Source organism: Panthera leo, chromosome E2, assembly GCF_018350215.1.
Source record: "Panthera leo isolate Ple1 chromosome E2, P.leo_Ple1_pat1.1, whole genome shotgun sequence".
Classification (NCBI taxonomy): domain Eukaryota; kingdom Metazoa; phylum Chordata; class Mammalia; order Carnivora; family Felidae; genus Panthera; species Panthera leo.
Genome location: NC_056693.1, coordinates 13008502 through 13115153, shown reverse-complemented (window position 1 = coordinate 13115153; position 106652 = coordinate 13008502). Strand labels below are relative to the sequence as shown.

The 106652-nt window shown below is 56.6% G+C and overlaps 4 protein-coding genes across 15 annotated transcripts; 3 read left to right on the top strand and 1 right to left on the bottom strand.

Annotated features, from left to right (window-relative positions):
• Positions 1-1523: 1523 nt before the first annotated feature.
• Positions 1524-7040, bottom strand: ZNF574 (zinc finger protein 574). Of its 6 annotated transcripts, none has more exons than XM_042919715.1 (2): positions 6895-7040; positions 1524-4498 (listed from the first exon to the last, which is right to left on the bottom strand). In XM_042919715.1, exon 2 carries the CDS (start codon positions 4476-4478, stop codon positions 1788-1790), a length of 2691 nt encoding a protein of 896 aa, XP_042775649.1. In that variant the 5' UTR covers positions 4479-4498; positions 6895-7040; the 3' UTR covers positions 1524-1787. The 6 variants fall into 6 exon arrangements, with proteins under 6 accessions (XP_042775649.1, XP_042775644.1, XP_042775645.1 ...); XM_042919710.1 differs by lacking the exon at positions 6895-7040 and adding an exon at positions 4731-6617; XM_042919711.1 differs by lacking the exon at positions 6895-7040 and adding an exon at positions 4793-6617.
• Positions 7041-7304: 264 nt separating this feature from the next.
• GRIK5 (glutamate ionotropic receptor kainate type subunit 5) lies at positions 7305-65397 on the top strand. 7 transcript variants are annotated; one of them, XM_042919322.1, is made up of 20 exons: positions 7305-7882; positions 15109-15237; positions 15543-15707; positions 17974-18071; positions 18168-18333; positions 20307-20485; positions 21957-22010; positions 22112-22273; positions 23851-24003; positions 24397-24501; positions 24585-24692; positions 31982-32185; positions 46249-46365; positions 46562-46671; positions 47091-47264; positions 57277-57442; positions 58736-58961; positions 60752-60880; positions 60975-61096; positions 64400-65397. In XM_042919322.1, exons 2-20 carry the CDS (start codon positions 15159-15161, stop codon positions 64826-64828), a joined length of 2946 nt encoding a protein of 981 aa, XP_042775256.1. In that variant the 5' UTR covers positions 7305-7882; positions 15109-15158; the 3' UTR covers positions 64829-65397. The 7 variants fall into 7 exon arrangements, with proteins under 7 accessions (XP_042775256.1, XP_042775257.1, XP_042775255.1 ...); XM_042919323.1 differs by having other exon boundaries at positions 7305-8146; XM_042919321.1 differs by having other exon boundaries at positions 7305-8443.
• A 10416-nt stretch (positions 65398-75813) lies between these two features.
• On the top strand, positions 75814-90358 carry ATP1A3 (ATPase Na+/K+ transporting subunit alpha 3). The gene is made up of 18 exons (XM_042920009.1): positions 75814-76011; positions 77904-78021; positions 78162-78430; positions 79654-79852; positions 79939-80048; positions 80127-80261; positions 82668-82860; positions 83177-83352; positions 83438-83574; positions 83901-84051; positions 84157-84325; positions 86701-86855; positions 86932-87055; positions 87849-87994; positions 88500-88630; positions 89272-89373; positions 89852-89943; positions 90183-90358. Exons 1-18 carry the CDS (start codon positions 75907-75909, stop codon positions 90209-90211), a joined length of 2541 nt encoding a protein of 846 aa, XP_042775943.1. The 5' UTR covers positions 75814-75906; the 3' UTR covers positions 90212-90358.
• Positions 90359-94887: 4529 nt separating this feature from the next.
• On the top strand, positions 94888-97904 carry RABAC1 (Rab acceptor 1). The gene is made up of 5 exons (XM_042918597.1): positions 94888-95069; positions 95380-95592; positions 95899-95996; positions 97487-97588; positions 97671-97904. Exons 1-5 carry the CDS (start codon positions 95014-95016, stop codon positions 97757-97759), a joined length of 558 nt encoding a protein of 185 aa, XP_042774531.1. The 5' UTR covers positions 94888-95013; the 3' UTR covers positions 97760-97904.
• The last annotated feature ends 8748 nt before the right edge of the window (positions 97905-106652 follow it).

Here is a 106652-nt window from a genome sequence, read left to right as displayed (position 1 = left end):
ACTACTTAACACGTAATTGCTCTCATTAGGAGCTGTCCGGTTGTCAAACAGGTTGAACTTTTATTTATTTTTCCTTTTTAGTGTTTATTTTTGAGAGAGACAGAGCGTGAGCAGAGGAGGAAAAGAGAGAAAGGGAGACACAGAATCCGAAGCAGGCTGCAGGCTCTGAGCCGTCAGCACACAGCCTGACGTGGGGCTCGAACCCAGGAGCCACGAGATCATGACCTGAGCCGAAGCCGGACGCTCAACTGACTGAGCCACCCAGGGGTCCCTGAACTTTTCTCAATAAAATGAGGCTTATGTAGTAAAATCTCTATTACTGGTTAGGAGATTTGGTTTCTAGCTCTGGTCTACCACCTATGTGGTCTTGATAAGTCTTCCCTCTCTCAATCCCTCATTTTCACCTGAACATAAGGCAAAACCAGTGTAGGTCTCTGAGCCCAGTGCCCAGAGGCGACGGGGCTGTTGAGGGGGTGTTCAGAGTAACAGGGTCTGAGTGGACAGCTCTCAGGCCTCCCTCTTCCTGGTTTCCATACGAACGGTTTCCCTTCACCTCTCATTTATTAGGGTCCCAAATAAGAATTTTCTCCAACACAAAGACTGGAATGACTTTGGCGGGGCTTATTTTTCTTGGGCTGCGGCTCAGGCAAAGCAACTGGACATTCCCACCAGTCACCATCATCCTTCTCGACCGCCCTCTCCTAAGTAAAAGGCATTAGACTGTGGAGAAAAGCAGAAGGGTGATAAAACCAGATGAAACTAGGCTTAAATTCAAGCTCTATCCTATGTGGGTTGGATGACCTTGGGCAAATCACCTCACTGCTTCTGACTTCAGACTCCTTCCCTGCAAAATGTTCCTCTCACAAGAGGAGTATAATTATGATAAACATGTAAGTACTGGAAGCAAACTAGACGTTCAAATACCAGCCAGTCACTCCAACCACCCCTCTCCCCACGTCTACTAGCTAAAACAGAATCCCATTCTAGGCAGGTGTCAAGGCAGCTCCCCTTATGAGGCTGTCCACCCCCAGAATCGGAGTTCTCCAACTCCACAGCTGGGTCTGGTCCCAGGAGCCACCTTCTTCTGCCCTGGAGATCATACCTTTCGGACCTGCGTTTGCCCTCAGGGATCCAGTGAGACAACCAGATGGCTTTGAGGGAGATGGCTCACATCAGGCCAAGAATGGGGGTGCAGAAGGGGCAAAAAGAAATCTGAAGACCTTTCCCAATGTTCCTGCCACCAACTGAAACAGCTTCAGGCTTTTCTATGGGGCTGTGGGGACCTCTAGTGGCAAGACAGCTACGCTTCTTCCCCTGGAGCACCAGGGTGATATCCCCGCTCCCTGAGCCACACCCTTGGACTCCACGTCCTCTTTCCACTCAGCAAATGTCCACTGAGCTCCTACCACTTGCCAGGCCCTGTTCCAGGTGCTGAGAACACAGCCATAAAAGCTCAGACCCAAGAACCTGGGCTCATGGCTCCCAAATCCCACCCCACACAGCTGGGCCAGACAGAAACACATAAACGTCCAACTCAGTCTTTATTGACTGTTCCATCTTGGGACCACCAGTGCTAAAAGGTGGAAGGTGGGGGGGGGGGCACCTTTACGCACATCAAGGACCCCAGAGCACCCCCCTCACAAGAGAGAATAAATCCAGTTACAGAACTTACATGGCAGTTGGGAGAGATGGAGAGAGGGGCACGGTATCTACAGATTTGAGGGGATGCTGGAGGAGGTTCTTCAGCAACGGGACATGGCGGTGTTGAAGGGGGAGAAGGGACGGGGTCAGCCGCTGATCTGGACCCCCTCGGCCTCAGCCAGAGGGTAGATCTCGATGGCCTCCACCAGGGGCAGCGCCTCTGCCGCAGTCTCCATGACGGCCAGCCCCACGGCGGCCTCCGCCTCTGCCAGCTGCTGGCGCACGGCGGCCTGATGCTGCTGCTGGTGGGTCTTGCGGTGTTTCCACAGGTTGGAGAAGGAGCGGTAGCTCTTGCCACAGTCTGGGCACGAGTAGGGCCGCTCGCCCGTGTGAATGCGGCGATGCTCTGCCAAGCGCATGGAGATGGCGAAGGCCTTGCCACACACCTCGCAGGCAAAGGGCCGCTCGCCCGTGTGCAGGCGCCGGTGGTCCTTCAGGTGGGTGCTCTGGCGGAAGGCCTTGCCGCAGTCCGGACACGGGTACGGCCGCTCGCCCGTGTGGATGCGCCGGTGTACCTGCAACGACGTCTCTGTACTGAACAGCTTCTTACACTCGCTACACTCCAGGCCCCGGCGTCGGGCCGGGGCCGCGGGGGCCGCGGGGGCCGCACCCCCCAAGGCGGTCGGGGCGGCCACAGGCGTGCGAGCGGCCCGAGGGGCCCGAGGGGCAGGGGGCTCCTTAGCCAGGACCTCTCCGGGCCCGGCAGCCGCGTGCGCCGCCTCGTGCGCCTGCAACCGGGCAGCCGAGCCCACTTTCTTGCCGCAGGTGCCGCACTCGAAGCGCCGCGGGGCCTGTGCGGCAGCAGCCGCGCAGCGGTGCTCGCGGAGCCGCAGCGAGGAAGGGAAGGCGGCCCCGCAGGACGGGCAGCGGTGGGGCTGGCGCCCAGCATGGGCCACGAGCTGGTGCACCTCCAGCAGCCGGCGCAGTAAGAAGGAGCGGGGGCACTCGCGACACTTGTAGGGGTACTCGCCCGTGTGGTGGTAGCGGTGCATGAGCAGGCGGTAGGGGCGGTGGAAACGCACCCCGCACTCCTGGCAGCGGTAGGGGAAGTGCTGGGCGTGCACCAGGCGATGCTGCCTCAGGGTGGAGCTCTGCGTGAAAGCCTTGCCACAGTCCCCGCATCGGTAGGGCCGCTCCCCCGTGTGCGTGAGCCGGTGGCGTGCCAGGTTGGCGGGCGAGTTGAAGGGCTTGGAGCAGTCCGGGCAGGGGAAGGGCCGCTCGCCCGTGTGCGTGCGCAGGTGGTTCCGCACGTGAGACTTCTTCTTGAACATCTTGCCGCAGATGCCACACTTGTGTCGCCGCTCCAGCCGGTGCACGAAACGCTGGTGCCGGGTCAGCTGCAACGCCTTGCCAAATTCGCGGCTGCACAGGAGGCAGCGGTAGGTGCCTGGGGCGGCGGGCCCTCCCGGGCTCTCTTCGGTCACAGGGGGCTCCGGGGCGTCTGCGTCTCCAGTCTCTGCTGCGGCTGGCTCAGGGAAACCAACGACAGGCTCCTCTGGCGGGACTGGTGTTGTGGGCAGAGGGACACCCCCCGCCCCGTGCGTACGCCGATGATACAGGAACTTGGTGAGGTTGACAAACGTCTTTCCGCACGGACACGAATGCAGAGGATTCGGGGTGTGGGCTCGCCGGTGGGCCAGGAGGAGGGCCTCGGTGCCAAAGGCCAGGCCGCAGTCCACGCACAGGAAGTGAGACTCACTGCTGTGGTCTCCAAGGTGCTGGTCCAGACTGGAAGGGCTGGGGAACACACGACTGCACAGAGGGCACTTAAAGACGCCCTCCCGGTGACTCCGCAGGTGCTGCTGTAGCTGGTGAGGGGAGAGAAAGAGCTGGTCACAGGCGGAGCAAAAGAGCTCCTGGGCGGCCGTCCCGCCCGGCTCTCCGCTGTTGTTCCTGCGGGCCTTGCGCCCCCGGCGATCGCGCCCAACGGCTTCACCGTTGCGCAGCTCGTAACTGTGGTCAGAGGACGGCAGGGGATCAGGCTGAGACGCGGGCGCCTCTGCAGGGGACGGAGTCAGGGTGTCCTGCTGCAAGGCAGGCTCCTCGGCCTCCGGGGCAGGAGCAGGGAAGTGGGTGGCCTGGTGTTCCAGGAAGTCGGCCGGAAGCTGGAAGAGCTGGGAGCACTCGGAGCATTTGTAGAGGAGCAGCTCCACCTCAGTCACCACCTCAGCGGTGGTGGCAGCAGCAGAAGGGACAGCGGCCCCCTCCCCACCCTCTTCTGCCTTGCGGTATGAGTGCTCCACAGCCACGCGGGCCTGGCCCACAGGGGGCCCCAGGACAACCGGGGACCCCAGGACAACCGGGGCCGGAGGCTTGGTGGGAGTGCCCCGGAGGTGCGTCTGCCGGTGGTTCAGCCAGAGCTCCTGGCTGGCGAAGAGAGCCTTGCAATCCACACACTCGTAGTGGATGGTACTAGAGCTCAGGGCAGGTGCCTTGGGTGGTGGCTCGGCTGGCACTGCCTCCTGGGGGGCCATCATCTTCAGGTGCAGCTCCTGGTGCTCCAGGAGCTGGCTGGGCGACATCAGCAGCTGCCCGCACTCTAGGCACTGGTACTGGCTCTCCTGCACCAGGGTCTGATAGAGGCCCGTGCCGGAAGCTGCCTCTGCGGCTACAGTGACTCCAGGGTCAGCCACGCCCACCAGCTCAAAGTGCTGCTGAGGCACATGGGAGTTCTGGTGCATGAGCACCTCCTCCAGGGATCCATACAGCTGGTTGCACTCAGAGCAGACATAGCGGTGCTCAATGTACAGGACCGTCTCCTCCGACTCCTCAGTCATGGTGGCAGTGAGGCCCTGGGCTGTGAAGAGAGGGAGGTGGAGACGAAGCACAGCTAAACTAGAGTTTCTTCAGTCCTTCCCAGGGACGATTCCTTCCCTTCGTCACCCACCGAAACCTTAGATGTACTTTACCCTCGGACTTGTTTCCGTTTTCCACTCCCACCCCCCACCTAACAATCCTTCCTCTCCTGCACACACAAGACCGAGCGCAACACCTCCCAGCGGTCCCTTCCCAGAATCTACCCTTCTCACCTCTGAACCAACACGCATCGAACTCCACCCACCAGATCCTTATAACCTGCCCAACCCCTCACCTCCCGTGCCTCACAGCTGGCCCACAGCCACGCACATCACACAGGAGCCCGTGTCTTCTCCACTCAAACCTCCTTCCACTGACTTCTCCTTCTTACCAACTCGCTACCCCATTCCCGCTCCCAGGTGCCCGGGAGCGTCCTCACAGGCCCTGACCGCTGTCACTTCTCCCAGCCTCACTCCCCCTTTGTTCCCTCCCCCAGGTTCTTGACTTCTATTTACACCCAGAGGACTGCCACAGGGGCCCGCCACTTTCAGAGCCTTCACAGGGTACAGTCCCTCTCCTTTACCCCCAACCTCTAGTATACACGGTCTCTCCCTCTGGTGCCCAGACTCCTCAAACTCTCCCTTCCCTCAATCAACTTGTCTCATGTTGGCCTAACCCATCGCATTTTACACTTTTTCCCCCTTCACCACTCCCCATGATACCCAGATCCCCGACTCCAAATTTCTCTCTATATACCAAAGCCCCCTCCTACAACCCAACCCCCTATCCAGATTACCCAGCCCCATTTCAAAAACACCTAACCCTTTCTTCACACCTGGATTCTACTCACCACCCTAATTCAAGACACTCTTCACCGCAATTACCTCTTCTTTACGCTGAGACCTCACCTACAATCCTTATGTCCTCTCCGGTACCCAGATCCCCTCTTCACATTGACTTAAATGCCTCATCTTCATACACAACCACCCCAACCACTATGGGGATACCCACACCCCTCTTCATGTCAACTTCAGCTCCTCTTCTTTACAAAATGACCCACCCTAACCCATCTCAGGGATGCCCAGATACCACCTTCACATCAACTTAAACCCTTCCTTACAAACCCACGCCAGGGACACCCAGACCCCCTTTCGCATTATTAACCTAGTATTTTCTTATTTGCAAAAAAGACCCCACCCTCCCTCCCTAACCCATCTAGGGACGCCCAGATCCCCTCTTCGTATCAACCTAAGCCCCTCTTCTTTGCAAAAAGGCCAAACCCCACCCTAACCCACTCTAGCGATAATCAGACCCCCTCTTCATTAACAACTTAGTTTCTCTGCTTTGCAGAAAGATCCCAGCACGTACTCTAACCCAATCCAGGAATATCCAGACTACCCCCCACAAAGCCTTAAAACTTTCACACATACTTTTCCTACTACCCCAAACGCCTTTAGAAATACTCAGACCCTATCTTACTATTATGACGAATCCCTCCAGCCCCCAACCCAGAGGATGGCCAAACCCCTCTTCCTTACACCCAGAACCCTCTCACCAGCTTATTACCCTGGGGATACCCAGACCCCCAACTTCTTGTCAACCTAACATCTCATTCTCATTCCAGAGATACCAAGACCCTCCCCCATTCAGCACACCCATACCCAATTCCTACTCTTCATCTGACCGAATTCCCTACTTTTCAAAACATCACCTCTACTCAACCTATCCTGGGGACACCCACCCTTTTGACATAACATAACCCTATGCACAGAGACTCCTCTCAGCCCATTCCAGTGGTATCCACCCCCCTTTGGTTTAACTCCTTTTCACGTTAACGTAACCCCATTCTCCACACTCGGACCTCGCCCTCAACTCTAAATCTCCCCTCCAAGGATACCCATTTTCACACCAAATCCCTGTCACTGGTCGGATTCCTTACAAGCATAACTAGGTTTTCTCTTTATGTTAACTTCATTACCTCTTTCCTCACGCCCTACCCCCCTCCCCGGACACCCAGGCCGCCTCTAACCTTCCACCCCACCCCCCTCCGGTCCTAGACGGCCCACGGCCAGACCGTGGCCCCGATGAGCCTCGGAGCCTCTCCTAGAGGCAGCCCAAACGCCTCCCTTCCCACCCAGGCCCCTCCCAGCCCCTCGCCCGAGCCTCGCCCCTCCTCACTGGGACCGTCACACGACTCTAGCCCCCTTCGCTACCCCCGCCCCCGGCCCGGCCCCCGCCCCGCCGCCCGCGCGCCCGGCCGGCCGTTGGTACCGCTCCGCCCTCCCCGCCCGGCGCGCGTCCCCTCCGGCCCTCAGTGCGCAGGCGGGGTGGCACGGGGAGGCCAGGAGGGGGGGAGGGGGAGCCAGGCCGGCTTTCCGCGCGCCCGGCCGCACTCACCCGCCTCCGCCGTCTCGCACGCCCCGGGCCCAGGCCCGGGCCGCAGCTCCCCTCGCGCGGCCACCCTAGCGCTGCGCCCTCTCTAGCTCCCGCCGTAGCCTCTCGTCTGCTCCGCAGCCTCGCTCTCGCCCCCAATCGCCCTCAGCAACGCCCCGCCTACCTTCCTTCTCGGCCGCTCCGCGAACGGCCGAACGCGCCCAATCAGCGCCTGACTGGCTCCTGCCGTTCGACCAATCGACGCTCACGTCTCTGAGCCTTGGGCCAATAGTATGGATCGTCGGGATCCTTCGCAGTGCCCAACCAATCCTCTAGCGATGTTCCCTCACCGGCCAGCCCCGGGGTTGATAGTGCCCGCCCCCTTAAGCCCCCTGGAGGATGCGCCTCCTCCAGCTCCTCGTCGACTCCGCCTGACGCCTGAAGAAGGGAGGGCCGCGCGGTGACGTCAGGCGGCGGAGCGAGACTGCGGGCGCCATCTTGGGGGCGCCGGGCTGGAGTCGGGTCGGGGTCGAGTAGGGAAGTCGGAAAAATTGAGGCACACGACACCCAGAGGGTTGGGGCGGGGGAGCTGTGGCACTGGAACCGCGGCGGAGCGAACGGAGAAAGTGAAGCATCATCAGTCAGCGCGAAATGGGGAGGGGAAACTGCAGCAGCGAGCACATGGAGGGAGTAAAAAGGGAAACTGAGGCTCCAGACTCGCTTCATTAAAAAGAGGAACGGAAGCAACAAGAAGGAAGGGGAGAGAAGCCGGCGGACTCTTGAGGAAGGGGGGAAGGGAGATGTCAAAGGAGAAGCGAGGAGCGAGGGAATCTGAGGGAACAAGGAAAACCTGAAGGGGAGGGGAGGAAATGGGGAAAAGCGAAAAGCAAAGACAGTTTCATTTAAGAAACGGGGAGTGTGGGCGGGGTGGGGGGAGAAAACCTGAAGGACAACTAGGATGAAAACCTGCAGAAAGTGACCCTGTAGGAGACGGACTCTGCTTCCTTCCAAGGTGCCTTCCTTCTGCGTTGACCCAGGGGTTCTGGCCATCACTATTCTCCCCCTTTGGCCCTCAGGGCGTTGGCCTCGCACTGTTACGTTCCAGAGCTACCCTGTGAACCAACCCAAGGACAGGAGCTTCAAGAGATTCCTGTACTAACTGCTTCCCCCCCACACCCCATTTCTCAGAGGAGTAAACTAAGTCTCGAGGAGTTGGTCATTACCTTCCTGAAGCTAAAAGCTACCGAGGGACTCCCAAGCACTGAGTAGGACCGAGGTGTGACATCTCAGTCATCACCTGTGTGGTGTCCTTCAGTTGATTTCTAACTGGCCGTCCCAACTTTCCACTAAATTGAAATCCCTAACACCAAGCCAATATAATTATACCAAGCTGTCTGGATTGAAATCCTGACCCTGCCACTTCCAGCTGTTGTCTTGGACAAGCTAAATCCCCTGTGCCTCCGTTTCCTCATCTGTGAAATGAAGACCCTAACCCCTGCTTCATGGTTGTGGGGCACAGAGTAAAAGCTATGTGGAAATTGTTTTTATTAGGACCTCAAGAAGCCCAGAAAAGTTAAGTAGCTTGCCTGTCCTTTGGAGGAGACAGAGCCAGGTTTCCAACCCAGGAGTTGACTCTGAGGTCTATGCTCTTGGTACCCCCCACCCCCCCCCTCCCGCCCCAGGCTCTACTGCCTGGCAGGTGGATGTCCTGTCCTGCGGGGCATGTTGAATGGATGAATGCAAGAAGCAGAAGAAAGAAGTTGGTGGGAATGTGTGAGCTCCAAAGCTGGTAATCTGCGTTTGCCATCAGGGTGAAATCCCCTGGGGTGGGAGCCAGAGAACCTGGAAGTTAGACTCAGGCTTTGATAGGCTCCGTGCACCTGGGCAGGTTCTCACTTCCTGCCAAAGCCCCCTTATCTGCCTGAAAATGCAAGGGTCCAGCTTGGCGTGTCAGGCCCCTTTCTGCTCAGACCTTCTGCTTGGACTTTCCAGTTTATCTGGGTTGCCTAGGATCTTTCTCTTCTGATGATACAAGAGTAGGCTGAGCCCTGGGTCAGTCTTTGTGCAGGTGGTGGCATGGGACTAGATTTCTGGGGTAGGTTTATTTTACAGAGGATAGGCATTCTTTTTTGGGGGGCCCCTGCATAAACAAAGGCCTATAGGCTGGCATGAGTCTGGGCTTTCAGGCTTAGCTGGAGCTGAGGGTGGGTGTTGGGGGACCATGGGTGTTGTCCACGTAGGGTGAGGAAGTGTATGCAAAGTTGGTGGTCCTTCAGGATGCCGTATATATGTCAGACGTATGTCAGGGATGCTCCATATGGGATGAGGGTTTCCTATGCTCAGCTGGTGTAAGGGTTGCCATGTGCTGTGTGTGTGTGTGTGTGTGTGTGTGTGAGAGAAAGGCATATGGTCACGTGTGCTGGGGGGCTGCACGTGAGTGTGTCAGTGTCTCCTCCCCATCACGAGCATTGGGGGTGGTGGTGAGTCACGGGCTCAGCCTTCAGCGCCAACTGTCATGTTCCTTCCCCCCAAATTTCACCCCCCCACCCAGCCGTGCACCACCCACCCCCACTCCGAGATCTGTGTCACTGCTTCTGTCTTCCATCCCCCTGTCCTGCTCAGCTCCCTCTGAGATGCTGCAGTGGGCTCCCTGGAAGGGAGTCTCCCACTTCTAGCTCTGCCCTCCAGTTCCTTGCCCTTTCCCACTGCCTCTCTGCTCAAGTGGTAGCTAGAGAAGGAAGGCCTCTTCGCCCCACCCGCTCATGTCTTGGGTGCATCACGTCTCTATGCATTATAGAGAATTCCCATACTTGCCGCCCCATCCCTTCTCCTCCATGGGGCTATTTCTACTTCTGGGGGCTTCTCCCTTGTCTCCAGGAGTTGGCTGCTCCCGCCTTAGGGGACCTCTTGTGTCCACACGTCCTTGTGTTTACGGGTTCCTGGTATCTGTGCCCACCCATCCCCATTTCTGTGACCTTCTCCCACTTTGCTTGGCCCGTCTCCCTGTCTCTATGATATGCATTCTTGTTTCCATTTCTGCGGGCCTCTCCTCCTGTCCGTGGCCTTCTCCTGTCCCCGTGGACCACTCCCTATGTCCAGGGAGTGCTTTCTGTTCTCATGGGCGTCTGTCCATCTTCCTGGGGGACTCTCTCTCTGTCCACCAGCTGCCCTCATCTCTGAGGTCCGTCGCTGTCTCTGGTCTGCTCCCATGCCTCCATAGGCTTTTCTCTTTTTTATCTGGGCTTTTCCCCTGTTCTTGTCCTTGTGGGGTTTGTGGACCTTGGCCCACCTCTGTGAGTTTTGATGGCTGTCTTGCTTTTCCTCTGCATTTTCCTTCATCTCTGTAGCCCTCTCCCCCCAGCTCCATGGCCTTCTCCTCAGGTCTCCCTGCCTCTCATCTCCGTGGGCTCCTGGGCAGGGCGGTGGCATGGTGGTGGAGGGGGTGGCCCAGGGGTGGGCCCTCCATCCAATGCAGCGCCTTCCCCTCATCAGCATTCTCCTCGCAGGCCCCCCAGCCCCGACCAATACGATCTCCCCCTCCCCCCCCCACTCCCTTCCCTCCTCTTTCTCCGCCTGCTGCCCTCCCTTCCTCCTGCCCGCCCTCCTCCCTGCCTCCCTCCCTCCCTCCCTCCCTCCCTCATCTCTCTCCCCCCCCCCCCCCCCCCGCCCCGCGCTCCAGGACCCAGCGCGGGCGGCGGGCGGGCGGGCGGGCAGGCAGGCAGGCAGGCGGCGGCCTCGGAGGGGAGAAGGAGAGGTGGCGGCGGCGGCGGCGGAGGTGGTGGTGGTGGTGGTAGTGTTGGCGGCAGTGGCGGTGGCAGCAGTGGCGGTGGCGGCGGTGGCCGGCAGCAGGGAGGCAGGCCCAGCTGGGGACCCAGAGCCGGCGGCTGCGCCTCGCAGGGGACCAGGAGTCCGTGGCCAGGCCCTCCCACTGAGGCCCTGCACCGGGCGCCCCCGGGACACCCCACCCTCCTCTGCCTTCCTCTTCCACCTGCTCCTCTCCATCCTTCCCTCCCTCCTCCTCTCCCTCCTCCCCATCTCTCCACCTCGCCGCCTGCCCCCTTCTCGGCTCTCCGGGTCTCCCAACACCCCGTCCTCCCCAGCCCCTCCACCCCTCGGCTTCTCTCCACCCCTAGCATGCTTTTCCCGTGGGGGCTGAGGGCTTGAGGACTCCAGGCCCTTGCCTCATCCAGGGCAGGGCCAAGGCTCCAGGGGGGAGGGGGGAAGGGGTGGCCCCCTCCCCCCAATCAAGCCCTCCCCTCCCCCACTCCTCCTGATGGCCGGCTTCCTTGTCTCCAGCCAGTCCTCGCCCCCCGTGGCCCCCCCAGGCCGGCCCGGCTAGGGGAGGGGGCGGGGGCCCTTTCCTGGGCCGGCTTCCCCCTCCCCCGGCTTTGCCTGTGCCCCCCTCCCTTCCGTTTTCACCTTCCTCTCCTCCTTTCCTCCCTCCTTCCCCTCCATTTGCTCCTTCTCCCTCTCCTCTCTCCCCTTCTCTCCTCCATTTTCTCCTTTCCCCTTCCTCCCTTCCCTGGCCCGCCTTCTCCTCTTCCACCTGTCCTTCCTCCCCGCTCCGGGGAGCCCCTGTTTTGGATTAGTTGGGGGCCACTGCCGGAGGCGGGGGAGGGGGCCCCGTGGACTGCCCTCTCCCCCCCGCCCCCGGCCACACCACCACCCAGCGCCAGAGCATCTCCCCGTTGTCTTTCTCGGGCCTCGAGGGAGCCCAGCCCTCCGTCCCACCAGGATCCGTGAGTGTCTGCAGGGCGGGGGTTGGGCTTGGGCCAGCCTGGGTCCTGGAAGGCTGGGCTCACCACCGTCTGGTGGGGCCCCCACCTCCCCTTGCCCCCCTCCACGAGCAGGGGCCTGCCCTGTGCCTCCCCCGTCTCCCAACCTCTGTTCACCTCAGCCTCTCTTCACCCTTCTTCTGGGTGCAACAGCTCAGCCTTGTCCCCAGCCCCTGGGGTCCTGAGGGGCTGCCTGGCTCTTACTTGCGGGCTCACTCCTTCTCTGGGACTCCTGGCCAGTCTCCGCCCCTGCTTTCTCCAGCCGTGGTCCCACGGCGACCGGTGACCGGCTCTGTTCTCCCTCTGTTTCCGCCTCTCTTCTTTCCTCATCCTTTCTGCCTGCCATCCCTGTCCCATCCGCTGTCCGTCTCCTGGAAATGTCTTTCCTTTTTTTTCAATCTCCATTTCGTGTGTCTCTCAGGCCTCTCTCTGACTCTGTCCAACTTCTCTCTCCTTTGCTGTTAGCCTAACTCTTTCTTGTTGTGTCTCTGTTGATTCTCTCTCTCTCTCTCTCTCTCCCTCCCCCTCTCTCCCTTTTTCAAAACTCCCCTGCATCTCGTCTGGCTCTTTTGGAAGCACCCACAGGTTTGGCCCTCTATCCACTTCTCTCCATCCACTCTTTGCTCTGCCTGTGCCCCTGCTCCCCTGTCCTCCTCTGCCCCTGCACTTGGAGCCTGTCTTCCTGTTCACTTTTCTGCTTTCCTCCCCCAGATCCACTCTGGGTCCGGCTCCTTTCTCCTCAGCCGCAGCCACTGCGTGGTCTACTTTGTCTTTTCCTTGGTGGTCTCACTCACCCCCCATCCTCTGCTCACTTCTACGTCCTGGCCTGGCCTTTTTGTCCTCATCCCTCCCCATGCCTCGGGGCTTGTGGGCTCAGGGATTGACCACCTCCTCAAGACACCCTGGTGGGTGCATCTCTGTGTGGACTGGCCCCCTTATGTGGGCACTCACCCTGTCCCTGCCTGTGCCCCTCACTCTTCCTCCCTGCCTCCATTTCCCTCCCTGGCCCTCACTGCCCCTTCTAGTGTGTGTCTGCCCCACTCGCCCCTCCCTCTTCTCGAGATCTGCTGTGTGGCTCCTGCATACATTTTCTCCGGCTCTCTTTCCAACTAGCTCTCTTCCTTTGCAGAGTTTTGCGGATCTTTCCCCTTCCTGCAGTCTTTGCACCTGTTGTGTTCTTGTGTTTTTGCCCTCTCCCTCACCCCACTTGTCTCACCGATTTGCCTTCTCACCTTGGTGATGTCTTGCCTTCCTGTCTGTCTGCCTCTCCTGGCAGGGCCCCTCACTCGGCTCCTTCTGCCTGGTTGGCTGCTATGCTTCCACCTTTATTTGGCTTTGCCTAAGTGTCTGGGCCTCTGGGGCTCAGGCCTGCCTGATTCCCTGCCTCTGCTACCTCGCGCTCTCTGTCTTGTCTCCGTTTCCTTTGGTGTCTCACTTCTAGGCGACCTGTGTGGGTCCTTCTCTCTCATTTAGCCCCAGGGACCTCTTTTTGGTCCGTCTGTCTTTCTATCTGGGCCTTCCTGTATGTCTTTGTCCATGTGCTGTCCCAGACCCTGGCCCTGCACTCTGTGTTTCTGCTCCCACCCATGTCTGCCACCTGTGGGACCCTGCCCTCTGGTCCCTGTCTCTCCCTCCGTCTTCCCTGTCCTCTAGTCTCTGTTCCCTGGTTTGTCCCCAGAAGCCCCTGATGTCTCGGGATGACCCCCCTTCAACTCTTGCCTCTCTCCAAGCCCCGCCCTCCACAATCCTCCCCCTGAGAGTTCTTCCTGGTCCCCCAACTTCCCTTGCTCCTCCACCCTTGAAGTCTTCACTGTAGATCCGGATTACCATCTGCAGCCCCCAGCCTGTCCATGATGCCCTCCCACCCCTCAGCCTGCCTTTCCCAGAGGCCCTGGGAGAGGGAGCTGCTCAAGGTCATGTGGGAGTCAGGGGCAGAGCAGAGACTGTTGGGTCTCCTGCTGCCATGGCCTAGGTTTTCCTGGCCACAAGGATGGTCCAAAATCTTGCACTGTGCCTCTACCCTCCCCTGGCAGGTTTCATTCTGCTATCTCACTACCTTAAGCCCTCCATCCATGGGGATCAGGTGGGGTGCAACGAGACCCCTAGGCTCACCTCACAGCACTCTGGGCCTCACAGTAATGCTCTCTCCTGGAAGCCCAACGCCCCTTCTCTTGGGGCACGGCTCTCGGCCAGGAGAAGCCATGCATCCAGCCAAACTCATCCCTGCCTGGGGGTTGCCCCATAGAAGGCTGGGGTACCTGGAGAACTCTAACTCACTGGGGTTGGAGCCATTCTGGGAAGCAAAGATGCATTGTCTCCCCCTAATCCTCAGCTCCCCTGAGCAGGGTGGGGGGCTGTAGTCTGGCACCTGCTTTGGCAGACAGCAGACTCCCTGCCTTACTCTTCCCTTCCAGCTCTCTCTGGTGGCATCTCAAGTGGGCTTGTGTCCTCTCTCCATTCTCTGTATTTCCTGTTCTATTCTGTGTCTCTCTTATGCCTTGATTTCCCTCTCTGCTGCCTGCCCTATGCTCCTCTCCGCATCCTGACCTTCCTCCGTCTCCATGGCTCCCTGCCTTCCTGCCTCATCCTTCCTCCTTGCTCCTAGTCCTGTCCTTCCCTACCCAGAAACTCCTTTGTCCTCTTCATCTCTGTCCCCCCTGTCTTCTTATCTTCTTGTTCCCTTGTATTTTTGTCTGTTTTTTCTCTTTCTCCTTTCCTGGGTGTCTTTGTATTTTCTTTCTCTAAGCCTCTCTTCCTATTTCTGTCTCCGTTTCTGTCTTCTCTTTCTTTACTTTTTTTCTTTTCTTTTCTTTTCTTTTCTTTTTTTTTTTTTTAGCTCCTTAGCTGCCTCGGGTCCATCCATCTGTCTCCATCTGTGTGTCTCCACGTGTGTCTCTGTCTCTCTCCATCATTCCCTCTCTCCTCAAGTTTCCTTAACTCCCGGATACTCTCCCCTCCAGACCCCGGATGTCCAGGCCACTCTCCCCACGGGATTGTGGGAACCAGGGACGTCAGGAAAGTGGCAAGTGAGGCCTGGGATGGGGTTGCCTAGCAACCACCGCATCCTCTCCAGCCAGTTTCTGTTGCCTAGTAACCGCTGCCTGCCCAGAGACAGGGGCGGGACTGGGTGGGGGGTGGCACTTCCTGGTTTCCTACTGGGGTGGGGATGGTCCCTGGAATTTGCTCTTACTTGAGATCCCTCCCGTTTTGGTAGCTGTGAATGTCCTCTAGCCATGCCTGTCCCACTCAGTGCCGTGAGCTCCTCCCCGGTAGTGCTCCTCAGAGCCTGAGCCTCCTTCGTATCAATGCCTTTGGTGTTGTCAGCTTCTGACAAGGGCAGGGCCTTTCAGCGCTCGCTCACAATGTCCCGGGGTCTCCGGTCACCACCCCATCTAGCAGTCCTCCAAAGGGCTCTGAGGCCCCCACCTCAGCAATCTCCCCATGGGTGGGGGGCTCCCTGCAGGTGGCGAGTGGGGGCCGCGGCAGCTGCGTCCCCATGAGGAGGGGAGGAAGATGCCGGCTGAGCTGCTGCTGCTGCTGATTGTTGCCTTCGCCAGCCCCAGCTGCCAGGTGCTCTCATCACTGCGCATGGGTGAGGCCCTACAGCCCCTGCCCCGCCTCTGCAGAGACCCTCCCAAGCCTGCCCATCCCTCAGGACCCGGGAATCTGGGCTTCAGGTCTCAGCTTTCCTCAGCAACAGGGAACAGCAGCCCCCAGCTCCTTCTCCCCCCGCCCGGACCCAGCAGTCCAGACCTCCAGCTGTGTCCAACCTTAGATTCAGGAGTCTAGACCCATGTCAGCATCCCCACCCCTACCTTAGAGCCCAGGAGTCCAGGACCCCAGCCTCTCCTTTCTCAGGACCCAGGAGTCTGGTCCCCAACCCCCGTGTCCCCTCAGCTGCAATCCTGGACGACCAGACAGTGTGTGGCCGCGGCGAACGTCTGGCCCTGGCTCTGGCCCGGGAGCAGATCAACGGGATCATCGAAGTCCCAGCCAAGGCCCGGGTGGAAGTAGACATCTTTGAGCTTCAGCGGGACAGCCAGTACGAGACCACGGACACCAGTGAGCAGGGCCACAGGGGGCGTGGGGTGAGGCAGGGCAGGCTGGTAGCCCTCAGTCTGTCCCTCAGCTCCTGGCCTCCTCAGCTCGCTTGCTTTGTCTCTTTCTAGCTCCACCTGCCCCTTCCTTCATGTCTGGTCTGCTTTTTCCTTTCCAGAGATGGTGCTGCCGAGCATGGGGAGGTAGGGAGGGTGCCAGCCCCGGTCCTGCCTTGTAAGAGCTGAGAGCCTCGTTTGAAAGATAAACTCATGGCTGGCTGGGGACACAGTGCCCAGAGCTGAGTAATGAGGGGCCTGGACAGTGAGGCCAGGGGGCTTCAGGGGCAGGAACAGTGAAGGCGTTCTGGAGAAGGCTAAACCAAAGTTCTGAGGTCTGAAAGGCAAGCAGGATATAGAAAAAGTGGCATTGCTCAAAGTATGCCCTGAAGAACAGCAGCCACATAGTAGGAGTGCATAAGTATTTGTTGGATACTGACAGACCGAGCAAATGTTAATGGGTATCTCTTGAACAAATGTGTTGGGGTCGTATACCTCAGGAGATGCTGTCTTCAATGTGTTTTAGATTGGTTTTCGTTCTTACAGGCCTTATCAGAGCGTTTGTTATATTCACGTGTGTTTCATATTAGCGAGAGGGAGAATGGGGTACAGTGTTTCTTGTACTTTCCTGACTGGCGCAGCACAGAACACAAACTGGGAGAAGCTGGGATGGAAGGTGAGGAGGTAAAAGGGGTTCCAGGCATATGCTAGAGTCTGGAGCTGGAGCAGAGGAGGGGGATATATGGAGCCAAAGAACAGGGTGTGGGGTTGAACCTGTCCTGGCTACCTGGACTCAGGACATGCTTGGTGAGATCATGAGAGACTTTGGGGCTGAAGTGTGACAGCAGTGGGAGGTGAGGCTGGGCAGAATGGCGGGCCAGTTCAAAGAGGCGACAGTGGCAGGCTAAAAGATGTCACCTTCACCTGTAGGCAGAAGGGAGCCACCAATGGGTTTAGGTCAGGGAGCGGGCTTCTGGAAGGTGACTCTGGAGGCTAGATTTGGGTGATCATGCCTGAGTTGGCATGCCTGAGTTGAGAGCCCTAAAAAGTAGGGCAGGGGAGAGAAGGGGAAAGATATGAGAAAATTTGAGGACAAAAGAGACAGGACTTGGTGACTAATTTGCCTATTGAGAGAAGAATTAAAGGCAAGGATTGTTTCTAGATATTTGGTCTGCACAAACGGGGCCTTCAGCAATGTGGAAGGCACAGAAGAATCAAGTTTAGAGGAAGGTAAGGCATTTAGTTAGGATGCTTTTAGTTGGATGTGGCAGAAACCTACTCAGTCTGCCTTAAGGGAAAAAGAGAATTTATCAGCTTATAATACGAAAAGGCCCAAGGACTAATTTCAGGCATGGCTAAATCCAGGTACTCAAATGATGTCCCGGGACTGTTTCAGGCATGGTTAGATCCAGGCACTCATATCATGTCCCAGGAAGCTCTCTGTCTTCATCCGTGGGTCCTGTTTTCCTCTAAGTTGGGTTCATTTTCAGGAATACCCTCCCTAACTGGTGGCAAGACGGCCCCAGTAGCTCAAAGCTTACATCTTACCTGTTTAGCAAACCACGTAATAATTGTAGCAGAAACCTGGGGAAAGCTCTTGATGGCCTGCTTTGAGCCCGTCCCCATCTCTGAACCAATCACTGTGGCCAGGACCGTGTGGTTCTGTGATCCTGGCTTGGGTGCCAGCCAGTCCTGGGAAACACATGGTTCCCTGAGGAGAAGTTAGGGTTTTGCCATGAGAATGGGCACCGGGCAGGCAGAAAAAACAGCTTCTGCCTCCCCGTCTTTGAGACGTGCGCAAGTTCAAGGGGAAAAAAGAAAAAAAAAAAAAACACAGAAGAAAGAGGAGCAAACGAAAGCCACAGGAGAGCGGTGTTTGGGATGTGGGGTGGAGAGGGGCCCTCGCTGTGGTTGTGGGGTGGAGGGGCTGTGAGGCGTTGTTGGAAAGGAGGAGTGAGACAGAGGCTGAGGAGCCGGGCGTTAGCTTTGCAGCCAGGAGGTCCCTGGTTTTTCCTCTTTGTTCTTTTGTTTCTCTCACGGTCTAACCCATCCCTCTTGCCATTTCTCCCCATTTGTCTCTGTCTTGTCCACTGCTGCGGGTGGGACCGGGGATTGGGCCTCTGGGTCCGGGGCGGCCAAGGGGGATCGGCAGCTCCAAGGATCGGATGTGCTCCCGGGCCAGGTGGGGGCAGAGAGGAAGGTCCCTGACTGCGGTCTCTTCCCACCCCTCGCAGTGTGTCAGATCCTGCCCAAGGGGGTCGTGTCCGTCCTGGGGCCCTCGTCCAGCCCTGCGTCTGCCTCCACCGTGAGCCATATCTGTGGAGAGAAGGAGGTGAGCAGAGTGTGGGACAGGGCAGGGGTGGGTCCCTGGGAGGCGAGGCTGGGGAGGAGGCCGCAGGATAGAAGCAAAGCCTCCTTCTTTGTCCAGATCCCCCACATCAAGGTGGGTCCCGAGGAGACACCCCGCCTGCAGTACCTGCGCTTCGCGTCCGTCAGCCTGTACCCCAGTAACGAGGACGTCAGCCTGGCCGTCTCCCGAATCCTCAAGTCCTTCAACTACCCCTCGGCCAGCCTCATCTGCGCCAAGGCCGAGTGTGAGGGAGAACTGGGTGTTTTGTTTTTATTCCCCCAAACTCCCCTGCCCGAGAGATCTGGTCTCCCGCACGGCACAGGCTCCCCTGGTCCCCACCATCCTTCCCCGTCAGGAACCCAGACCCCCCCACCTCCCCCGAGAGACCATTTAGTCAGCAGATAGTAACTAGCACCTATGTGCCAGGCCCCTGCGAGGCCCTGGCGGTTCCGCACTAGGTGTGGTCCCGGATTGGACTCCAGGGTCCGTGGGGGATGCTATCGCCGAGCGGTTGTGACGCAGAGTGATCCATACTCTGTCAGCGGGCAGGCGGGGTGCCGTCGGAGCACGTAGAAGGGAATCCTACCCGGGTCTGAAAGTTCAGATCCCGTGTCCCCGAGAAAGGGGCCTCTAAGCTGGACCTAAAGGTTGGGGAGGAGTTGGGGTCAGGAAGAGGGGAGGGGGTGGCAGGGCAGGGGCCGAGGGCCCAGGGAACGTGGCCGCTTTGAGAGGCTCAAGGATGCTTCCAGGGAGCCCGGTGCCCAGTGTGGGAACAGGGGAGCAGCGCGTGCAGGAGGCATGACCACGCAGGGCCCTGCACCTCTGCCCGAAGATGATGGCGGTGGTGCAAGGTTCCCACGCAGGGCGGGGCAGGGGACAGGCCGGGTGTGTGTCGCAGGAAGAGCTCTGGCTGCAGCAGAGAGAACTGACTGGAGAATGCCACGAGCTATGGCCGGGAGGCCAGAGACGGGCAGGGAGAAGGGGCACTGGTTAGGTCTCTGGTGGTGGTGGCAGGCCGGAGAGGCCAGGATGGGTTTGAGGAGCCACGAGGGAAGGGAGAGGGCGCCGTCGCTGTGGTGACTGGGTTCCGCCTGAGGAGGAGGAGGAGGACGGAACGGTCAGGTGGAGGTGCACTTGGGGTCGAGGCGTCTCGGAGACCATCCAGTGGGGATGTCCGGAAGGCCGGTGGGTTTGTGGGTGGGGTGCACAGCTGGAAAAAGAGAGAGGGCCGTGCTCAGTAACTTCCAGGAGAAACTCGTCTTTCAAAAGGTATTTACTGAACACCTGCCACGGCCCAGACCTTGTTCTGGGTCCTGGGGCTAGAGCGGTGCCTGTGCGAGCCAGGCCAGAACCCCTGTCCTTGTCAGGCCTGCTGTCTCGTGGGAGAAGCTAGGAAGTAGTAAGTCCTCCCATTCGAGATGGGATGGTGATCACCTCCTCGAGGAGGTGATGTTTGGGTAAGAGATCTGAAGGTGGAGAGGGAGGGAGCCGCATGGGGGTCCAGGGAGAGAAGGGAACAGCTAGTGTAAAGGCCACAGGGCAGGAGCGTGGCCGTGGCGTGTGCGAGACAGGTCAAGGGGATGGCGAGGGGTGGGTGGGTGGAGTGGGGCCCGGGGGCTGTGAGGATGCGGGCCTCCACTCTCAATGGGCCAGAGCTGTTAGAGGGTTTGGGGCAGAGGAGGCACACATCTGCTCTACGCGCTTGTGGCTGCTGTGACGGGGACGGACGTGGGGGCAAGTGCGGCTGTCATAACAGGTGAGGGAAGGCAGTGGCTTAGGCCAGGGTGGTGGCGGTGGTGCGGCACGTGGGGTCTGCTGCACTCTGCAGATAGAGCCTGGGTGGGTTGGGCGCAGCTGGGAGAGAGAAAGAGAGGGAGAGGAGGAGAGAGGGAGAGGGAGGGAGGAGGCCGGGGTGCTGTCCGGGTTTGGGCCTGAGTGGCTGGCAGGCAGGTGGTGGCTTGGGTGAGAGGAGTGGAAATGTGGCTTGCGTGAGTGAAGTTTGAGATCCCCGTCACAGGTCCCAGCGGCGGAAAGGTGGCAGGGGACAGGTGTGTGGAGGTCGAGCACAGGGTCCACGGGCCCAGTATCCCAAGAGAGCCGACCACGCTCTGGGCAGTACAGCCCTCGTCCCCTCCTGGGCTCCCCTACACTGGAGGAGGAGGAAGTCACCCTGGGACACTTACAGGGACCCTAACCCGGGCCCTCCTGCTCCCCCAGGCCTCTTGCGGTTGGAGGAGCTAGTGCGTGGCTTCCTCATCTCCAAGGAGACGCTGTCAGTGAGGATGCTGGATGACAGCCGGGACCCCACGCCGCTGCTCAAGGAGATCCGCGATGACAAGGTGTCCACCATCATCATTGATGCCAACGCGTCCATCTCCCACCTCATCCTCCGTAAAGTGAGTCCCCCAGTCTCTGTCTCTCTGCAGGGTTGGGGCAGAAGCATTGGGTGACAGAGCAAGTCGCCCAATGCCCACGGGCCTCAGGGGTCACACGGTAGAGACCCGCTTCCTACGAGCAGATGATAATCGTGAGGTTTGTCTCAGCTTGGCCAGTTCGCGGTCGCACCGGTGGTCGGGCCTTGGACAGTCGCCTCCCCTCTCTGTGCTCAGTTGCTGCCTCGGTGGGTTGCCGTGAGGGGTAGTGAGTGAATGGTGGGGAAGCACTTGGGACAGACAGGTCCTGGCCCAGAGTAGATGCTGGTGCGGGGAGCTCCCTGTCATCTGCACTGAGTGCCCGTCCTGCCGCGTGGAGGCACTTTGCACGGACTCTTTAATTTGGCTCCCACCCAGGCTGCGGGGCAGGCGTGATGACCATTTTGTGGATTAAGAAGCTGGAGTTAAGCAGGCTGGCTCAAGGGCGCCCGGGAGGGGGTAGCACCGGGGCCTGCCACACACCCTCCAGCAGTGACCCACATTCATTAATCATTCATTGCTTCCCTGCTCTTAATTCGTCCTCGTAATCTAATCTGTATTATTTATTTTTCTCCAGTTTTCTTTTTTCTTTTTTTTTAAATTAAAACCATATGTCACTACTGATTGTAGTGTACAGGAAGAAGTGTGGACAGAATCCATAGGGCCCTTGAGGCAAGAAGTTTTAGAGAAAAGGTTTCGTGTTCGGAAGGCAGGCAGGCCTGGGCTGGGGTCCCGCGAGCCGAGCCGAGGGACCTGTGGTCACTCTCCTCTTGTGGAATGGGCTGTGAGCCTCACGATAACAGCTCCTGCCACTCGGCCGATGTTGGCTGGTGCCATGTAATGTTCTAATGACCATAGCGGGGACAGGCTCGGACACCGTGGCAGGAGAGGCCTTCTAGTTTTCTTTGCCTCAAGGACTGTGAAGAAAGGGGCTCCAAACAGGCATTTTGAGATTCCAGTCGGTTGCCTTTCGCTGCGAAGTGCTTGTAAAGATTGCAGGGGGGCTTTTATCTGGCTTGTGACCAGGCTGGGCCCCACACAGTAGCAGCCCCAACTTGGCTCTGGGGCAGCGCGGGGAGAAGCTTAAAGTTGAGGTTACCCTCCCGGCCTGTCCTGTTTCTAAGGCGTCCCTTTGCCTGTCTGTCTCCAGAAGGCAGTCTTGTAAGTGCCCTCCAGGGGGATGCGGGCATCTGGGGGTGCCGTTCTCTCCTCCAATAAGGCCTTCCTTCCACCCAGGTCGCCTGTCCACTGGTGCAGCATCAGGGAGCAGGGTCTCCCTCTGCCCCCGCGCGGCTCCTTCTCCCTGTCTCCGTCTCTGGGTGTCTGTTACTGTGTTTCCCATGGGTGTCTTCACTAGGCCTGTCTCTAAATCTCTCTTCCTCTCTTGGCGTCTCCTCGCTTCTGCCTGTGGGCCTCCGCCCCTCCTGTCGCCTCTGTGCCGCCCCATGTCCTCCAGGCTTCAGAGCTGGGAATGACCTCAGCGTTTTACAAATACATCCTCACCACCATGGTGCGTACCCCACGCGGCCCCTCCGGCCCCCGCCCCCCTCCCAGGGTGTCTGCCCCATGTGGGGCCTGGCCCCTGGCCTCACCCCTTCTTCTTGGCCCCAGGACTTCCCCATCCTGCACCTGGACGGGATCGTGGAGGACACCTCCAACATCCTGGGCTTCTCCATGTTTAACACCTCACATCCCTTCTACCCCGAGTTTGTGCGCAGCCTCAACATGTCCTGGAGGGAGAACTGTGAAGCCAGCACCTATCCAGGTCCTGCGGTGAGCACTTCTTCTGTACTTTGGTGAGATGGTGCCAGAACCCTCCAGCGCCCCCACTCGCTTTCCAAGTACATACTGTGAGGCCTCACATTGTGGCCCCAAGATAAGTCTGACCTGTTTCCTCCTCTGTACCTCCCAGGCTGCCCCAGCCACACTGGCCTCCTCCAGGTGCCTTTATGGCCCTAGCACATGCCCACCCCAGGGCCTTTGCACTTGCTCCTCCCACTGCTTCATATGTGCTTCCCCAGAGAACTAGCGACTCACTCCCTCATTGCCAAGTCATTGCTCAAACATTCCCTCGGTTATAAGACCTTCCTTGGTCCCCACCATAAAAACGACAAACTCCCTGCTAATCAGCTCCCTTCCATACTGTATTTTTCTGCACAGTACCTGTCCTTGCATATCTAATGCTCTATGTTTTGCTTAGGTACAGATATGGATATCTAGACCGTAAGTTCCATGAGTGTAGGGTTTTCTTTCTGTTTTCTTCACCTTTGTATCACCAGCACCTAAATCAGCCTAGCCCAGGGTAGGTGTCCAATAATATATGTCGAATAAACACAAACATACAGAAGGTACACGCTTAGGTGTATTTGTTCACAGACGTTTAGTCCTGTGCCAAGATACCAAGGCACTCCTACCGCATAGAAACGCACATGGACCCTGAGCCATGCAGTCAGGCGGTGCAGACATAACGTGGGTAGAGGTACATTTGTGTGTGCCCCTGCAGCTGTCTACACAACACAGATATTCAGACCTTCACACCAACCCAGCGAAGACACTCCCGCAAACACACACACACACACACACACACACACAGAGATGCCCCATGTCCTCAGTCACAGCTCGGTGCCCAATTTGTATCAAGCGTTCACTGTGTGCCGGGCAGTTTTGAACTCTGACATGTATTACCTTCTTTGGTGCCCACGTTAGCCTGTGGAGGCAGAGATGACAATCATCCCCATCTTATAGGGGAGGACACTGAGGTTCCGAGCAGGGTGGGGACTTGGGCCTCCCGTAGGAAATAGGAGAGCCGGGTCTCCAGCTCAGAGCCGCCTGCTTCCCAGGCGCAGGCTCACAGCCCTTATGCTCGCCTGCCTCCTAGATGCCACGCCCACCCTGGCACCTTGCGTGGAGACAAACAGGCACTTTCGTCTCCAGCCCCCACACACGTGCGCCCAGCCATAATCAGGCTGTGGCCCTCTTCCCACACCCTGCATCCTACATCAGCCACGCTGATGCGGATTCCCGGGCACACCCTGAGGCCCACCAGCATCCCCCTGTGGAGGTGACTCGGCTGGCCATCCAGCCCGTCCCCAAACAGACGCGGGGCTACATGATTCAGGAGGAGCTATTCCCACAAAGCTACGGGCAGCATGCACGTTTTTCCCGCTGCCACCTGACTCCCTGAGAAAGACACTCAGAGACCGGTCCTCACTGCCGACCTGCACCGTTTCATGCTCCTGGAGAGACGGGAGTTGTCTGAGGGCTTGTGGGTAGCACCACGGGGGCGTTGGGGCCCCCCTGCCTGAGCGGCCCCTTCCTCATCCTCGCTCTACCTCTGCCCCCCACCCCAGCTGTCGGCGGCCCTGATGTTTGACGCCGTGCACGTGGTGGTGAGTGCCGTCCGGGAGCTGAACCGCAGCCAAGAGATCGGTGTGAAGCCGCTGGCCTGTACGTCGGCCAACATTTGGCCCCATGGGACCAGCCTCATGAACTACCTGCGCATGGTGAGCGGGGAGCGGGGAGGGCCGAGGGGGCAGGGCCGTCGTTCTCAGGCTGGGACACTAACTGTGTCCACCCTGTGGCCCCTCTGCCCTCTCCCCCGCTACCAACCCCACCCACCTCCTGCTGTCTCTGGGCCTCTTCCTCCTCCTCTCCTCCATCGCTCCCCTCTGGACCTCCCTCTCCCTGTCTGCACTGCCCTCCCCCTGCATCTGTGTCCCATCTCCTTTCTTTTGCTGGCGTGTTGTCTTTCTCGTTTAACCGCGGTCCTTCCTGGTCCCTCTCCCTCTCTTCTTCTTCTCTGTCTCCTTCTTCTCTGTCTCCACCTCTCTGGGCTTCTCCCGCCCTATGTCTGGGCCCCTGCCACCCCTCCCTCTGCCTGCCTCCCGCCCTGCTAGGTAGAGTATGACGGGCTGACCGGGCGGGTCGAGTTCAACAGCAAAGGGCAGAGGACCAACTACACCCTGCGCATCCTGGAGAAGTCCCGGCAAGGCCACCGCGAGGTGAGCAGACCCGGGAACGCTCCAGAGTCCTGATGGGGTGGGGGCAGGGCCGGCGTGTGCTGATGGTACCTTCTCTGCCCCAGATCGGGGTATGGTACTCTAACCGGACCCTGGCCATGAACGCCACCACCCTGGACATCAACCTGTCGCAGACACTGGCCAACAAGACACTGGTGGTCACGACCATTCTGGTGAGTGGCCCTGGGGAGGGCAGTAGGTGGAGGGGCCTTTCCTGAGCGGTGCCCCAGCCCAGTCCTAGTGAAAGAGGAGGATTCCTTGGCTCACACCGCACACAGACCAGCAGGGAATGTGACCCATGCACCCAGCAATCCTGATTGTGGCCAGGGTGTCACCGGCCTAATCGCTGCCGAAACACGGGAGGGCACAGGCTCCGCCAGCTGGCCGTTGCACGGCAGAGATAGGAATGACTGCGGTCGTGGGGATTCCACGAGGCTGCACAGGTAGGGCGCCTCACACAGTGTCTGGCCCCCAGAAGTCACGGTCGCTAGAGTGGTCATTTTGCCACACTTGCCAACTGAGTGTGTTGACACGTGACAACTTAATATCCATCTTGAAGATGTGGAAACCAGGGCTCTGAGTGGTGAGGCACCTTGCCCCGGGTCCCGTAGCAGGTACGTGGCAGAGCCAGGGCGGAAGTCACGTCCCTGAGGCTCCAGAGCGTGATCCGTAGCCGCCGGGCTCTGCGTCTCCAGTCCTTTTGTACTTGAGCACCAGCCAAGGACATGGTCCTGTAGCCCCCGTGGGTGCTGCTTCTGTGCTTAGCAGATCAGAGACCGGGGCGGGGGGTGGGGGGGGCCTTTGTGCGTCAGCGACAATTTACAGAGCACCCTGTTCTGCACCAGCCGCTGTGCTGGGCCCTGTCCAGGCACTGCTCTGTAAACCTCTCGGCCGCTCCATGAGGTTTGTCTTATTTTCCTCATTTTGAAGGTAAGGAAACAGGTCACAGGACAAATCCCGGCTGGAGCCGAGCGACCTGCTCGGAGCCCGTGCCCTCTCTCCCGCACCTTGCCACCTGCCACCTCCCGCTGGGCACAGTGGGCCACCAGGGGGTCCGGCAGAGGGTGAGGCACAGGACCTGGTGAGCTGGAGGCGGCCCAGAGCAGCTGGGCCTGGAGGCTGGTGTGCCAGGCAGCCGTGCCCTTCAGAGCAGCCAAGTCCCTGGCCTGCTGGCACGTGCCATCTATGAGAGCCCCTCAGTAAGCCCGTGAGCTGGGCCAGCTCCTAGCCGTGGACGCGGAGGCTGAGAGGATTACCACAGGTTCCGCAGGACATCAGAGGCCCCCTCGAGCAGCACGGCGCAGAGCTGTTCTCTCTGCCCCTAGGGGACTCCTGATCTAATGTGGACCTCGTGTCCCCCTGGAGAAGGGCCAGTGAGCCTGCTGGGGAGGGACAGATGGCCCGCAGACGGGAAACCAGACACTTTGTAACAGGCTCACTGAGGGGCCCTGAGGGCCAGGCTGGGCTGGCTGGGAGAAGTCACACCTCCCTGCGTGGGGGAGTGTGGTCAGATCCAGAGGCTTCCTGGGGCCAGAAGAGACAGGGTCCTAGGTGGGAAGCAGGGACAGAGGTCAGGGAGGGGATGTCAGGAGAGCTGAGCCATGACCCTGGAGGCCTCATCTCTTTCTCATACTTGTCTCCCCTTTTGTCCAGGAGCCAGTGTTGTTTTCTTGCTGACACTTAGGCTTCTCTTGATGGATTCATTCATTCATTCACCATTCATTCATTCCACAAATAGTTACTGAAGTTACTGTGCACCAGACCTTACACAAATGCTGGAAGCACATGAATAGTCACAGATGGTCTTGTAGTTTCCTTACTGTTGGGTGGCACTGGGGGAGGGGATCCCAGTCTGATGGAGGAGATAGACCTGGACATAATAATTCCAACACAGAATAATGAGGGGACCCCCCCCCCCGAAGAAAGAAGGAACTGATTCAGCTTCAGAAGGTTTGAGGAAAACGTCACAAAAGAGGTGGCGTTAGACAGGGCTTCAGAAGCTGTGAAGGGGGTGCACCTGGGTGGTTCAGCTGGTTAAGCATGCGACTTTGTCTCAGGTCATGATCTCACGGTTTGTGGGTTCGAGCCCCGAGCTGGGCTCTGTATTGACAGCGCGGATCCTGCTTGGGATTCTGTGTTCTTCTCTCTTTCTCTCTGTCTCACTCTCTGAAAAATAAATAAACATCTAAAAAAAAAAAAAAGAAGCTGAATAGGAGTGGGGAGCACACAGAGGGAAGGGCCGGACATCCCCAGAAGCATGAGCTATAGGAGCCGGGGGCCTTAGGAAATGTTTGCCAGACTGGATGTGGAGGCGGTGGCCTCATGTGCACAGCTGGACCTGCCCATTTGTTCACCGGTGTTTTCTGACTTGTGTTCCCGCAGCAGAGGCTGTGGGGAGGGAGGGGGAGCTGATGTGGGGGTTGAGGCTGGCAGAGGGGCTGGGTGTGAGGGAGCAGGGAGAGCAGGGGGAGGTCCGGGATGGAGGGGAGGCTGTCCCAGGGGTGGGGCCTCACTGCTCTGGAGCCGAGAGGGTGGCTGGTACCACGATTGAGAGAGACCCCACAGGGAAGCTAGGGTGCAAAAGAAGGGCCAAGGCGGGGTGCCTGCGGGGCTCAGTCAGTTAAGTGTCTGACTCTTGGTTTCAGTTCAGGTCATTTTCTCACGGTTCGTGAGTTCGAGTCCTGCATCGGGCTTTGTGCTGACAGTGTGGAGCCTTCTCCCTCTCTCCCTCTCTCTCTGCCCTTCTTGCACTTTCGTGCTCTCTCTCTCTCTCTCTCTCTCTCTCTCAAAATACTAAACTTTAAAGGAAAAATAAATAAAAATAAAATTAACAAAAAGGCCCAATGAGGCAAGGCTGTGCAGGGCTCTCCCTCAGCCTCCAGCCCCTCTCCCTCCTGCAGAGTTTTCCCAGAACACTTGGTGGACCCTGTGATGGTCTTCGTCAAGCTGGGACATTTCATCCTTCTCTTTGGTGACTCTGGGGTCGGTCAGCCCTGACTCTCCTCCTGACTTCACCCCCTACCGCTTCAGGTAGTCTATACCTTCATCTATAAAATGGGTCTAATAATCCCACCTTGAAGGCCTGTGGGAGGATTGCATGAGGTAAGAAAGCCGCCTGCTTTCCCAGCATGAAAGGCATGCTCTCCTTTCATCCTTGATAAGATAGGACCCGCCATGGCTGATATCTCAGTGCTGTGCCATTTCTTGGCTTCTGTTAGTCTTCCCGACAGCCCTGAGCTCGGTACCCTTCTGACCCTCATGCCCACCATATTGTGGTTTTCATTTCCATTTCCCATTTCCCTAACAGGCAGGTTGACCACCTTTTTTGCGGTTTATTGGCTATTTGACAGTTGTCTTCTTTTTAAATGTCTATTTATTTATTTTGAATGGGGGGGAGGAGGAGGGAGGCAGGGAGGGGGAGAATCCCAAGCAGGCCCCGAGCCATCAGTGCAAAGCCCTACACGGGGCTCGATCTCACAAACTGTGAGGTAATGACCTGAGCCAAAATCACAAGTTGGACACAACCAACTGAGCCACCCAGGCGCCCCAACAGTCTTCTTTTGGAAAGTCCCCCATCCAAGTCTTTTTTTTTTTAATTAAAAAAAAATGGGGATATATGACCTTTTTACTGATTTGTGAGTTATTTCTATTTTCTGGATACAAGTTCTCACCAGATACGTGTATTGCAGATATCTTCCCCTTTGTGGCTTGCCTCTTCACTTTCAATCTTTTGGTGAAAGGGGAAGATTTTTCATTTTACTAAAGTCCATGTATCCATGTTTTCTTTTCCTTTTTGATTAATGCTTTTAGAAGTTATAATTTTTTTTACTGTTTGTTTATATTTGAGAGAGTGTGTGTGTGTGAACAGGGAAGGGGGAGAGAGAGAGGGAGACACAGAATCCAAAGCAGGCTCCAGGCTCCGAGCTGTCAGCACAGAGCCTGACGCGGGGCTCTAACCCACGAACCACGAGATCATGATTTGAGCCGAAGGCAGACGCTTAACCTACTAAGCCACCTAGTTGCCCTGATGCTTTTAGAATTTAAGAATTCTTTGCCTACCCCAAGGTCATGAAGATAGTCTTCTATTCGTTTTCTAAAAACTTAATCATTTTACCTTTTACGATTAGAGCTACAATCCACGTGAAGTTGATTTTTATGTACCATGTGAGGCAAGGGCTCAGAATATTTATTTCACGTGGATGTTCAATTGAGCAGCACATTTATTAAAGATGACCATTCTTTCTCCTTCACCAGTCTCACCTTTGTGATAAAGCATCTTCTTTTTTAATAGTAAAGATTTTACTATTTTTAAGTAATCTCTACACCCAATGTGGGGCTTGAACTCACAACCTCGAGATCCAGAATTGCACACTCTGCCCACCGAGCCAATCAGGTGCCCCTCGAGTATCTCTTTATGTGTGGGTTTCCAAGCTCCCTGTTCTATGGCCAGTTTGTCTATCTTTGGTCCAATACTACATTGTTTCAAATACCATAGCTTTAAAGCTTATTTTATTTATTTTTTTAATGTTTATTTATTTATTTATTTTTTAATTTTTGAGAGAGAGAGTATGGGCAGGAGAGGGGCAGAGAGAGAGGGAGACACAGAATCTGAAGCAGGCTCGAGGTTCTGAGCTGTCAGCACAGAGCTCGATGCGGGACTTGAACCCACAAACTGCAAGGTTGTGACCTGAGCTGAAGTCGGACGCTTAATTGAGCCACCTAGGTGCCCCATCAAATACCATAGCTGTAAATTAAGTATTAATTAATACCCAATAGGGTCAATTCTCCAGTTTCTTCTTTAGGATTGCTCTGGCTTTTTCTGATCATTTGTGTTTCTGTATACATTTAGATATCTTACTTCAAAAACTTTTAATATTTTAATATTTAGTATTAAAATTTTTAATTAAAACAATTCATCATATCAAGGAAGACACACAAGTTAATACAAACCTATGTAAAATAGAATCCAAACAGCACATGTGGGTGGGGAGTGAAAAGCCGGGCTCCTTCTCCCTCCAGGCGCCCATTTTTTCCCTCAGAGGCCACATCCTTCCAGAAGCTTCTATGCATGTACAAGCACTCAGTCTTTCCTTCACAAAGAGTAGCATATTGTACACGTTGTTCTGTGGCTTTTTTTTTTCTCTTAATATATCCGATAGAACTTGTTATTTTAGTAGTTGCCTAGGAGTCTTTGATGACATCAATAATCTTTTTAACCTGTCCCAAATTAGGCTGTTGCAGTCTTTGTTCCCACCGGGAGCTGTGCTGCCATGATTCCATCGGGCGTACATTTTATGTACAGATGCGCAGCCATTTGTGGGATGGATTCTTAGAATCAGACTTAGCACCAGCCCACTGTCTGCAGTACTTCCGCAGAAGGCTCCGAACAAGTCTGAAAACCCTGAATGAGCGGCTCCATAAGACCCTTGCTTCTGATGGTCTGGGGCTCCCTGCTGAGTCCTAGATCGTTGTTTTCGGATCTTGACTTCTGTTCACAGGCCCCAGTCTCTGTTTCTGACTCTTTAAGCTCAGACCCTGATCCTGAGACCTTGAACCCAGATCCACCACCCAAGCGCCTCAGCCTTGAATTTGGAGATCAGCTGAGCCCTGGTGGAAGGAACAAGGGCTTCACTGAACGTGCCCGGGAACCGGGTTTTGAGCCCCAGCTTCGCCCCACCTTCCCTCCCCACTGCCCTGCTTCACCGCCGCATAGCCTTGGACAAGACACATGACCTCCCTGAGCTTCCCTGCTCTGTATATCGAAAGAGCTTGGGGAGAACCTCCCAGCTCTAATGCTGGGTCCGGCCTGGGTCCCCCATCTGTCTGGCTTCTCCTATGCCGCTCTCTGGTTCTGTCCACCTTGGTCCTGTCTGGCATGGGGCTTAAGAGCAGAGCTCTGGAGTCAGACCAGCTTGTCCGTCTCGGCCTCTTACTACTTCACTTCTTGGGACCTCAGTGTCCTCATCTCTAAAACAGAGGTAATAATATCGACTTCCCACGCCGACAGAATAGCTGTCACACAGCAAGCCTGCAAGAAATTCTAGCTACCGCTGCTATTATTAGGATTATCTCACATTCCTACTCCCAGTTCCACAGTTTTGGGCTTGGAAAGGCAGCTTCGTTGGAGAGTGAGAAGCACTGATTTCCCTCCATCCCACTACCCCCCAGCTGTGGGGCTTGGTGTGGTCCCGGAATCCAGAGCCTATAATAAGACCTGGCCTCATCGTCCCTGTCGCTGTGTAACCAGTCGCCTCACTTGACCTCTGTGAGCCTCAGTTTCCACATGTGTAAAATGAGTCTGATGATGCCTCCGGTGTGAGGTCAGTGCCAGGAGTTAAAGCGATTCTTTCCAGCGAGCACATGCAGTGCAGGGGCTGGGCACATAGCAGGGATTCCGTGGGAGGTAACCATTGTGGAGATTCTTGCCAAGGCCTCCCCCCCCCCCACCTACCCCCGCTGCTGTGTCCTGAGTCGTAACTTCCTTTGTGCCTAAGTCTGAAGTGACACTATACAAACACCCGTTCAGACAATAACCGTGTCAAGATAAGATTCCCTTTTTGCTGACATCATCTTCATGTGCCTCGTCTTACTAGCCCTTTGGCACATTTCCTCTGCCTTTGTGCTTATTTGGTGCATTGGGGGTCAGTAAGGTTTGCTGGAACCCCTCAGAAATAAGCATCAAGGTAGCAAACCTCTGCACAGTCCCAGGTTATTTGTTTAGCCTGCAAAGCATCACAAGGATTGGTATTTGAACGTGTGTGGTTGTTAACCTTTATAATCAGGACGTTTTACCAAACAGCCGAGGTTTCCAACATTCTTGACATTGGGCCATCTGGCATCTCAGGCCTGCTTCCCTGGTGGTGGTGGTGGTGGTGTCGGCTAGAGCTAAGTCCTGGTGGCCCTCTGATCCCGTGCGAGCTCATCAAGTCAGTTCAGTGGGTCGCTACTGGTCGTGTAGGAAAGCGAGGTAGAGCAGGACAGAAAATAATCAGGGTGTGCTGCCCTTAGTCACTAAGGGTGTGGACCATTTCAAGGAACAAAGTCTATTTAAGTGCCTGTGTGCACGCACGCACGTGTGGCTCGCATTGGAAGGTAAAATGTATTTCTTACTGTGAGGTCCTAGTCAGAAATCTGAAAGCCCCTGTTCCAGTTTGGCATAATCTCCCAACAGTGTGATTCACTCTTAGGTTACTAACGCGCCTCCCCTGGTAGGCATTTGAGTTTGAGACGATTGAGCATCAGGTTGGCTGGTGGAGATTAAAACAGCTCCCCGTGATCTGCCAGAGGGGAAGCCCCCAGCGTCTGTGGCCCTAGCTTCCAGGCCCACTCCGCACCCTGAGCGTTTGTGCGCAAGGAACGGATGCGGTGACTCCATCCCGCAGCGCGGTGGATTCCTGATCCGCGCTCCCCCAGCAGCCCCTGGACGCCCGGGCCCTGACCTCGCTCCTCTGCTGCTTCCCAGGAGAACCCGTATGTCATGCGGCGGCCAAACTTCCAGGCCCTGTCCGGGAACGAGCGCTTCGAGGGCTTCTGCGTGGACATGCTGCGGGAGCTGGCTGAGCTGCTGCGCTTCCGCTACCGCCTACGGCTGGTGGAAGACGGGCTGTACGGGGCGCCCGAGCCCAACGGCTCCTGGACGGGCATGGTCGGCGAGCTCATCAACCGGGTACGGCCGGGCCGGGTCTGGGGAAGGGGGCGTGGCCCAGGTGGGTGTGGGGAGGCCACCAGCCAGTGGCACTTCAGCCAGCCTAGCGCCTAACAAGGGGTGCGCCGTGTTGCTGTGCCTGGTGAGCACCATGGGGCAGGCGCGGTGTGGGGGATGAGAGGCGATGTGTCACCTCCAGTGGCCTGCTTTGCCTTGCCAGATGCTCCCCTAACGCCACCTTGGCTTAGCTGGCTCTCAGAGATGTTTTGGGTGAACAGAAAGAGACATGGAGCTGGAATCGGACAAAGACTGAGGAGGTCGAGAGAGGCTTCCTACAGGAGGCGGGGCTGGGCCAGGAGGACAGGGGTAGCGCTGGCTGGTGCACTGTGCCCCGCACCTGCTGGGAGGGCCTCACACATGGCAGACATCGGGGCTGCCTGTTGAACTCATTTATTGAGCACCTACTGTGTGCCTTGCACCATGCTGGGCGTAGGCTATAGCAGTAAGCACAGTGGACCTGCCTGGACCCTGCTCGCAAAAGCTTAGGGTGTCCTTAGGATGCAGGAACGCAAATGACCACAAGACAGCCTTTGGGGCTGTGATGGAGAAAATTCAGAGAAGGGACCCAGAGGAGGCTTCCGACTCAGCCAGGCATCCAGGGAGGCCTTCCCAGAAGAGGTGACACCCAAGCAGATTCCCAAGGTGTGTGAGGCAGTCAGCAAGGTGAGGGGATATGGGAAGAAGGGAATGTGTTCAGAGAAGAGGAAATGGCATTTATAGAAGGGGAGTCAGGGTGAGAGAGAATGGGCTCCCCTGGAAGGGCCTTGAGTGTGGGTGGGATTTGGATGAAGGGGAGGAGGGGAGAGAGGCAGGGGTGTGGGAGGTGGTAGGCAAGGGTGCCGTGGAAAGAGTATTTTGTTGGAGTCAGACCAGTCTGGGTTTGAATCCTCAGGTGAGTTGTCCCTCTTTCCTGAACCTCTGTTTTTCCCTGCCTAGGATGGGGATAAGGAGGCCTCATGGGTCTGTCATGAGGGTTTTGGGAAACGGACAGTACCGCACGTGTTGTTTGTCAGAGGCAGGGGGACTCAATATGTGGTCCCTCCTTGTATTTATTCTAGGCAGGAGAAACCATGTAGGTGAACGCCTGGGGGCAGGACTGTGTCCTGGAAGACAGGCCCCAGGCTTGCGGCTCGCCTAGGGCAGGTGCACAGAGCAGGGACCTGTGGCCACGAATAGTCACGGAAGCTTTGACATTGGACTTGGCTGAGGACGTCCAGGATCCTCACCCTCCTGTCTCCTCCATCCCATAATTCACTGCATCCAAACCCCTGAATGTCACCAGGGTAGACTTGAGAAGGCCACTTTGCTTAACAAGGGCATTTATTCCTCAGGGCACTGATTTTCAAAAGCTGTTTTGACTGCAGAACCTTTTTTCCCAATTGAAAGCACTGTCAGAACCCTTGGACAAAGCCGAATAACTCTGGTGGAGGCAGAGTGGGGGTGTCCCTGGAGTCCTGGTGGCTAGGTCTCTCCCCGCCTCACCCCAGGGGCAGGCCCGAGGCACCGCCCCACAGCTGCTAGCCTGTTTGAAAGCTTCTGTCCTGGGTGGGTTTGAAGGGCCTGAGGCCAGAAACTGAGAAGACGGGGCAAGGAGAGCTGGTGGCCCAGCTCCCACCAGACTGGCCTGCTTCCCCATGACCTCCATTTCCACATCCTGGTCCTCAGTCTTGTAGGCTCAGAACCATTCATTCATCGGTGTCCCCAGAAATAAGCAGATTCTAGGAGACTAGCCCCTGACTTAACCCCCAGTGCCTCAGGCCTACCTGAGGGGAGGAGGCTTTGGTCTGATGGTGTCATCTGGGGCAAGCATAAGACAGAGGCCAGGAGCTTTTCTGATGGGATGCTGTGATTGTGGTCCTGAGTCCTGTTTGAATCGTGGCTTTGCGGCCTATTAGCTGTGTGACCTCGGGGAAGTTACTCAACTTCTCTGTAACATCATTTCTTCAACAGTATAATTGAGGAAATAATAGTCACTAGTACGCACAGCTGTCACAAGCATGAAACGAGTTATTCCTGGGGCTTAGAATAGGGCCTGGCAGGTAGTGGCTACTATAAGCATGTGCTCTATTCTGTATTCTTTTTCTTTTTAAATTTTTTATGTTTATTTTATTTTTGAGAGAGAGAGAGAGCGCGTGCGCGCAAGCGGGGGAAGGCAGAGAGAGAGGGAGACACAGAATCTGAAGCAGGCTCCAGGCTCTGAGCTGTCAGCACAGAGCCCGATGTGGGGCTCGAACTCACCAACCGTGAGATTATGACCAGAGCTGAAGTTGGACGTTCAACCGACTGAGCCACCTAGGCACCCTTCTATTCTATATCTTATTAATGTTCTTCCTACCAGCCTGGCCAGCACGTGCATACATTCACGTGTTTGTTCTCAAACCAGCTAGCATATACCTGGGCCTACTGTGTGCCAGGCCTGTGCTGTACCCTGGGGATACAGTGGCCAGGCCCGGCCTTGCTCTTACCGAGCAGGTTAAGAGTTGGGCCGTCAGTAGGAGGCTCCTGGTTTGTGTCCCCAAGATTTCAACTGGCTCAAGTGAGGAAGCCGAATCACTTGGGCTGGAGGGTCAGCAGGATGGCCTGCAGGGGGGGAGGGGGATGGCAAAGGGGGGACAGGGGGAGGGCTTGGTGACTGCCTGGGGCGGGGGACGTAGGAGAGAGGACTGAGCCTCTCCGTTGCTGGGCAGCTGGGTGACGGCGGTGACATTTAGGGAGAGAACACTGGAGGAGGAGCAGGCTGGGAACACGAAGGGTGGGCGGGGCTTGGCCCTGCAGAGGCTCGGCTGCCTGCCTGCCGTGGGATGGCCGAGTACACGGAGACTCGTGCGGTACTTGGGTTCTCCCGGCTGCAGCCACAGCAGCAGCCTTTGTTGACGCCACACCACACGCCGGAGGCTTTTCAAGTGTTACTTGATGATCCTAACAATCACTGTCCTCCCACTGCTGCTCTGGGGCTCAGAGGCGAAGGGATTTCCACACCGCCCTCCCCTCCCACGGGGCTGCAGCCAGGTGCCTCCGACCTCAGGTCCTTCCCAGACACCCAGCAGGTACCTGGAAAGCTCAGAGTGGACAGGATGATGCCCACTCACGCTGGCTTTCTGAACTGTATTAACCCCACCCCATGAGGAGGGCCTGGTCTCAGCCCAGTTTTCTCTAATGGAAAGCGAGGCACCAAGGTCCCATGTCTAGGCCACACGGCTAGTGACCGGCAGAGCCAGGGCTGGCCCCCAACAGGCTGGCCCAGAACTGATGAGTGACTTCCAGATGGAAGCCAGCCCGGGGCACCGGAATCTTCCCAGTCACCCCACCTGTCCCCAGGCCGGTCTTGAATTCCGGTCCGTTTATTCCACCCAGTGGCCACTGCTGGAATTGGCCTTCTCCCTGTCCTCGCTGTCGTGGCCGTGAGTTCAGGCCCCGGCCCCTCGGACCAGCCTCCTCACTGGCCTCTTGGCCTCCCAGCTCTCTCCCTTCTGGTTTGTCCCCCACTAGGATCTTCTACAATGCCAGTCTGACCTGTCACTCACACGTTGTAGCCATAGTGCCCCACACCATAAAGTCTGTGCCCACAGGCCCCGCCCTCAAGGGCAAAGCAGATATCTTAGGTTGGTCCAGGGAAGCAGACTCTGATGTGGAGATTAGCAGGCAGGAGGCCCCCTTGGAAACCAGCCTTGTGAGGGAGTGAAGGAGCCGGCCTGGGCAGAGTTAAGACTCTGCAGTTACGACTGGCCCTGTGGCGGGGGAGCTGGAGCTCTGGAGCCGGAATGGCCTCAAAGACAGCCCCGAAGTGAGGGGCCAGGACTTTATATGCCCCACCGGCCCGTCATTGGAAGGGGCTGTCCTCAGGGAGGGTCAGTGCCTTGGGCGAGGAAGCTCTTCCACCCACAGAGCTGAGAGGGATCAGCCACCAGCACCCTTGGCAGCTGGGGCAGTGAGTGCCCCATCCTGAGGGACGGTCGGGGTGGCCTCCGCAGAGACCCCCTACGGCCAGGAGCTAGTTACAAGTCAGGCGGAGCCAGCCTCAGGCGCCCACGTGATCCCCGCGCAACAGGTCGCCTCTCTGAACTCAGTGTCCTCTCTTGAAATGGAGATTAAATTACTGCTGTCACAGAGTCTTGTGGGGAGTGGGTGAGGGAGAGGTCCCAGAGCAGAGCCTGCATCGCGGGGCCTTGCGGGTAAGGAGTTTGGATGTTATTTTCTGTTTTCTTCTCTTCTTCCTTTTGATATTTATTTTTGAGAGAGAGAGCGTGTGCGCACACGTGCGAGCAAGGGAAGGCCAGAGAGACAGGGAGACAGAGAATTCCAAGCAGGCTCTGTGCTGTCAGTGCAGAGCCTGATGTGGGGCTCAAACTCGCGAGCTGTGAGATCATGACCTGAGAGTCAAGACTTAGGCGCTTAACCGACTGAGCCACCCGGGTGTCCCCTGGATGTTATTTTCGTTGTGTGTGAAGCCAGTGGAAGGATTTACGCAGGAAATGTGACGTGATCTCATTTGTTTCTGCTTTATTTGTTGAGGTAAAATTCATAGCATGTAAAATGAACCACGTTAACGTGTATAACTCAGCGGCATTTAGTATATTCACAATGTTGTACAACCACCACCTCTACCTAGTGCTGAGACATTTTTGTGACCCCCAGAGAAAACCCCATACCCATGAAGCAGTCAGCTCCCATCCCCCTTTCCCCAGCTCCCAACAACCACCAGTCTGCTAACCCCTGCCACCAATCTCTCTGTCTCCCTGGATTTACTTATTCTAAATATTTCATGTAAATGGAGTCATCCAATATGTGGCCTTTTTTGTGTGGCTTCTTTCACTCAGCGCCACGTATTCAAGGTTCATCCGCGTTGTAGCATGGATCAGGACCATATTCCCGTGTAGGGCTGAATAATGTTCCATTGTACGGACGTATGACCTTAATTTTCGAATCATTTAAAAATGATCACTCCGGCTGCTCTCTTGAGAAAGAGCATAATGGGAGAAGAGTAGACCCAGGATGGTCCATTTAGAAGTCCACTGGAGGGTTCAGAAGGCAGAAAGAAGGTGGCTTATACTCCAGTGCTGGCCATGTTGGGTGTGCTCACGAGGGAAAGAGTCAAGGGTGACTGCGGGATGTGGCCTAAGCAGCTGGGTGGGTGGTGAGTCTGGTTTCCCCCCTGGGGAGGACGTGGGAGGAGCTGTTTGGTGGATTTGGGGAAATAAGAGTTGTCTCTGGACATGGGTTGTTGGAGGTGACTCTCTGAAATTCAAGAGGAGAAATACGGATTTCATTGTGCAGCTGAGCATGAATTATTTAACTCATCCCCTGTTTGGGTGGTTTCCAGTTTTTGCTAGTGTAGACAATGCCACCATCAACTGGGCTGTGGATCTGTGGGTGTCTTCCTGGAGGATAAACTCCAAACAGCGGAAGAGCCGGGTCAGAGAGCGTGAACGATGTTGTTTAAGCGGAGACTGCCAGATGGATGTTCGAAAACGTTCCGCCAATTTGTATTCCCACCAGAAGGGCACGAGAATGTCAGATTTCCCACACTTTTGCCAACAAGAGGTATTATCAATCTTTAAAAACAACAACAACAAAAAAACCCCAAAAACCTCTGCCGATCAGAAAGGCCAAAAATAATACCTAAATGCTTCAACCTAAACAGAGTGTTACATAGCTGTATACTAATCCCCGTGTGGATAGACTGTGATTTAGCGAAGCATTTTTTTTTTTTGTATTTAGTTGTTTTCAGGTATTTTTATTTGTCTTTATGCACCCAAGCACGGTTTGCATTGCAGCTGATTAGAACTGATTCTCTGAATAGAATGACTAGGTAAAAGAGGAGGTCCCTTCGTATGGCTTTTGTTCTATATTATCCAGCCGCTTTCCGGAAAAGCTTACAGCAGTTTCTATACAGGCTCCCCCTCCCACAGAGGGTTGTGATTGGCTTTTAGATAGACAACCCCCACCCCTGCCCCACTGCCTGCTGTCATTTTAATTAATTAATTAAAGTTTTTAACGTTTATTACTTTTGAGAGAGAAAGAGCGAGCTGTGTGAGCCGGGGAGGGGCAGAGAGAGGGAGACACAGAATCTGAAGCAGGCTCCAGGCTCTGAGCCGTCAGCACAGAGCCTGACGCGGGGCTCGAACTCACAAACCGCGAGATCATGACCTGAGCCGAAGTCAGACCCTTAACCGACTGAGCCACTCAGGTGTCCCCCACCATCATTTTTATAGATGGCGGATCACTTTGATTTTTCCTGGTGGACCGCAGCAGGCCTTATGTGGTCAGGTGATAGATGGAGTCTGAGCCCCCAGCTCCACTCAGAATGGGTCCGATAGGTCCTCAGACCCACCCTGTGTTTTCCGTGGTCCCACTCGTATAATTGCAGCCAGCAGAATCCCACACTGGCTCGCTGACCCGTGGAGTCGGGGCCGTTACCGTAAAAGAACCAAGTGGAAGCCCCTAGAATTCCCCGTCCTTCCCAGGATAGTAATCCAAAAGCAATTCTGCGTCCTTTGGGGGAATTACAGAGATTAGTGCCGCCATTAACGGCTTGAAAGAAGCAGAGGTAGTGATCTCATCCCCAGTCAACTGGCCGGTTCGGCCTGTGCGGAAGGCAGATGGATCTTGGACAAGGACTGTGGGTTATTGTAAACGTAATCAGGCGGTGACTCCGATTGCGGTGGCCGGACCAAATTAAGTAGCTTTGCTGGAGGAAGTCAACACAGCCCTTGGCAGCTGGTGTGAGGTACTGACCTGGCAAATGCTTTTTTTCTCCATAACGCTTTCTGAGGTCCACCAGGAGTCTTCAGTCTTGCCGCCGGGTGATACCTGTTTCCTTGCTTTCTGCCATCACATAGGCCACAGAAAACTTGATGTTGACAGTGCACCCGGGGCCACGCTGGTCCGCTCCACTGGCAACATTAACGCCGATCAGATCTCGTGAGCAAGAAATCGCATTTAAGGGGGTTGGCAGTAAACGTGCTGTTGACATCAGCCGGTCAGGATCCAATCTGGAGACAAAAATAGCACCAGGTACTTGAATGGAATCACAACAGCTACTTGAACAGAGAGGATTTGGTGTAAAGAATTGTTACCTGAATGTAAAGTTGTTAACCAGATAACTGGAAGGGTAGCAAGCGAACTAAGGGATCACGGGGTGGCAGGAAGCAGCCACTGTCCTGAGGGCCTAAGGGGACAGGGGAAGAAGTTGGAAAGATTAACACTTAGAAACTCAGACAAAGGGCCCCACGGAGCAGAAACTCAGACTTCTGAGGAGGGGGTGCTGTTTGTCTGGTACTGGTGACGTCGGGTGGGGCTTGGGGATTTGGGGATAAGTTATGTGCTGGTTCAGCCCATTTACTAGAAACCCACACGGCTTTTCATTTTGAGGGAGGCCCAGAGCACGCGGAGACCTCTGCAGGTGCCAGCTGTGTGCAAGCTGATCTACCACCTGGCCCTGATGACCCAGCAGATCAGGGACGTGCAGAGTGCTGGTGGCAAATAGGGACACTGGCACCTAGAGGTGACTCACGGTGCAGAGCTCTGGGGTTTGGGAGCGGATTGTGCCCTCTTCTGCAGACTAACTGTTCTCCTTTTGAGAAAGTGCTCGTTACTGGGCCCTCCTCGAGACTGAACGGTGCGTGACCCTGTGGCCCGAGTGCTCTCGTGACCTGGTTGTCGTCATTTCTGCGTCAGTCAGGGTCCTCCCAGGACACAGGTTGTCCCAGAGAGTCACTCACTAGGAACCAAGTTGTTAACTAGGTAACTACGAGGGTAAAAGTTGAATTCCAAGGCAGGCCTCAGCAAACTTTTTCCTGTCAAGGGCCAGATAGGAAGTCTTTTTGGCTTTCAGACCATACTGTCACAACTACTCAACTCTTGTGCTGGATGGAAAGCAGTCATAGGCAATAAGTACCTAAACAGTTGGGCCCGGGAGTGTTCCAATAAAACTTTATTCACAAAATCAGGCAGATGGACCGGACTTGGCCTGAGGGCCGCAGTTTGCACACCCTTGCTCTCCAGGTGTCATGGAGGTTGCAAGGCGGGAAATGGCTGCTTTCCTAGTTCTGAAGGAACTCTTTTTGAGAGAGAAGAACCGAAACTACTGGAAGCTTAAGAGGCAGGTGCTTGCTGGCTGGCTCTGGCTTCCCCGAATGGGGCTTGGTGAGGCCGGTGAGGCCGGTTCTACAAATGCAGGGAAGCCACAAACTGGATTAAATGCTGCCCTGGGAGGATCCACTGAGAGCAAGCCCAAAGGAGCAGGCAGGTCCCGTCTTCCTCCAGCCTTGCAGCGTCCCGCTATCGCCCCCTATTGGCAGAGTCTGACAGAGAGCTGATGGCAAAACAGAAACAGCTGGGATAGAGGGCTTTTGGGGCTGGGGGACAGTCACGAATGCTTTGGTTGGTTGGCCTGTGGGCATTTAGACAGCCCTATCTATCCCATCATTTCTACAGGTGGCTCATCCTTTGGATTTTTCCGGATTTCATTCCAGAGATTAAATGTCAGGATCCCCTTGTGGAGGAAAATCTTCTTTAGGAAATCAGTGACTGTGCTAGGAAATTGAGGGTGAGGAGGAAGAGGTAGGAAAGGAGGTTCCAAAGGCTCTGAGAGGACCTTAGAAGGAGCTTGCAGTTTAAGGATGGGTCTGTCCTCCAGAATGAAACCCAGATCTGACCACCTAGCCCCACCCCAAGTATCTCCACGGACTTCCTTAGCCCCCCAAGACGCCCACTTCCACTCTCGCCCCTGTGGTCTGTTCTCACGGTGACCAGATCACGTCATCCGCCTGCTCACACCCTCTGATGTGACGTCCTCTGTTGCCCTTGGAGTAGCATCCGGCCTCCATCCCATGCCTGGCCGGCCCAGCAGGGCTCTGTTCCCTGCTCTGCTGCATTGCTGGCCCCTCCCGGGGGCTCTGGCCACCCTGGACACTGCAAGTCCCTTCCCATCTCGGGGGCTATATGTGCTTGTCCCTCAGCCTGGAACTCTCTCCCTAGTTCTTCTCGGGCCTCACCCCACACTTCCTCCACATTTGTACTCCAGACCTCCCCGCGGTGGGGAGTGCATCCAAACCAGCGTCTCCCAGCAGGTTCGATCACGTTGCCCTGCTTTGTCTTCATAGCACCTGACGTTATTGGTTTACATTCACTGCTGGATTCCCCAAGCTGGAATCGTGCTTGGTCGGTGGTGGGTGTTCTGCAAACATCTGTCAAGTAGGCAAATGAATGGATGGACAGACAGAATGGGCAGAGTGGCTGCCGCGGGGGGTACACGGAGCAAGATGGTGGGTGTCTAAGTCTGCGCTCCTGTCACGGGATACCACGGATGGGGTGGCTTGTAAACAACAGACATTTATTTCTGCCAGTTTGGGAGGCTGAGCAGTCCTAGATCAAAGTGCTGGCGGAGTTGATGTCTGGTGAAGGCCCTCTTCCTGGCTCATAGCCATCTTGCGGCGCCTCGTATGGTGGAAGGGGCGAGGGAGCTCTCTGGATGGAATGGGATAAGGGCACTGACTCCACCCTCGTGCCCCCCTCACCTCCTAAAGGCCCCACCTCCTCACACCATCATGTTAGGGGTTAAGATTCCAACATGTGAATTTGTGGGGGGAACACAAACATTCAAAATATAGCAGGGGGTGAGGCCGGTGAGGTAGTGAGGGGCTGGGTGGGGCAGGGCCTCAGGGGCCCGGGTGAGGAGTTTGGATGGCAGAGGAAGGAGAATGAGAGTTGTTGCTGGGTTTAAGCAGGAGTGCTGTGACCAGGCTGTAGTTTCTGGGGTCCCTTGAGCCGTTGGCTGGACTTTCCAGTCCTGAGATGCTGGCATCTGGGCAGGAGGAGGGAAGCGATTCCAGAGGTGTTAGGGGAGCAGAATCAGGACAGCTTGGGACAGAAGTGGGGGGTGTGAAGGGGACCCCAGGCAGAAGCCTGGGACAACGCTGGGGACAGGGTGGGGGCCGAGTTTGCTGTGTGTTCACAAGAAGTTCAAGGACCTGCTCACTCTAGTCATTTGCAAAGCACCCATCTCCTGAGCTCCCCGGGACCAGAGAGGAGTTGCACACCTGGACCCTGTCCTGAGATGCCCCCGGCCATGGAGGGTGGGGACAGCGGACAGGTGACACTCCTCAGAGGGGGACCAGTTCTGAATCCTGGGGTCAGCTACATCCAGGTACTTACCCTTACTATGTCTCTGTTTCTTCAATGGTGGGGAGGACAGGGTCCCTCTGGGGACTATTGTGGGGAGGGGACACCCCAAAATGGTGGCCATGGGGTACGTGCTGTGTAAGTGTGAGCCTTTAGACCCATGTGCGGCTCCATGAAACACGGAAGGAGAGCTATCTCTGTTTGGGAGGCTCTGGGAGGCTCCCTGAGGAGGGGTGACATTCCCAGGCTCTCAGCAGAGGAGACAACGATGCATCCAGCTGGCCCTGCTTTTGCAGGTTTGGTAGCAGAAGCCGAAAAGCAAACAGATCTTTTCCAAACAGAGCTCAATGCTGTGATAGATCAAGGGGGGTCTGGCATGTGGGGAGCCCATAGAAGGTGCCGCAGAGGAGGGAGGGAGCAAGGGGACCCTGTAGGAGTGGGTGGGTCCAGTTCTGCAGGGCAGAGTGGGGTGCCTCGGGCGGAGGAAGTGGTGTATTCAGGGATGCAGAGGCCAGAGAGCAGCTGGCGCGAGAGGGAGCCAGAGGCCCAGGGATATGGTGGGAACTTTAGCAGCCCTGGGTGCCGTCCAGAGAGGCGAGGCTTGGCCAAGCTCCATCAGTATTTGTTGGGAAGCTCCGTGTAGGTTGTGCCTAACCAGATAGGCAAGGAGCTTGTAATTTAGTAGGAAAGACAGTCCGTTAATAAGCAAATGGCAGGGTCATCTTCACTAGTGCTAAGCAGGATATAGAGCAGGGTAATGGGGACACCTGGGTGGCTCAGTCGGTTAAGCGTCCAACTTCCGCTCGGGTCATGATCTCATGGTTCGCGAGTTCAAGTCCCGAGTCAGGCTGTGCGCTGATAGTGCACAGCCTGCTTCAGATCCTCTGTCTCTCTCTGTCCCTCCTCTGCGTGCTCAATCTGTCTTTCTCTCTCTAAAATAAATAAACATTTAAAAAAAAAACCCAGGGTAATGGGTAATATGAGAAAGAGGACCCGGGGTGGAGGTGAGTGCGATCTGGATGCCACTATGGGGAGGGCTGAAAGAGTGAGGTATGAACTAAGCCTCGAATATTGAGGAAGAGCTACAGAGCACATGCAAAGGCCCTGAGGAGGGGAATGAAACTGCATTTTGAAGAACAAAAGGCAGCCATTGTAGCTGGAACCGAGTGGGTGAGGGGAAAGGGCATGAGGTGAGGCCAGCATGCAGGTGGGTCTCACGTCACCTGGGGCCTCTTGGCTGGAAAAGGGCTTTATTTTAGGTGCAGTGTGAAGCCACCCAAGAGTTTTAAATGGGACTTTCCCTTTGGACTGTGGTATTCTTTTTTCTTTTTTTTTTTTAATTTGTTGAACATTTATTTATTATCGAGAGACAGAGAGAGACGGAGCATGAGCATGGGAGGGGCAGAGAAGGGCGGAGACACAGAATCGGAATCTGAGCTGTCAGCACAGAACCAGACACAGAGCTTGAACTCACAAACCGCAAGATCATGACCTGAGCCGAAGTCAGACGCCTAACCGACGGAGCCACCCAGGCACCCCTTGGACTGTGGTGTTCTGAGTGGTGGCTGGGGGGCTGGTGAGCTGGCTAATGAGGTTGTCAGGAAACAGACGTCGATGGTGGGGGCCTGGAGGGGGGGATGGAGAGAAGTGGACAGATCTGAGTTGTGTTTTGCAGCAGAACTACTACTCTTGCTGCTAGAGGAGATGTGGAGAATTTGGGAAAGGGAAGGAGCAGGTTTGGCCTTGGTGTGAGCCTTAGGTGAGGTCTCCAAGTGGGTGAGGAGGCTAGGGAACAGAGCAAGGGATGGGACAGAAAGGAGCTGGGAGCCCGTTAGGGAGGAGGTGGGGTCCTGGCATCTGACCCAGGGACCAGCAGTGCCCTCCTGAGCCCATCTGAGAAGCCACTGCCTCCTGCCTTCTGAAATGGAGACTCGGGCCCCCGTGGAGGGCCCTCCCAGGGCACACCTCCCATGGGCACCTATAAGTAATAGGATTCCTGTGTGAGCTCACGTTGTTCCTGGCAGTTCACATATTAGTCAGAAGAGTGGCAAGTGCATAAGGAGGGGCAAAATGCTCCTTACTGTCTCCATCGAGGAATTCCCCCAATCCAGCCAGGTTTTGGGCCCCTGCCACACTTCGCCGCCTCTCTGCTCTGGGGCTGTGCCCTCTCCCTGCCCTCAAGTCGCCCTGAAGCTGGTGCCATCTCCCTCCCTGCCCCAGTTCTGTCCAGACCTGTATTACCTCGTGTGTGCCCAGTCTCAGCCCCTCCTGGGTGAGTGTGTGTCTCCTCCTAGGCCAGTCTCCTGGGACCTCTGCTCTTATTTCCGCCCTGCGGGTGGTCTCTGCTTGAATTTGGAGTCAATTCTGGGGCCTGGTTGAGGCCTGGGGGAGAGTCAGTATGCCTGGAAGGGATATCCTGGGAGCCGGGTCCCAATCCCAGGACCAGGAGAGCCGTGTGAGACATCTTGCCCAACCCTCATCCCCATTTTGCAGATGATCAAACTGAGGCCCCGAGACGTGGAAGCCCCTGCCCGAGGTCACCCAGCGAACTCAGGGCAGAGCCGGGGCTCCCCATTCCCGCACCGGGCCCTTCCCAGCGCCCTGCCTTGCCTGCTCCGTCATGTATGTACGCATGTGAGGGCCGCGTGTGCCAGTGTGTGCCCCGCGCCTCCCGGGGAGGCCCTTCCGCCGTGTGTCTCCGCCCCTCCCCGCACTGTGGACAGGGCATGAGTCTGTCCGCCTGCACCTGTGTGGGTGGTGCGTCCCTGGGTCAGCCTGTGTCTTAGCACGTGTGTGTGGACGTGGTGTGGTGTGCACACGTCAGTGGTGGCAGAGACGTGACCGTGCGCAGTGCTCACGGGTGCCATGCGTGTGTATGTCTGTGTGGCGGGGAGGGTGTGCGGAGCGCTGGGTTTTTCCCCAGTCTTGTGTCCAGCCCACAGCTGAAGGCCGGCCGAGTCCTCTTGAGCCGGAGCAAAGTGAGCCTTTCGGATCAGGGTTTCTGGGCGTGCCAGCCAGACCCTAACCCAAACCCTTCTGCGCGTCCCACCCCACCGGCTCCCCACCCTCGCCACCTCAGACCCGGACCCCTGGCGCCCCTCCCCCACTCGAAACCACGTGCAGCTCCCCCCAAGGTCATTCCCTCCGTCGGGCTGGGCGCTGGTCCTGTGTCTGGGGGGCGCCTTCATGCACACACGTAGGTCGCCAGTGCCTGCCGGTGGCAGGAGAGTAGAGGTCCCACCTCTGCGTTAAGGTCCCCAGCTCCTGCCTTTGCTGACTGGTACCTTTGCCTCTCTGAGACTCAGTTTCTCCATCTATAAAATGGGGCTAGCAGTGGCCCTCTGGGAGCTGTTGGAAGGAGGATTCAAGGTAATCTATAGAAAGTGTTACCTAGTGTGGAGCCTGGTGCAGAGTCGGTACATAGTACGTGCTCCGAGTTGCCAAGGTCTGACAAGGGCCCTGAACGGGTCACCATCCGGGTGTCTCAACACCAATGCCAGGCTGTCTCCAGGACCTGGGTGGTGGGGGAGGTGGGAGATATGTGGGTCGGTGGGGGGTGTTGTTAAAGCAAGGCCTTAGCAATGAACTTGACAGGATGGGGAGGGGCGGCTGGGCCGGGAAGAGGCCTCGGGAGCCTCTTCCGGCAGATGCTGTGAGGAATTTTATTTGTTTGCACTAAAATTCGGTACCCAGGCCTGGGCCATTGGTGGGCCAGTTTTGGGCCCAAGGTGCCATTCTGGACCTGGTGTAGGCTCCTGGCCCCTCTGTCTTCATCTTTTCTCTTTGCCGGTCTCTCAGCTTCTGCTGATCTCTCTCTCGAGAGGTCTCTTGGGGCGTTTCTCCCTAACTGCCCGTCTGTCTCCCTGGCCCACCCCTCTGCCCCCGCCCTGCTTCCCCTCCAGCAGAAAGCAGACCTGGCTGTGGCCGCATTCACCATCACAGCCGAGCGGGAGAAGGTCATCGACTTCTCCAAACCCTTCATGACCCTGGGGATCAGCATCCTCTACCGAGTGCACATGGTAGGGCTCCCCTGGAGACGCGGAGGCTGTGGGGCAGGAGCCTGGTGGTGGGCACGACACCTGTGTCCCCAAGGGCAGCAGAGGCTGCGGGCTGGACCTTGATGGGCCACTCGGGCTCATGGGCGCCTGGCGAGGCGGGGGTTGGGGATGCAACTGAGGTCAGGGTGGCTCCGGGCCTCACTCCCTCCCCCCACAGGGCCGCAAGCCTGGCTACTTCTCCTTCCTGGACCCCTTCTCCCCTGCCGTGTGGCTCTTCATGCTTCTCGCCTACCTGGCCGTCAGCTGCGTCCTGTTCCTGGCCGCCAGGTGAGTCCACTGCCTGCTGCCCGTGAAAAGGAGGCGGGGAAGAGGCATGGGCTGGGGCCTCCGTGACTGACCTGCACATTCTGTCTGGGCCTCTCCCCTCCCCCCCACTTCCATTTTCTCTCTCTCTCTCTCTCTCTCTCTCTCTCTCCCTCTCTCTCTGTCTCTCTATTTCTCCTTCTGTGTCTCTCTATACATCTCTTTCTGCCTTTTCTGTGTGTGTCTCTCTCTGTGTTTCTTTCTTCCTCTTCCCTCTGTGTGTATCTCTTTCTGTTTCTGTCTCTCTTTTCCCTCCTTTTTCTCACTGCCCCCCCCCCCCCCCATCTTTTCACATCATGGTGTCTTTGTCGCTTTCCTCTGTTTTTCTCCTTTTTTTCTCTACCTTGGCTCCATCCACCCCTCGCCCCCGTGTCTCTTCACAGGCTGAGCCCCTACGAGTGGTATAACCCACACCCGTGCCTGCGGGCACGCCCCCACATCCTGGAGAACCAGTACACGTTGGGCAACAGCCTCTGGTTCCCTGTAGGGGGCTTCATGCAACAAGGCTCGGAGATCATGCCCCGGGCGCTGTCCACACGCTGCGTCAGCGGAGTCTGGTAAGAGGCCTTCTGTCTGTCCCAACCTGGGTGGGGAGGGCCCCTTCCAAGCCTGGGAGGATTCTGGTCCCCCTCCGGCAACTGTGTGGCGGGGAATGGGGTGGAGAGAGCTGAGCCCCAGCTCTGCCCACTACTAGCCGTATGACCTTGCGTAGGCCACATCTTCTCTCCATGCCTCAGTCTCATCTGAAAACTGGGGATAAAAATCCCCATGCCGCAGGATTCAGTTGGGCTGTTGCAGAAAAGTACTTCTGACGTGAGAATTATAATTGGAACAGCATACGCATGGCTATTGCTGACTCGTACCCGCGCAGGCAGTCACAGAGACTTGTGGCAGCCTGCACGGTCCAGGGACACATACTCCTTGGGGAGTCCCTTGGGGACCCCAGGAACCTGGACAGAGCCTATTTAGCCCCCATCACAAGCTCCAAGAAGTCACATGTCAGAGACCAGACACTGTCAACTTGTGTCTGGACCACGGTTTTTTAAATATTTGTTTATTTTTGAAAGAGAGAGAGAGCCGGGGAGGGGCAGAAAGACAGAGGGAGACACAGAATCCGAAGCAGGCTCCAGGCTCCAAGCTGTCAGCACAGAGCCTGACACGGGGCTTGAACTCACAAGCTCATGACCTGAGCTGAAGTTGGACATTTAACTGACTGAGCCACCCAGGTTTTTTAAACATTTGAATTAGTTAGCAACATTTAAAAATTGGGCAAATCCACTCACAAATCCAGACTTCTCACTCTTCTTGAAAATTCAGGAGCACCGGATAGGCCAGCATCTTCCTGGTCTTACGCATGAGAGGGCTGAGACCTCGTACTCCTCCCGAGGCAGGGCTAGGCCGAGCGGGCTCTCTCCCCGGGGCCACTCACGCCGGCGCCACCTGAGCCCAGCCTCCTCCCCAGGCCCTTCTGGGAGAGCGTTTCTTCCTCCCCTCCTCCCTGTCAGTTAGAATTCACGCATCGACAGTCATTCACCAGATGCTTCTCAGGCCCCTCCTTGTGCCAGGCACTCAGGTGAAGAATCCGGCCTCGAGAGGCAGAGGAACCCAGAATAAATAGCTAAGCAAATAAACAGACACAGGAACGTCCCATTTTGTTCCAGGAACAAGTGAATCCCAAAGACATTGTCTCATTCAAAACTTGTTCCCGACTAACCTTGAATGGGTGCAGGTTTTTCTGTCCCAACTGAGTGGGACGAACTACCACAGAGCAAGTTGTCGGCAGTTCGCTTGGCCCACTGTCTTTGACCCTTTTGGGTCTCGATGACATTTTTTGGGAATGGCATCATTTCAAGTGTTACATACCCTGTATTAGTTTCTGATCGCTGCTGCAACAGGTTACACAGGCTTAGTGGCTTCAAACAACATAAACCCATAAACATCATATGGGTCTGGAGGTGAGAAATCGGAAATCTCACTGGGCTAAAGTCCAGGTTTTGGCAGGGCTGGGTCCTTCTGGAGGCCCAGGGCAGAATCCATTTCTTTGCCTGTTTGAACTTTTAGAAGCCACCTGTACTCCTTGGCTTGTGGCCTCTTTCTCTGTCTTTAAAGCCAGTAGCATTGCATCCTCGTTTCTCTCTCTGTGGCTCTAACCTCCTTCTTCCACTTATAAGAACTCTTGTGATACTACTGGGCCCACCCAGATAATCCAGGATAATCTCCCCTAACTCACATTCCTTAACTTGATCATTTCTGCAAAGATCTTTTTACCCTATAAGGGGACAATACCTCATGAGTTCCAGGGCTTAGGATGTAGACATCTCTGGGGGCAGGGCGAGAGGAGGAGCTTTCTTCTGCCTCCCACATACCCCAGCTGCAACCTACCGACATTGTCGATGTCACACACCTATCAACATGCATGCAAACTACTAAATGAAACAAACAGGGCACAGTGAGAGAGAACAGCAGGGAACGTGGTCACTCCGGGAAGCCCCTTTGAGGAGGGGACACCTAGGCTGAGTCCTAAAGGCTAAAACAGAGGTGTCCACGCCCAGGAGAGGGAGGAACATTCCAGACAGGCCAGAGACCTGATGTGACAGAGACGGCCACATCCTCAGGCCAGGTGGCGGACCGGTGGCCTCCTCTCTGCAGGCCGTCCCTTCTGCTCCTGGGTCAGGGACCTCTTCAGCTGGGCGTTCTCCGCCTGTGCCCATCACCGTCACCCTGGAAGCTCCCAGTCACGCCCCCTCTCACTGGAGACTTTGACCCCAAGCTCACTCTCGTCTTCACTCTCACACATTCGCTCGGTGAGTGGATGTTTCAACAGATGTTTGTTAGTTTTCAAATGTGACCCCAGCACGGTGACTCGGCAGTCTGGGGCCAGTATCCTAGGGGACTTGGTTGCCGGAGGGCCCTGAACCCACCTCCTGAGCCCCTCATCTTCAGTGTGCATTGGGGTCCCAGCCTCCTACAGGCACACCCAAGGGCTCGTCATCATTCAGGACAGCTCTGCCTCAAAACCAATGTGTGTGTGTGTTTTCTTTTATTAATTAATTAATTATTTTGAGAGAGAGCGTGAGTGGGGGAAGGGCAGAGAGAGAGGGGGGACAGAGGATACAGAGTGGGCTCCACAATGACCGCGCAGAGCCCGATGTGGGGCTCGAACTACAAGGTCATGACCTGAGCCAAAGTCAGACACTCAAATGACTGAGCCACCCAGGCGCCCTTCAAAATCCATGTTTTTGAGGTTATGCCTGACCTCGGCCCCATCCTCTCGGGCTCCTCCTTGGTCACTCTCGCAAAGTAGTCGTTGGGGCTCCCTCTTTCCTGTTCCCTGAACCCTGCGTACTTTCAGGTCCATCCACCTCAGGTAGGCTCCTAGGCCATGTCTTCAGCCACTCTTTTGCTGTTTTCCTCAACTCCTCCTTAAGGCGTCCTGTCCTCAGAGTCCTCCTGGCAACCTCAGATCTAGCCAGCAGCTTGGCTCTCCCTCCCCTGGCCCCACCAGGGTCACATAGGACCCCCTTACTGACGCATCCAGTACATGCATATAGGCCACCCTCCTTCTAGAAACTCCTTGCTTCCAGGCTGTAGTGGCCCTCTGGTTCCCTCCTCCCGCTTTGGATCCTCTGTTTCATTTCGCAGGGGCGGGGGGGCGGGGGTGGTGGTGACCACCCTCGCCGTCTCTCACAAGGAGCTCCTCATTCCACACCAGTGACGTGACAGTGCCTGCAGACCCAGCGCCCTCATTTTACGACAAACATCTTATAACATCTGCTTTCCTACCCTGATGAAATTCAAGGGTAATATATCTCCTTACACACCTACGTACACATGTGATTTGAAACAAATCGGTAATACGCCCTAATCGCAATACAAAAGGGGAAAAGGGGAGTGATCTATGATAGAGTAATAGGATAGTGATGCATAAATGCTTGGGCGGGGCTGTGCTAGAAGACAGAACGCGGGAGTCAGGTGGCTGCATTCGCTTGTAATGGGTACATTGGAAATTACGAGAAGGGAGACCATTTAATAGAATCATGTGGACACCTGAGACATGACGATTTGAGCTATTCGGTAAATGAGTGTGTTTGCACAAACACAAATCACCATGCACGTGGCGATTTACTAACACAATTGTTCCAAGAGTCTTGATTCGGTGACTCAGATACCGTGAGCAGGGCTGCTGTGTCAGAGGCCTGAGCTCCAAACCGGTGAGGGGTTCTTGGCAAACTTTCAAACACAAGAACATCTGGTTGTTCCTCAATCTGAACAATGCACGCGTTTCTAGAAATTTCGGTTTCTGTTTTAACCATGCAGACATTTTTTTGGCTTTTGTCTACCAAGGAGTGAGGGTCAGAGTCAGGTTCTGGATTTTCCCTGTTGTTTAGACTGGACTGCATTGCTGGACACCTGCCCCACCCAACAACACCAGGAGCCACTAGAGTGCCCAACACCTAACCACGCGTCTTCCTCACACGCCTCCCAGGGGGCTCTCCCTGCCGGGGGGCCACCACTCTGTACGCTCCGAGGCCTTCTCATCCAGCCCTGGTTCCCCTTGCATTTTGTAACTGATGCTTACCAAGTCCTCACCTCCAGACCCTCCCCATGTGTGCTCTACAGGCATCCCCAAAATAGCTTGTCCAAAATGGAGTGCACATCCTTGCTTCCAATTCAGGCTCCCCATCTGTGTCCCCCTGCTCTGTCCCCGTGAGCGCCCCCCCCGCCGCCCCTGCCCAGTCATTATCACCAGTCAGCCACGCTGTATCCTTGGGGTCAAGGTGGTACCTGCTATGTATTAGGCACTGAACAGTTTTGTCTTGAGTGAATGACATTGGCCCTTGCAGTGGGTTTGAAGGGACTTGGTTTCTGGAGAGTTGGGTCAGACCCTGGGTCTTTGCGTGTCGGGTTTTGATTTTCTTTTGCTGGAGGCTATATTATTCATCCCTCTGTCCTCTATTCCACCCCACCCCAGGGCCTAGCACAGCGCTGTACATGCGTGCTCGGCAAAGGTTAGCTGCCGTGTTTGTTACTATCTGCTGGAGGGGGTGAGTGGGTCTGGGAGGCTCTCCCAGCCCCTCCCTGTCTTCATGGCCCACAGATCTGGACTATCTGCAGGGAGCCCGGCCACGCTCACCTGCCAGGCAGGAGGCCAGAAAGGGTCAGGGTAAGACAAGTGGTTGCTCTTGGGCTCCATCGCAAGGCCAGTGGGTGCCTCTTCTCCCAAGTCACCAAGATAGTGAGCGCACACACGCACGGTGCTCCTTCTGTGTCAGATGTGGCTCACTCTTCCCACAGCCCTGTGAGGGGCAGCCTGTGACTGTCTTAGCTCACAGGTGAGTCCACAGTCACACAGCTAGGCAGTGATAGACCCAGGATTTGGGGATTTTCCAGAGATCTTTCTGTTATTGATTTCTTGTTCAGTTCCGTTGTGGTCAGAATATTCTCTGTAGGATTTTCATCCTTTGAAATTTATTGAGACTTGTTTCATGGCTCAGCATATGGTCTATCCTGGTAAGTGTTCTGTGTGCATTTGCATAGAACGTGCTGTCAGTGGGCGCAGTGTGCTATAAATGGCAATTAGGGCCAGTAGGTTGATAGCGTTGTTCAAGGCTTCTATATCCATACCGATTTTCTGTCTGCCTGTTCTATCAATTATTGAGAGAGGGGTGTTGCAATCTCCACCTGTAATTGTGGAGAAATTGTGTCTATTTCTCTTTTCAGTTCTAACAGTTTTTGCTTCATGAATGTTGAAGCTCTGTAATTAGGTACATAAATGTTTAGGATTGTTATGTTGTCTTGATGAATTGATCCCTTTGTCATTGTATAATGCCCCCTCTTTATTCCTGGTAATATGCCTGCTGTGAAGTTACTTGTATTTGATATTAACATAGCTACCCCAGCTTCTTCGTGCTTAGTGTTGGTGTAGCATATCTTTTCCCATCCCTTCACTTCCAACCTACCTGGATCATTTTATGTATGTATGTATGTATGTATGTATGTATGTATGTATGTATATTTTTTAGGGGGAGAGAGAGAGGGCACATGAGTGGGGGAGGGGGAGAGGGAAAGTGAGAGAAAGAAAGAATTCTAAGCAGGCTCTGCACTGTCATTACAGAGCCTAATGCAGGGCTCAAACCCACAAACCATGAGATCATGACCTGAGCTGAAATCAAGAGTCAGACTCTTCACTGACTGAGCCACCCAGATGCCCCAGATCATTATATTTAAAGTGGTTTCTTTTTTTTGTTTGTTTAGTTTATTTATATTTATCTTGAGAGAGAGTGAGCCAGCAGGTGCCTGGGTGCACACAGCAGAGGAGGGGCAGAGAGAGAGAGACAGAGAGAAAATCCCAAGCAGGCTCCACACTTAGCACAAAGCCCGATGAGAGGCTTAATCCCACGAACCACAATATCATGATCTGAGCTGAAATCAAGAGTCAGATGGGGCTCCGGGGAGGCTCAGTCGGTTAAGCATCCGACTTTGGCTCAGGTCATGATCTCGCAGTTTGTGGGTTCGAGCCCCTCTGAGCTGTTTGCACAGAGCCTGGAGCCTGCTTCGGACTCTGTGTCTCCTCTCTCTGCCCCTCCCATGCTCATGCTCTGTCTCTCTCTGTCTCTCAATAATAAATAAATGTTATTAAAAAAAAAAAAGAGCCAGACGCTTATCCCACTGAACCATCCAGGCACCCCTAAAGTGGGTTTCTTATAGGCAAAATGTACTTAGGTCTTGGAGCAGGGGTTGGCAAACTTTGTCAGTATTGGGCCAAATAGTATATAGTTTAGGCTTTGTTGGCCATCCGGTCTCTGTCACAACTAATCAGCTCTGACTGTATTGTGAAAGCAGCCATAGACGATACATAAATGAATGAGTGTGGCTGTGTTCCAATAAAACTTTATTTATGGACATTGATACTGAAAATAGAATTTTATATGTCACGTGTCTTGAAGTAATACTCTTCAATTTCTTTTTAAATATTTAAAAATGTGAAAACCATTCTTAGCCTGCGGGCTGGGCAAAAGCCGATAGCAAGACAGATTTGGCCTGTGGGCCATCGTTTGCCAGCCCTTGGTTGGGACCATTTACCTTTAATGTAATTACTGTAACAGTTGGGTTTAAATCTGCCAACTTGCTATTTATTTGTAATTTGTTCCATCTCTTTTGATTCCTTTTTCCCTCTTTTCCTACCTTCTTTTGGATTTATTGAGATATTTAGGATTCTGTTTCATGTCTACCATTGAAGCATACTTCAATAGCATACTTCTTTTTAAATTTTTCTTAGTAGCTGCTTTGGGTTTACGATATGCATCTTTAATTGATTACAAAATACTTTCAAGTAACATTGTACGACTTCACATAAGATGGAGATCCTTATGACAGTATGCTCCCATCTCTCCTCCTATCCTTTGAGCTACTCTTGTCATATAGATTATTTCTACTTGTCTTACGAGCCCCATAAAATATTAGGAGTGTATGTGTGTGTATTTGCTTAAACAGTAAATGTCTTTTTTTTATGTTTATTTATTTATTTAAAAAATTGTTAACTTTTATTCATTTTTGAGAGACACAGGGAGACAGAGCATGAGCAGGACTGGGGCAGAGAGAGAGGGAGACACAGAATCCAAAGCAGGCTCCAGGCTCTGAGCTGTCAGCACAGAGCCCGATACAGGGCTCAAACTCACAAACTGCGAGATCATGACCTGAGTTGAAGTCGGAGACCTAACTGAGCTACCTGGGCACCCCTGGAACTTGCAAGTCTTGATTCTGGGTTTGTGAGTTTGAGCCCCACATTGGGTGTAAAGATTACTTAAAAATAAAATCTTTAAAAAAAATAAAGAGGGGGTGCCTGGGTGGTTCAGTCAGTTAAGCGTCTGACTTAGGCTCAGGTCATGATCTCATGGTTCATGGACTTGATCCCCATGTCAGGTTCTGTGCTGACAGCTCAGAGCCTGGAGCCTGCTTTGGATTCTGTGTCTCCCTCTCTCTCCGCCTCTCCCCTGCTCACAGTCTGTCTCTTTCTCTCTCAAAAGTAAATAAACATTTAAAATTTTTTAAATAAAAAAAAAATACCAGATATACAAAGGTACAGGAAACTGTGAGAGAGAAGTCACTCATTTGAAACAGACCCAGAATTGGCAGAATGATGGAACTAGCAGATGAGGGTATTAAAGAGCTGTTATAGATATATTCAGAATGCTCAAGGATATAAAGAAAAACCTGAGTGCAATGCAGAGAGAAATATAAAAAAGGAGCAAGTGGAACTTGTAGAGATGAAATATACAACATTTGAATGGGAAATTTTACTGGAATGGTTTATACAGATCAGACACTGCAGCAGAAGAGAAAAGAGAATTGGAAGACAGCAATAGAATAGGATAGACAGAATAGAATCCAAATGGAAGTCACAGTGGGAAAAAATGACTGACAATGGGCACAAAGTCTAAGTGGCCTGAGGAATAAAATAGCAAGTGGTCTTACATAAGTGATTGAAGTTCCATAAGGAGAGGAGAAAAAAGGAGTAACAGGAAAAAAAAAATATTTGAAGAAGTAATGGTGAAAACTTTTTCAAATTTGATGAAAATTATAAACTTGCAGATCTAAGAAACTCTATAAAACCCACGTAGGATAAACACACATACACACAAAGCACTTCAAGGCGCATTATAATCAACTGCTGAAAACCCGTGATAAAGAGAGAGTCTTGATGCAGCCAGAAGGCGGTGGGGGGGGGGGGGGTGGCGGACGACACACGCAAGAATCAAATAACAGTGACAACAGACTTCTTGTCAGAGAGTGTGCAAGCCAGGAGACAATGCACAAATGTGCTGAAAGGGAAAAACAACCTGTCAATCTAGTATTCTATATCCATCAAAAAGATCCTTCAAAGATCCACTAACAAATGTTTCATACAAACAAAAGCTGGGAGAATTAATTGCCAGCAGGCCTGCACTTCAAGAGATGTTATTTTGGGGACGGGGGTGCCTGGATGGCTCAGTCAGAAGAGTGTGCACCTCTTGATCTTGGGTCGTGAGTTCGAGCCCCACGTTGGGTATGAAAATTACTTAAAAATAAAATCTTTCTGGAGCGCCTGCATGGGTCAGTCAGTTAAGCTTCCACTTCGGCTCAGGTCATGATCTCATAGTTGGTGAGTTCGAGCCCCTGTCGGGCTCTGTGCTGACAGCTCAGAGCCTGGAGCCTGCTTCGGATTCAGTGTCTCCTTCTCTCTCTGCCCCTCCCCCACTCACACTCTGTCTCTGTCTCTCAAAAAATAAATAAATGTTTAAAAATTTTTTAAATGAAAATGAAATCTTTTTTAAAAGCAAAGGAAAAGTTATGGGAAGTTCTTCATGTAAAAGTTCTTCCGTCTAATGCTAGATGGAAACTTGGATGCACATGGAGCAAAGACATGTTTATGTTTATTTATTTTTGAGAGAGACAGAGTGTGAGTGGGGGAGGGGCAGAGAGAGAGGGAGACACAGAATCCCAAGCAGACTCCAGGCTCTGAGCTGTCAGCACAAAGCCCCATCCAGGGCTCGAGCTCACAAACCGTGAGATCATGACCTGAGCCGAAGTCAGTTGCTTAATCGACTGAGCCACCCAGGCACCCCTATCTGGTAATTTTTTATTGGATAACAGACATTTTGAATTTTACATTGTTTTACATTGTTGAATGTATTACTTTAAAGAGTCTTGGACGTTCTCTGGTGGGCAGTTAAATTCCTTGTGGATAATTTTGATCCTTTCCAGGCCTGTTTTTTAAAGCTGTTAGAGATCTGGCATAGTCTTTATTCTAGGGCTGACTTAACTCTATTTGTAATATGTTGTCCTTTGGGGTCTCTACTGAATGTCTCATCTGTTCGGTCAGATCTCGCTCCTCAGGCTGGAGAGATCTCAAAAGGTTCCCAGCCCTGTGCAAACCCTGGGAATTGTTCTGTCTTTGAAAGCGGTTCTTCTCTGGCCCCTTAGAGTTCCACCCTATGTGTACACAGATTGATATTCAGCCAAAGACTCAAGGGGACTCTGTGCACATTTCTGGAATCCTTTCTCTCTGTGCAGCTCCCTCTTCTTAGGTTCCCTGTCCCACAAATTTTAGCCACCTTGGCCTCTCTGGTCTCCACCTCTGCAACTCATGAGATTGCCAGACTGTTTGGGTTTCCCTTTCTGGCACCTCACTCTATAAACTAAATTCAGCCAGACAGCCTGGGCAACGATAAGTCTCACTTCGTTGCTTTTTTTTCCTCAGGGATTACAGTCCTGTGATGCCTATTGTCCTACGTCTTTAAATAGTTTTCTATATTCTGTCTAATTTTCTAGTTGTTGATGGTGGGAGGGTATTTTCAGGATATCTTATTCTCTTAGATCTGAAAGTGGAAATCTCTGGAAGCAGTATTAAACCCAGGGAGTCTGGCTCTAGAATCGGTGCTTCCAGCCTTCCCACTAGTCAGCAGTCACTGAGCCTTCTAGATGCTGAGGTCATTAAGAGTGGCACCACCAACAGGGTGCATGGCCACAGTGGGAGGGTGGCAGGGGGCGAGGGCCTCCAGACTGTAGCTCGCTCCTTCTCCCCCTCAGGTGGGCCTTCACCTTGATCATCATCTCTTCCTACACGGCCAACCTGGCTGCCTTCCTCACCGTGCAGCGCATGGAGGTGCCCGTGGAGTCAGCTGATGACCTGGCAGACCAGACCAACATTGAGTATGGCACCATCCATGCTGGCTCCACCATGACCTTCTTTCAGGTGGGGGCCTTTGAAGTTGCCCAGGCTTGGTGTTGGTATCCCCATCGTGCATAGCTGCCCAGGGTGGGGCTGGGCAGGGCCTCCTGGGTCAGGGGGATTGATTGTCATGACAGTCAGGGAAGCTGAGAAGCAGAAGACACACTTGTGGGGTCACAGGGAGTGTTGCTGTCTGGCTGGAGAAACTGGACTTTCGCCCCAGGGAACAGAAGGGAGGCAGATAAGGGATCTAATGTTGTATCAGTGCTAGATGGGCCAGATGGGGTCATGGAGGCTGCTAGAAGGGTCAGGCCTGGGAAAATGGGCCAGCAGAGAGGAAGGCAAGGCCCTTCAAGATGAAAGGTGTGTGTCCCTGTGTATTATGGGGTGGTGGGAAAGAATCAAAGGAAAGCAAGCCCGGCAAGGAGGCTTGAGTGACCGTAGAGGCCCTAAATGCCAAGATAGGGCTGAGATTAGGACCTGTAAGTGGGGAGGTGGGAACAGTTACTGGGCAGGGGTGACCTGTTTAGAGCTGAAAGTTCCCTCTGGGGCAAACAGGGGTAGACTAATGGTCTGAGGGAGGCTGGAGCTGGGCAGGGGCCACTGGTTGAAGCATGAAGGAGAGGAGGTCTTGCTGGTGGGTCGTGGGACCAGTTTGCAGCTGGGAAAAATAGAGAAGTAGGTTTGGGAGGTGGCTGAGCCCTGGGGAGGGGCCTGTGGGGCACATAGGAAGAGCAGCGTCTGAACATCAGATCAGAGAAGGAAGGCGTGTGTCAGGAGTAGTGACGGGGGTGGTCATCCCCAGCTTGGCCTCCACAGGCCTCTCCCTAGGGGCTCTAACTGGGACAGCGTGGGGCGTTCGCCAGAAGGTTCCTGCAGGGCCTAAAGGAAGTAAATGGTCCTATTTGGCATGCTGCAGGTCTCCTCGACCCAGGCTGGGCCCTGGGTAAATTTGCGGTTGAGCTTCTGTGCATAAGGCCTGGGAGCGCTCGGAAGACAGGGCTGGGTGTCAGGCTGAGCCAGGCCCAGGGGTGGAAGAGAGAAGAGGGGCTAAAGAATAGACCATGGCTCCTTCTTCCCAAGCCTTCTGTCCTCAGGGCCCTCGCTGGCCTGGTGGGTGTGCAGATGGCTTGGACCTGACCTTGAGCAATCTGTCTTGTCCCTCTCCTCTGACTTTGGCTCTTCCTGCCTTCCTCTGGTCTCCTCACTCTTTCCAGTTGAGAGAGACTTCCTGGAGGGCAGGGGACAGGGTTCAGGGGAAATGCAGGGGGTGGAAAGACCCTCACCTGACTTCCCCGCGTCCCCCCCTCCTCCCAGAACTCACGGTACCAGACGTACCAGCGTATGTGGAACTACATGCAGTCGAAGCAGCCCAGTGTGTTTGTCAAGAGCACGGAAGAAGGCATCGCGCGTGTTCTCAACTCCCGCTACGCCTTCCTGCTCGAGTCCACCATGAACGAGTACCACCGGCGTCTCAACTGCAACCTCACCCAGATCGGGGGCCTCCTCGACACCAAGGGCTACGGCATCGGCATGCCACTGGGTATGGCAGCCTTGGGGCTGGGGAATGTGGAGGGGGCCCTGGGTATCCGAAACCAAGCCACGTGAGCCGGCCCGGGACTGGGCCAGGCCCTCCCTGTGGCAGGCCGATTATGTTGTGCGTGGCCTTGGGCGGATGTCACCGCCATTCTGAGCCTCTGCACTCAACGCGCAAACACGGGCCTGGCAGCAGTCAGTTCCAGCCCTCCATGGCTGTTGGGAGAATCCCGTGTGACTGTGCACAGCCCAGTATTTGCAGGCCATGACACTTGCCCCCTTCCTCTTTGGCCCGAGGAGCCCTTGAGGGGGAAGACCTGGGTTTATGTACCTTACAGTCTCTGCACAGAGCCCACAGCCCAGCTCAGAGCAGGTGCTCAGAATATAGATGATGGAAGGGACGGGGGCAGGGATGGGTCTGCCTGGGAGACTTGGACATGCTTTTTCAGGGATCAGTGCTGGAAACCCAGCAATTTTATCACCAAATCTTGACATTTTGACCTTTAAATCCATCTATCTGCTGATGACTACTGTGTTAGTTATCTATTACTGCGTAACAAATGACCTCCAGTCTTAGCAGCTTCCCTGTGCCAGGGAAGCACGTAGCCCGGTGCTTCGGGGGGACGGGCTCTGGAGTCACACCGACCTGGATTCAAATCCCAGCTCCACACCACCCCCCCGACTCCGTGCATGACCTTAGGCAGGAATGTCACCTGCCTGGTCCAGAAAATGGGGGTGGTAACACCCGGTAATACCAGGATCATGAGGGACTTGAATTAATGTCCGTTAACCAAGGGTCTACAAACCCGGCACATCGTAGGGGCTGCTGAATACTAATGACTCCACCTACCCATGTCCCTAGTTTCTGGCACCTGGGAAATGCTGAAGAGGTGTGGTGACTGAGGAAATGACAGGACGGGACACGTGTGGGGTGTTTGGGACGGAAGGATGGTTTGAGGAGAGAATCCGAGGGTAGGGAGGAGAGAGGTGGCTGGAGATTCATTCACTGAGCAGATTGCCTGATGCCCTACTGTGTGTGGCACGCACTGTGCTGGAAGACCACAGCAGGGGGCCGCGAAGCCCCCAGCCTCTTGCCTTCGACCAGGGGCGCAGACGGCAAGGACACAATAAACACGCAGCTTTATAAAGTGATGTCAGGTGGTGATAACTGCTCTGAGGTGAAGTAAGGGAAGGGACTGACAGGGAGGGGGTGCTTGGTGCCATTTTAAGTGAAGGTCATTGGAGAAGACCCCTTGAGGAGGCACCATGCGAGCAGAGGCCTGAGTGACAGGAGGGAAGGAACGTTCCAGGCAGAGATCCTGAGGTGGGACTGTGCCTGGAGGACTCGAGGCACAGCCGGGAGGCCGGTGTGGCTGGCACAGAGAGCCTCGGGGGCAGCAGGAGCCTCAGGTGGCGGGGCCAGTGGACCCCAGATCTCGAGGCCGAGGGAAGGACCTGGTGCTCTCTGCGTCGGGAAGCCATTGGAGAATTTTGAGCACGAGAGAGGCGAGCTCTATGACTGTTTCTGAAGTTGTCCCTCTGGCTGGTGGGGGGAGGTGAGGGGCACGGCAGGGAGGGGACGGTGACAAATGTGACATGAGGCCTAGTGGGGGCCCAGCCCAGGGTGGTGGCCGCGGAGGTGGCAAGCAGTGGTCAGACTCGCAGGTAGAGGGGGAAGAGCCCCAGGGATGCGGTGGAGGCAGGAGGAAGGGTCGTGGTGAGGGGGCAGTTGGGGGTTGGGTGGGCAGGGCTCCGGGGCCCCGACGGCCAGTCCACCCCCTTGTCCGTCCGGTGCAGGCTCCCCGTTCCGGGATGAGATCACCCTGGCCATCCTGCAGCTTCAGGAGAACAACCGGCTGGAGATCCTGAAGCGCAAGTGGTGGGAGGGGGGCCGGTGCCCCAAGGAGGAGGATCATCGAGCTAAAGGTCAGCTCCCCCACACCCCACGCCCATCCCAAAGCCCTCTGAAGCCCCCGTGCCCACGCAGCCCCCACCCTGTGACTTCCCCCTCAACCCCCAGGTCTGGGCATGGAGAACATTGGTGGCATTTTTGTCGTGCTCATCTGTGGCCTCATCATTGCCGTCTTCGTGGCGGTCATGGAATTCATATGGTCCACACGGAGGTCGGCAGAGTCCGAAGAGGTGAGGAGGCTGGCAGAGGGCGTGGGGGAGAAGGGGGGTGTCAGGGGCGGAGGGGCATGGAGACTGTGGCATTGGTAGCCTTCCTGGAGGGGGTCTAGGAGCAGTGAGGGGCCAGGAGCAGGGCGCAGAGAGGATCCGAGAGCCCCCCAGGGGCAAAGGGGGTCCGAGGAGAGGTGCATATGGACAGAAGGGAGAGGGAAGCCGGGCGTGAGGAAAGCCAGAGGGAAAGCGGGTATGGACAGAGGTGAGGATGCAGGTGAAAGAAGGGCTGGGGAGAAGGAGTGGGGAGGGGCAGGAGGTAAAGCAAGGAGAACTGAGAAGTGACATAAAGGCAGCGGGTGCGGCTGGAAGACAGCCGGCTTGCTGGCTGGTCCCAGCTCCACGGGGCCGGTGCTGCCCAGTGACACTCCTCCATTTCCACTCGTGCCCCTTCGCTCCCTCACGGGTCCACCTCCGCCTCTCCAGGCCCCAGCCCCCTCCCCCTCCTCACCTTGGCTGTTGACCTTACTTCCACTTCCCTGAGAAAAGCGGAGGAGTTAGAGGAGAGCATACAGACCTCTCCCCATCCAGGCACCTGTCTTTCTCCACTTGCCCTGTCGGTTACTCCGAGGGAATACCCATAATTCCAGCTGAGGCACCCTCCCCTGTGCCCCCATCTCCTCTCTCGCCCCCCAAGGACATCCCTCAGCGGTTCTTTGCTCCCTCCGCCCACCATCAGTTTCCTCCTCTCTGTTGGATCAAGGCTGTCAGGATACAGACGTACTATCATCTTTCCCATCTTCCAGAAATTTCTCTTGACCCCGCTTCCCTTCCTGGCCACCACGCCCCCTCCTCCCCTAACCGTAGAACCTTGAAAGAGTGTCTTTCTGCTGCGTCAGTTCCTGTGCTGCATCTAGTCTCCGACACACTCCCATCCACATCCCCACTGAAGCTGCTTGTCACCAGTGACCCAGGCCCAAATCCAGCCCAGGTCTCAGGCCTCGTCATATGTGAGGTAGTGATGGGCTTTGGCACAGCTGAGCTCTCGCCTCAAAACCCTCTCTTCATGCTTACGCCCCCCCCTTTCTCCTTCCTCTGTGGCCCGTCCTTTGTTGAGGGGTTCTAGGGCTCCGTCCTGGACTCTTCTGTGTCTTCCTCCACCCCTTGGTGACCCCATCCAGCCAAATGGTTTGTAAGACCACCGCTATACTGATGACCTTTACTAGCTGTCTATTACCACGTAACATTCCTAAGATTCAGCAGCTCAAAACAGCAAACTTACATCAGTTTACAGAGCAGCTTAGCCGGGTGGTTCTGGCTGCCAAGGTCTCTGGTGAGGTCATGGTCATGATGTTGGCTGAAGGCTTGCCTGGACCCAGAGGGTCCACTTCCAAGGTGGCGTATTGTCTCCAAATGTACTTGCAGGATTTTGATTTATGGAGGTGACTAAGTGATGACACAGAGAGGCCAATGCCACCGAAAGAAGATTTTTATTACATTTTCCAGGAGGGGGTGATGCCACCCACGTAGGGCCACAGGGGAAGCACCAGGTTTTGGTCAGGAACCAGAGCTGAAAGCCTAGGCCACAGACGGCGCCGGGGCACCGGGCAGGCAAAACAGCTTAGAACTGGCTAGTGTGGATAATGTCGGTGGGCTCAGGGCTAGAGGGTGGTCTGTAGCTGTGTGTACCTGATCCTGGGTGATTTAGGGCAGCCTGGTGTGAGAGTCAGCTTAAGCTGGAGGGTGGGGGTACAAACTGGGATCGGTTGGTTTGCATATGAAAGGTGGGCTCTCAGCCCTCTGCTATCCCTAAGAATCTAGCTGTGGAAAGGCCCCTCTCTCCCTGACCAGCAAGGTTTTCTCTGTGTCAAAACATCCTAGGATAGAATAAAGAACATGGGGAACATACACACTCAATGGCAGCTGACAGGAGACCTCAGTCCCTCCCACAGGGACCTCTCCGTAGGGCTCCTTGGGTGTCTTCACGCCGTGGCGGCTGGGCTGGCTTGCCCCAGAGCAAGTGATCCAAGGGCCAACCCAGCAGAAGCCACCAGCCGTATTCTGTTGGTCACACAGCAGCCCTGATATAAAGGCAGAGGGGACCACACAGGGTGGGAACACTGGAGGGCAGGACTCTAGGGAGCCGCCTGCCATAACCCCCAGTGAGGATCCCTCACAGGGACTTCTCCCTGGACCCAGGGTCTGTGAACTCTGATCTTCCCATGGATGTCTGACAGGTAACCCACTTAACATCACATGGCCAAGGCAGAGCTCCTGCCCACGCACCAGGCAACGTTGTCATTCTCCTTGCTCAGACCAAGATGTGATTACCCTTGGCTCTCCCCTCTGTCTCATGCCTCCCTTGGATCTCTCAGCCAGTCCTCTCGGCTCCACCTTCAAAATACACCCAGAATCCAGCCCCTTCTCACCTCCTTGGCCACTACCACTCAGCTCGCCCTTGGCCTCCTCCGTCTGTTCTCAGCACAGCACCAGGGAGATCCTGTGTACAGCAGTCCTCTACTTAAGGGTCCCCAGTGCCTCCCACCTGACTCAGAATAAAAGCCAGACCCTTACAGTGGCCTGTGGGCCCCATTGCTCTTCGACCTTGCCTTCTCTCTCCCCTGGGAACCTCACTCCAGCAACCCTGCCCCTGCTTGTGGTTCCTCCCACAAACCACCCGGTTCCCTTTTGGCACCTTTGTCCTGCACAGCCTTGCAGTCTTACTGAAGGTCTTCCTGGTGCATCTTCCCTAATATCCTACTCCAGATGCAGTATCGGTCCCCACCTCTTGCCAATTTTATTCTCCCCAGCACTCATCACGGGCTAACATACTCCCTGCATTTACATTTTTGTTAGTTTTGTCTCTGCACGCTGGAATACAACCTCCACGAGGGCAGGGACTTCCTGTTTTGGTCCCTGCACACAGCAGGCGCTCAGTAAATAGGTCTTGCCATAGTTGGTAGCATGAGTTAGAGGCAGAAGATGGAAAACAAGCCGGAGGGAGTCGGAGACTTTGGAATGACAAGAAAGGGAAAGACAGGGGCTTGGATAGGAGGCGAGGGCAGGCTCAGGGAGAAACCCGAGGACGGGAGAAGAGAGAGAGGCTGAGAGGTGAGACAGAGCACGCGAAAAGCGCGAAAAGTGGAGGCTAAGAGGGGAGGGGAGGGGAGGAGTGGAGCCCGGCGGCGCGGGGGGGGGGGTGGGGGGGGGGTGGGGGCCGAGGCAGAGAAGGGAAAGAGGACGCAGAAGCCAGGCGAGGGGGCGGCGGCGAGGAGAGCGAGCGACGGACCGTGACCACCGCGCCCCGCCCTGCGCCGCCCACAGGTGTCGGTGTGCCAGGAGATGCTGCAGGAGCTGCGGCACGCGGTGTCCTGCCGCAAGACGTCGCGTTCCCGCCGGCGCCGGCGCCCAGGCGGCGCGAGCCGGGCCCTGCTGTCGCTGCGCGCGGTCCGCGAGATGCGCCTCAGCAACGGCAAGCTCTACTCGGCCGGCGCGGGCGGGGATGCGGGCGGCGCGCACGGGGGCCCCCAGCGCCTCCTGGACGACCCGGGGCCGCCCGGCGGGGCCCGGCCCCCCGCCCCTACGCCCTGCACCCACGTGCGCGTCTGCCAGGAGTGTCGGCGCATCCAGGCGCTGCGGGCGTCCGGGGCCGGCGCGCCCCCGCGTGGCCTAGGCGCCCCCGCCGAAGCCACCAGCCCGCCCCGGCCGCGGCCAGGCCCCGCAGGCCCCCGCGAGCTGGCCGAACACGAGTGACCACGGGCGGAGCCGGGCTGGCGGCGGGACTGACCGCAGGGACGGAGCCCGGGCCGCCCCCGCTTCCCCAGCGGGCGAGGGACGGGACTTGTGCCCCGGTGCTCCGGACGCCGCGATTTTGCCTTCGGCTCACGGTGTCGTCCGAGGCCCGGCTCCGGAGCCTTCCTGCGCCCCCTAGTGGACTTGCCAGAGGGTGCCGCGGACCCCGCACTGCGCCCACCCCCCCACCCCCCCCTGCGGATAGGAGGAGCGCAGGAATCGAGGACTCCGGGGGCCGGGGACTGCGGGGCCGTTCCGGAAGCGGAAAGCAGTCCGCGAGGAGAGCCCCATCCTGGGACTGCTCAGGCTCCCCAAGACTTGACACAGCCCTCCCCACTTCTGGAGGACGGGAGGGCCTCTGGGCATATGGGTGTCCCCTGGCGCCCCTCAACTCTTCTCTTTCTCTCTTTTTTTTGGGGAGAAACCTCGGAATTTCTATGAGACACCCCCCAGGGAGGAGGTCAGTTGGGCCCCTGTCCCTCCCCCTGCCACACCCCAGTCCCTGTTGGAATAAAAAAAGAACAAAACCCCAAAAACTGGGGATACCTGGGTCTCATTTCCTGGAGGTATGAGGGCATTAAAGGCTCGGGCTCCCCAGGGAGTCTGCTGAGAACCACACACTGGATGGTCACTCCTGGACTCTCTCCACCCTTGGGCCCTGCCCTCAGCCAGCAGGTTAGCCCAGGTCCTGGCAGCTGGCCCCTCTCCACTGACCTTCTCTCAGGACAGAAGGAGGCTGCGACAGAGACCCTGAGACAGATGGAGAGAGATGCAGGGATCTGGAGAGGAGGAGACACCAGGGAACGGAGACACAGAAAGACAGAAACCAGATGGGGTTGGGGGAAGGGGAGGGTGAGTGAACTGCTCAGTGTGACCCTGCCTGGGGTGGCCACGCAAGTGGCAGGTGTGTGCTTGGGCCAGGGTGATTTGGTAACTTGTTAATTGTGTGCCTGTGTGTGTACATACGTCCGTGGGGCCATCTCCACATGTCTGTGACTCTGACCCTGTGTTTCGGCTGAAAATGTACCTCCCCAGTCCCCAGGAGAGGAAGTGAGAAATCCCAGTAGACTGGGGGTGGCTGAAGGACTGGTTGAGCGGGGGAGAGGGGTGGGTCTGCTTTCTGTCTCCGCCTTCCCCCGCCCCGCTGGAGGTTTCCACTGGAAACTGCAGCTGAGAAAGGACGAGTGAAGGTCACACAGCGAGAGCCATAACGAGGCCGAGTAGAAGGGGGAGAGATGGAGAGGTGGGGTGAGGAAAAGATGGGGCAGGGGTGGGGGAGAGGGAGAGCTGGGGAGAAACAAGGAGGGGGGCAGAGAGGGAGGAGTAGAGAGTAGGAGTAGAGGGCAAAGGCGGGGAGAGACAGAGACAAACCGTGATGAGGTGAGGTAGAATGGAGAAGGGGACGAGAGGGATGAGACAGACGGAGAGACAGATGAAGCAGGAAAGTTAAGAGACCCTGGGGAACTGGGGCTGAGAGAAGGAGAGATGAGGTGGGACAGAGACAGGCTGGAGACTAGAAGCCAAAGACAACTAGTTGGAGACAGGAGGGGGCCGGAGCGGTGAGGGAAGCCAGACTGAGTGGGACAGCGTGGGGGAGAGGAGAGGCTGGGCCCTCCTCTCGGGCACGCTGCCGGAAGCCGGGAGCTGTCCGTTCAGCACCGGCCCGGCGCGACTGTAGCGCACTGCCCTGTCTCCCTTGCAGGGCCTGCCTGCCTTCTCGGTCCTTGGGGAGGCCACACCCAGGAGACCCCGCCTGACACACAGGACCCCCCCAGTCTCCACCTGGACCCTTCTGTGCCCCTGGCACTTGTGTGTGTGCCCCTCCGGGACAGGTGTGGGGGTGAGCTGGTCTCAGTGTCTCTGTTGGTCCGCACATCAACTGCACAGACTTGAATCAATGTCTCTGCCCTTGGGCCGAACTCTGTGTGTTGAGGTGACTAGAATATGATTTCTGGTCTCTCCACTTCTCGATCCCAATACCATGCAGCTGATCCCTAAGGTCTCTCCCCATTTCCGAGTCCTCCCACTTGTCCCCATTTCTGTTCCAAGTATCTCCTGGGTCCTTATCTCTGAGTCTCCCCAGTTTGCCAAATGTGTCTCTGCCTGGCTCTCTATGTCCCTGTGTCTCTCTGTCACCTTCACTGAGCAATTCTGTTGCTCTGTTTCCCTCCATCTGTTTTCTCATCTGACTTTGCTGGCCTCTCTGTCTTTGTCAGTCTGTCTGTATCGGCCTGTATCTGTTCCTGAACTGTGTCTATTTCTTCTTAAGTCTCTCCTTATGTTTCTCTCACTGATCTCCCCTGTCCCTGTCCATCCCTGTGACCTTCCTAAGTCTTCCCTCCTCCCCCTCAACTTCCGCAGAGCCTCGCGCTGGGAGCACGGTGCACAGTCATCAGTCTCACCAGGCTAGTGTCTGAAGAGGGAGTGCATAAGGGGGGGACATAGCCTGTATCTGGGGTGTCATGTGGGGGGGCCAAGGTCTCCCCCAGCACAACTGGAGAATGGAGGAGAAAGAGCCTAGAATCTCCAGGGATCCAAACACCCTATTAGGCATCTCTGTCCCTGTCCCCCCATCCCCTTCCCCATGGTCCAGGCCCATCCCTGCCAGAAACAGGCAAGGTGTGGGAGGGGGAGGGATGATATGGGTCCTCCCCCCACCACACACGCCCCCAGGAAGGGGGCAGAATTGCAGAGGGGACCTGGGCGCCAACCACCTGGGCTAGAAGATGTGGCTCCCCCCCCCCTTCCCCAGTCTCCATGGAGACAGGCCAGGTCTGCAGGCCCAGCCTCCTTTGCTGCATATTCGGCCTCCCTATTACCATGGCAACAAGGGACAGCAGGGAGGGATGGGGATGGGTCAGAGTACAGGATTGGGCCGAGGCTCTGGGTGCTGGGGAAAGCCAAAGAAGCTGACTCCCTACGCCTTTACTCTCTGGCCCTGTCTCCTCGTCCACGCTTGTCTCTCTTCGGCTTTGAATATCTGTCTCTCTGTTTCTATCTTTTTGTGTGTATCTCACTCTAGCCTTTATTTTAGCCTTTCACATATTTCCCTGACCAGGTCCTTAACCTTCACTACCCACCCACCCCCCCATACACACCAGGCTCACTCTGTGCCCCTTGCCTGTGTCCCCCACACATCCACTCCCACTTTCTGAGAAAACTATAGGGACAAGCTTTCCCTTGCTCTCTGCCCCTTCGACAGGCCCTAGGGAAAGTGTGGGGTGTTCCTCATAGAGCAAAGGGTGGGGGTGAGAGTCTGTGACACTCCTTAGGCTTCAGTGGGTGACTGATGGGGTGTTGTGTGTGTGTGTGTGTGTGCGTGTGTGTGTGTGTGTGGCAGGCCAAGGTTTGTGTGCTAGCCAAGCCTGTGTGTGTGCATACCGAGATGGGATGTGTGTGGCATGTGGGTGGGGGCATTGGGTTGTGTTTGCAGGTACAGCAGAGGTGTATGTGATCGCACTATACTATATGATGTGTGTAGTGTGGGAAGTGTGTGGGATGGTGTCGCGTGATCTATTTCTGTGAATTATTGTGCTGTGTGTCACTCTGTGCCTGTCATTCACAATTAGCAACGCTTTGGCGATTGTGCCCTGTGGGCTTTTGCTCACTGGGGAGGGGCGTGTGTGCTGATGTGTGTGCTGTTGTGTTATTCTGCAGCAGTGTCCACAACAAAGGCTCGTGTGGTGTGTGAGGCTGCGTAAGGCCTATGTGTGTGCAATGGTGCCAAGTGTGGATATGTGTTGGTCTGTGGATTTACGGGTTTTGTGGTTGTCGGTCCCTATGTGAAATGGTACGGGGCCAGGTATGGTGGAGTGTGTGATAGGCATGTCTGTGATGTAGTGTTCCGTGTTCTGAGGGTGTGTGTGAATCTACGTGGCACTTTATGACTGTGATTGTGATTCTGTTTTGTGATGGGAGGGCGTGTGTTTTATTTCCACAGGTTGGTGAATCTCTAGGGTTGTGTGATGGGGTGGTGTAGTAGGCACGTGAGGGTACAAGCTGGTGTGTTCTGGAATGTGATTGTGAAGCTGTGTGTGGGGGGGGTGTGTGTGTCCTCCCCATCTGGGCTATCTAGGTGACAGTTATGGGTGAGTACGAGGCTTGGTGGGGGCCTCTGGCTGTGACGTGTCTGCCGTGGACCCGTGCAGTTGTGTGTCGGGGCAAAGGGTGAGGGGGTTTCAGTGTGAGGTCTTCCTTGCCTCCTAAGCTCCCTCAAGCTCCCCCTCCTGAACAGCACCCCCACACGGTTTCCAGCCCCCCGCCCCCGCCTCACTGCGGAGGGAGGGGCTCTGGGCCCCCTGCCTTATCGTGGCGGTTTGCGGGGCTTTCCCCCCACCCGGTGTGTCCACCTCCCACAGCGCAGCCCGCTTCCTGGTGGCAACACCCCCACCATGAAGGGGTTTTCGGGACTCTCTCTCCCTCAGCGCCCCCTCCTCGGAAGCGCCACCCCCCACCGCGAGGGTCTCCAAGCTCCTCATTGCGGGGTCTCCGGGATCCCCCCTTCCGCAGCGCTCCCCCTCCTCGGCGGTGCCGCCACTTTGCGGAGGCTGGGGGGCGGGGAGGACAGCTGCAGTACCGGGGGCGGGGCCGCGGGCCATCCGTCAGGGCGGCGGCGCCCCTGATTGGCCGGCGCCGGCCCCCCCGCGGGCGCGGGCATATGAGGAGGCGGAGGCGGCGGCCGCCGCAGACTCAGTGCGGGAGGGCTGCCGGCCGGACGGACGCGCGGACCGAGGCGCGGGCGCTGCAGAGGCCCCCCAGCCCGAGCCCGCGCCTGAGCCCGCCCTGAGGCCTCTGCCCCGGCCCCCGCCCCGCCCGCCCGCCCCTCTCCCCCGGAGCCGGCAAGATGGGGGTAGGTGCTCGGGCCGGCCGGGCCGTGCGTGTGTGCGACATTGTGGGTCCAGTGTCATTGGGTGTCTGCGGGGGGGGTGGGGGGGCTGGGGCTCCGGGACCCCTGCGCTCCGCGGCCAGGTCTGCGTGACCCGGCCCGTCCGTCTGGTGTGCCCCGGTTGAGCGTGTGCACGGGGCCGCCTGGGGCCGCGGGGTCTGTGGCGTATGTTGGCGTGTCTTTGTGTGCGGGGTCCGAGGGGCACCGACCGGCCCTCGGCATCTCTGCCTGACCTGGTGTGGTGGCATGCTCCATCGTACGTGTGCGTGTGCGCGTGTGTGAGCTCCTGGCTCTGTCAGGTCCTGCCAGCACCGTCTGCCGGCGATCGGGCGGCCCCAGGTTGTGTCTGACTGTCTGCAGTCGTGTCTGGGTGTGTCTGAGAGCTGGTGTTTGTGTCTGGGGGTGTTGAAACCCCTCCGCTTCCCTGGCCGGGTGGGGACAGGCCCAGGCTATGGGATGAACACCAGATGACCTCTCTTTCTCCTTCCAGGCCTGGATGGGGGGGCTCCGCAGTGCGGCGCGTGGCCTGGGGCTGTGGTGTGTGTCCAGCCCCTAATCTGGGGAAGCTGATATGGGGGGGCTGGGAGAAGCAGGAGAGCCATGGCAGGGAGACTGAGTGCCTGGCTGAGGGCGCATGTGTGCAAAGGTGGAGGGTGGGGGGTGGGGGGAGTGTATCGTGCATGTCTGGCTATGCCCTTGCCTCTGTGTCCGTGTGTCCTTGTCTGTCTGTGAGTCTCTCCAGCAGATGCCGCCTCCTTCCCTGGCTGACCACCTGATCCCCTCTGCAGCCCTGGATTCCTCCCTGCGTGTCTGGGGCGGGGCCATGTGGGGGAGAGTGGGAGAAGGAGGAGGGTGGGCTGGGCTGGGTAGGATGAAGACAGAGGGTCCGGATGGGAGAGACTAATGGAGAGGGAGTATGAGGGATGGGGAGAAAGATGGCGGATGAAGGCTGATGGGCCCAAGGATGGAGGTGGGGGGTGGGGCTGCAAATCTGTGACTTGGGGTGGGCGAGGGGGATGGAGAAGAATTGGATGGGGAGAGGACTGGGAGGGAGAAGGGGGGAGGTGAGAGTCAGTGATGGCTTCCAGGTAAGTGGAATGGAAGGAGGGGAACTGTGGGCAGATTAGGGGAGAGGACTGAGGCTGTGTGCCCCAGAGAAGGAAGGGAGGCATTAGGAAAAGAAGGGGACAGAAGAGAGGCTCTTTAGACATTAGAGGCAGAGAGGCAGAAACATATGGAAAGAGCGAAAGAAACAGGCAGAGACAGAGAGAGATGCTCCGAAAGAGCCAGAGAGAAAGAGACGTAGACACAGAGACAAAGACATGGTCAGAGAGACATGCAGAGACATGGGTGAGACAAAGACATGGAGAGGCATACAGAGACAAAGAGAGAAACTGAGTCTGACGTTAGGAGACCCAAGGACAGACATTTCCTACCCAGACATGACCAAAGTCAGCTTGAAGGATGGGAGGAGGAGGCAGAAAGCAAAAGGGGAGGTGGAGGAAGAGATGCTCAGAGATGAAGGCCCCAGACACCCTTTTCGGGGGGGGGGGGGAGGCTGGCCAAGGTGCAGAAGCTGCGTGAGCTAAAGGGTGTCAGGGGGAGGCGGACAGCGGAAAACGGTGAGGAGACGCAGAGACTGGCTGCGGCGAGACAGGCGTGTCCCCCACCCTCAGAGGCGCTCCCGCCCCGCAGTGCGCCCATCTGGGCCTCCTGCCTTGACTGGGAAAGCCTCGGCTCCCCCTCCAGCAGATGGAAGCCCGCCCCCAAGGGAGTCTGGTCATAGCAAGGGCAAGCAGGAGCCAAGGCTCGCCTGCCAGGGACTGGGGTGTCCCCACCCCCTCCTCCCTCAGATCCAGGAGTCCTGCCCCCAGCCCCTCCTCCCTCAGACCCAGGAGTCCTGCCCCCAACCCCTCCTCCCTCAGACCCAGGATCCAGACCCCCAGCCCCTCCTCCCTCAGATCCAGACTCCAGCCCTGCACCCCCTCCTCCCTCAGACCCAGGAGTCCAGGCCCCCAGCCCCTCCTCCCTCAGACCCAGGAATCCAGGCCCCCAGCCCCTCCTCCCTCAGACCTAGGAGTCCAGGCCCCCAGCCCCTCTTCCCTCAGACCCAGGATCCAGACCCCCAGCCCCTCCTTCCTTAGACTCAGGGGTCCAGGGTCCCCAGCCCCTCCTTCCTCCAAATATTTTCTCCTAGCTTTTCCTGAGGTTTCAGGGGTGGGCTGCTGGTTTTCTCCCCAACTCCTGCCAGGCCCCCATCTCCTCTCCTGTGTTCCCCTTCATTTCTCTACCTTGACCCCGTGACCTTCTGTCCCACCTCTCTCCATCCATGGGTCCACCCCTGTGGGGAGGTAAGACCCCTCCTGGCTCCGGGAATGGAGATGTGCCCTCCCTGTCCCCCAGGCCTCTGTGCTTTTGAGTCAGACGCATTGCTGCTGCAGGGCTGGCCCGGGGCCAAGCCTCCCTCCCACCCCCCGAAACTCTCTCAGAGGCTCCTGGGCCTCCAGGCCGCAGTAACCCCCAGGCTCAGCCTCTGGGTCTGGGGGCAGACGGCAGGCAGCTCAGCCCTCTACAAGGTCACGAGGGGATTAGCGCTGAGCTGCCTGAGCCTGGGATCCCAGCTTGGCTCTGGGCCCGCAGGATCCGTCAGCAGCCCTCTTCCAGCACCTGGCCTGGCCCCGCCTCTCCTGCCAGCCTCCAGGGACACTGCCTTCTCCATTCGCCCAGGCTCCCGGACTAGAACCTCACTCACCCCCTCGCACTGCATCCAGTTCAAGCCAGGCCTGGGGCTTTTGCGTCCTGCCTTTCTGCACCCCAAATCGTAGCCACCTCCTAGTCTGTCCTCCAGAGACCTGACCTTGCCCATCGCCTGTACAGAACTGTCCGTGGCTCCCACCGACCCCCAAGAGGGAGGCGAGGGCTCACAGCTTGTCAGTTAAGGCCCTCAGGACTGGCTGTATATCCAGCTGGCCACCATCCCTGTGCATAGCAGACTGCTTCCTGGGCTTTTGTCCCAGCTGTGACCCAACACCTGCACCTTTCCTCTCCATTCCTGCCAAGCCTGTGAGGTCTCTTGAGATTTGCTGGGTCCTTTGAGAGACAGAGACCGAGACATCCATGGAGCTGGGGAAAGGAGCCCAGGAAAAGAGCCGGGTAGAGAAGACAGGGAGAATGACATAGTGGGGAGATCTGGAGCTGGAAGGACAGAGATGCCATGGCAGACCCGAAAGAGACAGACAGACGGGAAGGTTGCAGAGTGAGATGGTGAGAGGTAGACAGACAAGGTGCTTGAAACAGGAGATAGGGAGCGACACACCCAGCATTCCAGAGAAGAAGACAGCTCAAGAGATAAAGACAGAGACACAAGAAGGAGAGGAACAGAAATAAGGACGGAGAAAGACACGGAGACAGAAAATACTGATATACAGAGACCTTCTGAGATCCCACAACACTTCGACTTGGAGAGAGATGAGAACCCAGAGACAGACTCAGCCAGGCTCGGGGAGAGATGGTTCAAGAGACAGAAACGGACATTATATGAGACAGAGAGACATAAAGAGCCAGAGATCAGACAGACAGGCAAAATTATACAGAGACACATGCCAAGAGACTCAGAGGAAGAGAGACAGATGACATAAAGTGACAAGGGAGACAGATCAGGGAAAGAAGCAGCCGCAGAGAGACGGATGGAAATATGAAGAGGCAGGAGACAGACAAAGCAGAGCAGTAAGACAAGAGAGGCACAGAGACCTGGAGAGACAGATCCAGAGACAGAGACAGACAGACGTAGCAAGAGATGGACGCTCGGGGAGTTTGGACAGGCCCAGAGAGAGGGAGAAAGACCCGCAGGAGTAGGCACAGAAACAGAGAGAAGCACAGACAGACCCAGACGGAGACCCTGGGGGACAGAGACCCAGAGATAACATGGAGTCAGAGATGGTGAGGCCAGTTGCAAGAGATAAGACCCACGGTTCTGAGAGGCACCCCCACAGAGACACAGGGCAGAGACAAGGAGGTGCAGGTGAGCCCTGGGAGACAGACTGAGACCCCCAGACCCGCACAGAAGCAGGCAGGGGTGAGAGTGGGGCACGGAGGGCCGGTGTCCCCCTTGTAACCCCTTCTCGCCCGCAGTCTGGTGGCTCTGACAGCTATCGTGTCGCCACCTCGCAGGACAAGAAAGATGACAAGGGCTCGCCCAAGAAGAGCAAGGGCACCAAAGACCGCAGGGACCTGGATGACCTCAAGAAGGAGGTGGCTATGGTAAGCCCCACCCTTTGTGCCCGCGCACCCTCCCAGACAGGAGATCCGGGCCGGGGATGGGCCTGAGGCTCTCAGGTCCTGCTCCTCCCTGGAGAGGCTCTCACCGCCTCCCCACAAACTCTCGTTCCCCAGACAGAGCACAAGATGTCCGTGGAAGAGGTCTGCCGGAAATACAACACAGACTGTGTGCAGGTGCGGCTGGGCCTGAGGGGGGAGGGGGCTGGGGGCCGGGACCCCTGGGTGCCTGGGGTACTCGTGCAGGTGGGGGTGCCAGGGTTGCTCAGGGAGGGTTCTGTGTGAATCCTGTGTCTCCCAGGGTCTGACCCACAGCAAAGCCCAGGAGATCCTGGCCCGGGATGGGCCTAACGCACTCACACCACCACCCACCACCCCAGAATGGGTCAAGTTCTGCCGCCAGCTCTTCGGGGGCTTCTCAATCCTGCTGTGGATCGGAGCCATCCTCTGCTTCCTGGCCTATGGCATCCAGGCCGGCACAGAGGACGATCCCTCTGGCGACAACGTGAGTGCCCTCCCCCCCTGCCCTGCGCAAGGGCCCATGCATTTAGGGGCACGCATCCTACCCTGCCTCTCCCACCCCTCCAGACTTCTCAGAGCCCAGTCTCCAACTCTTTTCCCATCTGACTTTCATCATCACTCGGTGAGGGAACCAGAGAAGGTATGAGGAAAACCGAGGCTCAGAAAAGCCAGTAACTTGTCTAAGGTCACACAGCCAGATGCGTGAGCTGAGGTGCTATCCTAAGGCTTTGTGATCTCAGTGGCCTTGGGGACAGGCTCCACCAGGGGGTCATGGCCTGAAAGATACCCCAAAAAGTGAGTACACCCATGTAGAGAGCCAGGCGTGCCTACCTGCTGGTCTGTCGTGACCCATCACCCAACACAGGGGACACACAGGGGGGGCCACAGTCTCAATAGACACTGTGCCCATAAACACAGAGCCACACACTGGCTACGTAGAGATCCTCGCACACGCACATGCACGCACACGCGTGCACAATATGCCTGCAAACACATATGAAGTCAACACAGTCACGCCTGGACAGAGATTCAAACACACCTGCCTAGTGCAGACACACAGGCACACAGACACACAGACGTAGACTGACAGACACAGGAATAAATGAATAAATAAACGAATAAATAAATAAAACTTAAAAAAAAAAAATAAGAAAGTGAAACCTACAGGCAGATAGACACAGAGTCTCAGACCTAGGCAGAGAGAGACAGAAAGACAGAGATCTACATACAAAGTCTCAAACACAGCGCCATGAATTTAAAGCCAGGCATGCAGGCAGTCGGACAGACGGACACACTGACCTCAACACCGACAGACACGTGGCTGGATAATAGCATACACTCAGACTCTCTAACATAGGCAGAAAGATAGATGGACACGCAAAACAGAGACACGGACTGACCCATAGACTCAAACACACCCATGTGCAGAAAGAGGGTCTCAAACACGAACGGGCCAACAGACACACGGACCACGCAGCCTGCGGCCAGACGCACAAATACAGACCCTTCCCCCTCCCCCCACTGACGCATCGTTCCCTTCCCGGATTCTGCAAATGTCAAGGCGAGTGGCTCTGGGGTGTGACCCTGTGTCCCCCCCCACAGCTGTACCTGGGCATCGTGCTGGCAGCCGTGGTCATCATCACCGGCTGCTTCTCCTACTACCAGGAGGCCAAGAGCTCCAAGATCATGGAGTCCTTCAAGAACATGGTTCCCCAGGTGAGTGGAGCCCAGGAAGGGGCCAGCGGGGAGTCGGAATGCGGGGGTGAGGTGTGCCATACAGCCCCAGGCAGAGAGCCGGGATGCTGACTCTTCTCCCTTCTGCCCCCAGCAAGCCCTGGTGATCCGGGAGGGTGAGAAGATGCAGGTGAACGCTGAGGAGGTGGTGGTCGGGGACCTGGTGGAGATCAAGGGTGGAGACCGAGTCCCGGCCGACCTGCGAATCATCTCAGCCCACGGTTGCAAGGTGGGCTTGTCCTCCCTGGAGCGGCTCCAGTGTCCGGGATCCCAGCCCCTCCCCCCGCAGACCCAGGAGTCCTGCCCCGAGCCCCCTCCTCCATCAGACGCAGGGGTCAAGCCCCTAGCCCACTCGTCCCACAGACCCAGGAGTCCGGGCCCTCAGCCCCTCCTCCCTCAGACTCAGAAGCCCAGACCCCCGGCCCCTCCCCCCGCAGATCCAGGAGTCCAGCCCCCAGCCCCTCCTCCCTCAGACTTAGGGGTCCAGACCCTCAGCTCCTCCTCCCTTAGACCCAGGATTCCTGCCTCCAGTTCCTTCCTCCTTCAGACCTAAGAGTCCAGGCCCCTAGCCCCTCCCCCCTCAGACTCGGGGGTCAAGCCCCTAGCCCACTCCTCTCTTAGACCCACGAGTCCAGGCCCTCAGCCCCTCTTCCCTCAGACTCAGAAGTCCAGACCCCCAGCCCCTCCCCCCGCAGACCCAGGAGTCCTGCCCCGAGCCCCCTCCTCCATCAGACGCAGGGGTCAAGCCCCTAGCCCACTCCTCCCTCAGACCCAGGAGTCCGGGCCCTCAGCGCCTCTTCCCTCAGACTCAGAAGTCCAGACCCCCAGCTCCTCCTCCCTCATACCCAGGAATCCAGCCCCCAGCCCCTCCTCCCTCAGACCCAGGAATCCAGCCCCCAGCCCCCTCCTCCCTCAGGCCCAGGAGTCCAGGCCCTCAGCCCCTCCTCCCTCAGACTCAGAAGTCCAGACCCCCAGCCCCTCCTCCCTCAGACCTGGGGGTCCAGACCCCCAGCTCCTCCTCCCTTAGACCCAGGATTCCTGCCTCCAGTTCCTTCCTCCTTCAGACCTAAGAGTCCAGACCCCTAGCCCCTCCCCCCTCAGACTCGGGGGTCAAGTCCCTAGCCTACTCCTCCCTCAGACCCAGGAGTCCAGGCCCTCAGCCCCTCCTCCCTCAGACCTGGGGGTCCAGACCCCCAGCCCCTCCTCCCTCAGACCTGGGGGTCCAGACCCCCAGCTCCTCCTCTCTTAGACCCAGGATTCCTGCCTCCAGTTCCTTCCTCCTTCAGACCTAAGAGTCCAGACCCCTAGCCCCTCCCCCCTCAGACTCGGGGGTCAAGCCCCTAGCCTACTCCTCCCTCAGACCCAGGAGTCCAGGCCCTCAGCCCCTCCTCCCTCAGACCTGGGGGTCCAGACCCCCAGCCCCTCCTCCCTCAGACCTGGGGGTCCAGACCCCCAGCTCCTCCTCTCTTAGACCCAGGATTCCTGCCTCCAGTTCCTTCCTCCTTCAGACCTAAGAGTCCAGACCCCTAGCCCCTCCCCCCTCAGACTCGGGGGTCAAGTCCCTAGCCTACTCCTCCCTCAGACCCAGGAGTCCAGGCCCTCAGCCCCTCCTCCCTCAGACCTGGGGGTCCAGACCCCCAGCCCCTCCTCCCTCAGACCTGGGGGTCCAGACCCCCAGCTCCTCCTCCTTTAGACCCAGGATTCCTGCCTCCAGTTCCTTCCTCCTTCAGACCTAAGAGTCCAGACCCCTAGCCCCTCCCCCCTCAGACCCAGGAGTCTTGCCCCCAGCCCACTCCTCCCTCAGATCTAAGAGTCGAGGCCCCCAGCCCCTCCTTCCTCAGACTCAGGGGTCAAGCCCACATCCCCTCCTCCCGCAGGACCCAGGAGTCCAGGCCCCTGGTCCCCACCCCTCAGACCCATCAATATCTTAGACCTTGGCAAGAAACCTCTGCTTCCCACCTTCAAGAGCCCAACCTCTAGCCCCCCAGATACCGCTCACCCACCCAGGTTTCCAGGCTTCTAGCTGTGACCTCCAGGGATACAGGCTTCGGCCCCGGTGTCCTCTGGACAAATGCTCCCTGATCCCAGGGCTGAGCCCTTTTTCCTTTCACCCACCCCCAGGTGGACAACTCCTCCCTGACTGGTGAATCAGAGCCCCAGACCCGCTCTCCCGACTGCACACACGACAACCCCTTGGAGACTCGGAACATCACCTTCTTTTCCACCAACTGCGTGGAAGGTGAGGCAGGGTGTGCCGGGGGCACCCAGCTTGGGGCAGGGCTGGGCCACACGGAGGGATGTGCATCTGGGATTCGGGGTTCCTCTGAACTTCACTGAGACCCCATCCCCACCTCAGCCTAACCCCCTCTGACCCCACAGGCACGGCTCGAGGTGTGGTGGTGGCCACGGGTGACCGCACCGTCATGGGCCGCATTGCCACCCTGGCTTCGGGGCTGGAGGTGGGCAAGACGCCCATCGCCATTGAGATAGAGCACTTCATCCAGCTCATCACCGGTGTGGCTGTCTTCCTGGGCGTCTCTTTCTTCATCCTGTCCCTCATCCTCGGATACACCTGGCTTGAGGCTGTCATCTTCCTCATCGGCATCATCGTGGCCAATGTCCCGGAGGGCCTGCTGGCCACTGTCACTGTAAGGCCCGGACTCCCACGTCTGAGGGAAGAGGGGGGCGGGGGGCCTGACTGCAATTTTCCTGATGAGGACAGGTTGCACACCGAGGGCCCGGCCTCCTAGATCTTGGACGACGGGGCCTGGGGACTCAGAAAGCCTGCCTCACAAAACAAGCACACAAGAATCTTGAGACACATCACAAGGCCTAAGGGGCTCGCGGTCCTGGCCCTTTTTAAATTCACGTACAAAATTAAGAAGTACGCTTTCACGGTAAAAAGTCTAAAGGATACATGGAAATAGTTAAAAAAGAAAGTAGCGGTTCCCCCCACCCTCCCACTGCCCAGCAGGTGCGGGCATATCCCAGCGTGTGGGCAAATGCTGTTTTCAGGGTGCATAGAAGGGACTGTCCCAGGAATCCTGATCTGCTCCTTGATTCTCTTACTTTTTTTTTTAATGCTTATTTATTTTTGAGAGACAGGGAAAGTGCAGGGGAGGGGCAGAGAGGGAGAGAGGGAGACAGGATCCGAAGCAGGCTCTGCGCTGTCAGCAGAGAGCCCGACGTGGGGCTCGAACTCACGAACCGTGAGATCATGGCCTGAGCCGAAGTCGGACGCTCAACCGACGGAGCCACCCAGGCGCCCCAATTCTTTTACTTAATATATCCTGGAGCATTTTCCATATTAGCGTGTTCAAAGCTAGGGTAGGTCAAAGGCTTTTTATAGACATGGCGTGTGCATACCTGGGGGCGCGCGTACAGACGCACAGGCTGCTGAGTCAGCATGGACCTGTGTCAGCCATACCCAGATCCAGTTCCCCAGAAACCCCCTCAAGACCGTATTCGGCTTCCCCCTGCACCCCCCACCAGCCCAAAGGTAACCCCTTAGAACCCCGGCTTCTAAGCAGTGTAGTTTTTGTATTTCATATCGACGGAATGATTTAGCGTTTGTTCATTTTTGAGAGACAGAGCATGAATGCGGGAGGGGCAGAGAGAGAGGGAGACACAGAATCCGAAGCGGGCGCCAGGCTCCGAGCGGTCAGCACAGAGCCCGACGCGGGGCTCGAACTCACGGGCCGCGAGATCATGACCCGAGCCGAAGTCGGACGCTTCACTGACGCTTAACTCTTTCACGGGCCATCCCGGATTGTCTCTGGGCCTGGCGGGTGGGTTGTTGGTGCTCATGTTGCCAGTCCAGCCCTGCGGCCTGCCTCTACCTGTGACTTGCCGGCCCTTGGACGTCCCCTAGGTGTGTCTGACGCTGACCGCCAAGCGCATGGCTCGGAAGAACTGCCTTGTGAAAAACCTGGAGGCCGTCGAGACCCTGGGCTCCACATCCACCATTTGCTCGGACAAGACGGGGACCCTCACCCAGAACCGCATGACGGTTGCCCACATGTGGTTTGACAACCAGATCCATGAGGCTGACACCACTGAGGACCAGTCAGGTGAGAGTGGGGCCCAGGCAGGGACCGGGGGGGGGGAGGGGTCTGGCCCCCGAGACACCGTGACCTGTGACACATGCCTCCTTCAGGGACCTCGTTCGACAAGAGCTCGCACACCTGGGTAGCCCTGTCCCACATTGCCGGACTCTGCAACCGTGCCGTCTTCAAGGGAGGTCAGGACAACATCCCCGTGCTCAAGGTGCGTCCAGCTGCCCGCCTCGCCTCGGCCCTGCCCACGCCCACCGCGCTCCGCGCTCACAGCCCTCTTTTCCCCTAGAGGGACGTGGCCGGGGATGCCTCAGAGTCTGCCCTGCTCAAGTGCATCGAGTTGTCCTCTGGCTCCGTGAAGCTCATGCGTGAACGGAACAAGAAAGTGGCCGAGATTCCCTTCAATTCTACCAACAAATACCAGGTACTCTGGGCCGCCCGGGAGAGCGAGCCTGGGCCGCAGTCTCTAACGCCTATAGGTGGTCACCCCTGCCCCGCTGCCCCCTCGTTTTGGGCCAGTTACTAACCTCCCAGAGCCTTGGTTTCACCATCTGTAAAATGGGAATGATAGTATCTACCTGGTTAGGTAAGGAACAGGCAGACCCAAGAGTGAGAGTAAGGTCTCTGCCACAGTGGGAGGCAGAGGAATGGAGGTCATCCTGCAGCAGGGAGTGAGTACCGGCCAGAGATTTCTCATTCATTCAACAAATACATTTTTTTGAGCAGCCACCGCATGTCAGGCACATACGTTTTAGGTGCTGGTACCTGTGGCAGTGAGTGAAGCAGGAGAGTCTCCCCTCACATGGAACTTGTACTCTAGTGCTAGAAGACAGACGATGACAAAGGCAGGAGGAGATACAGAATATGCCAGCTGCAGGTGTCTGGGGGAAGGCTGTGCTAGGCAGTGGGCCCAGCATGTGCAAAGGCCCTGAGGCAGGGGTTTCCTGATGTGTCTGAACAACAGCCAGGCAGCCAGGATGATGGAGCAGTGAGCCAGGGCAGTGGGTGCCTGGTCAGGTCCCATTGGGCTTGTGGGCCGTGGGGAGGACTCAACTGTGACTCTAAGAGGGACATGAGCCACGGGTGGGGGGGGGGGGGGCTCTGAACAGAGGAGAGATGGGACCTGACTCATGTTTTTTAAAAGAATTCCATTGAGGGGCGCCTGGGTGGCTCAGTCGGTTAAGCGTCCGACTTCAGCTCAGGTCATGATCTCACAGTTCGTGGGTTCAAGCCCCGTGTCGGGCTCTGTGCTGACAGCTCGGAGCCCGGAGCCTGCTTCGGATTCTGTGTCCCTCTCTCGCTCTGCCCCTCCCCTGCTCATGCTCTGACTCTCTCTCTCAAGAATAAATAAACATTAAAACAAATATTTTTTAAAGAGTTTCATCAAGGTATAACTCGCATACCATAGGCCACCCACGTAAAGTCTGTAATTCCGCATTTTGGTATATCCACAGATAAGTGGAATCAACCACACGACCACGGAACATTTTATCACCTCGAAAGGAGGCCCCATCACTCCTTAGCTATTGCCCGCCCCCCCCCCCTTCCCCCATCTCCCCGATCCCTAAGCAACCACTAACCTACTTTCTGTCTCTTCTGTGTTGACCTATTCTGGACATTTCATAGGAACAGAATCGTATGACACGTGGCCTTTTGTGACTGGCGTCTTTCACTTAGTGTAGCGTTCTCAGGGTTCATTCGTGTTGTAGTGGGTGGGCAAGCAGACCTCTGCACGGCGGGATAATGTTGCATCGTCTGGATACTCCCCATTTGGTTCATCCCGTTCCCCTGCTGATGGACATACGAGTTGTTCGCCCCCCTGAGCTACTGTGTCTGACGCTGTTGGGAATGTTCACACACGCGTTTCTGTGCAGACGTACAGACCTTGCCTGTGTCTCGGGTGTGTACGCCTCGGGAATGGCTGGCCCAGATGTGACCCCTACATTGAGCCTTTTAGGGGACTGCCAGACCTTTTGGCAAAGTGGCTGCACCGTTTTCCACTGACTCACACTTTGTGGTTTTCTTCTTTTAATTTTTTTTAATGTTTATTTTTGAGAAACAGAGAGAGAAATAGAGCGTGAGCAGGGGAGGGGCTGAGAGAGAGGGAGACACGGAATCCGAAGCAGACTCCACGCTCTGAGCTGTCAGCACAGAGCCCGACGCGGGGCTCGAACCCACAAACCGCGAGATCGTGACCTGAGCCAAAGTCGGACGCTTATCCGACTGAGCCACCCAGATGCCCCTGCCTCACGTTTTTTAAAGGAGCCTCCTGGCTGCCTTGGGGAGGCGATATGAAGGGCTGGGGTGGGCAGACACAGAGACTCAGTGTGGAGGCTGCTGTGATATTCCCTAGGAGAGATGGGGGGTGGCCGGAGGGGGAGGGCAGGGGGGAGGTGAGGAGAGGTCAGAATCTGGGTGCGTCTGAGAGGTGAGCTGAGCGGATTTGGTGACAGGTCAGATGTGGGGTGAGAGGCAGCTGGGTGAGGCAGGGAGAGAGACACACATCCTATGGGTGGCTGAGATCTCTGTGAGAGAGACCCATGGGCAGAAATATCTGTGAGATGGAGACACCGACATGGGCAGGGGTGAGCCGAGATCTCTGTGGGAGACTCCAAGAACCAGATGGAGCTCTCGGGTAGGGAGATTTGGGCAGTGCCTTCCGAGGGAGCCCCAGCTGTGGTCTGTCCTACCACCCGTGGCTCTGAGCTGGAGGGGGGTTGGAGGTGGAGAGGGGAGTCCTCTCCCCCAGCTGGGGGCGGGCAGCTTCTTCTGGTCCTGAGACGTCCCGGCATGCTCACCCTCCACCCTCCGTCCTCCGCCCTATCCACAGCTCTCCATCCACGAGACCGAGGACCCCAACGACAACCGATACCTGCTGGTGATGAAGGGCGCCCCCGAGCGCATCCTGGACCGCTGCTCCACCATCCTGCTGCAGGGCAAGGAACAGCCACTGGACGAGGAGATGAAGGAGGCCTTCCAGAATGCCTACCTCGAGCTCGGCGGCCTGGGCGAACGAGTGCTTGGTGCGCTCCACGGGTGGGGCTGAGTTGGGGCAGGGGCTGGGCCAGCTCCGGGGGGCCCTTGAGGGTGTGGAGGGGTGTGATGCCGCCCAGAGCCTGGCTCAGCACAGCACCTCCCAGAATGCACCATGAATGAATGAATGAATGAGTGAATGAATGAAGGAGAGGGGAAGGCATGTTCAGGAAATAAATGTTGACAGACTCTCCCGCCGGCCGGGACTGTCCAGACTGCGGGGACCCTGACGGCTGGGAGCTGTGGGCGGGAAGCTCGGAGGTCCGAGGCTGGAGCCCTCACGCCCCCCACCCATCCTGCCATCAGGTTTCTGCCATTACTACCTGCCCGAGGAGCAGTTCCCCAAGGGCTTTGCCTTTGACTGTGACGATGTGAACTTTACCACGGACAACCTCTGCTTCGTCGGCCTCATGTCCATGATCGACCCGCCCCGGGCCGCCGTCCCCGACGCAGTGGGCAAGTGCCGCAGCGCCGGCATCAAGGTGTGGCCTGGGGCAGCCGGGGAGGTGGGGCCGGGGCCCCAGGGGCCGGCAGGGAGGCTGGACCGTCTCCACGCCATGCCCACAGGTCATCATGGTCACGGGTGATCACCCCATCACGGCAAAGGCCATCGCCAAGGGCGTGGGCATCATCTCCGAGGGCAACGAGACTGTGGAGGACATCGCTGCCCGGCTCAACATTCCCGTCAGCCAGGTCAACCCCCGGTGAGCCCGCCCCTGCCGGCTCAGGCTTCTGCCCCCACCTGGCCTCCCACTGGGACCGCCTGTGCCCCTTCCTCCTGGGTCTCCCCTGTTGACACGGCTCCTGGGTCCTGCTCCCCCTCCACGTGTGAGGACGGACAGCTTGGTGCAGGGCCTCGTGCCAGCTTTCCTGCTCACGGGCAGTGTGGCCCTGGGCAAGTCAGTTATACTCCCTGAGCCTCGGTTTCAGAACCTGGTCCTCTGCCTCTCCTGTGTGGCGTGGGTTGGGTTGGCCTGGCTGTCCGTCCGCTAATCCCCATGAGTCCTGAGCAGCTCTCTGCTCTCCCCAGGGATGCCAAGGCCTGTGTGATCCATGGCACCGACCTCAAGGACTTCACCTCTGAGCAAATCGATGAGATCCTGCAGAACCACACTGAGATCGTCTTTGCCCGCACGTCCCCCCAACAGAAGCTCATCATCGTGGAGGGCTGTCAGAGACAGGTGGGCTCAGCCTGAAGTCCCTCAGGGGCCAGGACTTCTGGTCCCTGATGAGGAGGGGGCTGGGGCCAGGCCCCTGGGCGTCATCCTCACTCTCTGTCCCTCCAGGGAGCAATCGTGGCCGTGACTGGCGACGGCGTGAACGACTCCCCTGCCCTGAAGAAGGCAGACATCGGTGTGGCCATGGGCATTGCCGGCTCTGACGTGTCCAAGCAGGCAGCGGACATGATTCTGCTGGACGACAACTTTGCCTCCATCGTCACGGGTGTAGAAGAGGGTGAGTTGGCCGGGGTGGTCCTGGAGACTGGGCTTCCTGCATGAGGTCGGAGAAGGGCAAGAGGGACCGGGGCGACACCAGAATCCTCCTGAGCCCCAGTGAAGCCTCAGCTTGTCCCTTCAACCCTGTGGGGTTGGGGGCTCCCTGGCGGCGGGGCTGTGCTGACGCACTTCTGGGTCCCAGCATCGCCCAGCGCAGGCCCAGTTGGGTGGGTGATGTAGACGTGGAAGCATTTTAAAAATACCTTTAAATGCAAGGACGGGGAAGCAGAGGGTCCTTCGGGAGCCCTGTGGAGCCCCCTCCCCCAGCCCGGGGTCAGGGGGCAAGGAAGCTTCCCAGAGTGGACAGGGATCGCTATACGGAGCCCCAAGGGCCGAGTTGGAATGTTCACGTAGAGTAGTGGCAGGGAAGGGAGTTCTGGGCCGAGGAACAGAATGCACACAGGAGAGGCGGTGTGAGGGAGCGTGTGTGGGGCCGGGCCTGGTGTCCGGGGTGGGGGACACTGAGGGCACTGCCCCCTGACGGGCCTCTCAGTGTGGCCACAGATGGGGCTTGTTCACAGTTAATTTTATTCCGATCACCGGAGGCATTCCTGATAATTATAGGAAATGAAGACAAGCATTAGCCGAAAATTAGAATCACCCATAACCTCACCATCCAGAAATAGTCACTATTCATGCTGTGGTGCATTTTCTTGCAGTTTCTCTCTCACATTTGAAACGTTCCCCAATGCGAAAAATAACGCATGATCAAAGGGAATCTAAACAGTAAAGCTGCGCCTAAAGTGACAAATGTCCTTATCCCTTGTCTCCTTTGTCCCAGAAGACGCCCCAGTTACCCCTTTCTTATTCCCCAAGTCGTCTGTGTGTTCACAGTGCGCACATCTGTGGATACACCGTTCACACTTTCCAGGCATCTACTGGGCTGGACAGACAGTGTGAGCAGAGCAGACGTGATTGGTCCCTCCCCTCAAGGAGGTGGGAGCGGCAGCTTTTAACAAATTAGCAAACAGACTGTAACATAACAAACCTAGTTGTAAATTGTGACAAGCCCTAAGGAGCAACCCGGTGGGGGATGCTATGTATCAAGGGTCCTGCCTAGATTGGGGGCGGGGGGCAAGGAAGGCCTCTCTGAGGTGGAAAAAAACCCCACAAAGTTTAACTTCCAGTAGGGGAAATTCCAGGTAGACCGCACAGCAGAGCAAAGAGCCTGGTCACCATCCACGACAGCTCATGGCCAATCTTGTTTCGTCTCAGCAAACACACTGGATCATGTTGAAGCATACTTATTTACTTGTGGGTTTTGTTTGTTTGTTTGTTTGTTTGAGAGAGACACAGAGCATGAGCAGGGGAGGGGCAGAGAGAGAGAGGGAGACAGAATCCGAAGCAGGCTCCAGGCTCTGAGCTGTCAGCACAGAGCCCGACACGGGGCTTGAACCCACGAACTGTGAGATCATGACCTGAGCCGAAGTCGGACATTTAACCGACTGAGCCACCCAGGCGCCCCTATCTATTTGTCTATCTACCTATGTATTTATTTTGAGAGAGACAGAAAGTATCAGTGGGGGAGGGGCTGAGATAGAGGGAGAGAGAGAGGATCTCACATAGGCTCTCCGCACCGTCAGCGCAGAGCCTGACATGGGGCTTGATCTCACGAATCACAAGATCGTGACCTGAGCCAAAGTCAGACACTCAACTCACTGAGCCACCCAGGGGCCCCGCGTCGAAGCACATTTCAATCATCATCCCCTCCTTCGATACTTCAGGATGAGACACCAGACGTTTGGGGAGAGCAGAGCATGTGTGGCAGGAATAGAGCCCCGTTAGGGTTTCGTCTCGTCCCCTCCAGCCCGTATCTCCCTTCCTAAAAATAAGCACTATAGATTAGTTTTAAACCTCATCTAAGTGGAGTCGTGCCGCATGAACGCGTTTGTGTTACGTTTCACTCAACGTAACGTCTGTGAAATTCATCCACGGGGTTGGGTGTGTCTGCGGCTGGTTCCTTTTTCCTGCTGAGTGGATGGACCGTAGTTGGTTTATCCACTCCCATGCTGATGGGCATTGGGGTCGGTTCAGGGTTTTGGCTATGGTGATAACGCTATGGTGGACCTTCCTGCGCTTTTTGGTGGACGTAAACACTTCCTTAAACCTAGGAGTAGGATTACAGTGGGGGGAGGGGTGGTTAGCTTTAATACAAACTGCCAAACAGTTCTCCAAAGTGGTTATATTTCGAGAATGTTTGAACAGGGCGTCATGGCTGGATGTCTCCATGGGAAGGTGGGCAGGTGGGAGGGTAGATTGGAAAGGACTCGGGGACCAGGCAGGGAAGGGGCGAAGGGCCAGGGTGCCCGGGATCTGAGCCTGCCCCTTCCTCAGGCCGCCTGATTTTTGACAACCTGAAGAAGTCTATCGCTTATACCCTGACCAGCAACATTCCTGAGATCACACCCTTCTTACTGTTCATCATGGCCAACATCCCGCTGCCTCTGGGCACCATCACCATCCTCTGCATCGACCTGGGCACTGACATGGTGAGCCCCAGCCACTCTCTGGGCCCCGGGAAGGGAGGGTCCCCCACTCCCAGCTCATGTGACCCTGCCTGCCCAGGTCCCTGCCATCTCCTTGGCATACGAGGCTGCGGAGAGTGACATCATGAAGAGACAGCCCAGGAACCCACGCACGGACAAGCTGGTCAATGAGAGGCTCATCAGCATGGCCTACGGGCAGATTGGTGAGGACTTGGGGACCGCACCTCATTTATGGCTGGATGTGCAGGGCCTAGAGCCTGGCCCAGAGCGAGCACTCTGAAACCCTGTGTTGGATGAGTGGGGAGAGAGTAGGACTTGGTGCTGGAGGTTTGGAAGGAGTGACTTACAGATGGGTGCTGGTCACCAAGGTGGGGCCGGTACACCTGGAGGACAGGCGTGGGGGTGCTTCTGAGGAGCACATGGGACACGGAGTGGCAGGTCAGGGTTGGCCCCAGGCTGGCCACTGCAGAGCCCGCTGCCCCACCCGCCTCCGTGGTGGGAAAGACAAGATCAGCCCGTGAGCGCTCTGAGGGCAGGAGTGAGCCCCAGCCCCTCCCACCTCCTCCTCAACCTGCTGCTGGAGGTGATGTGTGCAGAGCCTTTGGAAGTGCTGAGCTCCCCATTGCCAGGAGTGTTCCAGAAAGCAGAGGCTTCATGGTGGTGGTCAGAGGCCTGGGGAGATCACTCCTGCACTGAGGAGCCTGTTAGACCGAAACGCGGGCCTTCTCAGGGATTCCCTGATGAGCAGGTGGCCTGGCTCAGGTGGGAGAGAGCCTCCAGGTGAGACCCTTCCCTGAGGCTCCAGTCCCAGGTGCCCACCACCAGGTGGCGCCCTCGGGTTGCCATCCGGGAGCCCAGCCTCAGATGAGGCTCGGGCGGTGGGTTCCGAGGCGGCCTCACCGACCTCCCAGTGGGAGTCCCACGGGGCCTCATAGGTGCCCTGGACTGGCTGCCGGCCCCTACCTGAGCTTCTCCTCATCTCCTCCCCACCCCCAGGAATGATCCAGGCTCTCGGTGGCTTCTTTTCCTACTTTGTGATCCTGGCAGAAAATGGCTTCTTGCCCAGCAACCTGGTGGGCATCCGGCTGAACTGGGATGACCGAACCGTCAATGACCTGGAGGACAGTTACGGGCAGCAGTGGGTGAGTGAGCGGGCCCCGCAGCATGGGGGCCTCCCGGTCAGCGCTCAGCGCCCCTGCCCACGACAGGAGCCCGGGGCCGGCTGTCCCAGCCACGCAGGGCTGCTCCCTAGGACGGCCCCTCTGCCCCAGGGGCGCCGTGAAGGCCTCTGCCGGGTGCTGGGAGCCCCCTGGCACTCTTGGCTCAGCCCACCGAGGTCCTCGCGTCCCCTGGCCATGCTCTGCCCCACCAGGCGGGACGCCTTCGCCGCCTTCTTCTCCGTCCCTGTGTATCCCTTCAAAGCCTGGCTGGTGTCCGTTGTCCCGGGAGCCCCACAGGGTCTCCGGTTCCTGGTGGACAAGTTAGGCCACCATTAAGTTCTCTCCTTCCCCGTACAGCCCCTGCTCTTCCCGCAGGGCCACGAGCCAATGTGGGGAGGCCCCACCTGGACAGTCGCTGCTTGCCCTGGGGCCCGGGCAGGGGGGCACGTGGGCCCCGGGCGCTGACCGCTTGTCACCGCTCTTGCAGACATACGAGCAGAGGAAGGTGGTGGAGTTCACGTGCCACACGGCCTTCTTCGTGAGCATCGTGGTCGTGCAGTGGGCCGACCTGATCATCTGCAAGACCAGGAGGAACTCCGTCTTCCAGCAGGGCATGAAGTGAGGGCTGGCCGCCCGAGGCCCTGTTCTCTGTCCCCTCTGTGTGTCTGTCTGTGCCTCCCCTCGCGCGCCGTGTCTCAGCTTCGGCCTCTGAGTGATTTTCTCTCAAGTGGTCCATCTGTCTCGGACTCTCTCTCAGTCTGCCTCTACGTGTGTGTCCGGGGGCGGGAGTGTCGCGGGCTCTACCTCTCCGCGCCTGTCTGCGTGTCTCTTGCTCTCTCTGTCTCTCTGCCTTGATTTTTTTTTTTTTTTAGTTTTTTTAATGTTTATTTATTTTTGAGAGAGAGGGAGAGAGAGACAGAGCGCGAGCAGGGGAGGGGCAGAGAGACGGGGAGACACAGAATCTGAAACAGGCTCCAGGCGCTGAGCTGTCCGCACAGAGCCCGATGCAGGGCTCAAATTCACAAACCGTGAGATCATGGCCTGAGCCGAAGTCGGACGCTCAACCGACTGAGCCACCCAGGCGCCCCGTCTCTGTCTTGATCTTTCTGTGCTGCCATCTCTCTGCCTCTGTCTCTTCTCGTCTCTGTCTCTGTGTGACTCCGGGTCTGCCTGTCTCCGTCTGCCTTTGGGTGTGCCTGTCCCTGTGGGGTTGGGGGCTGGGTTAGGTTCTCTGGGTCCAGCCCTGCCTGTGCCTCCAGGAACAAGATCCTCATCTTCGGGTTGTTTGAGGAGACGGCCCTCGCTGCCTTCTTGTCCTACTGCCCAGGCATGGACGTGGCCCTCCGCATGTACCCTCTCAAGTGAGTGCCCCTCCCTCCCACAACCCTGCTCCAGGAGCCTCTGAGGAGCCTCCCCTGCAGGACATCCTCACAAGCCCCACCTCTCCTGGTGTCTCTCTGGGCCCCACCTCTGTGCCCCCCATCATAGTCCCTGTTCTTTTTATTATTATTATTATTGTTAAGATTTTATTATCTTTAAATCATCTCTGCACCCAACGTGGGACTCAAACTCAACAACCCCGAGATCAAGAGTCACACGCTCCGCCAACTGAGCCCGCCAGGCGCCCCGCAGGCCCTGTTCTGATGCCACTGAACCTGCCCCCTGCGGACGTCCTCACAGGGGGGCAGCCTGCAGGCCCTGGCCAGGGCACCCCTCGCCTGTGGGCCCAAAGGGCAAGGGGGGATCCCCCCAGGGTGGCATTCCTGTTCTCCAGACTCTGCAGCTGTGTCCCCCATTATGACCCCTCACCAAGGCCCTCCTGCCCTCCCCTCTCCGCAGGCCCAGCTGGTGGTTCTGTGCCTTCCCCTACAGTTTCCTCATCTTCGTCTACGATGAGATCCGCAAACTCATCCTGCGCAGGAACCCCGGGGGTGAGGGGGCCCAGCGGGTGGAGGGGGGAGGCTGGGGGGCAGGGGGGCAGGTGGAGGCGAGGTGGGTGGAGCCCTGTGCTGACCTCTCTCTGTGTCTCCCCCACCTCCCTCTGTGCTGCCCCTCCGCCCCTTCCCCGCTTCTCTCTCCCTGGCTCTCTGGTCTCCCTCCTCTCCGTCTCTGTCTCTCTCCTGTGCCCGTCTCCATGTCTCTCTCTGTTTCTTTCTTTCTTTGTCTCCAGGTTGGGTGGAGAAGGAAACCTACTACTGACCTCACCCCCCCCACATCGCCCATTTCTTCCCTGCCCCCCAAGCCCAGGACAGCCCCCACCAGTCCCCCCATTTTGTATTCTGGGGGAGGGGCCCTCTCTCCCCGTGGCCCCACCTTGACCCTCACCCCCTCAACTTACCTCCCGCCTCCCGCCCTCTCTCCCCTCTGGCTGGCTTCTCTCCCCGCCCCCCCCCCCCACTTCCCCCCTCTCTTTTCTGTGTCTCTGTTCCTCTCCCTCTCCTCGTCCCTTCCTCCCTGCCCCCACCCAGCCCCCTCCCTGGGCTCTTTTTTACTCCCCCTCACCCCTGGCTGATGCCATCTCTGGTTCTGGACAATTATCAAATATATCAGTGGGGAGAGAGAAGTGTGTGTTGTACTTGCTTTCTGGCCCTGGGGTGTGGGCGGGCGCTGGCACCTGTTGCTGGGTGATTCACGAAGCTTCAGGAATTTTGCCTGGCACGAGCTTGGGAGCCACAGAATCTCGGAGTCCTCGAGTCATGGGGTTTTAGACCCAACCAAGGCTAGAGTGAGAGCAGGTTGAATTGGCCAGGCAATGGGATTATGGGATCAGAACAGGGAAGAGGAAGGGAGTCTCGAAAGCCTCTCGTATCAGAGTAGATGGGGAAGGGACGGGGCAATGCCGGTGACAAGGACAACGACCACGATGGTGATGATGGTGATCCGTTGAGTGCCCGCTCTGTACTCTGCCCTCTTCTAAGCACTCTGTGTGCATCAGCTCATTCAGTCCTCACAAGGTGTGAGACACAGAGGGAAAATGACTTGCTCAAGGTCACACAACTGAGAGGTGACAAATCTGGGATCTGAAACTAAGATGTCCAACCTCTAAGTGCTGTGTTATTCTCTCACTCTTTTTATTGAGATAAGTTTTCTGTGAAGTGCAAAAATCTTAACTCTTAAGGGCACAGCTCGATGATTTAAAAATTACACTGCAGGGTGCCTGGGCGGCTCAGTCAGCTGAGCATCCAACTCTTGATTTTGGCTCAAGTCATGATTCCAGGGTCATGAGATCGAGCCCCATGTGGGGCTCTGCTCTGAGCGTGGAGTCCGCTTAAGATTCTCTTCCCTACCGCCCCCCCCCCCCGCCACTCTCTCCCACTCTCTCTCTCTTTCTAAAATAAAATTAAAAAAAAATTACATTGCATAACCACCACCCGGATCAAGGTTATGTTACATTTCCATCCACCCAGAAAGTTCCTGCCCCTTTCTAGTCAGCAGCCCCCACACTTGTTCTTGGACTTTCATAAAGGAAATCTTACAAACATGTTGTCTTACGTGTCTGCCTTCTTGTCCTGAACACATTGTCCCATGTATCTGTTACTTTGAGAGCCACTAGAAATAGGAACGTTGTAACAGTGTCTTCCGATGAGGACACATGTATGCATCTCTGTTGTACAGGGTACACGCTTAGGAGTGGGGTTGCTGATCAGGGCACAGACTATGTTTGGCTTTTTTTTTTTTAATGTTTATTTATTTTTGAGAAAGAGAGGGAGACACAGAATCCCAAGCAGGCACTGTGCTGTCAGTGCAGGGCCCGATCTGGGACTTGAACCTACGAACTGTGAGATCATGACCTGAGCCGATAGCGAGAGTCAGACGCTCAACACAGCCCAGAGATGTGAGTCAGAGGAAGGCCTGGGGCCAGATCAGGGCCCACCTGCCTCCCGGCACGGGTGTCTGGGTGACCAGGATGCCGAGACCCCACGTGAGTGTGTGCCCAGGCCCACTGCACCAATTACATTTTCCTACATGAGCGCATAGTGGTCTTTTCTGTAAAAGGGAAAATGGTCTTCAGATTTGTTTCAGTTAGCCAAAACAGATACTAACGTAAGTCTTTCGTAGAAGTAAAGTAGTGTAAGATGAGCTCTTGGAAAGCGGGGGATGCTCTTCACTTTATGCCATTTTGGCTTATGAGAGGTTTTATAGGAACGCTCCATTTTGGATAGTAGGGGAAACCTGTACTCCCATAGACAGCTGCGCAATCTGAGGCCCGGAGAGGGCAGGGACTTCCTTGAAGTCACACAGCAGGGATATAATCCCGGTTTCTGATCGTCTGTGCTAAGGCCCTCCTACACTCGCAGCTCCACTCCCTGCAGAGATCCAAGAGGCAGAAAGGAGGCTTCAGACTGGAGGGAACACAGGGCTAGGGCCCGTCTCCCACGGCCTTTTCAGGGGCCCCTTTATCTCCCTCCATCCCCCTAATTCAGGACCCACCCCGTCATGGCCCCCTCTCCCCACTATCTCTCCCCATGCCCCTGCCTCAGGGACCCTCCCATCTCTCACACTCTCTGCCTTAGGGCCTCCTCCCCCACATCGCCCCTGTGCCAAGGCCTCATCTCCTGACTCGAAGTCCCCCCACCCCTCTGAGGGCCACTCCCCACAATGCCTCTGGACACCACTGTCCACGGCCCACACTGTGCGACACCTTCGCTAAAGAAACCCAACAGCTCTCGTAACAAAAGTCAAACCCAAGTTTCTCAAGGTTGGCCATGGGAGGAGGCCTCTGGACCTCTGTCTCCGACTGTCCCCAAGATTCATGTCCCTCTCGAGGGCGCCCCTGCTTACCCCTGCTGCCCCCATGGCTTTGAACTCGGGTGCCGCTTCCCCCATTAACGCACTGGGCTGATTGTGCCTTAACAGTCCTCCTTCGTAGCCGGACCCAAGTGGGACGCCTGAACAAGATTCGGCTGCAGGCCTGGGGCTGACAAAGGGAGGGATGAACGGTGACTGGCCAATCTGACCTTCAAAGTACGGCTCATTGGCTCATTCAGCTTCAGCTCGGGACCTCCCTGCAACAGGGGGCCTTCCGGCTTACTGCTCACGAGCCCCTTTGGCAGGGGCGGTCTCCCCAGCCCATGGGAACGCCCTCCAGCAGGCCTCTAAGTCCAAACCAAAAGGGACAGTGGATCTTAGGAGACAGTGGAGTTAACAGTCACCTGGATATTCTAGCTGGATATTCTTCGTCAGGTCCACCCAGCCCTGAAACTCCAGTCCACGTAAGGGAGCCCACAATTCCCCATATTTCCACACACATTTCCTGAGGCTCTTCTGGTGTGCGCCTTTAGAACTCTGGCCATGAACCCACCCTCACTCAGGGGCAGGGGCAAAGGCTGAGAGGGAGCCATGGCTGTGGAAACTAGGGGAAAGGAAGGGCCATGTCTCAGACATCAGCCACACCTTGGGACATCCAAGAGGCCTGCAGCTTCTAATACATGACTGTTAAATTTAGGAAGGCAAGGGGCGCCTGGCTGGCTCAGTTGGCAAAACATGCGACTCTTGATCCCGGGGTTGTGAGTTCAAGCCCCAATGTTGGGTATAAAGATTACTTTTGGGGCGCCTGGGTGGCTCAATTGGTTAAGCATCCGACTTCGGCTCAGGTCATGATCTCACGGTCCGTGAGTTCAAGCCCCATGTCGGGCTTGGAGCCTGGAGGCTGTTTCGGATTCTGTCTCTCCCTCTCTCTTTGCCCCTCCCCTGCCCTCACTCTCTTTCTCAAAACAAATAAACTTTAAAAAATTTTTGAGAAGGCTTACCTCTAGAAATAATCAAAACATTTATGATAATGTAGCGGCAGTAACATTGACTACCGTTTATTGAAGCGAATAAAGTGTCAAGACTCTTTCAAACACTGTATATGGGCCATTTAACTGAATCATCATAACCCCATGAGTGAGTGTGGTACTATTAGGATCTCCACTGCCCTGATGAAGTCACTGAGGTTCAAGGTCAACACAGCCTAGACTTTCCTCTCTGACTCCAGAATCCCGGGTCTTTCAGTTATAACAATTCCCTCTTTTATTTATTTAACATTTTTTTAAGTTTATTTATTTTGAGAGAGACGGAGCACATGAGCGGGGGAGGGGCAGAGACAGAGAACCCCAAGCAGGCTCCGCACTTCCAGCACAGAGCCCGATGTGAAAGCTCCAACCCAGGAACCGTGACATCATGACCTGAGCTGAAGTCAAGAGCCAGAGCCAACTGAGCAACCCAGGCGCCCCAACAACTCCCTCTTTTAAAAATTCTCAACCCTTTCCCAACTCCCCTCTCCCATGGGAGAGGAGGGGGTGTCCCAAGGTCCCTAGTCCTAACCCATTCATCCCTGGGAGCTCAAGGGTTGGGGGGCGGGGGGGCTTTGCCCTCCATCTCAGATACCCACTCCAGCGACCGTGGCCCTCTCGCCAGTCTCTGCCTCCAGGAAAGAAATAGATTCCCACGAATTGTCTAGTCTCTCCGTTCAAAATGCGGTCCATGGACCAGTAGCATCAGCGTTACCTAGGAACTCGTTGGAGATGCAGATTAACGGGCCCCACCCTGGATCTGCGGAGTCAGAACACGTGAGTGTCTTATCAAGCCCTCTGGGTGTTTTGTATGCACTCTAGAGTCAGGACGACAGTTCTCCACGATCCCCATTGTACCCTGCAGGGGAGTGAGTACACGACGACTGCTTCTGCTTCTGCCTTTCGATCTCCCGGAACGCCCCGACTCCTGAAGACCCACCTTCCCCAAGCCGAACGCCCCGCTTCTAAAACTACAACTCCCATGATGCCCAGAGGCGCTCCGCCGCTTTACGCGACTGCACCTCCCAAGGTGTTTCGCGAGCCCGACCCTCCCGGGCGTCATCAGGACTACAACTCCCACAATGCTCGGCGGCAGAACCACCGCCCCCGGCGGCTCCGGAACGGCGCCACGTCTGCTCCGCTGGGTGGGGCAGAGCTCGCGCGGGGCCGCCGGGGTCTGCAGATCCCCGGGCTCGTTACAGCGGCCCTACCCCTCACGACACAGACATGGCGGCCGAGAAGGACCCGCAGAAGGATGCCGAGCCGGAAGGGCTGAGCGCCTCGTGAGCAAGCTGGCTCTAGCCCGCCCCTGACCGAAACCCGGGAGCCCTGGCCCCCCGCCCCCTCCTCCCTCGGGTCCCAGAAATCCGGGCCCCAGACACTAGAGTCTGGGCCCCTGGTGTCCTCTTCGAGGACTCTGGAGTCTGGGCCCTCGGCCCCTCCTCCTCTTGGATCCAGGAGTCTTGGACCTTTACCCCGTAGCACCCCAGAGTCCACCCCCCCCCCCCACTCGGCCCCCTTACTGCTCGGGGGTAGGGGATTGGGGGTCCAGGCTCCATCCCGGTCTACCGCTGACCCGGCCCCGTCCACTAGGACCCTGCTGCCGAAACTGATCCCATCGGGCGCGGGCCGTGAGTGGCTGGAGAGGCGCCGCGCGACCATCCGGCCCTGGGGCTCCTTCGTGGACCAGCGGCGCTTCTCGCGGCCCCGCAACCTGGGCGAGCTGTGCCAGCGCCTCGTACGCAACGTGGAATACTACCAGAGCAACTATGTGTTCGTGTTCCTGGGCCTGATCCTGTACTGTGTGTGAGTGCCTCTCCCGTCCCGCACTTAACCCCACCGGTCGGGCCTCGCCCCCCCCCACCCCAGCACTGCCCACCCCGCACCCCCAGCCCACCCCCGGTCGGCCCCGCCTTCCGCGTCCAGTCCCTCTTCTCACTGGCCAGGCCCCTACGGCCGCGTCAGCCTGGCAGGGACACAGTGTGACCAGATGTGACCTGGTCTTGCCAGGTCTCAAGGGCGTAGCCTGCTATCCACCGGTGTAGGTGGTCAAGGTCCCCTTGGTTGGCTCATTCCCAGCTGCTTGACCCATGCTTCCCTACCCTCCTCCAGGGTGACGTCCCCCATGCTGCTGGTGGCTCTGGCTGTCTTCTTTGGCGCCTGTTACATCCTCTATCTGCGCACGTTGCAGTCCAAGTTTGTGCTTTTTGGTGAGAAATCCCCTGTCCTGACGGTTCCCTGATCCTTCATATCCTGTTCTTGGACCACAAGCCTTAGACCCCTGACCCTAGTCTGCCCAAGCCTAGATCTACACCAGATCCCTCAAACTCGACCCATCTCAGACACACCAGATACTCACACCCAGTCTCAGACAGCCCCCTCCCCCCACCGCGTTGGCACTCCTCAGCCTGGAGATACCCCAGAACCTACTCTTCACCCTGTCCCTCATACCTACTTTTCCTCCTCCATCCTCCTTCACCTCCCTGCAGAAAGCATCAGCTGCAAGTACCCACATTGGACACCAGGTGGCGACCTTACACCGGCCTAGATCTGTGTCCCTGCCCTTTCCTGCTTCCTGGGGTGGGGCCAGAAAGATCTTGGGACCGCTCAGAGAGGGAAGCTGAGGTTTGTGGCTCATGTGGTCCCAGACCGGCCCTAGGCACCACTGGGAAGAAAGAGGGGCCTGAGTCTCCACTCGGGGGAAGCTCACGGTTCCGAGTGGTGAAAAGGGAGAGCTGGGTTCAAACGGGAAGACCTAAGAGAAAGTCCTTCAGGGGTTTGCACGTTCCGTCCATGACAGGGGTGAGCTGGCTGAGGGGCATGTCAGGCACACACAGGGCATGGAGGGAGTGCCTGGAGCACAGCCATGACCCCGCTGCCAGGAGGCACGGAGACCTGATCTTCCGCTGTGCCGCGAGAAGCTAGAAATCTATATTACTATGTGAAATCATTCAGTTTCTCCATCACCCATAAACCAGATTCTTGGGGAACTTTGTACAGACACAAGAAACACGCCCACAGGGACGCCTGGGTGGCTCAGTCAGTTGGGTGTCTGACTCTTGATTTGGGCATAGGTCATGATCTTGTGGTTCGTGAGTTCAGGCCCCACATCGGGCTCCATGCTGGCAGTGTGGGCCTGCTTGGGATTCTCTCCCTCTCTCTGCTCCTCCTGCACTCTGTCTCTCAAAATGAATAAAAAAACTTTTGGGGTGCCTGGGTGGCTCAGTCGGTTAAGTGTCTGACTTCGGCTCAGGTCATGAACTCAGGTTCGTGGGTTCGAGCCCCACGTCAGGCTCTGTGCTGACAGCTCAGAGCCTGGAGCCTGCTTTGGATTCTGTGTCTCCCTCTTTCTCTGCCCTCCCCCACTTGCACTCTTTTCTTTTCTCTCTCAAAAATAAATAAACATTTAAAAAAAAAAGGAGAGCGATAGTCTGGGGAAGGGGGAGCCTGGGGGCTCCCTAGCAGGAGTGGGGCTGAAGGGCAGTGAACAGCAGGGAGAGGGCAGGGAGGGAGGTGTTCTCTGTTCTGGTGGAGTGTGGGAACATCAGAGAAATGGGTGAGGCCAGGGCTGGAGGGGCCCTTGACATGAGGAGTTTGGATGATCCTGAGGCTCCCGGAGCTTGTGACACCAGACTGGCGTGGGGGGCACCAGGAGTTACCGGGGAGAGGGCACGAGTGTCCAATGCCGTCTGTCCCCCAGGCCGAGAGGTGAGCCCAGCCCATCAGTACGCTCTGGCCGGAGCCGTCTCCTTTCCCTTCTTCTGGCTGGCTGGTGCAGGCTCTGCCGTCTTCTGGGTCCTGGGTGAGTACAGGGTCCGGGGAGCCAGGGTGGGCAGTGGGGGGCAGGTGAGGAGTGAGGCCCTGATCTGCCCATTTTCCTGCAGGAGCCACCCTCGTGGTCATCGGCTCCCATGCCGCCTTCCACCAGACCGAGGCCGGGGATGGGGAGGAGCTGCAGATGGAACCAGTGTGAGGTGTCTGAGGACCCGCCGGCCCCCTGAGGCAGCTGCCTCGTCCCTGGTCACCCCTGCCCCGCACGGCTCTGCACTCCTGGCCGGAGCCCCCTTACAGGCCCGGGGAGGGATTCCAGCTTCGGAAATAAAGCTGTTACAGTCGTCCTTCGGCCGATACTCCCCGGGCTCTTCTGTGGGCCCGTGCGGGGGGTGTTGGGGAGACTGCAGAGACCAAGAAGGAGGGGGCCCCTGGCTGGGGCGGTGGGGGATTCATTAAGCAAGATAAACTACTAAACTATGATAGGACCGCAAATGGTGGTGAGTGCTGGGGAGGGGCGGGGAGTGAGCCAGCCAGGGGTACCCCAGACCACGCCCCCCGCCCCGCCCCGTTCAGTGATTTGCTAGGAGGACTCGGTATATAGTTGGAGCTACAGCTGTAATTCATTATCGTGGAAGGTGACAAAGCGAAGAGAAAAGGCACTTGGGGCAGAATCCAGAGAAATCCCGGCCCCAGCTTCCCAGAGTCCTCTCTCAGGGGACTCCCACACGCTGTGCTCGGTTCCTCCAGCGGCGAGTTGTGACAGCGGGTGTGGATGTCTGCCGGGGAGGCTCCTTAGAGACTCTGCCCGGGCTGTCTGCTGGGGGGCGGCCACACGAGCACCCTCCGCCTAGCGTGTACCGGAAGCCCAGGCTCCCAGAAGGAAAGCAGGCGTTCGGCATAAACAGTACCCTCGGCACAGTGTAGACACAGTGAGTCACTCTTATCGAGGACCAGGGGGAAGCCTTCTGGAATCCCAGTTCCCAGACACCAGCCCGGGGCCAGCTATGCAAGCAGCCCTCTGCAAGGACAGCCTACCGTGTTAACACTTTCCTGCATAAAGAAAGTTCTGGAGACGAGTCGCAGGTTGAGGAAGGCCTCCCCCAGGTGACGCTGAGTGAAGGGGCAGCTGCAGATCCTTAAGAAAATGCTCTGGGCAGAGGGAGAAGCGGGTCAAAGGTCCGGAGGCAGCAGGGAGCCTGGGGGTCCTGGGGGTGCAGCCAGGAGGCCCACGTGGTGGGGGCAGCGGGAAACTGGCCGGCTTCGGTGAGGGCTGTGGTTTTACCCTGAGTGAGGTTGCGAGTGACGCACCCTGCGTTTCGTCGTAACATGAATACCTTCCGCCACCTGGGAGCACTGACACAAGAGGACCGCGCCCGGCAGGGGAAACACCAGGCAGATGTGACAGCAAAGCGGGGCTACCACACAGGGTTGGTCTGGGAGGGCTCTCCGAGGAGGTGACCTTTCAGTGAGCCTCGAGGGGACATGGAGGCAGCTCCGGGAAGAGCTGTGGGTGGTGTGGCCTGAGCAGAACCACGGCCCCAGACCTTACAGCGCGGCCCCCTGGCCTCTCCAACCTGGAGTGTCACCACCCAAACTCCACCCACTCACTATTCCATCAGCAGGTGTTTTATCGAGGGCCCACTGCATACCCCGCGTTGTTCTGGAATCATTCCATCACACGAGGCACCAGCCACATGTGACTAGTGAGCACTTGAAAGAAACGTGGCTGGTCTGAATTGAGATGTGCTGTGAGTATAAAATCCACATCAGGTTCCAAAGACTTAGCAGGAAAGGGTATAAAATGTCTTAATTATTTTCTATCCTGGCTATATGTTGGAAGGACAATATGTTGCAGAGACGAGGTAAATGTATTATTTTCACTTTTTTCCTTGCTTTTTAAAATGTGATTAAGTAGATGGGGCGTCTGGGTGGCTCTGTCGGTCGAGCATCTGACTCGTGATCTCAGCTCAGGTCTTGATCTCGGGGTCATGAATTCAAACCCCACATTGGGCTCCGTGCTGGGCATGAAACCTACTTTAAGAAAAAGGTGATTGAGTAGAAAATATAAAGTTACATTGGGGCTCATATCCTGGAGTTACTGGACACGCCGGCTGACATGCTGGGGAAACAGCAGCACCACAAACAGACGAGGCCCTGCCCTCCCGGGGCTCACGTTCAGTGGGAGAGGCGCTCGATACACAAACCAAACACCCAGCAGACAGGAAACTCAGCAAGTGATCAGCTTGTGAAACCAATAAAACCGGACTGGGCGAGGCTAGAGAGTCCTTGTGGAAGGAGAGGGCCCACTTAGCGTGGGGAGGCAGGGCCCTGCTGGGCACCAGGAGGAGATGGCTCCTTGGAGGTCTGGAGGAACAGTATTCTGGCCAGAGAGGACAGCAAGTGCAAAGGCCCTGGGGTGGGACCTGCTCAGTGACAAGGCAGCGCTTGTGGCTGGGTGAAGGGAGTGAGGGGAATAGCTGTAGGAGATCACGGTGGGGAGGTTTTTGGAGCCAGATCATGCAGGATCTGCAAGCCGTAGAGAAGGTCTTTGGATTTCAGCTTAAGGTAATGTGGACTCTAGAAGGGTTTTGAACACTGGGGGGACAGGGTCAGGTGTGAGTTTTAGAAATATCCCTTTGGGGTCATGTGGGGGATGGGCTAGAGGGAATGGGGCCCGGGAGGATGAGCCAGGGACGTGGAGGGGAGAGGAGGGACAGGGAAGACAGGTTCAGGACAAGGAGCTCTGTGACGGGCCTGCGTGGGAGCTGAGTGGGAGGGGGCAGGCAAGGATGACCCCCAGGCTTCAGTTTCCAGCAAGACAGGGAGACCAGGGGGCCTGGGTGTCTGGGTCCACATTGGTCCCAGTCAGTCACCGGGGGCGTGCTTCCAGTGGCTGCCACCAGAGGGCGGAAAAGTGCTTCCTGTAGACTTTCTCCAGGGAGGGAGCCAGAGTTGGGCTTCTGGGAGATGAAACCTGGGAGCCAGGAGCTGAGGCAGGCCCCCCCCCCCCCACAACACCCCCCCGGGTCTACTCCAAGGCCAGGCTCCCAATCCCAGGTCTGGGGTAGTAGATGGTGTTTTGTTTGCTGATCGAGATGCCTGTGCTCCTGGGGGAGACAGTCTTCAAGCCCACGGGGTCGGTGGCCACCACGTCCAGTTTATATGCTGCTGAGCCTGGAGGGAATGTGGTCAGGCTGCCTTGTTTGGACATGACGAGGTCAGGGGCCCAAGGGCCGAGACAGAAATCACTGTGGCAAGTCAGCAGCCTGGGGTTGGGGGGTTATGGTTGGGGTTGGGAGGTTGAGAGACAGCCCAGAGGTTAGACCAGCCCAGAGGCCGAGGACCGGGTGGGGGGAGTGGGGGCGGGGAATGACTGATTACAGGTCCCTAATTCTGATGTTGGGTTATTGAGATGCCTCAGACCAGAAGTTTCCATCCGGATGGTCAAGCCTGTTCCCCAGACATGCCTCCTGAATGACCTTGCGTTGAGAGGTTTGGATTGGGGCAACAAAAACAAGGAGGGCTCGGTGTCTCACCAAGGGGACAAAGGACTGGCTGTCTATTTTGGTGACAGATCCTGGGAGTCCAGCTGGCTGTCCGGGAGTGACAAATTGGGAATGTGGCTGTCGACTTCATGATTAAGGAGCCCGTGGGTCCAGGTTTGGCATGACAGGAACAAGGGATCTAGTCTCGTGCTGAGTGACGGGGCCAGGGAGGGCCTAAGCCTCATTCTAGGTTTCAGATGGGACACCTCGTTGTCTCAGTTGCGGAGACAGTTTCTAGTTTGGGGTAATAGAAAACTGGGGACGGGGCACCTGGGTGGCTCAGTCGGTTAAGCATCCGACTCTTGATTTCGGCTAAGGTCATGACCCCAGGGTCTTGGGGTCAAGCCCTGAGTGGGGGGCTGAGCTGAGTGTGGAGCCTGCTTAAGATTCTCTCCCTCTCTCTCTCCCCCTCCCTCTGCTCCTCCCCCACTAGTTCTCTCTCTCTCTCTCTCTCTCAAATTGAAAAAAAAAAAAGAAATTTGGGATCTTTTATCAGCTTTGAGGTGATCATTTATCTAGCTTTGGATGATAGAAAAGGGGTGTGGGTATCTAGGTGGCTAATTTGGGGGGATGACCCTGAGAGTCCAGGACCCTTGCTTGGGATGACAAGGTAGGGTGTCCCCTTGGCTGGAGGTGAACTGATTGGGGTCTGTTGTCCCCTTGAAGCAGCAGAGACAGGCCACGGTGTCTAGTTTAGAGCAGGAAGAGCCCGGGGGTCCTGCTGTGTAACTTGGGACAACAGAGTTTGGGGGGGGTCTCGTGGCCATGTGCAGTGACAGTGACTGGGGAGTCACATTTTTTAGTTTGGGGAATGTCTGCTTGTCTAGTTTGGGGTTAAGAACACAGTGCGTCTAGTTCTCAAATGTTAAGTGACAGATTAGGGACTCTTTTGTCTGGTTGGGAGTGACCGGGACTGGAGTTGTCAGAGATGGGGGTTTTTGTCAGGATTGGGGTGATGGAGCTGGGATTCTAAGATCTAGTTTGGGGAGACAGTATGTAGTTGCTAGACTGAGACACCAACATTAAAAAAAAATTTTTTTAATGTTTATTTATTTATTTTAATTTTTTTTTAACGTTTATTTATTTTAGAGAGAGACAGACTGCGAGCAGGGGAGGGGCAGAGAGAGAGGGAGACACAGAATCCGAAGCAGGCTCCAGGCTCCGAGCTGTCAGTACAGAGCCAATGCGGGGCTCGAACTCACGAACCGCGAGACCATGACCTGAACCGAAGTGGGATGCTTAACCAACCGGGCCACCCAGGTGCCCAAGACACCGACATTTTAAGGTTTGGGATGCCAGACTGAGCATTCAGTGACTAGTTTGGAGCAACAGGAATCGCGGATCAGGCGTGCTCCATCAGGGTGTCTGAGGCTTGCAGTCTGGTCATCCCATTTGGGGTATCAGACACATAGTCCAATTGTCCAGTTTGGGGTTATAGAGACCGCCGGGGGACTGGTTGTCTGGTTTGGGGTGATGACACTGGGGTTCGGGGCTTTGGTTTGGGGTGAGAGACGTTGGGGTCCACTCGATTAGTTTGAAACGGCAGACACTGCAGGTCTGGTCACCTCGTTGGAGTGACGGACTGACTGGGGTCTGTTGTTTGGCTTGGAAGGCAGAGCTTAGGGACGTGGTTGTCATGATTGGGATTTTGGAGGACGCTGGGCTTTCTTTGTCTAACGGGGAGGCCAGATCCTGGGGATCTGGATGCCTAGTTTGGGACATACAAAGTGGGGGTTCGTTTGCCTAGATTGGGGTGGCAGAGACTAGGGTTCTGGGAGTCAGGACTTGGCTTGGAGTGGCAGAGCCTAGGAGGCCAGCTGTCTAGTTCAGGATGACAGAGATTAAGAATCAGTGGTGCACTTTGGGACGGAGTGTCTGGGGTTCTCGGGTCTAGTTTGGCATGAGTGGAATGAGGGGTCTGTTCCGTTCAGGGTCCCGTTCAGGCAGATGAGTCTGCCTGACCAGATGAAGGTTAAAGGGGATGGGGGTGCCCATCTCTAGCGTGAGGTGACACTTCTTGCACCTAGGTGTTCGATATTGAATGACAGAGGGACCCTTGCCTTGTTCAGGGTAGCAGAGTCTTGGGTCAGCCGCCTGGTGCTGTGGGTCAGAGAATGGGTTCCAGGAGTATTTGATAGAGACTGAAAGCTTGGTTGTTGTAGGGAAGAAAGCGGGGGGCGCCTGGGTGGCTCAGTGGGTTAAGCGTCTGACTTCAGCTCGGGTCATGATCTCCCAGTCCGTGAGTTCGAGCCCCGCATCGGGCTCTGCGCTGACAGCTCAGAGCCTGGAACCTGCTTTGGCATCTGTGTCCCCCTCTCTTTCTGCCCCTCCCCTGCCTGCTCTCTGCCCCCCCCCCAAGACAATAAATAAACATTAAAAATAATTAATAAAAAATAAAAGAAAGCAGGGTCCCAGGGACCCTTTGGGTTGACAGACTCTGAACGTCTGGCTGCCCAGTTTTGTGGGACAAAGATGAGGGTCCCTGAGATATTTGGGATGCCAGATGGGGGTCTGGTTATCTAGTGTCGAGCGACAAACCAGAGGTACTAACGGGCATTTGGGGCAAGGAGACTGGGGGTTTGGCTGTCTACTTTTATAGGACAGAGGCTGGGGTCCCAGGATATCTTGGGGTAACAAACCAGTTAAGACTGGAGGTTTGGCTGTGTAGTCTGGGTGGGGGACTGGGGCTCAGATTGCTAACTTGTGAAGGCAGTTGAAGTGACAGACTTTATTTCCCCCATTGTCACATTTGAGGTGACAGAAACTATAGGTCTAGTCGTCTTGAGAGGGTGACAGAAACTATGGGTCTTGTTTTCTAGTACAGGGTGACAATGACTGAGCCGTCCTTTTGTCCAGGTTGGGTTGAGAGCTATTTGGATTCTGTTGTCCAGTTGGGGGAGACAGAGGCTGGGATCAACTGTCTAGGTTGGGGTGATGAGACCAGATGTCGGGGGCCCTGTTTTGGGGTGACATCAGTGGGGGATTCAGTCGCTCAATTCCAGGTGACAGAGACTGGTGTCCTTGGGGCCAATTTGTGTGAACACAAGTTCAGTTTAGGTTCAGAAACTGTGAGGCCCATCACCTTGCTTGGGGTGACGGGTTGGAGTTCCCCTGATCTATCTGGGGGTGACGGGATGGGGCAGCAGAGACTGGGGGTTCCGGTGGGTAGTTTGAAGGAACCGGGATGGTGTCTGCTTGTCTCTGACGGATGACAGAATAGGGGTACCTGGTTGAGGGTCTCAGAGGCTGGTACGTACTTTGGGGCCACAGATGAGGAGCTCAGTGGTCTAGTCCGGGGGAGCATAAAGTGGGGATCTGATGGCACGATTTGAGATGATGCTTGTTGCGGACACGTTTCATAACAAGGGCCTGGTGCTCTGGGGGCGGTAGGACTGGGGAGCGGGAGCCCCGTTTCACATGACAGAGGGCCTGGTGCGGGGTCTTAGGCCAGGAGTCCAGCTGTGTGGCGCGTGGCCACATGGGAGGCAGCTGACTGGCTTGGGGCAGAGGCTGGACGTGTGGTTGTACAACTGGGGGTGCAGAGACTGAGGACTGCCCTTCTCAGTTTGGGGTGGCAGGAACTGTCATTCCAGTCTCCGAGTTCGGGGTGCAGGGCCCCGGAGCCTTCCAAATGCGGCCGAGTCTGGGATGCTGACACCTGAGTGTTCCTGTGGTGATGGAGTCAGGGCTTTCCTGCACCCAGGTGCGGGGCTCCCTGGATAAACGTACACTTGTGAGTGAATGTGGCCAAGGGCGTGGAGCCCTGTTTGGGAGTTACTGAAGCTGGGAGTCTGGGCACTTGGAACCTGGGAGTCCAGAGGTCAGGACTCCAGGACCCAGGATCCACTGGAGGGATGCTTGATTGGGTTGGGGGGTGTCTGTGACACAGAGTCAATGGCTCTCAAGGCTGGGGGCACCCCCACACGTGAGTGTGGGGGCGACGGACACTGGGACAGAGGTAGCCAATGTGGGGAAAGTTGAGGTTGGGGCCCGAATGCCAGGCTGAGGGGTCTCTGAGGCTGTGGCACAATGAGCTGTGGGGCTTTCTGACCGAGGGGGCGCGAGAGAGCCTTGACTGTCTTAATCAGACACAACAGGGTCCCAAGGGTCAAAGTGTAGTTCAGGGGCAAATGGTTATGGCGGTCAAGATTCATGGTTGCAGGTGAGAAAAACTGGGGACCCGGATCCCTCCTTTGGGGAGGTGGGATGCTGGGTTTCAGATACCGAATTTGGGGTGACCAGAGTCCCTCCTGCCAAGTTCTGGGTGTTTGTGAGCCCATGTTCCTGATTTGGGGGGTCGCAAGCCAGGCTCTGAATCTGTGATAGCGCAGGCTCAGGTGGGGACAGCAGGTGGTGCCTGAGGCCTGCCTCGGCATGACCGTGGGGTCTCAATGCCTGTGGCGCTCTGCCTGTCAAGTTTGGGGTGAGCGCCTCTGGAGACCCAGCGGTCCAACTGAGAGTGACGGGTGGCGGTAGCCGACACGAGCCATTCAGATGGCTAGCTTGGGGGTGCCTACTATATGTCGCCCAGATGTTGAGGTTGGGATGACCAACTGGGAGTCCAAGACGTATGTGACAGCTGGGACTCTGATGCCAAGTTTGGCAATGACTCCCTAGGCCAACTGTGGTTGACCGTGTCATCAGATGCCTCCCTGGGGGGAGCTGTCATTCTTGTGTATCAGAAGCCTAGTTTTGAATTAAAAAATTTTTCTCTTAACGTTTATTCATATTTGAGAGACAGAGAGCGAGCAGGGGAGGGTCAGAGAGAGGGGGAGACACAGAATCCGCGGCAGACTCCAGGCTCCGAGCTGTCAGCACAGAGCCCGACGCGGGGCTCAAACTCATGGAGTGTGAGATCATGACCTGAGCCGAAGTCGGATGCTTAACCGACTGAGTCACCCAGGCGCCCCGACAGGAGCCTAGTTTTGGAGGGGCATTTGAGAGGGGGGACTAAGTGCCTAGTTTGGGGGTTACTAATGAAGATTTCCTAATACTTACATATGATTTGGGGCTCGCTGAGCCTCAAGGCCTAGTTGCCAGGGTTTGAGGTAACTGTCACTGGGGTCCCTTGTACCTGGTTTCGGAGTGAGGGAGTTTGGGGTTTTGTTGCCTAGTCTGGGGGTGTCTGAGGCTCATCACCCAGGTACCTACATAGGGGTGACTCACATGGAGCCTCTGACTTTGGGGAGCCTAGATGCCTTGATTAGGGGTGGCTTGATGTGGGGATCTTAATACCTGGTTCAGGGGTGAACTAACCTTGGGGCTCAGCTGCTGAGTTTAGGGTTAACCACCTAGAAGGGTTCTAATACTTACTTTATTTTGGGGGTGATGACACTAGGGTCCCAGCTGCCCCTTTGAGAGGAGCTCAGTGTTCGGGGCCTGTCGAAGCTGTGCTGATAAAGAGGTTGGAGGTTACTGTCTGTGGGGGATCCTGACTGATTTGATGGTGATGATAGGATCTAGTTGACAAATTTGGGGGTGACTGTGGATCCCCGATGCCACAATGGTGGGTAATTGGTCTGAGATCCAGACCTGGTCTGGGGAATA

Bases quoted from the DNA above. Each gene is read 5' to 3' on its own strand.
- ATP1A3 (XM_042920009.1), top strand. From the start codon at position 75,907: ATGCAGGTGAACGCTGAGGAGGTGGTGGTCGGGGACCTGGTGGAGATC. The intron at 87,056-87,848 runs GTGAGGACTTGG...CCCCACCCCCAG, and splicing joins CATGGCCTACGGGCAGATTG to GAATGATCCAGGCTCTCGGT. The intron at 89,374-89,851 runs GTGAGTGCCCCT...CCCTCTCCGCAG, and splicing joins CTCCGCATGTACCCTCTCAA to GCCCAGCTGGTGGTTCTGTG.
- ZNF574 (XM_042919715.1), bottom strand. From the start codon at position 4,478: ATGACTGAGGAGTCGGAGGAGACGGTCCTGTACATTGAGCACCGCTAT.
- RABAC1 (XM_042918597.1), top strand. From the start codon at position 95,014: ATGGCGGCCGAGAAGGACCCGCAGAAGGATGCCGAGCCGGAAGGGCTG. The intron at 95,070-95,379 runs GTGAGCAAGCTG...CCCGTCCACTAG, and splicing joins CCGGAAGGGCTGAGCGCCTC to GACCCTGCTGCCGAAACTGA. The intron at 95,593-95,898 runs GTGAGTGCCTCT...ACCCTCCTCCAG, and splicing joins GGCCTGATCCTGTACTGTGT to GGTGACGTCCCCCATGCTGC.
- GRIK5 (XM_042919318.1), top strand. From the start codon at position 8,608: ATGCAAGAAGCAGAAGAAAGAAGTTGGTGGGAATGTGTGAGCTCCAAA. The intron at 22,274-23,850 runs GTGAGCACTTCT...CCCCCACCCCAG, and splicing joins GCACCTATCCAGGTCCTGCG to CTGTCGGCGGCCCTGATGTT. The intron at 24,004-24,396 runs GTGAGCGGGGAG...CCGCCCTGCTAG, and splicing joins TCATGAACTACCTGCGCATG to GTAGAGTATGACGGGCTGAC.